The 142,307-nt window shown below is 41.7% G+C and overlaps 6 protein-coding genes across 40 annotated transcripts in view; 3 read left to right on the top strand and 3 right to left on the bottom strand.

The window, feature by feature from the left end:
- CCP110 (centriolar coiled-coil protein 110) overlaps positions 1-3,033 on the bottom strand; it is a 25,573-nt gene extending 22,540 nt beyond the window's left edge. For 6 of the 11 annotated variants that reach the window (XR_004002289.1, XM_030577392.1, XM_030577390.1 and 3 more), the window contains exon 1: positions 2,810-3,033. The gene's annotated coding sequence lies outside the window, so the exon portion shown is untranslated. Of the gene's footprint in view, positions 703-2,670 lie in introns of all 11 variants that reach the window. The other 5 variants (XM_030577391.1, XM_030577396.1, XM_030577393.1 and 2 more) reach the window with 5 other exon arrangements.
- A 2,047-nt stretch (positions 3,034-5,080) lies between these two features.
- On the top strand, positions 5,081-14,124 carry GDE1 (glycerophosphodiester phosphodiesterase 1). Of its 2 annotated transcripts, XM_030576919.1 has the most exons (7): positions 5,363-5,378; positions 8,593-9,105; positions 9,556-9,731; positions 10,561-10,666; positions 11,479-11,571; positions 12,680-12,891; positions 13,561-14,124. In XM_030576919.1, the coding sequence occupies exons 2-7, from the start codon at positions 9,082-9,084 to the stop codon at positions 13,706-13,708; spliced, it is 759 nt and encodes a 252-aa protein (XP_030432779.1). In that variant the 5' UTR covers positions 5,363-5,378; positions 8,593-9,081; the 3' UTR covers positions 13,709-14,124. The 2 variants fall into 2 exon arrangements, with proteins under 2 accessions (XP_030432778.1, XP_030432779.1); XM_030576918.1 differs by lacking the exon at positions 8,593-9,105 and having other exon boundaries at positions 5,081-5,378.
- Positions 14,125-22,921: 8,797 nt separating this feature from the next.
- Positions 22,922-69,626, bottom strand: TMC5 (transmembrane channel like 5). Of its 9 annotated transcripts, none has more exons than XM_030576893.1 (24): positions 69,546-69,626; positions 58,036-58,200; positions 55,361-55,551; positions 54,485-54,592; positions 52,664-52,862; positions 52,163-52,279; positions 50,649-50,748; positions 49,413-49,503; positions 48,800-49,048; positions 47,258-47,409; positions 46,471-46,615; positions 43,536-43,691; positions 42,846-43,009; positions 42,172-42,250; positions 41,496-41,593; positions 41,026-41,121; positions 38,795-38,870; positions 35,157-35,290; positions 33,452-33,625; positions 31,590-31,668; positions 28,755-28,838; positions 25,086-25,187; positions 24,701-24,743; positions 22,922-23,704 (listed from the first exon to the last, which is right to left on the bottom strand). In XM_030576893.1, exons 2-24 carry the CDS (start codon positions 58,091-58,093, stop codon positions 23,589-23,591), a joined length of 2,811 nt encoding a protein of 936 aa, XP_030432753.1. In that variant the 5' UTR covers positions 58,094-58,200; positions 69,546-69,626; the 3' UTR covers positions 22,922-23,588. The 9 variants fall into 9 exon arrangements, with proteins under 9 accessions (XP_030432753.1, XP_030432751.1, XP_030432755.1 ...); XM_030576891.1 differs by lacking the exon at positions 69,546-69,626 and adding an exon at positions 68,724-68,812; XM_030576895.1 differs by lacking the exon at positions 69,546-69,626 and adding an exon at positions 68,724-68,812 and having other exon boundaries at positions 22,922-23,701.
- TMC7 (transmembrane channel like 7) lies at positions 67,546-102,899 on the top strand. Of its 6 annotated transcripts, none has more exons than XM_030576905.1 (17): positions 67,546-68,576; positions 70,005-70,119; positions 82,169-82,424; positions 87,363-87,511; positions 88,909-89,076; positions 89,237-89,322; positions 89,835-89,980; positions 90,879-91,026; positions 92,804-92,977; positions 93,858-94,015; positions 94,926-95,040; positions 95,692-95,789; positions 96,118-96,301; positions 97,219-97,349; positions 98,381-98,536; positions 99,972-100,050; positions 101,485-102,899. In XM_030576905.1, exons 2-17 carry the CDS (start codon positions 70,098-70,100, stop codon positions 101,542-101,544), a joined length of 2,130 nt encoding a protein of 709 aa, XP_030432765.1. In that variant the 5' UTR covers positions 67,546-68,576; positions 70,005-70,097; the 3' UTR covers positions 101,545-102,899. The 6 variants fall into 6 exon arrangements, with proteins under 6 accessions (XP_030432765.1, XP_030432761.1, XP_030432764.1 ...); XM_030576901.1 differs by having other exon boundaries at positions 67,546-68,657; XM_030576904.1 differs by lacking the exon at positions 67,546-68,576 and adding an exon at positions 69,012-69,228.
- A 76-nt stretch (positions 102,900-102,975) lies between these two features.
- On the bottom strand, positions 102,976-128,386 carry LOC115658285. 10 transcript variants are annotated; one of them, XR_004002230.1, is made up of 11 exons: positions 127,318-128,183; positions 126,968-127,058; positions 123,402-123,587; positions 122,980-123,029; positions 121,988-122,105; positions 119,013-119,170; positions 112,259-112,359; positions 109,831-111,221; positions 107,884-108,023; positions 107,025-107,142; positions 102,976-104,077 (listed from the first exon to the last, which is right to left on the bottom strand). XR_004002230.1 is itself a non-coding variant. In XM_030576911.1 (11 exons), exons 4-11 carry the CDS (start codon positions 123,414-123,416, stop codon positions 107,094-107,096), a joined length of 2,022 nt encoding a protein of 673 aa, XP_030432771.1. In that variant the 5' UTR covers positions 123,417-123,587; positions 126,968-127,058; positions 127,318-127,376; positions 128,336-128,353; the 3' UTR covers positions 105,631-107,093. The 10 variants fall into 10 exon arrangements, 9 of the variants coding, with proteins under 9 accessions (XP_030432771.1, XP_030432770.1, XP_030432776.1 ...); XM_030576911.1 differs by lacking the exon at positions 102,976-104,077 and adding an exon at positions 128,336-128,353 and having other exon boundaries at positions 105,631-107,142; positions 127,318-127,376; XM_030576910.1 differs by lacking the exons at positions 102,976-104,077; positions 127,318-128,183 and adding an exon at positions 128,336-128,386 and having other exon boundaries at positions 105,631-107,142.
- A 193-nt stretch (positions 128,387-128,579) lies between these two features.
- On the top strand, positions 128,580-141,047 carry COQ7 (coenzyme Q7, hydroxylase). Of its 2 annotated transcripts, XR_004002365.1 has the most exons (7): positions 128,580-128,686; positions 129,707-129,906; positions 131,239-131,353; positions 131,437-131,576; positions 134,695-134,763; positions 135,694-135,992; positions 136,526-141,047. XR_004002365.1 is itself a non-coding variant. In XM_030578012.1 (6 exons), the coding sequence occupies exons 1-6, from the start codon at positions 128,617-128,619 to the stop codon at positions 135,769-135,771; spliced, it is 672 nt and encodes a 223-aa protein (XP_030433872.1). In that variant the 5' UTR covers positions 128,580-128,616; the 3' UTR covers positions 135,772-141,047. The 2 variants fall into 2 exon arrangements, 1 of the variants encoding a protein (XP_030433872.1); XM_030578012.1 differs by having other exon boundaries at positions 135,694-141,047.
- Positions 141,048-142,307: the final 1,260 nt, after the last annotated feature.

The following is a 142,307-nucleotide window of genomic DNA, read 5'->3' as shown; positions in this document are numbered from 1 at the left end:
GCAGAATTAGAAAATAAATTGTTCTCTAAAATGTGTTATGTTTCTGTCTCTCTCACCAGAAACAAAAAAAACAACAACCCAATACTACTACTACTATTTTAATCTGTGCTACTGTCAACCGCAAATCATCCCTAAGAGACTGCTGTTTCATAAAGGGCTTGATTTTCCTTTAAATCAATGGCAAAACTTCTATTGATTTCAGTGGGAGCAGGACTGGGACCTTAAGTTGCTAAAGAAAGAGGCTTTGAGGTACCAAGTCACTTGTAACCCTTGTCACTCTACAGTTCTCCCTTGACAGAGCCATTCTTTACAACCTCAACAGTGAAACATCAGAAAAACTAGTACTAAAAATATGATGGTGGCAATGCTGTTATTGTTACTTGTGAAGAAAAAAAAGCATGCATTTGATTGAGAGTAAGCTGAGAAAACAAACACTGTAAACATGTTTAGGCTCAAACTAGCTTTGCTATAGGAAGGTAACTAATTTTTTTTTAAACTAATAGTTTAAAAAATAAACAAAACTATATTGTTTGTGCCTTCAATGCATCTAAGATTAATGCAGTTGTATTGTTTTACAAAAAGTTCATCCTCCCTTGAATGCTTTTTTGGGTGAGGAAAGAAATAGGCCACTCAATATAAATGTTCATGATGTAATCACAAGAATAGATGGTTCCCTTCGATTATGATGTACCACTTAGAGATCTGCAATACGGAACGCACTGTTATAAATAAACCACTTAAGTTAACAATAGAAGGCAAACACATATGTCTGCAGGTGCTGTAATTAATCAACACCTGAAACAACCATTTCCAATATAGGTGATTGAGAACCTAGAGGAAAATAATGAATTATATGCCCTGACATGTACATACTGAACCGGTAGAGTTTCCATTGGTGAATCCTGAGGACATCATAAACCCATGAAAATTAGAGCCTGAAGGATTTGTACATCACCTGAATCCCATGACAGGTTTTTGCAAGTTTTAAATCTATGTAACTTATTTAACAAAACACATGGTTAAACAAATAATTCAAAGACATATTGCCCCCATTCTTATCTCTTTACTCTATCTTTTCATCAATGCACAAAATCCTCCTTCCAATCCCCTCCCACTTCCTGATTACATTTGTATGATTTACGTTCTCACAAATATAAAATATGGTTATTTCAAAATCCCCACAGATTACTAGAATCCTAAAATGGAATTATAACCAACAAGTACACGTTACTCCTGTTTCCTAATGGTAATGCTATTAGAATCACTGCTGGAATTACAGCTTTACTACAGAGGGCGGGGTACATATCATAAAGCGTTTTGTTACATCTTCTATACAACAATTTGTGCAATTCTGAGGCTGTGAGGAGGGACGTCTGGAAGCTGTGGGCAAAAGTAGTGCCTCTTATTACTGTGAGTTACTTATGATGCAAACCACCTACAACATATATAAGGGAAAAATACATTCTTGGGTTGATAAGTTATTAACCTGCTCTGCTTGAGTGCATGGGCTCAGAACCGAGGAAGAGAAGAAAATTCTGCTACAACTCCCAAAATTGCTTACACAATATAAATTCACTGTCCTTCTGTGCTAAGTGATTGAAGCACTGCTATCAAAAAACCCAGTCTGAACCCAGTATGTGGGCTTTTCAACTAAAGTCCTCAAATTATTAAGTGTGCAGAGAAGAAATTAAGATTTGAGTCACTGAATCTGTTATGAAGAAAACAAAAGCAACCATTCTACTTGTGCTAAAAACTGCTCAGCCAAGAAAAAGAAAATTCTCAGCTGGTAACTGGTCTTGTGTGTTATTTGTTTTCAGGATTGTTGGGGTCAGGAAGTTATTTGGGGCCAGTTCTCCATCACCTCATCAGGTCTCATTATGGCAGAACCCCAACGACCGATGTTAAATTTCAGGCTCTCTTACAAATTGAATGGAACCTGGAAATTCCCCACAAATTATAAAATTGGTTCCATTCAAAACCAACACCAATGCTTTTATGGTAGCAGGCCCCATCCAGATTAAAAATTCACAGCCAAGTAGAAACTCAAAAGGAGAAGCAGGACTAGCATGCCTTGTGTTTTTCTCCCTCTCGTTCCTGCCTTCTTCCAAGATGCCCCTCCCTTAAGTTTCAAACTGCCTCCTAATTTCCTCGCAGTCCCTATTCCCTCTTCATCCAAACGCCGCCTAAAAGAATTGCTCTTTCTGTGAAGTCCACCAGCACTAACCCACATGAGTCAAATGCCTTCTCCACCCACTCCCAATAGAACAACACTCACCCCCCCCCCAACTAAAACTTTCCCACTGAGCCTTGTCTTAGCTACAGCTGCCTTTTAGAAAGTAAGCTCCGTGGGACTGGGACTCTTCATCTTATACAGCGCCGAGCACATAACCAGCTCTGACACCGAGTCACACACGGGGGCAGCTTTCAGTGGCTGAGGTCTGTGTGTGTGGGGCGGGGAACCGTCAGTTTTCGCCTCTTCCTCGGAGTGCGGAGACAGCAGCGGCCCCACACGCGCCGGTGCGCCAAGCGCAGCCGTCAGGGCAGAGCCTCCGCCCCCACCACATAACGCTAAAGCATTTTAAACCAGGGGTGACGATTCCCCGCGCCAAACCCGCCCCCCTCCTCCCTCGGGCTTCCCCTCCCCGCTCTGGCAGGTGACCCCCCCCTTACGGAGATGGCGGCCCCTCGGGTTCAGGTTGGGGGAGGAAGGCCGGAATCAGTCGCACTCCTCAGCCGCAGGGCCCCGGCACACACCTGGAAAGGTGTCCCCGTCCCCGCGCCAGGGCAAGCTCCGCCCTCAGCCTGGTACCTGCTACGAGGCCCCCAAGGAGCGCGGATACGTTGCTGGCGGGCTCAGCGCGGCCTGGTTCCCTGCACAGAGCGCGCCGCGGCGCTCCCCGCCAGAGAGCAGCGGACTCCTGGCAACCGCAAACCTCACCGCACTCCGCCCCTCTCCCGAGTCTTCCCACCACCCTGCCAGAGCTTCCGGGTGGAGGCGACCAACCGAGCTGCTCAGCTGAGTGACCCGAGATGGATACTACAAATCCCAGCATGCAACACTTCCCTGCACCCACTTCCTTACGTCATTTGTCACACAGAGTTGCGTGCTGGGAATGGTAGTTTTATTGGGCCCTAGGCTGCTTGCCTCAGTATGGAATATTGCATGCAAAGGATCTGTAGTTTGGGGTGGAGGCTGTACTGCGCTTCCTATTTAAATATGAAGGTGACTCCCATTTTATATCAGGTGTAGGAAATCTTGCTTCCCTTGCTGTTATTCCCAGAATCACCCTGATTCATAAGTGCTGGAATTAGGGGTGTGGGGCATGGCATCACACCTGGCTTGAAGTTCCATCATCCATCATCCAAACAGGGTTTGCAGTTTGGGTCAATGGTTCTTAGGACCCCCACTGTACAAATTGTTCCAGCATCCCTGGGCTGATTTTCAGTGGAATCTGTGCACAGGTCCTAATAACACTTTAAGGACCCTGAAACCATCACCATCTTTCACAGCATCACAGTAATGTTCTAGTGGGGTGTCACCACACTGCATTTGAGAAGTGATGATATTTTGATAGATATGGTGATAACATGTCAATTCAGCCTTCAGATAGTGGCATCACTCACACTCCAGCTTTATGCTTTCACACAAGTCATCAAACTCACACAAGTCATCAAACCCACAGACTTTCTCTAAAATGTCATCACTTCTCTCTGTTCTGCAGCCCTTAGTACCACCAGCTACTAAAGTGTTTGGCAAGCAGGCATGAGGTAGGGCAGGTGGGTTTGAAAAAGACACAGCTGCTGCTCTAGCTCAGGCTAAGTCTGTTTAGGTTTGCAGAAACATTTAGTTTCTGGGTGGAAGGTAAGCAGAGAGGCTAACAGTCATCATTAGTAGCAAGATCCTTACATCAATTACCACTTTAAATCCCCTGATGCTGCTTTTTTAAATCTTAAAATAACACAGAACTTATAAAAATATTTTTAAATACTTTTCTGAGCCACTTAATTAATCATTATAAATTATTTCAGTCCTATATGTGTCTGGCTGGTTTTCTCAGGATATAGCCAGCATTATGACCAACGCTAGGCCAATTACGTTGTGGCTTCAGGGAGCCAGGCATTACTTCAGCTAATACTGAACTATTCCCAACATTTGTTGATGCAGGAGAAGATGAAAACTCATGACAAAATCAGTTATAATCCAAGAAAAACTGTACCATTGTCTGCAGCATCACTGCAAAACACTTGCATCACTCTTGTTACCAAATGCAGGATTATTATAGGCACTGGCATTGCCAAAGTTATGAAGTCCAAGTAGTACCAGCTACAATATATTTAACCTAGAATAAACTAAATTGATGGCCAAACCCTGAGAATAACAGCCAGACATGCAAAGCTGGCTAATTAAATGGAATTGTATCATGACTTTCTCCATGCTCTATGGCAACAAAGGGGAGATTTTCAAAGGCACAAATAGGAATTACTCCACCTCTCAAGATTGTTGTTTCTCTTAAAGCTACACCTGTGGGAATCAAATGATTATAGGCTAATCTCAGGTTTTGAGTATAAAAAGTAGGTTTCTAGCCCTCATGATTGCAGAAGAAAGCTTGAATATATGCCCCCCCCCCTTACAGATGTAGGAAACAGACGACAAAAAGAACGCAACGCGCATTTTTTAATCACGATTTTAAGCTGTTGTGGTGTTTTCTTTTTTGATTCTTGACTTATCGTTTATTGAACATTAGGAGTTGGCGGCAAGATTCCGCTTTGCACCTTTGAACATCCCCTTCCAGGCGAGTCTGAGCAGACTCAAGCTCTGCCAGCACCGCTGGGACCACACAAGCCATTCCCAGGCAGTGCCATGCGGCTTCCCCAGATTCTATCAGACTGTCCTTGAGGATTGGCTGACGGATATAGGATGGCGAGCGCTGGATGGTGATTGGCTGGCGATTGCCAGTGGCTGCTGTTGACTGGCTGATGGCAGAGATCCGTTGGAGGTTGATTGGCGGTTGGAAATAGACTGCCGGATGCTGATTGGCTGGTGGGTATCTGTGAGAGTCACTGTGTGATCACGGGGTAAAGGCCCTGGGTCAGCACGGCAGCTGCGGGGGGGGGGGGTCCCCGTTACCTCTCTGGCCGCCATGCTGCTGGGCGCCTTCACGACGCTGCTGGGGGCGCTGCTAGTGCTGAGCCGCAGCCCGATGCTCTCCTGCCTGCTCACGGGCGGCCTCTACCTGGCGCTGCAGCTCTTCAGCCTCGAGCCGGTCCCCCTGCAGCGGGCCCAGCACATTGTGCAGCCCCGCGGCACCGCCGCCCGCATCGCCCACCGCGGCGGCGGGCACGACGCGCCCGAGAACACGCTGGCGGCCATCAGACAGGTCAGCTACCGGGAACCCCCCCTCCCAACTCCCCAGGGACCTCGGGCATGCCTCCCTCGAGTCCCTCCCCCTGCTAGTACACCCCACCTCCTCCTTACGGAGCCTGATGCACCCCACACTCTGGGTGTCCCCAGAGGTATTGCTGGCTTCGTGGGGAGAGCCCACCCTTTCCAGCAGTCACCAGGCACACCCAGCTGACCCCCATGCCTCTGCCTTAATCTCTGGGAGTCTGGGACCCACCAGAGCCCTGTCCACTTGGGTGCTAGGGTTTACAGTTCTTCACCCCCTTTCCTCTATCCTTAGCTTCCCTGCCCCCCTTTCCTCCTAGAGCCGTACTTACCGGCCAGGGCCATGGTTCCCAAATTCTTTACTAAAGCCTCCCACCTTGCGACCCACTCATACATGCACCCTCTACCCTGACACTGCAACCCTAATCCCAGTCTGGTGGGGTGGGGAGGTCCTGGGAGTGGGGAGGTTGGACAGTGAAGTGGGTGGCAGTTCCTGCCTGATGGGGCTGGGCCCTGCTCCCTGGCTTGGCGACCTGGCACATGGGGTCACAGCGCCGTTCAGGAGCAGCAGTGGACTAAATTTGAGTGAGTGGCATTGGGGCCTAGTGCCTCTTGTATTTGGCAGGGCAGTCAGCCAAAAAGGAGCGGCACTGCTACTCCATGTACCAGGTTGCAATGCCCAGAGTGGAGAGCTGGGCCCAGTGTTGCAGGACAGGAGCCCCCATTATGGTGTGAGTGCATAATGGGCTTATTCTCCAATCTCTTTCCTCACCTTCGTACTGGGCTGGGAGAAGGTGTGTTTGCCTAGGTCCCTGTGACCCATCTGGAACTTTACCACAACTCACTGGGTCATGACCCACCCTTTGGGAAACAGGGTTCTAGGGGTCTTGTCAGCTGGAGATGCCTCCCAACTTGAAATTGTCAGTGGTGGGGAGAGACAGAAAATTATGGACAATATCACATTAACAGATGCAGGGCTATCCCAGCTGCTGCCAGGATGATGCCAGGGCTGGCTTTCTGCTGCTCTGCTAGTCCCACCAACTCCAATTTTGGGTCATATTTGGAATAAATAGCTCTACTTCCCTTCTCTGCTTTCAAAGCAGCAGCAAATTAAACTGGACCAAATTCCTGTCAGTTTCACTGCCTCCCTCAGAGGTCTGAATAATAGAAACTGAAAAGTGGTTTGTTTTCACTTTGCAATTCTTTGAGAAAGCTGTGAGCAGCAGAAATAGGAGTGTGGTAAATACTGTGTATTACTCTTTTTGCTTTTAAATCAGTTTGGCATAGTAGTGAATAGAATAACCCAACTTTTATTTTGAATTGGGTATGACAAAACATTCTAACAAAGAGATGCCAACAACTTAAATGATAATTTTATAAAATGTATTAACTTCTTTGGTAAAGAATACCTTCACTTATCAAATTATGAAAGGGAGGAAAGTAGCAGTGGTGGGCACATCTGATGTTCCTATAAAACATGCTTTGGGGTTTCAGCCAGCAACCCCCCAAGGGTTAGGATAGGATTTTTCCCTCCCAGTTTTCTGGCAGATTTATCTCCTCCTCCTGCAGCATCAGGGATGGAAACAGCTGGAGATGGGACACTGGGCAGGATGGGCCAGGGCTCTGACCTGGCACTGAGTATTCTGTCTCTTTCAGGTGTATAGCAGGCTGGTTCTTGCTCAGATGCCCCAGTTCTAACTGATTGGCATATGTGGGATTAGGAAGGAATTTTCCACCAGGTCAAATCTGCAGTGACCTTGAGGTGTTTTTGTTTTCTTCTGCAACATGTGGGTCACTTGCTGAGACTATCTGGGTATACCTCATTTAATAATTCTGTGCCACTGCAGTGGCCACAAGCACTGAGGCACCTCAGTCCCTCCTATCCTCAGCCTGTGGCACAGAATAATTTAATCTCCTGTGGGTCTCATTTACTTGGTCTCATTTCCATTGCTGGATTTTGTGCGCAGGTGCTGTTGGTGGCCTGTAATATACAGGTGGTCAGACTAGATGATCTAGTGGTCCCTTCTGGCCTTACACTATATGACTGACTATATTTTTGTTTTAAAAATGTAATAGCAAAATTTATTTATAGGAATATCTGCAGGGAGTTCACATCGCCAGAAATCAAATCATAGCAGTAAAATTCCACAACAACCAAAATTTCAGCATTTACTGTTATTCATTTTGAAAAACCATAAACAAATTGTTGCCTGGATTCAAGCAAAAAATTGCAGTTAAATGTGTGATAAACAAATAAAAGACTACAAGCTTTACAAATGGGAGTTATTAGTACAAACTAATCAACAAACCATAGGGATTAAGTAGAGCAGCTAAAATGAAACAGAGACAATAGGGGAGTTAATGATTCACGAGTATGTGTATAATAAGTGTAAATATAGTAACCATCTGTTGCCCAAAACAATCTGGAGCAACTTGGTACACGACAATGAATTTGGAAATTACAAGATAGATGCTGTTTACTAGTCTAACATCAGTGTTGTTCAGCTACTCAGGCTACACTTCTGCCCAGGGAGATAGAGGGAAGGAAATTCTGGAAATGTCAGTAGTCAAACTCTCCTTGCTAAATATCTCAAAACATCTCTGTGATTGAGTTACCATGTCTTGTAAATATAAGCCCAGCAACATTTAAGTGTCAAAAACAGGAGATGTGTACAAAAGGCATATCTTTCTGGGAACGGGGAAGAGAAGAGATGAGCAAAAGAAGGGAAGATGGGCTAGTCAAAAGCAAAAACTATGCATGCATTCCACCCTCTGTATTGTAAAATTCAGTCTCAGGATGTCTTGGGCTAGTTGTTCTCTAACTCTTTAAGGGCTGTCCTAAGATTGGGCAAGTACTATAAAACAAAGAGATAAAACAGGATCATTCTAGATCAGGGGTATTCAAACTTTTCATTGTGTGGACCATCTTCCTGCTTAATCATAATCTTGCCTCGTCTCGTTGGTGACTGTTGTATAGAAGTTGTATGTGTACCGTTAACATTAAGATCAAGGTCGCTCTCTGATTTTATGAACTTGCAAGTGTACAATAGAAACTGATCCCACTATCTCCCAGTTTTGTGGAGAAGGGTACAAATTCTGATCACTTACCCACAGGCAGCTAAAACTTGTAATCTAGTAGTCCATCTTGAAAACAGTGTCCTGGTTTTCTAGTTTTGATCTTGTCTCAACTTAAAATTTTTTTGCAGATATGATTATCTGAAGTCTCCATTCCTCCTTCTGTTTTGGACTACTGTGCTAGACTCTCACTTTTATTCTCTTATTTTCATAAAATCAAGTGGGTACCAGAGAATGTTACATTTGTCTTTGTTTTCATGTAAATCAGACTGCCCTTGCCACCACTATCTTGAAACTGAGATTATGTAATTTATTTCAAATTCAAGTAAAAATTACCAGCTGCTATAAAGCTTGTTCACAAAGTTGTTTTTTTTCCCCCGCAAGGAGGGACAATGGGGGTTTCTTCCACTTTAATTTTACAATAGAAATGTCTAAGATCTCAAATACTATGTTGGATGAAGGGATTAATTCAGTCTATATCATCAGAGAAGGAAATATTGTATAAAATCTATATTTAGAACACCTGGTATTTGATGGACTAGGAATTTTTTTTCAGAGGAGGAAAAAAAACACGGTGCAGGATCCTTTTCCTGTGCTGTTAATAACAATTGCCCCATGTGATGCCTGCTATGCATGGTGGAAAAGTAAGCTGCCAACGTCTCTTCTATTACATGTCTTGGTTACTTGGCCCAAGATAACTGGTTTCCATCTTAACTCAGCCAAATTCCCACAAGTCTGGACTGCTTCCCAATTAAGATCCATTACCCTGACTAGTTTATCCTATCTAATTTATTTACTGTGGCTAAGCCATGGGTAACCAGGACATTGCCCACTGGCTGTGAGGTAGAGAGAGGGTTGAGCTCCTTCCCTTCACATGTACTTTTGCTCAGCAATTGACCATTTGGAGTATAGGAAAATCTTCATATTAGATCTATAAATCCAGGACTCATAAGAATTTAGCTAAAGCCCACTGTGTTCTGTGGGCTGACAAATCTTAGAGAATATTAGTAGCCTGGCAACTGTATTAGAATACAAAGAAAGCATTGTAGCACCCATCTTTATATTTAAATAGTTTTTTCTTTTTTGTTTTAAAGGCAGCTGAGAATGGAGCCACAGGCGTGGAGCTGGACCTTGAATTCACTGCAGATGGCATTCCCATTCTAATGCATGATGATACAGTAGAAAGGACAACTGATGGGTCTGGGAGTTTACGTGATTTTACGTTTGAAGAAATTAGGAAGCTTAATCCAGCCGCAAAACATAGACTATGGTAAATGATCAGCAACAGTCTGCTAATACTTCTACTCATTTTTGAAAATTGTTTCTACAGTACCAAAACATCCATCATAAATAAAATTTGATTTTCACTCAGCTGTGACTAAAAACCCCTTAAAACTTTCTGACATGTATGTGGGACCCCTTGTTCTATGTTGGAGGCAGATCAGAATCTGTCTCCTTACCCCTTCTTGGAGTGGACCCATGAAGCAGAACTGAGTGATTTTGATTTCAAGGATGAGATTTTCCAACATGTAATGCATAAGCAGTGTTAACCTCCACTTAATCTTGACCAAACGCTTTAGGACAGGATTTGGTCTGAAAAACACTTCATATGTTAGGACTATTGCTACTTTTCAAAGGTTGCTGGGGTAGCTATTTCTAAATTGAATTTTATTGACACATCTCTTAATTAGATTAGTTTATTTAAATGATCATGTGTATCTTTGTATGAATGGTGGGATGACTCATTTTTTCTAAAACATAAGGGTTATACTGTTGGAAAGGAATTACTTGGAGTTCTTAGAAGGTCTCAGATAAGACCTTTGATCTTGACATCAGGTTTAATTATCTCCATTCTCGCAATATGTAGGCAAAGAAATATATACACTTGCTAGAATATTTACAAGAATAAGTCTCCTAAAAAAATAGATAATTCACAGTAACATTTTAAGAGGGAGCTCCATTAGTTTATGCATTTGTTGTATTTAATATAATAGACTCTACACCTTGGCACAGTTCACGTGGAATCTTTCCTTCCTCTTTGTTCTTGGAGTTCTCCTGGATTGGATGTTTTCCACTGAACTCTTCATACCTTCCTATAGGAGAGATTTCCGGGGTGAAAAAGTACCAACTTTGAAAGAAGCTGTTATGGAATGTATGCGTTATAACCTCATAATCTACTTCGATGTCAAAGGCCATGCAAATCAGGTATTGTTGCTAAGTGCTTCGCTCACCATTTCATTGGATTGCTCCCATTGACGTCTATAGCACTACTTCCTTTAACTTCAGTGAGAGAGGTCTTGGGCCTGTTTTTACAGAAAGTTAAGTTTGGTTTTATAAAACTGAGACAACTTTTTCATGCTTCATTCTTTCCATTCCATTGCACAAGGACGCTGACAACCGTAATTAGAATGTGGCTCACTGACATGTTGGGCTCGGGTAATGTCACAAGCATGCACTGAATCTAAGTGAATGAATAACTGGGTCCTCCCTGCCACCTATTTGTGTGGAAGAAGAGAAATCATGATGGGCTGTCCTGCTTGTCTGTAGTTGTTAGCACCATGACATGGGGTACTTTTGGTAGGTAATGGTTTGCTTGTTCATAAACTGTATAGTTTTTCTGACATGATATATAGAAAAAATGTTTTCTTTCGAAACCGAACCACAGTTAATGCTGCATACACTTTATAGCAATAGACCTCGTCAGGGGTTATATATCTCTTAGCTGTTAGTGCACTTCCTGGCTATTGAAAGCCTTCTGCATGAGGCATGCACAGAATGATAAATACTGTACATCCTTTTATGTTGCAATCTATGAATGTTGCATAACAAACAACATCTACAGCCCTTGAGCTGTAGATAAACTTAAATGCTGCTTTCCTCCTTCCCCTTTCTAATTCCAACCACTCAAGAAAAAAAAAAACGCACTAAAGTGGAGTCTTTCTGTATCCTAATGAACTCTTTTTAAATTTTACCTATGACTACAATGTACATTCTATGTATTTATCTTTCCTTGACAGGCAGTTGATGCCCTAAAACTCCTCTATCTGGAATATCCTCGTTTGTACAACAGTAGCATTGTCTGCTCTTTCATACCAGAGATCGTCTATAAGGTAAAACTTCCTAAAGGCCTATTTCGCTGTTTTAGTTTTATGTACACCATGTCACAATCACTGTAATATGATGAGTATACCCTTGTGGAGAAGCGTAACTCCAAAGTACATGGGGATCATTCTTAAGTAATTGAGAACACACTTAAAAGTAGGTGTTGAAATGAGGGGAGGACTGGGGTATTCGACTCTCAATCCTCATATACCCCCCACTCACCATTGCAACCTTGTCAGACCCTTCCATACTAATTAGATAAATCTTGAATAACGCTCTTCCTCCCCAACCCCAAGAATTACACTGATAAAGGTTCATTAGCTTAAAATTGACACTAAGTGATATTGACGCTGAGGTGCCAAGGTATCTATCAACAGATTACACCTGTGTCAGATTATTACGGAAGTTTAGAATACATTCAAATAAATAGTCTCCTAATTCCCATTATTTGTCAACCCCTTCCTCCATGTGCATGGTTCCCTTGCTCAGCTGTCTATTTCCCTTCCCTTCTCACCTTACAGAATCATAGGCATTCCTGAATTTGTTTCTCTAGTTTTGACCTCCTCCTTTGAGTCCTTTTTGTTGTACTTTTTCCTATTTTCCTTGCTTCTTCTTTTGCTGTCTCCTCCCTCTCTTTACTAACTGGTCTAAAAGAAGTAAACTGTCTAGCCTCCTAAACAGCACGCTAAGCTGTATTTATACAGAGACTGAAGTTGGTTGACTTGCTGATACTGACAAGTGTACAATAACTTCTAGCAAGCCAAAATTTGAGGCTGAGGACCCTACTTTACTTTCCTTGCACACCCATAACTCTCATTGACTTAAATGGGAGTCTTGTGTGCACAAGCAATGCAGGATTCAGTGCAGGATTCACTTATTCAATGAAGAGAGTACCAAGGGAAACAATACAGGCACTTAACAATAAATAGTTTCAAAACCAGGTTAATCATCATCTTGGAGGAAAAAGAACTCCGCTAGAACTGCAAATTCACAGATTAGTGCCTCTCATTCCTTCAGCTTCAAATGTTCCTGTTTGCAAATCCGTCTAATGTAGAGTGTAGCCCTGGAATTTTGGCATCATCTGCTTAGTACAACTTTCTCACCTTGGTCTTCCAGATGCGGCAATCTGATAGGAATGTTGTTACGGCATTAACACACAGGCCCTGGAGCCTTAGTCATTTTGGAGATGGGAAGCCTCGTTTTGATTGCTTTTGGAAGCACTATGGATATATGATGATGGACATCATTCTGGACTGGAGCCTGCACAACTTCTTGTGGTACCTGTGTGGGGTTTCAGCTTTCCTCATGCAGAAAAATTACATTTCACAGTAAGTGGTAAAGCATAAGTTTTCAGGAGGAGCTAATGTAGCCAGAGGTAAAAAATAGGAAGAGGTAAGATGGGACCATGATTTAGAAGAGTATGATGTACACAAACAGCAGAATCTCTGAGTGTACTGTATGCTATTTTAAACAGGTCTCTTATTCAATAATATATGCAATTTATTTTTTCATATTTGTGTCCTCTCCATTCACATTTTTACCCCCAGTGCTACACCTTAAGTTAAAACAAAGGAGGGAAATTTGTTGCTGTTGCCTTGTTTGTTAAGAGCTATTGTAGAAAGATGGAATGCGGAGCTTGGTCCTGCTAGTGAAGGCAGGGGACTGGACTTGATGACCTTTCAAGGTCCCTTCCAGTTCTATGAGATAGGTATATCTCCTTATTAATTAATTAAAAAACAGGCAGACCGTGGGCCAAATGCAGACCTCCAGATGCTTTTGAACAAACACCGGTCTTTTTATTTACTTATCGTTATTTTATTGTTTTCTCTGGAGTCTGGACCTTGGCTATACTTGGACCTAGAAATTTGGACCTTGACAAAAAAAAAAATTGACTACCCCTGCTGTGGAGAATGTATATTGTATAGGAAAGCTCTTTGCTTTAGCCTGTGTTCATGCTAGCCCTTGTCTTTTCCTTACAGTATCTTTGTTCTTTACAGAGAGTATGTGAGGCAGTGGTCTTCACGAGGAGTTCAAGTGGTTGGCTGGACAGTGAACACATTTACAGAAAAAATGTACTATGAGAACGTCCTTGAGACCAGCTATATCACAGACAGCTTGGTGGAGGACTGTGATCCTCACTATTAGACTTACACTATATGGGACTCTTAAATATGCCATCCTGGTTCATGCAGATCTGAGTTCAGCACCAAAGGGTCCAAAGATGCAGAATGAGGCTGCATACATAAGTTGGGTTTTTTTTGCTTGTACTGTACGATTGGATCTTAAATCACAGCAAATCCCTCTGTCACACTACTAGGCCGAGCCACAATCAGCATTAGCGCTGAGGAGAAATGTTGTGTGCCTCTGCTATCAGAGGAAATTGTTGTATGGTCTAAAATGATCAGTTGTGATCATCTGATTTGGTAACTAGTAATACAGACAGGTGGCTTATAAGTCATCTAATCAAACTGTTTCTTTACTTGATTTAACCCTTTTTTAAGTCGTCAGCAGCTTTTGAATGCCTAATTTTAAACTGTACATTAAACAATCTGCTCCTCAAATAATAGTGTAGGGTACCTCTACCTCAATGTTAAAGAGAGGATGGTAGGTGTATTCCCATACCATGACTTTGAATACGATATGGTCAGTTAATATTAGAGAGTGAATATACTTCACTGCTACAGGCTGGAAAGGATGGATATTCTGTACTCTTACAGTATGAAGAGACTACAGCTGTCTCTGGTTTGGGTAAATACTGCACTAAAACCTTGATGGCTGGTGGGTAAACTTGAATATCTCCTTTTACTTCAGTCTTAAACCTGACTTTAAAAAGGGGTGAGGGAGGCTAGAAAGGTTCTTCCTCCTGATGATACTGTAGCTGAATCATTCTTCATAAACACAGGCTGTGGAGCTGCTGTTAGCCAGAGGCTAAGTAGTAGCTGAAATTTTTTTTTTGAGTAGTTGTTGCTGCTAAACTGTTTGCACAGATAAATGGATTGAAGGGCTCTGTGACAGGGTTCTGTCACGACTCTTGGCACCAAGAGGGATAGCTCAGTGGTTTGAGCATTGGCCTGCTAAACCCAGGGATGTGAGCTCAATCCTTGAGGGGGCCATTTGGGGATTGGTCCTGCTTTGAGCAGCAGGTTGGACTAGATGATCTCCTGAGGTCCCTTCCAACCCTAATAATCTGTGATCTCCTGGCCATCCTGGGATTAGCTCTGCCAGGTGCTGCACCCTCCTCCCATTCTCCTTACCCATCTTCTCTGAGCCTGCAGCATCTGTCTCTTGGAGCAGCAGCTTCTGGTTTTAGGCTTGGCCCTCCGGCCAGGTCACTAAGTTCCTCTCTTTCCAGGGAAATCGCAGTCCTTTCAGATCAGCTGTCTGTCTGTCTCTCCAACATCCTGTGTCACTATCTGGTGACTGGTAGGGGAACCCAGGCTCACCCGCTACACTGGGTTCGAGCCCAGGGACCCTATAACATGCAGCCAAGGCCTGTACTGTCCTATCCCTTGCTGCTGTTTCCCTGGGCTTCTTCCTACAACCCTTCTCACAGGAATACTGCAGACTACCTCCCTGCAGCCCCTTCTACTTTCAGCTCCTGGGCTTTATAGGTGCCCCTCCTGTTCCTATACAGCTGGGCCTGGTTTAATCAATACCTGCTCCTTAGCTCCTCCTGCAGGTGTAGCCTGGGGAGTTAATGGGCCTGCCTGGCCCTCTTAACCCCTTCCAATCCTGTGTGGGGTGGACATCTTTTTAGGTACCACCTTCATCCCTACACATAACACTGCTGTGGCTGGCCTCTTGGCCCTGGTACCTCCCTTTCAATCTCAGTCCCTGCAGCCTCTACTAATTTTTTCCCAGAGGAGTTTGAACAAATACAGCTGCTGTTCAGCCAGATGTGTCAGATAGTCTTTCGGGTACCAATGTGCCTCCCACTGTCTCCAGCACTTGCCTCTGCAGGACCTGGATTCATCCCTGCTGTTTGTCAGTCCCCTTCTGCAGGGGTAGTGACTAGAGTCCAGCCTGGGAGGTTACAAGGGCTCTCTGTAAAAAAGGCTTCTGCATACTGAAGCTCCATTGTGTCTGCCTGTTTTTCTGCTATGGCTCTCCACGCCCCCTTGTATGGGGGTGAACACTTTATGCATTCCTTTACAGTCCACTACATTATCTCAGCCTCCGCTTGTATGTGGGTCATTTGTTGCACAGTCTTCGTCACAGGGCCTTGTATCAGGGGTGATCCTTTGCCCAGCCCCTTGTGATGGAGTTCCTTCACCACTCGTGGCCATTCTGGGGATTAGTTCTGTCAGGTGCTGCAACCTCTGTAGCGTTCTTTCTACCCATCTTCTCCAGTCTGTAGCCTCTCTTACACTCAGAGTGGCAGCTTCCAGTTTGTGGCTTGGCCCTGGAGCCAGGTCACTTAAGTTCCTCCCCTTCCATGGAAATCACAGTTCTTCTGGACCAGCTGTCTAGCTGACAGCTCCAATGCCCTGTGGCAGGTAGGTGAACCCAAGCCTGCTCTCTACACTGGGTTCCAGCCTAGGAACCCTAATAACATGCAGTCAAGGCCTGTATCGTCCTAGCCCTTGCTGCTGTTTCCATGGGCTTCTTCCTACTTATCTGGGTTCACACTTTTGTAAAAATCAAAGTGGTTTAGACTTGTAATAAACAAGTCGGATAGTTCAGGACTAGTTTTATAATGTGGCAGGTATGCATCATCTATTATGAGTAGCATCCATACGAGTAGGTTTGATTCTTTTCCTAATGGATCAAGACCTACGTTAATGTTGTTCTTATTATGAATACCACTAAATGATCAAACTGTTGTAGCTGTACCCTGGGTGGGACCTGTTGCTAGAGGAGAGATGTCATGAAGGGCACAGCTCTGCAAGAAAGATGTGTGGGGATAGAACTACTGTAAAATAAGGGTGATCTGATTTAAATTAGTGAGAGCACAGTAAAAATTAACCAAGTGTCAGTTTTATACCTTGCCTCTAGAACAAAATGTCACTTCCATGTCATTTAAAAGTAGAGAGACTTAAAACCAATTGTTTACCTGCTGTTGTTGACCATTGAGGCCTGGTCTACACTACGCGTTTAAACTGAATTTAGCAGCGTTAAACTGATTTAACACTGCACCTGTCCACACAACGAGGCCCTTTATATCGATATAAAGGGCTCTTTAAACCAGTTTCTGTACTCCTCCCCGATGAGAGGAGTAGCGCTGAAATTGGTATTGCCATGTCGGATTAGGGTTAGTGTGGCCGCAAATCGACGGTATTGGCCTCCGGGCGGTATCACACAGTGCTCCACTGTGAACGCTATGGAAAGCAATCTGAACTCGGATGCACTGGCCAGGTAGACAGGAAAAGCCCCGCAAACTTTTGAATTTCATTTCTTGTTTGCCCAGTGTGGAGCTCTGATCAGCATGGGTGGTGATGCAGTCCCAAATCCAAAAAGAGCTCCAGCTCCGTACGGGAGATACTAGATCTGATCGCTGTATGGGGAGACAAATCTGTTCTATCAGAGCTCTGTTACAGAAGACGAAATGCCAAAGCATTTGAAAAAAATCTCCAGACTATGATACAGAGTACACAGCACAGTGCTGTGTGACAAGTGTAACGGAAAGCAAAGAATCAAATGGACGCTCAGGGAGGGAGAGAGGGAGGGAGGGGATACCGAGGACTCCAGCTATCCCGCAGTCTCTGAAAAGCATTTGTATTCTTGGCTGAGCTCCCAGTGCCTGTAGGGTCAAACACATTGTCCAGGGTGGTTCAGGGTATAGCTCGTCAATTTACCCTGCCTCCCCCCTGTGAAAGAAAAGGGAAAAAAATCGTTTCTTGACTTTTTTTCAATGTCACCGTATGTCTGCTGCATGCTGCTAGTAGATGCGGTGCTGCGGCACTGAACAGTAGCATCCTCTCCCCTCCCTTCCCCAGTGGCAGACGGTACAGTGCAGAATGACTGGTAGCCGTCCTTGTCATCATCCTGTGAGTGCTTCTGGCTGGCCTCAGGTGAGGTCAGCTGGCGGCGCCTGGGTAAAAATAGGAATGATCCCGGTTATTCCCGGCAGAAGGTACAGAATGGCTGGTAACCGTCTTCATCATAGCAACTGGGGGCTGAGTTCCATCAGCCTCCCCCTTTCATGTCTAAAGAAAAGATTCTGTACTGCCTGGACTATCATAGCAGTGGGATGCTGGGCTCCTCTCCCCCACACCGTTTAATGTCCTGGACTATCATAGCAGCTGGAGGCTGCCTCCCCCTCATTTTATCTCACTAAAAAATCAGTGTTTGTTATTCCTGCATTCTTTATTACTTCATCACACAAATGAGGGGACACTGCAACAGTAGCCCAGGAGGGTTGGGGGAAGAGGGAAGCAACGGGTGGGGTTGTTGCAGGGGCACCCCCTAGAATGGCATGCAGCTCATCGTTCCTGCAGGATCTGACACAGAGCGGCTGTGCTCCCTAGTACACTAGTTCTCTAGTACACTTGCACCATATTCTAGGTAGAACTGACTCTATTTTTAGATAAAACGTAAAGGAGGGAATGACCCGGGAAGTCATTCCCATTTTTGTCTTTGTGCCCCCGGCCGACCTCAGCGAAGGCCAGCCAGGAGCACCCATAATAGCAGCAGACGGTACAGAACGATCGATAATAGTCTCTGCTACCTTGCAAAGGCAAATGAAAGCTGCTGTGTAGCGCTGCAGTACCACCTCTGTCAGCGGCATCCAGTACACAGACGGTGACAGTGACAAAAGGCAAAACGGGCTCCATGGTTGCGTGGGTAATCCAGGGAAAAAGGGTGTGAAATGATTGTCTGCTGTTGCTTTCACGGAGGAAGGAATGAGTAACATTTACCAAAAATCACCCGTGACATTGTTTTTGCACCATCATGCATTGGGATCTCAACCCAGAATTCCAATGGGCGGGAACTATGGGATAGCTACGGGATAGCTACCCACAGTGCAACGCTCCAGAAATCGATGCTAGCCTCGGTACATGGACGCACACCGCCGAATTATTGTGCTTTGTGTGGCCGCGTGCACTCGACTTTATACAATCTCTTTTACAAAACCGGTTTATGTAAAATCGGAATAATCCTATAGTGTAGATGTACCCCAAGATGTAGCTGAACATGCTTTACCAATAAGTGTGTAATTATGTATTTTCAGATACAAAGGGTAATCGCATGCTTTAGCATGCAGGCTAGCCTCTTGCGTTAGAGCTCCACCTTTCCCTGTCCATGACCCCTGTCAGCCTAGATACAGCACTGCACAAGTGGCACTTTCTTGAGACTCGGGTGGTGGGAATTGAGTAGTGTTGCCAGCACACAGGGTGCCCGAGGACAGCAACAGTGGGGGTGTTCGTCGCCCGGTGTGCTTCACGCCAAAGAACACACCAAGGTGGAGAAGCAGGCTAAGTTTATTTGAGATCTCAAAGCAAACCTGATGCACGGAGACAGGCACGTCTCAGATCATGCACACTGATACAAACAGTTTCTCTCTTCTTATACATGCTTTAGCCAAGCCGTTTCTATTACCCCCCATGCCCCCCTCTCCCCCCCCCGCCTTTTCCTGTGACTGCTACAAAAGCAATTATCCCATGTAGATAAATCACTTCTGGCACCTACTAATCTATCTTCGTTAGTGACTCTTCTCTAAACTACTATCTTATCCTAGTTTGTTATTCTACTCCCCTAGCCAGGTGCCTACAGGCCTCATTAGTGCCTTTTGGTACCGGCACTAGCTGATAGTTAGCCCCCCCTTACATTCCATTCTTTAAGCTAGCTTGTCAGGTCGCTGAGAGTTTAAACATGGAAGAACTTTGGTTCACTGAGGCCTTAACAGGGGGCTTCATTGAGACACAGTGGCTTTCCACCCTCCCGAGTGGGCCAATGACACCAACAGTAGTATTCCCTGTCAAAGCTAGAATAGCAAACTAAGAGGATCAACTGACCAGTTCACTCTCTTTTGTATTTAAATGATGCCTGATACTCATATGCTGTGTCTCTGTTGGGTGAAATCACTTTCTTCATAGGCTATAGCATATCTCATATGATCAATCAGGGATTAAAATCTACCTCAATAAATTAGGTAAAATCAGTGTTTTGTGCTCAATAATTAATTGTGTATACAATTCTATAGCACTTGACTCAAATGAAAGCTGCATGTAATGTAGGAACTAACAAGTTGATTAAAGGAAGGATAGGCTCATATATGGTCATTATAGCAGCAGAAAATAATGACTAATTGTGTACTGTATCTGTGGTGGGGCAGTAGATTTAAAACACAAAAAAGTTCCCTGCTTAGGAACTTCTATGAACTGACCAAGGTTGCTTATTTTCAAGAGTTACTCTTTCTCAGCTTTACTGGCCTGCCTTCAGTCTAGTCCTTGTTCAAGCCAGCCATTGCACAGTGAATCAAAGGCTGAAGTCGTAAGATATCTCCTGGAGAGTAACATGGCTGGTAACAGTATATACATGTATACACTCAATCCACTTTTAATAAAATATTCTCTTCAAGTGACAGTTTGTCCTTTTGTCTTTCATTCAGAGGTCTGTAGAAAACTTAACTAATGTTAAGCAGAAAGCTTCCTTTCCCCTATCCAAGTTACTAACATGTAGATACTTCTACATGGATTCTGCTGTAACACTTGCCTCCTCAAACTACTCCTAGACTGTGACTAAAGAATCTGTACTAATCTGATCATTGTAAGGTGAGTTGATATGAGCTATTTCATCTGGTAGCTGACCTTGCACTACTTTCTAATTAAAAGTCATTGAGCTGAATGGCAGTAAGTGGGAAAAGACTAGTCTTCTTTTCGTCTGCCATTATAAACAATGAATTTCCAAATATAGCTTGCTCCACTGAAGGTTGTCTGATGCTTTCCTCCTGAAGAAGTATTTTGACACGCTGCCTATCTATGCCATTATTGTAGTGGACAAGATCATTCTTACAGAAGCTGTACTTCAGGTAAGAAGTTGATGACAGCAGATAATTTGTATGATGGTCTCTTAACAGAGCAGTACCCTGGCAGAGTGGAGTTGAGCATCTTTTGGTAAATGGACCTGTGCCCATATGCACAAGACGTACAGTGGAATGAAAATAGTTCTTTCCCTTAAAGCTTCTTAAACTTTGATCAAGTAAAGCAGCCATAGGCTTGCTACTGTGAAATTATCTTAAATGGGGCAACCCTACTCAATTTTGTAGTGTTAATGGTGATGAAAAAAGCATCTTTCCTAATGGACATTAAGATCATACACTTGAGTGAAGTTGGCAGTTGTGTCACAAGCTGCTATTTTTGTGTATTTGGTTCCAGAAAGAGACATGTTACTCCTGAGCCAACGTATGCAGCTAGTTCTGAAGTGAGAATTTTTATCTTTCAGTTTTATTTTAATTATAAAAACCAGCTTATTCCATTGTGATGGGGCAGATGTGAGAATTGCAGTTGTCCTAGAAAACTCTTTTCTGGACGGTTGGAAGAGGGCTGAATGTGCTTTGCAGATAAACAGTTATAGTTAGACCACTTGACGTGAGTAGGAGCTGCTGTCCCCTAGACCTGTGACTCTCAACCTTTCCGGACTATTATACACCTTTTCGGAGTCTGTCTTGCATACCCCCAAATTTAACCTCACTTAAAAACTACTTGCTTACAAAATCAGACCTAGAAATACAAGTGTCACCGCACACTATTCCTGACTCTCATTTTAACCATATAATTATAAAATAAAATCAATTGGAATATAAATCTTGTACTTACATTTCAGTATATAGGGCAGTATAAGCAAGTCAGTGTCTGTATGAAATTTAAGTTTGTACTGACTTTGCTAGTGCTTTTTATGTAGCCTGTTCTAAAATCAGGCAAATATATGTACCCCCTGGATGACCTGTGTGTACCCCCAGGAGTATATATACCCCTGGTTGAGCACCACTGCCCTAGACTACATCAAAGTTTCTGCAGCAGTAGTAGTTAACAAGATTTTCCACCATAGTTACAATTTGCTGTTTACCTACCTCGGCAGTTCATTGATGCACACCTAGTACCAGTTTTGCCACTTGAATCTGAGCCCTTGCATTCCATCGGCTGAAAACTTTTTCTTTTGCTTGAACTATGAGCACAGAGTAGGAAGGAAAAAAATATACAGTTGGAATAAAAGTAAAATAAAGCAGTTAGAAAACTAGAGGGCAAAGGTAGGTGTTTAAAATATACAATGCTGGGCCAACTGAACTGAGTTTGCGCCATAGCTTTGGTGATCTCCCACCTGGCCTTTTGCAACTTCTTTCTCTCTGGCTAAGTTCCTCTCTCTTGAACCATATAGCATCAAACCTGCAGCTTTTGCTATCCCATCCTGTAGCACCTGTCCATCTACTCTTTGTACCTTCTGACAAAGCTCTACCCCTACTGTCCATCTTCAGCCATGTCCTATTCTCTATCGTTACCCCTAGGCTTAAGGGTGTATCCTTCCCTAAATACTCCAGCACCCCCTAGACCAACAACAACTTTTGCAATCTCCTGCATGCCATGCAGCCCATACTTTCCCATCCCTCCTCAAAAGCCCCATTCTTTTGAATAGCCTTCAAGTGCCAATTCTACTCCTGAGTTACCTTCCTCCACTGCAAAACAAAGCCTAGACTTAAATATGTATGCATCAGGCCCTGGCACCAGGTGTACACTGTATATTTCAGTCTTCCATTGTGTAAACTCAATCCTCTTCCTACACCTTCAGCTGTTGCGTCTCTCCAGCGCTAGCTTAGATTGTAAGCTCCTTGAGGCAGGTATGTCTTTTTTTTTTTCTGAAGCCTCAAGCAGACTCATGCTATTCTATTAGGTAGGAAACAAATATAAAGAAAAAGTAAAATGTGACCCAGGGAAATGAGTTGAGAAGAGGGGGCTGAGCAGATGTGAAATGACAGTGATGCAAGCAGGAGAAGAAATCAATTCCCAGAGAAACAGTTACAACAGTAACCCCCACTGAAGAGGAATTCTTAAATTAGGAAAGCAGTTGGAAAACTAGAGGACAAAGGTAGACCTTTAAACGTATCTAAGAAATGAGAGCCAGATTGAGATGGACAGCATAGCTATGCTAGGGGTCTGCAGCTGGCAAAGACTGTTGCAACAAAAGAAGCAGTGCAACATGCAGCCCAAAATCACGTTGATAAAACCCCCAACAGATATTTCCAAAGCACACTGGAGTATCTAGGTGCTATTTGACCCTTTGTTTACAATTTGTGCTTGTAGCTTAACATGTAGCAGGTGGCAGCTGGAATTTGTCACAAATATGAAGAAAAAGGATTTCTGTCATAAGCTGATGTAAGTGGTATGAAGTCATAATACAAATAATGCACACACAAAAACACAATTCAGATAACAAGATTAGTTTCATGTTATAGCCATTCCAAAATGACGCTTTAACCTCTGTCAAAAAGAGTGCAAAAGATGTGTAATCCTAATTGTGTAGAGATAGAGGCTGACAGCAGTAGGGTTCACACAAACATTTATATTCACTAATCTGTGTCACAATTTACTTTACAAATCATTTTACATAGGCTAGAATCTTTTTTAATTTATAAATACTTCATTTCTGTTTTTAAAAAATACAGCTAACAGCAGCCAGATCAAAACAAGTCAGATATAAGAATACCATCAAGGCTTCCAGATTTGTAATTTGCATTTGTCATTAGGCACATGTTACATTGAGACAATTAAAAAATTCCACCCTAACCTGATGAATGGTGGTCATTTGTTATATTTCAGCAAGAGATTTCATAGCGGATGAAAGAGAGGTCTGCTATTATCAAGATTTCATTTTTTTAAAACAAAATAGCACAGTGCATTTACTATGAAATTATAAAATTTAAACTGCAATTGATAAAATGCATTTTCTGATGTGTTCTTGCTTTAATTTTTTTCCTTAGCTTATTTGAAAAAGTCAGTCATTTCCAATGGGTTTCCAACCATTAGTGCAAAACAGTGACGTTTACTAGAAGTACTTCTAGTGATTAGTATGCATAATTGCTTCATACAGTTCATGGTCTAAAGTCCTCGTCATCGTTGTCCTCCATTTCCCATTCAGCCTGTTGTCTGGCTCTCAGAGCCAGCGCCAGAGTCTCAGAAATCCCTGGTTGGCATCCTTCTGTATCTGCTTTTAGCAAGGGAAGTAAGATGGACTTTGAGTGCACATATAACAACGTTAGCCCTCCATTTGTAAGAAAGTGCCTATGCTGGTAAATTAAATCATCTCTCAAGTACAAGGAAGATACATGTGTGTGCAAGCCAGATCAAGCTCATGTGTGAGATTCCATGCCTGTCTTGCTTCTGGCTATATGAAAATTCTAGGACACCATACACGCTAAGCCCTGATCTACACTTGGGGAAGGCGGGGGGGGGGGGAATCGATCTAAGTTACACAACTTCAGCTATGTGAATAACATAGCTGAAGTTGATGTACTTAGATTGACTTACTGTGGTGTCTTCACCATGGTGAGTCGACTGCTGCCGCTCCCCCGTTGACTCCATTTGCACTTCTTGGGGCACTGGTGTACAGGAGTCAATGGGAGTGTGCTCAGGGGTCAATTTATTGTGTCTAGACTAGATGCGATAAATCAATCCCCGTTGGATCGATCGCTGCCCACTGACTTGGCGGGTAGTGTAGACATACCCTTAATACAAAGTGAAGAACAACCCTTACTGATACAGTATTCCCTCCAGGCCTACTCCTCTAAGAGGACATGAGGTTTCATTTGTTTCAAGGAATTCACTTTTCAGGTACACATAATTCTGCCACCACGTTTCAAAAGTAGCCATTGATTTTGGATGCCCAGTTTGACACAGCTTGGGCCTGATTTTCAGAGGTGCTAAGCTCACACAGCTCCCATTGACATCAAGTAGAGCTAAGGGTGTACCCTAGCGGAGTCCAAGATGTATAGTCGAGCACTCAAAAACTAAGGCATAAATACCCAATGTCCACTTCTGAAGATGTTGGCTTTAATGGTCTAATCTGATTATTTGTTCCTACCCTTCATCGGAGGAAGACAGAATTCTGTAGTCATTATGGTACTTTGACCTACTGCATTTCAAAATCTTACTGAGCTGAACTTCTGTGAGTTGTTTTCTCTCTGTGTTGAGAGTTATTACTTACCAGGAGGCAGGCTCGTCTTTTCTGGTATCCTAGCAGAGGAGGGCTGAAAACAAAATTCACAGTAAATAAGAATATTTATTTATATGTTTTCCCACCACTATGCCTGTTACCTTACGTTTAAAAGCAAACTTAGATCACTTAAACAAACATATCCTTTGCTTCTGCCAACCTTATGTAGCTTTGTGAAGAACTAGTTGGATTCTGTTCTGAAAGCTTTTCTTGATACATTTTTATATTAAAAATAGTTTTTGAGGTGGGTAGATAACAGTGTCTGCAAACTGCGGGGGTCCTATTATCATCACAACATCCACATGAAAACTACTATTTTCCATACAAGTACCCTGTAGAGTGTAGACTGACCCTTTTCTTGGCTGGCTTATCATACCTCAACATAGAAGTCTCTTCCATTTCTCCCAAATGGCCTTTCTATGGAGGCTGTCATTTGCAGAGCAGCTCGTCTATATGGCTGGTACGAAGATGAACTCCTCTGGAAGACAGCATATCAGATTAGCAACATGTACATACCTACAATTGTAGCTGTTCTGTGGATACTATTCCTCCCACACCCCAAGCAGGTAGCCTATTTCTCAGTGCTCTATTTCCCCCAGCTCCACCTCCAGTGTGTTTTGGCACCTACATTTGCAAGGGGGCTAGCCCAGTCACAGGCAAATGCATATTTTGGAAGCTATTCACATTTTTCTAGGTGTTAGGGAGGGCTGTATGCTCACATCCTCACTCCAGGACTGCTCATGTAGGCAGATACCCTGTCACCAGGCAGTTGTCATTCACTGCAATTGCTCACTTAACCCTGAAGTGCACACATTTCTCTCAAACAGCATTAACTCACAGCCAGTCATCATAAGATTTTAACAGAGTCCCTTGCTAGATTTCTACATGTCCTGGGTTCAGGGTGGCTGGAAATACTAGGAAAACTAGCACCAGAGATGCAATTTTAAAAAAGAAAAGAAACGGAAAAAAAAAGACATCTTCCAAGTCTCCAAAAAGCATTAGGTTCAATTTGACTTTGGTGTGTCATCTACTCTTGTTTTATCCAAAGAGGTTCATCCGACTCCTGAGTTGCCCTACGCATTCCTCTTGGCTGAGAAAGGGTCACGACAGTGTTTTTATGTTATTGCCCTCAGAGCTGATCAATACTAGATGCCTTTAAACACACACACACACACACACACACGATACAGCCAACAAGAGAAAAGTGGCTCTGGGGGAGTAGAAGGGTGGAGTTCCCTGTCTTTAATAATAATAAAGAAAGCACACACAGATCTGTCAGGGACAGGGCTGTCCAGCTCAAGCAGACATACATGTTTTTAGAAGGTCTAAAAAAGAAAATCTCTGCGGATTCAATCCCTGATTAGCCTTAATCTATCCATGAAGATAGGATGCTGAAAGCAGAGGGCAGCCCCAACAAAGAATTCAATCCTGCCCCAAAGAAATCAGTAGAATTTTCACTATTAGATTTTAATAGGAACAAGGAGCACAGTGCACTGGGGAGAGAAAGAAAAATAAACCATCTCCTTATGTGAAGTACTGAGCAAGGCTATTCCTGCCATAACAAGTTAGAGAATCACCCTCAAAACATTTTATAGAGTCATAGAAATTGCAGGGCTGAAAGGGTCCTTGAGAGGTCATCTAATCCAACCCCCTGCGCTAAATCAGGACTAAGTAAATTTAGACCACCCCAACAGGTGTTTTTCTAACCTGCTCTGAAAAATCCTCCAGTGGCAGGGGTTCCACAACCCTTAATACCCTGTTCCAGTATTTAACAATCCTTATAGTTAGACAGTTTTCCCCTATATCTCACCACAATCTCTCTTGGTGCAGATTAAGGTCATTACTTCTTTCCTCCTTCAGTGGACGTGGAGAACACATCGGTCACCATTCTCTTTATAACAGCCCTCAACATATTTGAAGACTTATCGGTCCCCCACACTTGGCTTTCTTTTCTCAGGAATAAACCATACCCCAGTGTTTTTAAACCTTTCCCTGTAGGTCAGGTATTCTAAACCTTTTCTCATGTTTGTTGCTCTCCTATGGGACTCTTTCCAATTTGTCCAACATCTTTCTTAAAGTGTGGTGACAAAAATGAACTCAATACTCAAGCTGAGGCCACACCAGTGCCAAATAGAGCAGATCAATTACCTCTGATGTCTTATATACAAACATTCCTGTTAATATACCCAAGAATATATTAGCCTTTTCTGCAGCTGTATCACCATTGTTGGGTCATATCAATTTGTGATCCACTACAACCCCTCAGGTACTTTTTGAGCAGTTACCGCTTGCCTAACCAATTATTCCCCATTTTGTACTTGGGCAGATTGATTTTTTTTCTTCTCTAGGTGTAATACTTTGCACTTGTCTACACTGAATTTACTCTGTTGACTTCAAACCCATTCTGTAATTATCAAGGTCATTTTTGAACTCTAATCCTGTCCTCCAAAGTGCTTTGAGCTCATTAGCTTAGGGACAGGCATCTCCAGCTGTCTGGGAGACAATGTCAACAGCTGTCTGGGAGACAATGCTTCAGCAGGTTAGTGCCTTTTATTCAAGAATTGGTGCTACAAAGTTTTATTGGGCTCCTGTCTCCATCTCGTGGAGATACTGAGAAATAACAATAGTGCTTTTGGCATGCACTGTACAGAACCCTTTGTCAAACAATCTCAAAGGCAGGTGAATCTCATAACTCTCAATTTTCAGATGAGGAAACTGAGGCACAGATGTCCATTACTTGCCCAAAGCCACCCAGCAAGTCAGGAATAGAATTCAGATCTCAGCTCCCAGTTCCTTGCTCTTACCACTATGCTATGCTCGTGGTCTGTCTCCTGTTTTCTGGATTGGCATCTTTGGCCCTCTAGAGTTACACTGACAATTCATTGGCTACCACAAGAATCTTTTATTGCTTTAGATACAAACAACTAGGTGGAATAGAAGAGCACTGTGCATTGCAGAGGAAAGACACCAGAGCTTGGGCATCCGCACTAGAAGCTGTAGCAAGTAGCCTGCTCTGTCTATACTGCTTGAGAATTTGGCTGCACTGAGCCTCCTGAGATAAAAAGAGTTTATTTTCTTCTGTTGTCTCTTTGGGCTCTTTTTCCTTGGTTTCCTTTGTTGTTATTTTTTTTAAGCTTGCTTCCCTTTCTTTTGGGTGCTTTGTGGGGGGTGATGTAGGAAGAGAGGGGAATCTGTAAAGAAACGCAGAATGGCTGTAACAGAGAAACAAGTGGTCTTAGCATTAAAGAGCTCAGAGAAGAGTTTTGAAGATAGGGGAGAACACAGGATGTGATTAACCAGCACTTGAGACCAGCACAATGGTAGAAGGAAATTAGACAGGGATATTCCTGTCTTATTTCAGAGCTCCACCCATCTATCCCAGCAGGATACTGAGTGGACAATACACAACGAGCAGAACACAGGATAGCACATCAACATCGGAACAAACTCTTCTGGGCTGAATCCGCTCCAGGGACAGACTCTTACCTTGGCCTTGTCTAGGCTAGGAAAAAAAGGTCCTTTTTTCAAGTCAAATTAGCTCAGTTGAGCTCATTTAAAGATTGAAAACCCCACTTCAGACTAACCTTCACCTATTAAATTCAAGCCAAAAGGTATTAAAAACTCTCCATGTTCACGTTGAATGGGGTTTTCTGTGGAGTTATAAGCTCCTGTGACCTAACTCGGTTGGGGGTGAAGGGGAAATCACCTTTTCCCCTAGTCTAGAGGAGGCCTGAGAATGAATGATCCCTTTTGTGACTGTCATGTCTACATTAGGAAGGTTTTCCTTTGGCTTTGTAAACACCAACAAGGAGGTTGTCTTTACTTGAGATTTTGACCTTAGGCTGATCCCCTGGATAAATTACAAGTGCATTAGCATTGTCCAGACTAGCTTTTGCAAAAGGTGTTAACAACTAGAGTGGCTGTACCCCTAAATGGTGATTGATTTATAAAATCAGCAGTTCATAGATAGTGTTCCCTTCTGGCCTTGTGATCATTTATCTAAAGAATGTGAACAACACAGAAACACCCACGCCTTTGAACTGACCTCTTGTTGTTCTTTTGGTGGGTCTAGTTTTGATGTCTGCAGTGCACGTAGTTTATTAAGTAAAAACATTTTATCCTTTCCTTCCTACAATAAAGAAAAAAATGAATGTTATTATCTTGAATGTACATATTATTCCTAATGCAATCGCAGGGCTTGTCTACACAGGGAAATTGAACAGGATAATAATTACAATCAAAGTTGAATAATTGTGGAATAAAATCACATTTATTCCAGAATATCATGTCTACACAAGAGAGTTATAGTGGCACAGCTATAACAGAAATTGACTGGTATATGTATAGCAGAATAATTTCCCAGAGTAGATAAGACCCAAGTTATTCTAACTCCATTAGTCAAAATGTATCTATAGATGGGCTGTGTGACATTGCACTCCATAATGTTTTATGGAAATATACTTATGAGTGTAAATATGATGTAACTGAAATATGCTTCATGCAAAAGGTCTCTTGTAAGGCATCAGAATAAAGGTTATAACCTACTGAATAGTCCTCTTATTTGTAAGCATGTATCATCCTTGTATCTGAAGCTAGGAATATGAAGTATAATTCTGAGGTCATATTGTAATTAGGCAAAGCTGGACCATTAATGGTTGCTTAGAATCTTGATGGCTCCCATTGACTAGGACAATTGGTTGTAAATGGTTTATTTACCAGCAAGTCTTCCTGCATATGTGCCTGCCAGCCCTGGAAGAATGGAGGGGGTCTCACAATGACATGTGACCATGTCACCTGATACTGGAATCTATCTTAAACCTCATACTTTTCCATTTATAACGAGGGGTGGGGACCCAGAGAAACAAAAGATTCACACCTTGTGCTATAGATATAAAGGGGGGTGGGGACCAAACAAAGGGAGCTTCCAGTCATAAGAAAACCCCTAGTTTCCACCTAAGATGTCTGCTGGAATGGACAAGGACATTGCCAGGGGAAAGGATTGGACCCAGAATAGGAAGTAGTCTAGTCGTTGAAAGAAGCTTTTTGGAACACCTCTGAGGGTGAGATATTATCTGGAATCAGTTTCTTAATGTATTAGGCTTAGATTTGCGTGTTTTGTTTTATTTTGCTTGGCAACTTACTTTGTTCTGTCTATTATTACTTGAAACCACTTAAATCCTACTATTTATATTTCATAAAATCACTTTTGTTTATTGATAAACCCAGAGTAAGTGATTAATACCTGTGAATCTCTCTCTATCAGTGTTATAGAGGGCGGGCAATTTATGAGTTTACCCTATATAAGCCTTTTACAGAGTAAAACGAATTTATTTGGGGTTTGGATACCACTGGGAGCTGGGTGTCTGGGTGCTGGAGATGGGTGACCTGCTGAGCAGTTTTTGGTTAAAGTCTGCAGTTTTGAGGGCATGGACCAGACGTGGGCTTGTGTTGCAGCAGGCTAGCATGTCTGGCTCAACAAGACAGGATTCTGGAGTCCCAAGCTGGCAGGGAAAATGGGCTCAGAGGTAATCTCAGCACATAAGGTGACAGTCCCAAGGGGGTCTCTGTGACTGAACTAGTCACAGGCTGTAACCCCAAAGGTTTACTGAGGAGGCAGGGAGAGATGCAGCCTGAAGCACTAGCTTTCCCAAAGCCAGCTGAGAGAATGCAGAAGAGGGAGTGTTATGCATATAGTTACATTTTCAAATCCTGCAGGAATCTGATTAAACAGATTACGTAGCTACCCGGCAGGGGAGGTGGAGGAGGGAGAATAGGGTGAGGAGAGATAAAATCATCTCCAGCTGCAAGCAGACAGACAGGAAGCCTGCAGTACAGCCCCTCTGCAGTCACTACTCTAGCCAACAGGCTGGCTCTTTCTCCCTCCAGCGGGGTTGTCTTGGCCACTAGAACAGATCCAGTGGTGCCCACATGTCAGTACATTCAGAGCCAGCATGGAGCCTACCTCCCTGGCACACGACAATTATTATTCTCGCGCCCAAGGAGCATACACAGGACCTTCGCCAGCTGCTGAATTTCACCCGAGATGACTTCTACACAGACTTTACATGCAGAAAATAGGCCCCACATCCCAGCTTCAGAAAGTGAGTCAGCTCTGGCAGCCCCTGTCCTCTCCCTAGCAAGCCAGCCAGCTCTTCAGATTAACCAAATCCTGCTTAGCCAAAAGTCTCAGGGATGGGGGCGCATGACCCAAAACTTTCACACAACTCAAGGTGCTACTCTAAGTCTGTCTTTATTGTCACAAAAGCCTTTGGGATGATGAACCTCAGACCCCTCCTCTCACATACTAAGCAAAAAGCATAAAAATAATATTTACAAAAGTAAAACTAATTGTACTTTTATTTTCACAAAACTAACTAACTAACTAACTAACTAACTAACTAACTAACTAACTAACTAACTAACTAACTAAAGCAACTGCTCTGTGGTGGTTTTTTTACAACACCTAGGTTTTACTGTCCTCTTAGGCATTAGCATTAATGGGAATGGTGTTTTCACTGAAAAGGCTAAACCCACCAATTCAATTTCTGTCTATTTAGAAACCAAATCTAACAAAGACACACAGTTTGCAGAGCTGGATCAGACTACTACTTCCTGAAAGTACCATATCCTGACACCTAGCCATCTGACACCACACCTCCGTGGAAACAAACCGTTTCCTTGCTTTGCATAACCTTAAAATAAACTGCATACCAGATTGATTAGTCAAGTGTGTTTAGGAGATTAATTTCCTCTTCTTACTTGTACCAAAACAGAAACCTCTCTGTGTGCAAGCATCATATGCAACGGACATGAGGAAACCAGCTAACATGTTTGTTGCCTGTCTTTTTTTAAATAATATAAATCTGAAAAATAAACTTACATTAATAATTTGCTCATGCAGGAGTCTGACCATTATCCTTCGTCCTTCTATTATTTGCCAGTAAAGATATGTGATAATTCTGAAAGGAAAAAAAAGTGCAGCACATGAGTATTTATATTCAAGTGATGCTTCTCTTCTGAATCACTGTCAAACAAGACGACATCTTGTTCACTTTACACAATGATTACTCATAAGTAATATGCAGCATTGTTATAAAAGATATTACCTCACCCACTGTGCCCCAGACAAATACTAAATGGGTCAGAAGTTCTATTGGGAAAGACCCAAAGCTTTATGGGCTCTGACACAAATACAAAGCAGGCAGGCAGGCCAACACCACGAGGTACCTTTTAGTTCTAGCCAGGAATCCATTGTGTTCAACCAACCTTGTACCAGTTGTCGGCACTGTCCCTCCCCTTCCCCTGCCAATTAATGAACCTTAATAACTATCACATAGAGGCAAATCCTGGTTCCACTGGCATCTCTTGAAGTTTTGTTATTCAGTTTTATGGGATCAGGATTCAACGCTTAGAAGGGATTGTGCTTGGACTATGAGACTGGAAGCAATGACTCATCTACTATTCCCAGTTTTCCTGCTGCTTTATGGAGTCTTGGGCAAATCCCATAACTGCTTTGGGAGAGCTTTTCAAAGGCACAAATGGCAATTAGGAGCCAACAGGAATTACGTGCCGAAGCCAGGTCTATACTAGGCCATGTCTACAGTAGGAGTGCTTTGCTGGTATATAGGACTGCTAGTAAGATAGCAAAGGGGTCCTAGTGCCGATGCAGCTATACCAACCTACCAGTGCTTTGTTCTGGTACAGCAGTTAACCAAGCTTTTCAGGTAAAAAGCACAGTGTTGCTGGTATAACTACACCTACAACAGAGGCTTCTTCTGGCACAGGCTTTGCTGGTCACAAATCACACCCCTAACATAGCTAGACCAGCAGAAGTCTGTAGTGTAGATGTAGACCAGGTCACTATAAATATTTGCTGGTGTAGCTACGTTGGTTGGCAGCCTGTGGAGGTGGTGAGATGGGGGGGGGGGGAAATCACACCCCTAACTGACATAGCTCTGCCAGCAAAACCCAGTGAAGATCAGCTTGTATCAGCAAATGAACTCCTTTTGTTAATATAAGCCGCATCTCTGGCATTAAAGGGCTTTGCAGTGTTGGCTAGCCCACAGCTAGAAAAAATGTACTGGTTCCAGCTACCCCAACAAACCCTCCTAGTATACAGACAGTCTATAGCTAATAACTAGTTCCTTGAAATAAAAGAAGCTATGCAAGCAAAAGGACCCCCTTCCCCTACCACCCATAACTGCATCTACACTAGGGTTTTTGCTGGTAGAAAAATGTCACCAAAAATAAAATACCCTCTAATCAACATAAGATTAGAACTGGCAAAAGTTCCTCGTGTAGACCTGGCCTCTCATTTGGGCCTTTGAAAATCTGTCCCCTTTACCTACCGATTTGCTTACCTTTTAAACAGGAAGAACAAACCATCCTATCAGTTGTATCCAAGATGATTTGCTTATTTTGTAAATTGTAAGTGCACTAGTGGGAAGAGGCTTTGTAAATCTGGATACCCAATAAAATGGGTGTTCTTGAAGAACGGTCTCTCATAGGGCTAGCGTGAGGCTGCTTCGTAAAGAGCTCTGAGCACCTCATATAAAAAGGAGCAAATTGTCTTTGCTTCTCTCGATAAATACCACAAATTCTCACTAAATTCCAATATATTTATTGTTTCCACCAATGAAGCTTTAATGTTTCTTTTGCGTTTTCATCACAGAGAATGAACACCTCATGAAGAAGTTTCCCTCACTTTCTCTCCCCCACTCAGTTTCATTTATGGATACTTACAGGACGATGACAGTGAGGATGAAGAAGAAATGCACGCTTCCAATTAAGTTATAATAAATCCACACCACCCATTTTGAACTGGAATAGCTGTCCAATATGTGCATCCATCCAGAAACGGCATCAATTATGGAGGTCAAGCCTTGGAACGGACCACATTGTTTAGAAGGTGTCCGCCTGGAAAAACAAGACAAAGTATATTTTTTAAAAGTGCTAGTTCATTTCCTCTAGGCCTTTGTACCCTCACCCTGGGGTTAGTTACACTCGTTGCCACAGAGTACTAGGTCTTCTTGGGTGACCGTATGCAGTTCAACTCACTGACATGTAACTCCCTGAGCAAATCTTAACTGATAGAGGGCTTGCTCCATGTCTGTGTTTTAAGTTTTTACACTGCTGAGTCCCGTCCAATAGCATCAGCCCAGTTGATTATCTGAGCAGGGACACAAGACCCTCTCACAGTAGATCAGTGGGCAGCACTGCCTTTCAGATGCCAGTCTCTAGCTAGTTATAACAAGTTAATTGCCATAGTAGAGGCTACACTACTTTTATAGATGCATTATGCATGTTTAATAAAAACCACAACACCATCACCTTGTTTTTCCGCTCCATTTTTGTAGAAGAATATTCAGAAAAGATTTTTGGTAAAAACAGGATGTGGCTCAGCCCCTAGCAAAAGCAATAATTTTCAGACTAGAAAAAAAAAGGTCTTAGCATTCATGAGGTAGGTTAATAAAGGTTTCTGTTTGTGATAAGGTGGATGTTTGGTTTGCAGAGGCTGGAATGGAGCCAAGCCATGCAAATCTGAAATGAGTGAAACCTCCCAGTGTTTATGAAGATCTACTAGGAAACATCCCACTTGAACCCTTATTTCTGGTCCTGCCCTTGATCTTAAGTCACTTTTTGGTAGCTAGCAAGTGAGGCTGCTGTACTGGGTGCAAGAGAGAAGAGGAAATGGGTTTGTCACAGAAACTTCTGAGAGAAAGAAAGAGAGGAGGGAGAGCCAAACTGTCACAGCAAATGTTCCATTTAATAAGCAAACCAAACTCAAGCCACCAAACAGAGGTTTGCAACTCATCTGATTTTTCTTATAAGAGTTTTCTGCCTCCACACATCTTGCATAGTTTCTTGGGCTGCCTTTTGTTCCTCCAGGTGGGAGAGCAGAAGTGAATGTAGGGAAAATGGACAAACAGGAATAGCAGCTTCTATCTATCATACCTACATGGCTCCCATTACCATAATATCTGAGCGCCTCACACTATGCTGTGAAGCAGGGAAATTCTACTCTCTCTCATTTTACAGATGAGGGACCTGAGGCAAAGGGACACCATGTGACTTGCCTGAAATCACACAGGAAGTCTGTGGCAGAGGAAAGAAATGAACCTGGGTTACCCATGTCACAGGCCAGTACTAGCTTTCCTCTGCTTCCTTCTCATCCTTCAGATCTTTGGGGGGAGCTGCACGGTCTCAATTCCACTCTCTTTCAATAGTTGAGCACAGCTTTCAAGGGATTAACTTCAAGTCTATGAGTTTGCAATAGTGTTCTTTAGAGTTCTGAACAGTTTATGAGTAACACTCGAAAACTTTCAGTGGAAGACAATGCAGATTTCTCTTTAGTATGTATTAAAATATCTCCACCCTGTTTGGTTTCTGATTAAGGTGTAATTCAGTTTAGAGATAGTGAAGACTGAATGCTGATGCTCTTTCCTACCTCCAGATAATGACCGCCATTACAGACAGGACTCCAGTAAAGGAAGGGAAAAACAGCAGAAAAATGAAGAGTGTCGTCATCTGAGAAGCTCTCCAGACTTTGCGAGGTGGTTGACAATTCCTCATCAAACTGACCTTTAAAAAAAGATGCACACACACCACACAGAGATGGAGTTGTGTTACATGCCATTTAAATAACTGTGTTTCACTCAATCCAATTGAAATCCCTAGCAAATTCATAGGAATAGCATTCATCAACTGTTTCCAAACAGCACTTCCAGCAACAAATATACTACATCACTATAAAGTACAGCCTTTCAAATAGTGAGAGGCAAAACAAGATTCTGTTGGTCAGGATTTTGAAAATCAGACTAGGGGGCATTTCACCTGAACCCCAAAGTTCAAGGGAGTTTTGATCAATGGTACAAATTCTACTTTCAAGACCACAAAACATTTAATATTTGTTGAGTCTGAGAAGAACTCACTAGAAGTCAACTTCTCCTATATGCTATGGCACAGGGCCGTCCTTAGGATTTATGGTGCCCTAGGCGCGATTATTAAACTGGTGCCCCTGTGCCTGTCTTGCTCTTAGCAACATGAACATAAGCTTACAGTATTGGAAAACTTGCCACATGCATGTTACTTTAACTTAATTAAACACACTGTAATGCTGATGGACTAGCACTAAAGAAGTAGAACTATAGAAAAAATTCTGATTTGACAGAATGATGCAAATATATTTTTTTAAATTTGTCAACATTTTATTGAAAATTTATATGAAGAGGTGTTGAAACAAGGATTAGTTTTTAATTAAAAGCAATCTTTCTGGCTTTTTTGGCTGCAAAATCAGTAATAATGTCATTGTATGACAAAGACAAAGTGATGTCTTGTTCGATTGCAAGAACAGCAAGACCAGTCAAGTGTCCCTGACTCATCGTAGAGCGGAGATAGTTTTTAATGAGCTTTAGTTTTGAGAAACTCCGTTCTCCTGATGCTACTGTTACAGGAATTGTCAGTAGAATATGAGTGGCAAGTTAGCTAGTATGAATAAACTGTACATCATCGATTTTGCATGTGGCAACAACTCAATTCTTCGTACAGTTCAAGTCCATTTAAATCAAAATGATCACCATGCTTCAGGAGGCTCTCTAGGTCAGGGGTCCCCAACGTGGTGCCCGCAGGTGCCATGGTGCCCACAGGGGCCTCTCAGTGCACCCGCGTACTGGCTGGAGGATGAGCATCTGCTGAAATGTCGCCGAAATTTGGCAGTATTTTGGCGCCGACGCCTCTGGATGACACTGCTTGCCACTGAATTTCGGCAGCATTTCGGTGGATGCTCGTCCGCCACCACGGTCCTTCGTCTGGCACCTGCCAGATGAAAAAGGTTGGGGACCACTGCTCTAGGTTCTTGCACTTTGTCATTAGTTGCTCCTGTTTTCCTATTTCGTTGAAGTTAGTCCCTCTTAGCCCGTTGCCAGCTGAGTGAATGGAACCCCAGGCCGACAGTGAGTTGAGTGGCTCAGCCGGGGTCTCAGCCGCTGGCCTGCTCAGCCCTCTGCCAGCCTGGGGTTCCTTGGGGGTCTCCAGGCCAGCAGCGGGTGCTGAGTGGGGCTGGCAGCTGGGACCCCAAGTGGCAATGGGGCAGCAGCCGGAACTCCAGAACAGCGGTGGGCTGAGTCGCTCAGCCCACCACTGCGTGTCATCAAAAATCAGCTCGCATGCCACCTTTGGCACATGTGTTGTAGGTTGCCGACCCCTGCTTTATACATTAGTAAGGAGATGAGCATATTACAGTTGTTGGAGGGCTCTATTTAGCAGTAACAGGGCTATAGGAAAGTCAGTCAACATTTTTTGTTTCTCTGACGAAAACTGGCCCACTCCCTTCCCCATACCAAACTTGTCACAAATAATTGTCAACTTAATTTTCTGTTTTTGGCTAAGATACTGATTTTTAAAAAAAAATATATTGAAATTGAATTCAGGATTGTTAGCAAGCATTTTTGGCAAACAAATTTGCTCAATGACAATCAAAATGGCAACACAGTACTGCTTTCATGCTTGGCTGACCCCCCGCCCCCCGCCTGCTGGTTCAACAGGTGCAGTAGAAGAAGAGATTGGTGGAAAACTGCAGGACCCCAAAATCCACCTCTTGCGGTGCAGAGTGGCAACAGCAGCAGCAAACCCTCAGGTCTGATCACACGCCAATGGGCACCACCGCCAGCCCAACAGACCATGGTGAAGTTAGCACAGCATCTGATCTCAGGGACGGGCCACCCATGGAGCCACAGCAGCTCATCCTGCCCTGTGCATCTCTCCCCGGATGAGATGGATCACTGCCAGTCCGGGGGAGAGATGCGCTCCCCAGCTAGAGTGACCAGATCCAGATGTCCTGATTTTTATAGGGCCAGTCCCGATATTTGGAGCTTTGTCTTATATAGGCACCAATTACCCCCACTTAGGGTGACCAGACAGCAAGTGTGAAAAATCAGGATGGGAGGTGGGGGGCAATAGGAGCCTATATAAGAAAAAGACCTCAAAATTGGGGCTGTCCCTATAAAAGTGGGACATCTGCTCACCCTGCTCCAACCCCCGTCCTGATTTTTCGCACATGCTATCTGGCTATCCCCAGCCCAGCCCTGTGTGACCATTCCAATCCTGGCTGCCTGCGAGGAAGTGAGTTACTTTCACTGTCATTCCTCAGCAGGTAGGCAGCCAGCCTCACCTCCCCTGCAGCACCTCACCCAACACAGCCCTGACAGCCCTCACACCGGGGGAAAGAGTCACACTCACAGGTGAGTTCCTTCCCCCACCCTTTCCCAGAGACCCCAGCAGCCAATCCCCTCCCCCAGACTGTGCTTCATTCGGCTCTCTCTAGGACCCAGCAGCCCTGCTCTTACATTCTCCACTGCTTCCTATCTGTCCGGGCTCCCAGCAGAGTGGTGCCCCCAGACCTAGGTGCCCAGCAGAGTGGTGCCCTAGGCAGCTGCCTGTTCTGCCTATGGCTAAGGACAGCCCTGCTATGGCAGTAGACTCAGGCCTGGTCTATACTTACAATTTAGATTAATTTAGCTACATTGCTCACCCGAGCACCATAGTTAAGCTAACCTCGCCCACTGGTATAGATGTGGATAGGTCAATGGAACAGTTCTTCCATTGATCTCGCTACTACTGCTTGGGGAGGTGGATTACCTACAAATCAACAGAAAAACCTCTTTTGTCAATATAGGATACATTACAGCATCACAGCTGCAGCAGTAGTACTCATAGTGTAGACACAGTCTAAGTGTTCAATTATTGAAAATAGTACAGTCATGCATACAACAATGGGGGGACTTCTGGTTTTGGCTGGTGTGTGTTGTGTCACACCCACCCACTCATGCTTTCATTTCACTACTTCATTCTCTGCATCTGACAAATTTTGCCTTTAACCTCTCTTTTTTCCCCCAGAAGAACTTTTTCTGTAGAGGCAGAAGATAGATATAGTATCATTCAAGGCTCCTGACAGTAATGTTCCATGTTTCAGGAAGCTGAAGCTTCTACCTTGCTCCTGAAAACTCAGGTAAGAATGTGCTCTTGCTGAGATGTTGGACAAGTTAGGGTTCACAGTTCTTGAAGAAGAGAAAATATAAAGCTCCTTACCTTTTTTACATAAAATATTATAAAAAATGATATAATCTGCATGGCTGGCATTAAAGGTGCGAAGAAGATGCCAATCCTACATGAAAAAAAAATGTAGGGGAGAAAGAGTCTAAAAACGTATGAAAACTCAGTCTTTGGTTTTTACTGCATGGTATGAAAATAGTATATATCAGACTATATTTGGATAAAGTTATTATAATATTAATATTGTTAAATGTAACAATAAGTAAAACTTGTTATAGGTAAATTAACCTTTTAAAAATTATACTTAAAAATAAAGCAAAATATTTGCAATATTCTTTTAGAATCTGGAAAACAATTTCCTTCCTTATTCTGTCGCTCATCAGACAGACTCCTTCCCAACTTGTTGCTAACACCATTTGATATTAGAAAAGCTTTGATACTGATGCTACTTCAGTAAGGAAGTAAGACATAATATCAAAGAACCAGGATGCTCCTTCCTACAACCTCCTTCCACCCCCAATTTTTCAGTTGTGGCCAGAAAGAAGACTACTTTGTGTAGGTCCTGCATAAAATCAGTGTTATTAGTTTTTCTTCAATTCTGCAGCAGTGGCGCTGGAACATTCTAGTAGGGGGGTGCTGAAAGCCAGCCCCCTTCCCTCTTCTTCCTCCCCCTGCTGAGGCTGGGAGCAGGCTGTGTCTCCGGGAGGGGGCGGCCCAGACAGGAGTAAGGGAGCTGAGGCCAGAGCTAGGGGCAGGTGTGGGGCCAGGAATGGAGCCCTGGGCAGGGGCCAGCAGCCAGGACCCCACCTGTGGGGCCAAGACAGAGCCCCAGCTGTGGGGACAGGTGTGGAGCCCCTGGAGTGGAGCCCTAGGAGCGGGGGACCAGGTGCAGGGCCCTTTGCATGGGACCAGTGTCCAGGGAGCAGGCCCCAGAAGCAGAGCCCTGGGCTTGGGGCCGGGAGTGAGGCGGGCCCCAAGAGCGAAGGCCTGGGAGCAGGGGATGGGGCAGGGCATGGGAACCCACCGGCTGGGCCAGCAGTTGCAGAGTAGGGCCAGTGGCCAGGGCCCCAGGAGCAGAGTGGGTGCGGGGCCAGGCGTGCTGGGGAGTGGGGCCAGCAGCCAGGACCCGAGCCCCAGGTGAGATGAGGGGTTGGGGAGTGGAGTGCAGGTAGAGGGCCGGGCTGGGTCATAGACACAGGAAGCACCCCCAGGTTTTTGCTCAGAGTCAGCGGCTGGGGAGTGGGGCGCAGTGCCAGCAGCTCTGCATAAAACCTTGGGGTGCTGCAGCAACCCCCACACCCTATTTCCCATTCCCATGTTCTGCAGAGTGGGGAATGACAAAAAACAGGGGATGGGTGTGTCTTTAAGTTACAATTTTTACAAAAAGGTAGATTAAAATGTCTTTCTATCATGGCTTTTATACCATTCTTACCATTGTGGTAGTCAAGCACTTGTAAATGTGGTCACAGTTCAGGGCAAATGCATCTGTATTCCCTCTCCGTGGTTCACCGCCCTGGGCTCTCAGCTCCCAGCTGTTGCCTCTCTTGGGCAGAGACCCACATCTCTCTCCCTCCTGACTGGCATTTATTCAGACTGCATGGTCCTTTGCCTACACTGTATTATTCCTTGCAGGCCAGACTCCTAAACAGGCCTCAGTGTGTGCTTTGCTTTCTTGCTGAACGCTATGACCAGTGTATTGTCAGCAATTACAGGTTACCACACAGCTCTTTATAAGCAAAAAACATGCTTAAGGTGAAAGCATTTCAGAGAAAACATATTAAAAACAATAAAGGAGTCTACACACATGCCAATAAGCTTTACGCTCTGCCCTCTCCAGAGAGAGATCATCCCCAACTCCAACAATGGCTCTGGTAAAAGTCAGTCCTTCAAACCCCACAAAGGCTTTTCCTGTGATTACAAGTTCCTAGCGGCCTTAGTTCAGAACTAGCTGAGCCAAGAATAGGTCAGTCCTTCCTTTATACAGCTTGGGCCTTTGATCATGACATTCTGGGAAGAGTAATCAGGACAGGGCATAGCTTCAAAAGACTAGGTTACATACAATCCCAGCCCACAATAATAGATCAATCATTCATTTAATACAATGAACCCTAAGCTACTTAAACTTAATTCAATGAGGTCTCCCTGGGCAATTTCCTGCCATATCCTTATCTGTCGCAAACGTCATCATCAGGCTGTTTTTCATAGTGGCTCTGTAGGAATAAATACTAATATCTTACAGCAGATATGAATGAAAATTCATCACTTACCAGGCCAAAGTCTGTGTGTAGATCAAGTCTAAAACATTTCGTGCAATATCAAATTCTGGCACTCCAAGTTTTTTGCAACATTTAGTTCCAATGATTCTGAAAATGACACAAAATCATTAACTATAGAACTGCAACAATCTTTAAAGGAAACTCCTTCATATAAGTAACAATGACTAACTATATATGGATCTATATTAATGGTGTATTATGAAAAAAAGTGTGCATCGTTTTTCAGTTAGGCAGCAAATGTAAGAATAAGCACATATCTGTGTTTGGCAAAATACTGATGTTCATGAATATGCTGCATGGATGACAGAAGCCAAAGAACTTATTCATTTGAGCCAAGAGGATGAAGCAACTAAAATTTAAATGTAAAAATACTTCTCTGTCGGATAATGGGTACAAACTGAGCATTAATTTAAAATGTTGCTATCATATCAATAAGAATGTAATCTAGAAATCGCACTCACCTTCGTACAAATTCTCCAAAGAAAGAAGCAAGCAAGCAAAATATGAAGTCAATCACAATGAGACGATAGATATCTTGGCCAACTAGGCTTTCCCAGCACTTTTAAGAGAGAAAAATAGAGGGTGTATGTAATTCAAATCTCTCTGTCTAGTGTATGAACTTCTGAACCTTGATCCAAAGCTCATTGAAAGAGAAACGGAACAATTTCAGAAGGCTCTGACTCAGACCCCTGTTCACTCTAGTTTCCCTCCCCCTCAGACAGCCTCCCAAAACAACTCCAGTGAGGATATAGCTCAAAAATGTGCTCAGATCCAGTACAATGGAATTCATCATTGTCTCTGTCTATACAGTGAGCTGTAGCTAGTTCTGACCTAAGCTGGATGAATAATGTCATACTATGACTTTTTTCTCCATAACAATTGTTTCTACAAAGATTCCTGGATCCAACTGAAAAATGTCAAGGCCACAATTCCTTCCCTCTCTTAAGAGGCCACGTATAGCCCTCTGCACTGGGGCAAATTTCATCCCAACAGTCTGTCACCTTTCACACACCTTATCCTCCAATGATCACATATTTCTTGATGTTTAGACAAAATAATATGAAAGTGGTTTAAGGCTAATTCCTGACCATGTGTTTTATGGCAAAGATTTGTACACATGAGTGAGCAGAACTTTACCTCTTTCTCTGATGTAGCCACGTCGTTAAGCCAGTAGTAGCAGAGGATTCCAATTATTGCTATTTTCAGAAAAACGTTTCTACAAAGAAGAAGTAACTGTATTAATTCCTGTTAAACAAACATGGAGGAATGTGACATCCGTTGCACATCACTCCTTTCTAATGCATTCGATTCTGTGAAACACGTTGCAAGTGAGATGGGTGACATTCCATGTGGGAGAAAGGCAGCGGTATTTGCACACTGTCCTACACTAGGGATGTCAGCTTTAAAGCATAGTGCAGCTCCACTTGGCCAGCTTTAGAAGACACTCTCGATGGAACAGGGATGATGGTACTTTGTATTGCTGTAACCAACCCTCCCTCCATTTTCCATCTTTCCCGCACTGGGGTCTGCACCACAGGCTGAGCAAAGCCCAGTGTATCAGGATATGCCTGAAAGAGAGGGCAACAATACACTTGCCTCCACTGAGGCTGTGGCACTGTAGTGAGCTCCAAGTACATAACAGGCAGCATTCGAGGTGGAGTCACGAGTCCTTTGAATGGAGTGACTGCCCTGATGCATAGCAGGCTGCTGCTTTCAGTACTCTTTCCTCATGGGCCTTACCGTCGACAGAAACAGTGCGGCCAACTTCAGGCAGCTCGTGCAGCTAACTAGAAGAGGATGGCACTGCATACCTGATAACAGTGGCGTAGAGCTGATGTCTGGGATACTGGAATTTCTCTATGAGTCCAAACAAGGCAAAGCAGAAGGGGATGAGGAGGTTGAGGAGAGACACAACAATGGGCAGCACTAGTGTGGCAGCCTCGTTTTCCAGCTCACTTTTGTTACCTTCCAGGAGCTTAAAGGGAAAGAAAAATAAAGTGTACGAGAGTCTCCCCTCAGAACTGTCTTTGTGGAACAGACTGTACACTGCGCTGCCTGCATTCTCTTGGAGAGTCATGGCTCTGCATTGAACCTATGCCGTCACACTTTCATATGCCCCGTCCTGCTAGGAGGGAGCTCTGCACCCATACAGGCAAGGCGATGGCACTCGCAGATCTGAGTGCAGTCCTGGGGCTTTAGAGTGCATCAGAGATAGGTAAGGAGATACATTTTCTGTCTTTTCATTGTTTGTCTTTGTAGTACCTAGCAGAATAAAGCTACTGGAATCCAAACTAAGCAATTCTTCCTGCTGCCTTCTAGGCCTTGATTATTTAAACTAGTATTAAGTTATGGAGGGTTATATGAGCCTATTGGCAGAAGCAACACCTATGCTGCCTTATTGTCTTTCCTAACCATGAACAGCCATTAGCGCTCAAGAGTACAGCATATCAGTGTTGAAGCCTGTGTTTCCAGGGCAGCAGTTTACCAAACTTGGTCCTTACCTGTAGGTTATTTCTTGAGAAGAAGTAAACACCAGCACAACAAGCAGCTGCTATTCCCAAGGAAGCCATCCAAACCAACAGATGAACAGCAATACGAGCAATTCTCTGCTTTGGAGAAAGGTTCAGTACTTCGAGGGTCACTTCAGACAGGGATTCCTGCAATCAAACACTTGCTAATTAGGCATAGGACTTAGTCAATAAGAACAACAATAATATCTAGCTCTTACCTAGTGCTATTGAGCAATAGATCTCAAAGAGATTTACAAAGGCTGTTAAGTATCAGAGGGGTAGCCGTGTTAGTCTGGATCTGTAAAAGCAGCAAAGAATCCTGTGGCACCTTATAGACTAACAGATGTTTTGGAGCATGAGCTTTCGTGGGTGAATACATCTGAAGAAGTGGATTCTTTGCTGCTTTTACAAAGGCTGTTGGTATCATTACCCACATTTTACAGATGGGTAAACTGAGGCATAGAGAGGGGCAGTGACTTGTCCAACGTCTCCGACAGACTAGTGGCCAGGCCAGGAATAGAACCCAGGAGTGACACATGGCCAGAAAGGGTTTAGCAGCTCGCAGGCTAATTGATGCAGATTCAACCTTTAGAGACATGTTAGAAAAGTATGTAAACAGTAATTAGGGCCACTCCATGTTAGATAGGCTAGAACTTTAAAATGCAAACTTGTATTGTTACTAATATTAATTGTATGCATTTACTTATATCTTGTTAGAAGCCATGTAAACAGACAGTTCTGTCTATTACTCTAGCTATTGATTCAGAGATCAAAAAGGAATATTAACATTTAGATAAATCTTGGGTGAAATAATGTCATTGTCTATATGTCTCTTTAAAGTTTGTGATAAACTGCTGAATGGATAAATTACTTTATGTTAATCCATGTAGTTAATTACCCATGATGTTTGGAAAGCAGGTGATTATACCAAAAGCCTATTGTTCACCCAGGACTGTATGGCCAAAAGGCTGCTAGACAGGGGCGACTCCAGGCCCCAGCACGCCAAGCGCGTGCTTGAGGCGACAAGCCGCGGGGGGCGCTCTGCCAGTGCTGTGAGGGTGGCAGGCAGGCTGCCCTCGGCGGCTTGCCTGCGGAGGGTCTGCTGGTCCTGCGGCTTCAGAGGACCTCCTGTAGGTGCCTGTGGGAGGTCCTTCAAAGCCGCGGGACCAGTGGACCCTCCGCAGGCAAACTGCTGGGGGCAGCCTGCCTGCCGTGCTTGGGGTGGCAAAATCCTTAGGGCCACCCCTGCTGCTAGAAAACTGTATAAAAGACTCTTGGGACCTGATCCTTTCATTTCACATCTGCTTGATGCTTTATGCAGGGGAAGTTTAAGTCATAAAACTGAGCTCTCCAGTCCCACCTGGATCACCTGGAATATGAATATTGGACTATAACCTGTGAACTAAGTCTGAAAGAACTCTTTGCAACTACAAAGGTCACCATTTCTGTTATAAAACTGAACTTAGAATTGTACTCATGTCTATATGCATACTGATCTTTTAACCAATATTCTCTCTTTTTTCCTTTTTTTAATCAATTTCAGTTTAGTTAATAAGCACTGGCTGTCAGCGTGTATTTGGGTAAAATCTGAAATCTTCATTAACTTTGGAGGTAATGTGTCAAATCCTTTAGGATAGGTAGAACTTTCTTATATGATGAATAAGATTTTCAGTAATCTTCATCATATCTGATCTGGGTGTCTGAGTGGAAGCCCAAGGCTGGGTTGTTATAAGGAAATTCTGCAACCAGTGAGGTATTGTGGAAGCTGTTTTATGTTGGCTTGGTAAATCTAAGCATTGGGATATCCACTGGCTTTGGGGATTGTCTGCCACATTCTTTGCAGTTTGCCCTAATTCAGTAACATCAGGGTGGCCTCCTAGTACTTCAGTCACACCGGGTCTCCTAAATCCCAGGCCAGTGCTCTTTCCACACCTGTCTTAAGTGACTACTCAAGGAACAGAACACAAGTAATCTCTTAGGGCTTGTTTCCACTATGGGAAGATCGATGCTGCTGCAATGGATACAGCAGGGATCGATTTAGTGGGTAGAGTGAAGACCAGCTAGAACGATAGCAGAGCGCTCTCCGGTGGACCCCGGTACCCCATCTCTCTGAGAAGAGAAAGGGAATTCAACCGGAGAGCGTCTCCCATCGATGCAGCGCAGTGAAGACACTGGGGTAAGTCGATCTAAGCCACGTCGAATCCAGCTACATTATTCACATAGCTGGAGTAGTGTAACTTAGGTCGACTTACCCCGGTAGTGAACACAAGCCCTCAGCGCAGGCAGCACAATTGTACTCACTATGTTTGGGGTAGTCTCTTGTAGAAGTTTCATCACACTTCATAGTTAGGGCTACAACTCCCAACGGTGCCTTTCTACCTAAGTGATCCAATACCAAGAGAACCAAACCCACAATGATAAAAAAGGCCAAAAATAAAGAAAAAACATGAGCTGGGGCAAGGCACCGTTCATTCATGTGCACAGCCATATAGGATATGCCACAATGAGCGACAGAAGCATGTTATATGGAAACAATCTCAGTTAAATCAGCAGTATGCTAGATAATGCCAGGCAAAGAGCAGTGTGTTCTCCCCACCTTCGAGCTAAAGGCCACCGTTTGGCTGCAGGGCTGGAAAAAAAAATAGAGCTGGGCAAATATCCATGCCAGAGTTGTAGAGATTCAATTGCCAGGACAAAAAAGAAGTAGCTAGAAAAAGAATTCCTTTAGAAATATGTTGCTAAGCCAATGACAGGTAAGTAAATGGCTCATAACAGAAAACCTTCACATAGCCAACTGGTGGGGCAGGAAGAAGTGGGATCCCTGAAGTATCCGATAGCACTTTCTTGAGCAAGTCATACATTCAAACCGAGAGTTCGATCTGCTCACATGGGGAGAGGATTTCTTTCCGACCCATTAATTCTGTACCTTTATTTGCGTACTGAGATTGCTTTGCTTCAGTTTCACAGCTTTCTCATTGGTTATATTGAAGTCCCAGATGCAGAGAAGCTTGGCAGCACTTCCAGAGTAGGTCTGAGGATTGATGAAGTTCTTACGGAAGGACTTTGCCATGCTGCAGTAGAAGTTACATGCAGGAGATCAGTATTAGGGAAATGCAGGGAGTCTTTGAAAGGAAAGACCCAAGCAGGGTAGGGGAACAGAAATCAGTCTTGCAAACTACAGAAATCCACCTTCCTTGATTTGTGAATGTAGAGTTCAGTTACAGTCACTCTCCTTTCCCTTTATGGTCAGGTCTCCTTACATACCCTGCTACTTCCTGCATTCTTTCCCCCTATTCCATGTCAGCAATGGCTGCGTCTGAAGGGCCATTTCAATGCAGCAAATCACTTGTGGAAGTTATGGACAGCAGCATTCATAACAGGGGATTACACTCAGCTGACTAAGCCAGAATTCTTCTGGGCGCCACTGGTAGTTCTGCAGTGATTCTGCACCCGGTCTGGTGGGTCTGGCAGCACTTTGGACACTGCATAGCCCTAAACTGGGGAAATTTGATGCCAGTGTCTTTAATTGCACCAGATTCTATTACTACTAGCAGGAACTAGAAACAGGAATTTGTCAACAGCAGCATGTCCAAATTAGTGTCCAAGGATATTATTACTGCTGCTAGTAGACTCTCTTAAAATGTGAATAGCATTTTTGTCTTCATACAAATATATCCATTTTAAAGTGAAGGAGGAATATATAGTTATTGTACCTGTACACCAAGCTAAAGAAGCAGATGATGAAATAAATCCCAATAGTGAAAATATAGGCCAGCTGCATGTCATAGGAAGAATTGTTCTCAGTTTTTGTGATTGTAGAGTTGGTGTAAAAACCGTAGTAGAGCACTGTTTTTTTAAAATAACCCTAAAATGATATGGAAATTGGGTTAGCACTCAAAAGACATGCTGTTGATTGAATAAAGTGGAGTACTTAAGGGTCTGATCCTGCAAAACTTGATTGACAGGAATAGACCCATTCACCCCAATGAGAGCGCTCTTGCTAGTAAGGTTTTTGCAGGATTAGGCCCTCCTTTCCCCCCCAACTACTAATCACAATTTTACAGGTGCCAAGTGCTTGTTGGGGCCAGTGAAGCACCCCTCCTTTTCCTAGAAATCAATGTGAGGAGCTGCAGGCACTCAACACCTTGAAGGAGCAGACCTTAGTTAGAATGATTGCAACTGGCATTAGATCAAAGGTTATTTGGCCACCTTTCCGAGGAAGCACTCTGTAAATACTTTAATCTCTTATTGCTATACTTTTACTTTGCATCCAGAAACTTAGGAGCACAACAGTTTTACAACTGAAGACTGAGAACTGTTAAACTGAAATGCACAAATGTGACATTGCAAGAGAATTCCAGCAGGAATGTTCATATTTACCCTTCTTCAAAAAACAACATGGCATCCTCACATTGAGAAGGTCTTAGCTACCAGTCTGGGTTATTATTTCACTAGATTAGACCCCCCCCACCCCATAGGTGTACAGTGGAAATAGTGCAACTTTCTTGTAAAGGTCAGGTGTGGAAAAAACTAACCTCCCCAAAAATGGAACAGCTCCTCCTCTCTGACCAAAGAAACAAACCAAACAGTAGCTTAGAGTCAGTAAAATTAGCACAGTATGGGATACTGGGATGTTTTCCTTTAGGTTTTTCTTCCCTCAAAAAATATTTTGGTATTTAGGCCCTGATGGTGTAGAGATCTCAGCACAGATTTAAAGGTCCATTAGAGTAATGCCCTGCTGACTTCAACACATCTTTACGCAAAGATTTGCCCAGATCCTTGCAAAAATCAAGAATTCAGTGCTTATGAAATGTGCCAGGTTCACACTGAACTCCTGAACTGAAATCCTTAACATATCTGCAGAGGAGGAAAGGCATGGGAAGAGTCACTGCTGATAGTGTCTTAGGACAATACAGAAGGGGTTAAAGGATAATGCAGTCTTCATGCCTATTCAATCGCTCACTGAGAGGCTGTCAAAAAGGCACCAAACAGTTTTTGAATAGGACACAAATGCTCTAGGAATTAGAGTGAGATCAATTAATATAATATAGGCTACTGGGCAGCTTATGGAACTATAAGCCAAATTAAAATTTCTATAGTGACCAGAAGAAAATAAGAGCACTATTAAAACCTTCACTACTCCACCCAGCTGTTACTAGAAAATACTTGTGGCTGTATTTTTTTACATTAGGATTATTTTATAAAATGTATCTCTTGTATACAGTATTAGTTTGGGCCCTCCTCTATATACTTACAGCCCCGGTGAGAAGCTCCAGACCGTTGAACGAAAGGTTATTTGGTCCTGATGCTATAAGCTGTGGGATTGTTATGAAGCTGAAGTTTACAAGGAATGAGAAGATGTTGAAAGTCAGTAACCACTTCAGAAAAACAAAATAGGAAAGAACACTGGTTCCAAACTTGCCACCGATGACTTTCAGAGTCTTCTGCCATAGTTGCAATAAGTGCAAATATTCTGACATGCCATTTTTAAATCGCTGATAGGACTAATATTAGAAGGAGATAGAAATATGATCAACAGGCAATTTGATACTGCACGTGTTACATAGTATTCAAATTAAAGTCACACAAGACAATCCCACATTTCTCATATTTGCATTTTTAAATTAGGAACATTTTCCCTCCTTCACTTTCTTCTCATTTGTAGGATACCTTTCCTTGCCTTGAGCTCTTAAATGCTACCACAATTCAACTTAATAAATAAATAAAATAAAAATGTACTGGTTCTTTGGCCTATTGGCAAGTAAAGGTAACACAAGGGAATATGCTATGCAATTCTGAAGTTAGCAATGGGATCTTAGTTTAAAAGAATTTAACCCAACTTGTGTGAACAAGGCAGGTTACACTTACCAAGGCTGTTTTGTACAGACACTGTGTACAACAGTTAATCTGAGTACTGGAGCTCACAGATTTTTTGGTTTTCTCCATGAGAACTTTATTCCTGTGGAACAGCATGGAAGAGGGTGATTAAAACAATGAAAAACTTCTCATTTAACATACCACATTGTGTTTAACAGGCTCCTGCAAACATAAATGTTATGCACATGCTCAGGAGCACAGCTGGGCAGGATATGGCCAGCGTATACTTTTGAGAGTGTGAACATTTTTATCATCTGAAATCTGGATAAGAGGTCAACATCACAAAAAAATTAGCTAGCTGAAAAAGCCGCCACCACCCCCCCCAAAATAATAAACAAATAATTTTCAGTTTGGGTCAATCGAAACATTTTATTTCAATTTCAAGATTTTTAAAAACGATGCTTTCAGTCTAATTAGTTTCACATTTCAAAACAGAAAGTTGTTTCAAACCAGAGCAAAATATCAGAATTTTTCACTAAAATGGTCAGAAAAAAATCATTTTGACATTTAAAAAAAACGTTTAAAAAAAATTTCAGGTTGGAAAATTCATCTAGAAATCAACCTGGTTTTGAAAAAACGGTTTTAGTTTTGACAAAGCAGCATTTTTCAGAAAAAAAAAAGATAATAAAAAAATTCCCAGCCAGCTCTACTCAGTAGCAGCCAAAAAGTTACTAAAATGTGGACTTTAGGGAGAGCACCTTGCTGTTTGTCTTTCTGTTAACTGGCAATCTGCCTCAGGACAGACAAGTCTGGTGCCAATCTAGCCTCCTTGCATCCAACACCTGCTTATTGTTGGTGATGGGCTTTGGATATCCTCTACAATGGCTCTGATAGTGATAAATCAGCCATTACTTTCAACCTCTTTTGCTTGGCCTTTTCTCCACTCTTATTGCTGAAAACTCTTTTGAAACTCTTAAACATCACAATCCACATTTCATATGACATTTCTTATATAAACAGAACAGGATATTGCTATCAACGAGAGGAAACGTTGCTCCCATCCAACAAAAATGCACATCCTGCCATCTTTACTGAATGCTGATTTGCCTTGCAAGATGCTACTTTAAAACAGGTTATTAATACAAGTTATTTTCCAGTTGTTTTGTTCCATAATTGACCGAGAATCTAGTGAGGAAATATGCAGACACCTGCATTTGTTAAGTAGATGCCAGAAACAGTATGTGTGTTCACATTAGCACCAAGCTGTAAGAAGCATTCTGCTTTTACCTGATGTCTCTCTTTTCTTTCATGGTCTTTGGTGTCTTCTGGATTGCTTTCACTCTCTCTTTGCTGGATATGCTTGCAAGATTTTTGATCAACTTCTCTTCTATAGGTGGGATGTACAAAAAAAAAATTATATACATCCAGAACTTTGTATAACATCTTAACTTTCATACAAAGAATGAGAGGAGGAAGACTGGAAATAAGACATCCAATATGCTACCAAGACTCAGCTAAACTATGGGAAATTGAAAGCTAGTGATAGCTAGCAGTAGTATTGCACTAAATAGTCAGTTTTCTGGAATGAATGTTTCTGTAATACAGATACATTGGGATAATACGGTTTTTAATGCTTTCAAAAATCATTCATACCCAGTGATGGTTTACTGTTAGTACAATGGGCTGTAATACAAAATAAGCAAAAACATTGACTCAAGCTTTCCAAAAAGGTTCTTACTCTCTGTTTTTTCTAGTGGGGTTTTGGTTTCTATATTTTCATAAAAAACAGACATAGTGAACTGAAAATTAATTCTGTTTAAAAAAGATTTTTAGTTAGTAGTAGTGTGTAAATTTAGTGCTAATGGAAACAAATTGTACTTTTGCTGAAAAGCTTTTTTAGCTATGGTGCTCTGATCTGTTATTTTGAGGTTTATTATGCGTTTTAATAATTGTCAGTTTGAGAGAGTCACTTGAATGTGAATCTAAAAATGTAAAATAGCATCAGCTAGGGGCACGGGCGGCTCTAGATATTTTGCCGCCTCGAGCACGACAGGCAGGCTGTCTTTGGCAGCTTGCCTGCAGGAGGTCCCTGGTCCCGCAGACTCGGTGGCACACCTGTGGGAGATCCGCCAAAGCCGCGGGACCAGCGGACCCTCCGCAGGCATGCCGCCGAAGGCAACCTGCTTGCCGGCCTTGCGGCAACCGGCACAGTGCCCCCGTGGCTTGCCGCCCCAGGCATGTGCTTGGCATGCTGGTGCCTGGAGCCACCCCTGGCTAGAGGCATAAAAGCCATGTCTACACTAGGAAAAATGGTGTAGTTTAAAAACATGTCAGGTAGCATGTTAATTAACCCATTCAAATTCTAGTGTAGATTAAACAGTTATTTTAACCCATGTTAGCCAGGCACAATAAAGCCTTGTGGGGAGCTTAAGGTTTACAGCAACCAGTTAACATGTGTTAGAACTACAAATTGCCTTATCTAGATAGGATTTTAGCACAATTAATGAACATGTTAGTTAACATGTCAAATATACATCTTATTTCCTAGTGAAGACAAGGCCAAATATTGCAAAACATAACCATGTCAGGCTTTTACACCCAACTCTTGCTAATGTATTTAGCAAGCCCAATCCTCAACACTCCAACTGTTTCACAGCTGAGTTTCTCTAGTGTAGAGAATGTCTTTTGTAGCAAGTTGTTTCAAGTTCTTTTGTGGTTCTATATTGGCTATCAAGGCCTTCCACATTTTTCTGAGATAAGATATATATGTAAATCCCCTACCATTTCTCTAAGTACCTTACCGTGTTTATATTTGTCTTTGTCATATGTTTCTGCATTTGAGTCTAGTCTGAGAAGGCTGGAAGGCATCCTGTAGACCAGGTCAGCTTGTCTTCTGTTGTAGCTCTGACTGAAGCTACCTGAACAAGACACATTTTTTAGTGAACTAAGAAATGTAATGCCAATTTGCTTAGCCAGTCCTGTTCGTTACTCATTCACTTTCCATGTGGTCCAGCTAAGTAAAGAATGCCCATCCTCCCACATCTGATGTGTAATTTTTCAGACTTGAAAACTGAACTTTAAGGGCCAGACTGGGATACATGCAGGGTAAACCCTACTACACAAGTATTCACACTGACTTCAGTGAGATTATTGCTGGAATAACGTACTATTCAGCATAAGAAAGAGTATGTGAATCTGGCCCAAAGAGATAGTCTCCCATTTTCTTATCAGAGTTCAACACATCTTACCCCATCCCTATATTCAAAAACACTGACATTTCTTCATTCACTGGATGCTTATACCTTCCTCTATTGAAGCTGAAGAGTGAGAAAAGTTTACAAACACCATTTTCTGGTCACTCGCAGCCACTTGGGAAGAAGATTCAGGCAGCTCAGAGCTGCGTTCCCCTTCTGCATTGAGGCTTTCTGGGGTTAGAAGTCCAGGAAAGTCTAAAGTGTCTGCTAACAAATGCTCACTGTGTGGGTCTTCAGCAATTTCTCCCTTCAGATTTGAATAAACAATGGAGATAGTAGCATTTGTACTCAGAGCCAGTTTTCTTTGTATCCATTTAAAAGGATGAGAGAAAGGAAAATGTGTTTGTCTTTTTTCTGAGGTAGACCCCAGACTCTCAATGTCTGGATGTTTCTCCTTCAGTTGATTGCTCTGGGTATCCATTTCCCAAGCATAAAAAGTCTTAAGGAGAAATTTATTAAATTTCTCTCCATCTCTCTATGTTCTATCATGTGGAATTTTGAAACAGGTCATTTCCATGAAGCAATATAATTGTTACTTTCCAGTAAGACTCCAATTTCCCCCCAAAATCAGATGTTAACCAGATCCATTTACATGTTCCTAAAAGGTTAAAGTTGCTTAAGGATAGCTAAGAGAGGTGTTTTTCCAGTGTATCTAGGCAACAACTCTAGAAGAGAATTCGTCATTATAGGAATTCTAGAAGCAGCAAACAGTTACCAAATATGTCACAGTGCAAAGGATTACAGGATGCTGAAACCTGATGGATCTACAATATAGTCTGTTATGCAGGGCACAGACAATAAATTGTCACTAATACCATCATTTTAAGACCTCTGTGTTCCAGTATCTACTCAAAGATTCAACCTTAAACCACACTATTCCAGTCCCAAAGGACATATCGGTTGATTGCATGAGTGGTGGGTGGACGCATCCATTGGGGAGGTTTGCCCCTCGCCCCTCCCCCTTTGCCCAAGGCCTCACCCCTTTAGGTATGACTAAGCACTATACTTCACACACGATGGGCCAAATTCTATGCTGGTGTAAGTCTACTGACATCAGTGGAAGCACTGTAGCAAAGAATTTGGCCCCACAACCCCCTGAATAACTTCACAAGTAATTTACAAGGGTACAGCTGCTTATAGGGAATTCATGTTCAAATAGGTGACTGTTTCATACCATACTCTTCATTTACAGCTTGGGGAGTGAGGGGAGGGAACAGTTTGCTTATCCCACACATACATTTTTGAGAGTTCAAAATTTCTTCTCAGTCAATATCTCAAAAATATTCACAAACCAAAAAAAAAAAAAATCAAAACTTTTTGTTTAAATTTCAGCCCTTCCCCATCCCATCTGAAATTTCACTTTTAAAATCTTTTAGTTTAAAGTCACTGAATTGGAAAGTCTGATATTTTTGTTTATAAAATGTCAAGATGTTTTGACATTTTCCCCCCTAAAACTTTTTTTTCAAGTTGGGAGATTCCTCAAATCAAAACCTCTTTCATGAGCAGTCTCAGTTTAGATAAACTGGCATTTTCTGATAAAGAAACAATTCATCAAAAAATTCCCAACCACCTCTACTTTCATTGCAATGAGATGGTAGTCCAATCAGGAGGTTCCGGGAAGCTCTGGTACAATGAAGTAGTGTTGTCAAGAAATATTTTGATATTTAATGGTGACTAGGATTCAGTGAGGACTCCTGGACAATCAGCCAGCTGAACTAAATAAAGAACCTTCCACATTCATTAGTATGAAATATCTTGTCAAGGGATAAAGTCTGGTTAGTTTAGGCTTAAGAAAGCTGTCAACCTCCTTTGGAGATTAAAATTTCAACGTTCTGATTGGCCATTCCATCTTTGCACCTTAAGCCTTACCTCCATCAGACATATCAGAAGCTCTGCGTACGTAAGGACCATCCCCGGCATGAAAGGTAGAGGGAGATGTGTATGCGAATTCTGGCTCATACTCAAATGAAGGATTAGCTGTTAGAGGGAAAAACAGAAGCATTAAGCCACAAAGAAATGTTTAAAACTGTTCACAGAAGATTGGGTTTGTTGAGAAAGTAATAAACTCAGTGCTACTATGCATAGCATGATAGATCCTAGAATTATTCTCGTCCCTCGTTCTAATACCGTACACCCATTTAAAATCAATTATTATATTGTATAGGATAGTTACACCATGCCGTAGACTACTGAAAGGCAAACTTAATGATGCTAGCTGCCTACATTTTCAAGAGTGGCTAGTGAATGTGGGTGTCTCAATTTTTGGAGGCTCAACATAAGACATCATAAAGGTACCTGATTTTCAGAAAGTGCTCCGAAAAAACAAAAACAAAAAATGTGTCTCATTAAGGCATCTCAAGTTGGGCACCCAGAAAAGAAAGCACCCAAAACCAACTAATCACTTTCAAAAATGTAGGTAACTAATGTTAACATTCTGATTTTCCCTCTCCTAAGCACAGCATAAGAGAAAATAAAACTCTGGAATGACAAGATGGAAATAATCCTTGCTAAAATGTTCTTTTTTAAAAAAACTAAGGGTTTTCCTCCCTCTCATTTTGCCCACAAAGATGTTACATTTTAGTTTCTATGAGGGACACTTCTATAAAACACGCTCTGGCCTGATCCTGCCTTGACTGTAGAGCTCCTTTAGAAATCAAGCTGAGCAGGTATTTGAATCAACCTCAGGAACGGACCCCCAAAATACTGTCTATTATACATAGGATTTTGGTATGTGGAATTACATACTATGTGGATTTCCATATGGATTTGTGTTGGGCCTCGATGCGCTGTGACTGTATCTGAAGCCAGGCTGCATTGAGGCCATGGGATAATCCTGGTTTCTTTGTCCTCTTCCACCTTCATAGGAATCGTACAAGGAGTCATCATCCAGGGAGGAATCATGATGGTTTTGGAGAAAGGATGAATTCCTTTCTCTGCTGTGTGAGCAAACAAACAAAAAGGAGGGACTACTAGTGACCGAAAAGGTAAGATATATCTATTTACCTTTGTTTCTAGATGTGCAATATTCCAACAATTTTTTGACATAAATAAGTTATGTATCATCTTACTTTACCACATTTTAAAACATTTTCATAATATACAGTCTTTAGAATCAAAGCTCTGATGTAATTGCCAATCATGAACTGAATTAAAAGAGACTAAAACTTCAGTCCCAGTGAAATCAGTGGGAGGACCACTCAAAGTAAGTATATGCATAAGCATTTGTAAAATAGGGCTCCAAGCGTGCAGCAAACTTTTTGGCTGCACATTTGCTGAAAAATTGATGAAACCAACGAATCCCTGGTACCTTCAACTATAAATTCTGGGACGTATTAATTTAAAGTGTAAATGTTTGTTTCGGCTTCACTGAGAAGTCTGAAGGACTGTCTAACATAGTGAATGCTTATGGGAAGGGGTAGGTTTAGAAGATAAAATAAAAAAAGAGCAATTTAAAAATCACTTAGGAAAGTTAGATGCCTGCAAGTCACCAGGGCCTGATGAAATGCATCCTAGAATACTCAAGGAGTTAATAGAGGAGGTATCTGAGCCTCTAGCTATTATCTTTGGAAAGTCATTGGAGACGGGAGAGATTCCAGAAGACTGGAAAAGGGCAAATATAGTGCCTATCTATAAAAAGGGAAATAAAAACAACCCAGGAAACTACAGACCAGTTAGTTTAACTTCTGTGCCAGGGAAGATAATGGAGCAAGTAATTAAATAAATCATCTGCAAACACTTGGAAGGTGGTAAGGTGATAGGGAATAGCCAGCATGGATTTGTAAAGAACAAATCGTGTTAAACCAATCTGATAGCTTTCTTTGATAGGATAACGAGCCTTGTGGATAAGGGAGAAGTGGTGGATGTGGTATACCTAGACTTTAGTAAGGCATTTGATATGGTCTCGCATGATATCCTTATCGATAAACTAGGCAAATACAATTTAGATGGGGCTACTATAAGGTGGGTGCATAACTGGCTGGATAACCGTACTCAGAGAGTAGTTATTAATGGCTCCCAGTCCTGCTGGAAAGGTATAACAAGTGGGGTTCCGCAGGGGTCTGTTTTGGGACCGGCTCTGTTCAATATCTTCATCAACGACTTAGATGTTGGCATAGAAAGTACGCTTAAGTTTGCAGATGATACCAAACTGGGAGGGATTGCAACTGCTTTGGAGGACAGGGTCAAAATTCAAAATGATCTGGACAAATTGGAGAAATGGTCTGAAGTAAACCGGATGAAGTACAATAAAGACAAATGCAAAGTGCTCCACTTACGAAGGAACAATCAGTTTCACACATACAGAATGGGAAGAGACTGTCTAGGAAGGAGTATGGCAGAAAGAGATCTAGGGGTCATAGTGGACCACAAGCTAAATATGAGTCAACAGTGTGATACTGTTGCAAAAAAAGCAAACGTGATTCTGGGATGCATTAACAGGTGTGTTGTAAACAAGACATGAGAAGTCATTCTTCCGCTCTACTCTGCGCTGGTTAGGCCTCAACTGGAGTATTGTGTCTATGTTCTAGGCACCGCATTTCAAGAAAGATGTGGAGAAATTGGAGAGGGTCCAGAGAAGAGCAACAAGAATGATTAAAGGTCTTGAGAACATGACCTATGAAGGAAGGCTGAAAGAATTGGGTTTATTTAGTTTGGAAAAGAGAAGAGGGGACATGATAGCAGTTTTCAGGTATCTAGGTGGAGGTCATCAGGTGGAGGGAGAAAACTTGTTCACCTTAGCCTCTAATGATAGAACAAGAAGTAATGGGCTTAAACTGCAGCAAGGGGGATTTAAGTTGGACATTAGGAAAAAGTTTCTAACTGTCAGGGTAGTTAAACGCTGGAAAAAATTGCCTCGGGAGGTTGTGGAATCTCCATCTCTGGAGATATTTAAGAGTAGGTTAGATAAATGTCTATCAGGGATGGTCTAGACAGTATTTAGTCCTGCCATGAGGGCAGGGGACTGGACTCGATGACCTCTCAAGGTCCCTTCCAGTCCTAGAGTCTATGAGTCTATAATAACAGAGCCACTATGACAAATGTAGAAATGTAAAAATACAGACAGAGTAGTTGAGGTATGATTGAACCAACTATTGCTGGTGCAAGATACAAGTTTTGAGTGACACAGGGCTCTTCTTCAGATCTGTACCTTCCACCAACAGAAGTTGGTCCAGTAAAAGATATTACCTCACCTAACTTGTCTCTCTCATATCCTGGAACCTACATGGCTAAAACAACACTGCAAAAGACAGACTCCACAAACATTCTCAGACAAGAACTAAGGAGTGATTAAAATGAATGGCAAAAATAGAACTGGTAACAAGTTCCATCCCCATCACTCCCATGAGTTCTAAATATTCAATTTCATTTATTACCAACAGTACTATAGTTCAGAACTTTTATAAATTATCACTCAAACTTACCTTCTGTCAATCTCCAATGTCTCTGAATAGCGATAGTCTGGGTTTTCAAAGGCTTCATTATAGTGATAAGTCATGATGAATCTGATTCCTTGATTGTGGGGGAGAAATCTTTACCTGAAGCCTTTATTGCTTCAGTATTATATTAGTGGGTGATTCACTTTGAATCTAATAAAAGACAAAAATTAGACCCAATAGATTTTCTGCCTAGTAGCAAGGAACAAAAAGAATAGATGTCAGCATCTGAACAAGACAAAAAATGGCTTTATTCTTCCTGGAGTAATAATGAATAAAGCAATAAGAATAAGATCTGTATAAATGGAGAACAGTCTCAAGTGAGTATAGCATAATCCGGGTCCTATTTACCCTCTGGACAACATGTATTTACTGGTAGTTCCAAAGATAGCCAATCCCACTATGTAGAAATACAAGCCCTTATCTAAAATTAAAGCACTAGACTTGAGCATGAAGATTTTGTATAAAAAGATTTTCCCAACATTTTGTAAACACAGAAACCATTTTTTAAAAAGATATATAACAAACCAGTGATCCCTGATCTACAGACTGATCCTGTTTCTCTTTAGATACCTTTCACTGATTTCAAACCGGAGCCCAACTCCTGAAATTGGCACAGCTATAGAGATTTTCATCTGGAGATCTGAAGAGTCTTGTAGAGAGGTGGTTAAGTATAGCTGGTTATGTTTTCACTGCTTTAAAAAAGGTAGGTTTTTACATCGAGATAGCTACCTCACTGTACAATCCTAATGAGACAAGACACTAGTTTTTGTTTGTAGCTAGTCGAGGTCAACCCTGAGGGGAGGGAGTATACTCATTGAATAATAGAAACATAGGGTAAAGGCCCAGCACCCCACAAAAATATCCATGTTTATGTGAAAATAAATGAGTACAAAAAAGACAACAGTAGTATAATATATTATATCATGTTTTAGTATTGTGTATTATATCATGATCAAATCACACCGCTATATCCAGATGAATGCCTTCAAGTACCTGGCAATAAAAACTATATTATGCAATTTAAAAATATTCTGAAGTTGCCCATCCCACTTTGCAAACAATTGCTGACTGGAATCTGATATTTGCCCACAAAAGACTATAAACATAAGCACTTAATGCTAAACTTTTCATGTTGTTCCGGTAACAATCCCACACATACCAAGATAGACCAAAGATTGCAAGAGCCTTAAAGTAACATATTAAGCCGGTAATCAGCCGACCAAATTAATCAGTTATGCAAGTGTACATATTTATATATGTCAAATCCAGAACAGAATCTTTCCTCTTGGCAGCAGACAAAATGGGGGTTTTGCTTGAGGAAAGATTGAATCCCAGTTATTAATATAATAGTGAGAATTTTTCTTTGACAACACTTGATAATAAGTTTTTTTAAGAACTGGTGTGTGCTAGATTAAAAAAATAGTCTATCAGTTTTTTAGTAATTAGCAAATTCACCCCACACCCAACTTAAAAGCATAGGGTTTAAAAGAATTGCCAGGTTTACAGTATAGTCACAGCCTTCTGAGCAGAGCTGGCTGGAAAACAGAATTTCCTTCGCATAAAAAACTTAAAAGGGTTTTTTTGGGGGCAGAGGGGAACACCTTTGTTTTCATTCAGGACAAAAAGTCAAAAATTAGTAATTTTTCACAGGAAGAATAATGTTTTTTTAGAATTTGATTTGGGAGAACCAAATCAGCATTTTCCAACAAAAGACTGTTCTGTTGGAAAAATTTTGACCAACTCTACTTCAGAGACATACAGTGCTCTTGGAAAGGCAACAAAAGATTCCTTCACAGCAAGCCTACCTCCCCATGGGAAAAGGTCAGCCAGACACAAAAACCCACATACCACCTCTTCTTCTTGCTCCCCCTAAAAAATAAAACTCAGCCATGAGGACTTGCAGAGCAACCCTGAGAGACAAACTCATAAAAGGTAGGTCCCATGCCCCACAGCTCTCCATTCCATTCTCTTTAGCTTCTGCTAATGTAACCAATACCAAGATCTCTCCATGAATTTCCAGGAGGAGCTGGTGTGGAATGGGGCCCAGGCTATTGCCTTTTCACCAAGGTTCATTAGAGAGGAAGTGTGGGGTCATTGTCAGGTCATGTGACACCTTCCTACTCTTTGACCTCTGACGTGATCCTCTCTGTCAGCAGGAGCTAAATATTTTTACACTAGTCTAACTTCGAAAATTCTTCTCTGATTGAATGAATGTTCACAGGAGAACAACTACTGTTTGGGAGAGGCGAGGGGAGGGAAAGGAAGGAGAAGGCAGTGGCGGGAGAGATTAAGGGGCATTACTGAGTCACTCAGGAAGTCTCAGCTTTACAGAGAGGAAGGCTGGTCCAGTGGTTAGGGCCCTAGCCTAGAACTCAAGAAACCTGAGTTCAAGTCCTTTCTTCACCAGCCTCCCTATTTAATGGTCAGAAAGTCACTTGTGTTTCATTAGTAAAATGGGGATAACAGCAATTTGTTACCTCATAGACCTGTTGCAAGGCTAAATACATTAAAGGCTGGGTGATGCTCACATACTATGGTAATGGGGGCCATATAAGATGGATAGACAGCCATTAGGGAGTGGGCACTTTCCTTTCGATCAGTAAATAGCCTCTGGGATTACAAAGTTCAGGAACTTCAGAGCCTTTTGTAGGCGACAGGCTCATTTTTTCTGGGTCAAGATACAAAAGAATAGACATATTTTCCTCCCTCTCTCTAAAATGCATATAGTAAGGCAGCTCCAGGACCTAGTTCTGCAGATATGGGGATTTCGTTCTGTAGACACTAATCATCAGGTAGAATGTTAATTACACAGGAAGGTGTTAGTAAACATGCACATCCAGTCTTATCAAGTTTTAAACAAATTAGTTAAGACGTGACCAAGTGCTGCCATTATACTCCTAGCAATGTCAGGTTGTAGTTATACAAATCCTGAAGTTAAAAAAAGAAGCCAATCTAGAAGCTAACTTGAAGATCTTATTTTTTTTTTAAAGTCAACAAGAGTAGTTTGAGCTATAAGGAAGTACCACAGTATATTTTACTTAATAACCAAGCACAAAAGCAATGTCAGTCATCCAAGAACCACCAATATTTGATATAGCAGATTAAACTACACCCTTTCCTACAAGTAGCCTTTAGTTTATATAAGGCCCGGCTCTTTCCTTCCTCATTGTCACCCTCTGAGTTTTTATATTATGCATTACTTTCCTGTTTAGTATACTCTGCCCAGTTCCATATAGAAAGATCTCTCATGACTAGCACATTTTAATTAGTTTGTCAGTCTGAAATTGATATTAAAAGAGATTAATATTGTGACAGGGTATCAGGTTCTAGGATTCTACACTGCTCTTCTGCTGACTCACCAGATCAGGCAAGTCCTATTTGATCCAACACAGTGGTATCTAATGGAGTGTCTCTCTCTGAAGCAAAATAACTAGGGACAAAACCAGTCAGACCCTGTGAGATAAAACTCTAAGAGGAAGCCAGGCTCTGGTAAGCACTTGAGCTGAAGTTTATGCAAGATAACCATGAAAAAAGGCTGATTCATGGACCACAGATGTCTGTGGGAACTTTATCAATTACGCAAGTGGGTGGAAGACTAGGTCCATGGCAACAAATGCTGTGACTTGACTTTCCTTCAGGATCTGGTTTTATTTACGCTGTCAGGTGTATCTGAGACCTTGATGTTATTTTCACTATTACACTGGACCTTTGTTTCAAGATAGATAAAGACTGAATTGTTTATGTTATGAAAGATCCAGTGACTTCACAACGAAGGACAGCTAGTTTTAGTGGCAATCAATTTGATTGTGATAAGTGAGAGATAAGTGTCATGAGAGGGAAAGTGAGTCCGGATTTCAGCACAGTTCAGCAGCCAAGCCTTATTCAGAAAAGCATGTAAATGTGGTTAACCTTAAGCATATGATTAAGACCTATTGACTTTTATGGGACTAAAACAGGGTATTTAGAATTATTTGTTGAACGGGGTGCATATAAGCAACATACACAAATAATTTACTAAATTTCATGAAGATCACAATATTCTTCCCCTATTCCGCCCCCACACATGTAGACTCCCCATCCCAAAAAGTGAAGCCTCTATAATAATTCTTAGGGCTAAACTTACATTTCAAAGTCATTTTCAGTTGTCTAGAAACTAGAGATTCTTCTAGAAATATATTTCTCTTTTTTAATCTGTTTCTTGCTTCCTTGATGCTTTAATTTTTGACTTAACAAGTTTCCAAACTGGCAGGAGCAAGTCTGTGCAGCCAGCTGACTGATTTTAAATGGCCACGTTTTTCTCTCCCACCCTGCCAGTCTTCATAAATCAAGCACAGTGCAAATGGCTAGGTTTTCATAAGAACAGTAAGCAAGATTCAGACACTGTACCACTACTTCCATTTCTTGCCATGTCTACCCAGACTTCACCTACCACACACACAGTCTGAGAAGATAATCCTGGAGTGATGCAGCATAGAGTATAGAACATGAGTTATATCTCATGCGCTAATGTTGTTTCCCTCATTGTTTTGGGACTGTTGAGTTAACCATCATTGTAATACAGAATTTGAAACTGTAAAGTAGCAATAGTACAGATGGTCCTTTCCTTGCCATTCCACAAGGATGTGTGCACATATGCACACATGCGTGTTTTTAAGGCACTGTCGTAACTCATACTTCAGCCACTCCAGATAAGTGGACCCAAATTTGATTCAAATGGGGTTTGCAGAGTGGGGTGCTCTCTGGAAAGGACCCAATAGCCCAAGGGTGCTGCACCTTGCATCATCAGGCCTGAACTGGGCAATTACAGAAGGCCACTGGATCACAGCTCAACCACAACACAACCTCTCTGACCAATCAGCTAGCAAGGGCTCCTACTGAGATGGCCTGATTCCTTGGTCACATGACATGAGACAGGCCCAGCTAATCAAATATATACCATATGATCTATTCCAACTCACCAGACTAGAACCCAGTGCAGCATGAGAGTAGCATGACACTACCTAATTTTGAGGTTCTTGCAGTAATTCTTGAAGATATTGCAAAGCCCTGGAATGCATGTGCTTTTTCCTCTTCATGTCCAGAGCTAAGGTCTATTCCATACTCCATTACCGACTGAGGATTGACAGTAAAATGGTTAACCGCCCCTATACTGTGGACTGTTTATCCCCTTCTTCCATTTTGAACTCTGGCTAGCTGCCACCCTATGCCATTCTTACTTTGCCCTGCATTGCGTAGTAATATCCCCAGTATCAATATAACAGAATGGCATTGAAAAGTAACTTCTCTGTATGCAAATATGAAATTTTTGGTATACTTTGATCAAGAGCAGAGTCCATGCAACCCATTATTTTTTGCTTTTATTAAACATAAATATACAGTAGTAATATTTACTGATTTGACGGGAACAGAATGATTTTTCAGGGGATGCCTAGGACCTTCAGCATCAAGACACAGGCCGGTGTGACTTAAGCCAAAGGAATAACTCCACTAAACCAGTTCTGACTATTATCCTCTGTGGACTTATCCTCTGTGGACCCCAGCATGTGACACCTGCTATTTTTCTTCCCTAACATCTTTAAAAGAAACTCCAGTAGAACCTCAGAATTATGAACACCAGAGTATGACCTGACCAGTCAACCACACACCTCATTTGGAACTGGAAGTAGGCAATGAAGCAGCAGCAGAGACCAAACAAAAAAGCAAATACAGCACAGTACTGTGTTAAATGTAAACTACTGAAAAAATAATTTAAACATTTTTTTTGACAAGGTAAGCAAACTGTTTCTGTGCTTGTTTCATTTAAATTAAGAAGGTTAAAAGCACCATTTTTCTTTTCTTTTGCATACTAAAATTTCAAAGCTGTATTAAGCCAATGTGCAGTTGTAAACTTTTGAAAGAACAACCATAATGTTTTGTTCAGAGTTGCAAACATTTCAGAGTTATGAACAACCTCCATTTCTGAGGTGTTCGTAACTCTCAGATTCTATTGTATAAGGCATCTACAAAAACTCAACCCATTGAAGCCAATTATTGTAGTTTATTATCCATTTATTGTGTGATGTTATCATATATATTCATTGTATGTTAAGTAGAATGAATTTGTAGGATTATAAAAGATAAGATTGATCAGCATTGAGTGGAACCAAGTATTAGACATAAGTAAGACAAGCTGAAATACAAGAACCTGTAGGTTGATGCCTGCAAGACTTTAGCTTAGCTATGTCAGGCTTTGGAAACAAGAAATGATGACATAAGCGACCAGAAAATAACCCGATACTTTAAGATTATGGGAAAAGAGGTTCCAAGTGGTAATATTGCGCAAAATTACCCAGAAGATTAATATTAGATCATAAAAATAGTTTAAAGGCGCATCTGTCTTAGATGTGTCTTAACCACAGGATTTAGGTTCTGTGTCAGTGCTAATGAAAACAAAGGGAACTTACACAGCCTATAGAAAATTGGGGTCTCTTAAGTTTCTAGGGGACACAAACCGATAAGAAAAAAAAGGGCTGACACTTTTATGGACATGCGCAGAATGTAGGTATAGACAGAATCATATTGTAAAAAGGGGATGCCCAGAACAGGAAAATTGAGCTCCCTATGGGAGACTCCAGCAGGAACCCTCCCTCTACTGATGATCAAGCCATGGGAGACCCATCAGACCCTAACACTATTGTTAAGGATGTGAGTATAACTATATTTGCAACTTGTGCATAGGTCTATATAGAATTTCTATGCGCTTGGGTAGTCATAATTTTCATTGTAACTTTAATAAAACTTGTAAAATAGACTAGACTTTGTACTGGTGAATGTATGTGCGGTCACTACCCTTGGTCTTTGTGTGCTCCTAGAGACTCACTCTAAAGAAAGTAGCAGAGGTGACTTTCACTCTGTTAAGCTTGAAACTGTAGCCGCCAGAGCCAAACTCACAGTGCTGTAACACCACATTACAGAATTCACTTTAAATAAAATAAAAGGCTACATCATTCTGTGCAAACTTCCTCTGACTGGGAAAAAGAGGTCTTAAAATGTTATAACTATTAACATTAGAAATAACCAGACTGAAAGGTAGGGCGATGCATCAGACAGAAAAAGAAAGATTTGTATGAGTAAGAAATTGTGAATCCTGCGAGGAGAGAGATTTCTGCTAAAGAATCAGAAGGAAGATCAGTTGAATCTTGTTCTGTGCCCCTACACAGAACTCCGAAGACTTTATCCAGCCCATAATTAGATCAAACCAGTTATGATTATTTCCAAGGCACCCATCACGGTTATATATAGGATCACATGTAAGTATGAGTCCGTTCCAAACTACGCACTGATGCATTCTATGAAACAGAACAGAACTGAGTCTGCATTTAAAAATAAATAGTAATCTTGCAACTCCTACTTTCCACTAGCCAGCACTGACAGCTGCAGTCAACAGAATACTGTTGTTAGAAAAAACTGTGTTTGGACAAAAGAAAATGAAAGTTTGGAATGATAACTATACATGGAAAGATACATCATAGTACAACAATATGGTAAAAAGTCTTAACTATTGTATGTTTAATTTTAATAGAATGGTTCCTTTTGTTTTGCATCAACTTCTTTATTCTGCACTGGTAAGGTAAACCTAACCAATTTTGTTGCCAGTTTCAGATTATAATTTAATGAGATGTATCAGTTTCAAGAGACTCATCAACTAGTCCAATTGAAAAGACCAATGTAAATTAAAGAAGTTATAGTTTTATAAGAATGGTAAAGACATTTACTGTCTTCAAGCTTCAAAAGATACCTTTCCCAACTTCCTTTTTAGAATTATGTAACCTCACTACTGTGTGGCTACCTCTGGGAGTTCATTTATTTTCAAAATTAAAACATCAGACTCCAGTGGGGAAACACACACACACACACACACACACACACACACAGAGTTGTAATGAATGAGTTCAGAAGTGATTTCAGTACATAGAAAACTATGTTTTGTAACAGAAAAACTATCCACTTGTCATAGCTATTTCTGTCCACTTCCTTGTATCCAGTTCTCAGACAACAAAATGTAATTGCTTTTTAAAAGGAGACATGAGTACTGAAAATACAGTGTAACACATTGGTGAGTGCATTACCCATTCCCCTCGGTACTCAGTCCACAGAAGATACAAATCTGATACAGCCCCAGCTAGAAAGACTTAGCTACATAGCTCAAGGTGGAACTGCTTGTGCTTTTAGCTCTGTAGGTCCAGTACAGTAACTGTAATATCATACTACCAGAGGTAATTTGATTAACAATCCCTTTCTGGGCAAAGGACAAGTTTCTGTACAAATTAAGTCAGATTGCACTGTATAGGATGTTCACATTGCAGTAACAAATATGTCATTGTCAAACTACAGGGCTGTAGTGGCTAACCAACTTTAGCAAATGAACAGGTGCTATTCCAGTGAATCAAGGTCTCTCAGACTAAAGCAGCCAAAGCGTTTGCATCAAAGTCTGAGTGTTTTGATTTGATCCTCTACTTACGTGTTTCTCAGCCTTCTCTGGTTGGTGACCTCTTATTCAAAGTCAACAAATTGCACACTCCCCTTATATTTATAGCAAAAGTAAAACATTTTTTTTAAAAAAGGTATCACTGATAATCAGAAGCCTACCTAATTTTTGTACGTGTGCAAGGCTGATAGAGAGCACCTGACCTTGAAGGGTAAAGAGTGTGTAAGAGCAAGATATTCTTTGCTATCTACTGTAATAAAACCTGTAACTAGGGGCTAGCTTTCTGTACCCATTGAATGGTACCTCACTCTACAAGTAGTCCCACAGAAGTCAGGGGAACTAACTGAAGTCAGCTGCTACTATACTGCAGTAAGGGTATCAGACTCTGTCCCTTAAAAACATAAGAACATACTGGGTCAGACCAAAGGTCTATCTAGCCCAGTATCCTATCTTCCAACAGTGGCCAAAAGCAGGTGCCCCAGAGGGAATGAACAGAACAAATAATCATCAAGTGATCCAGCCCCTGTCGCCCATTCCCAGCTTCTGGCAAACAGAGGCCAGGGATACCATCCCTGCCCATCCTGGCTAATAGCCATTGATGGATCTACCCTTCATGAATGTATTGAGTTCTTTTTTAAAACCTGTTACAGTCTTGTCGTTTACAACATCCTCTGGCAAGAAGCGACTATTTTAAAATGAATGAACAGGAGTTAACATCTAGAGTGGGGAGGAAAATTGCTGCAGCTTATTCAGCAAGGACCCAGTCCTGCTCCAACTGAAGTCTTGCTACTGACTCCAATACAAGCAGGATCAAACCTCAGTGGAGTCATTGCCCTGGAGACCTTCATGTCGTTAACAGAATCATAGAGTTTAAGGCCAGAAGGGATCACCAGATGATCATCTAGTCCAATAGTTCTTAAACTGTGAGTCAGGACCCCAAAGTGGGCCATGACCCCATTTTAATAGGATCGCCGGGGCTGGTGTTAGACTTGCTGGAGCCTGGGGCTGAAACCGAAGCTGCCCAGGGCTTCAGTCCTGGGTGGCAGGGCTCAGGCTTTGGCTTTTGCCCCCCCAGGGCTGAAGCCCTCAAGCTCTGGCTTTGGATCCCTCCAGGCTTTGCCCTCCGCCCTGGGGGCTTCAGCTTTCGCCCTCCCGCTCATGGCAGTGGGGATCAGGCTTCAGTCCCCCTTCCCGGAGTCATGTAGTAATTTTTATTGTCAGAAGGGGGTTGCAGTGGAATGAAATTTGAGAACCCCTGATCTAGTCTGACCTCCTGTATAGTAGGCTACCAACAGCACACAGCACCTGCACCGATCTACATTTCCATGTTAGCCCCTAGTCTAAAAGAGGCAGAACATTTCACTGAGTGTATAGGATACAGAGGTTTTTTGGTCCATCTAAGTTAATATCAAGGTTTAGAAGCCAGTGTTAGCTTTTTAAATTTAACATTCAGATAATCTGTCCTACCTGTTTCATGGAGGTCTTAATCCAATTTTTTAATAATTATATTTTGCATGTGTTTACATCTTGCTGTGAGCTAGAGAATGAACTTTATAGCACTTACATACATTTTCATATGAAGCTCAGTACTATTCCATATTATTAGACTTATAAAATATCCTGGTGTACATTGACCTCTAACTTTCTGCTCTCCCTCCCTCTCTAGACATATAGAGAGGGAGAGAGAGTGTAAAATATAATGAACTTCTAAAACACTGAAAATAGCAACAGAAATCACCTATCCACAACAACCATAGCCCTCAGATCCCTACATGGTCTTGAGAGCTTGGTAAACTTTACTGATTGTTGTTGGCAACAACTATAAACCTGCTCTTCTTCAATAACATTTCTTTATCACTGATGGTCAGAACTTTCCCCATCAATCAAATTTATTCCTTTCACTTCCTCATGGGTCAACAGGTCCAAAGATCAGCAAAGCAGCGTTTAGATGGTTGCCTTGGTGTGGCATGAACTGGAATGACAGAGTCTAAAGTTAACAGCTTGGACCGAGCTTTCACCCAAGAGTTCGAGAGCGGGTCTCCTTCCCCGAGACAGTGAGGTCAGAGCCAAACTCTGCTGCCGCCACCTATCCCCAGAGGGGATGCACCTGCGGTACAGTAATACAGGATGCCCCGCCGGAGTAAGCTGAGGGGCGTTGGGGGAAGAGCGCAGAGAAGGGAGGCGGAGAGAAGCTTCTGTAACTTACCCAGGAGGTGGGCTGGGACCCGCTCTCCGGGCTGCAGCCCTGCACTGCGCAGAGGGCGGGATGGAACCGCCGCCGGCCCAGTCACAGCGGGGATCCGAGCCCCCCGGCTGGCCGGGCAGAGCAGAGCAGAGCGCAGCGCGCTTCTCCCGCACCTGCAGAGCCGCTACTCCCGGAAATCCAGCGGGACTCGCTGGCCGCTCGCACCTCCCGGGGGCGGGGAGGCGGGTGAATCGCTCCGCTGGCTGCCGGGCGGCGTTCAAAGCAGGCGGGCGCTTTGCTCGGGACACCCGAAGCTGCCCTCGGGTGGGTGGGTGCGCCCTGGCCCTTGCCGCGGGGACTTGTGCTTCTCGCTCAGGGAGGGGCGCTCAGCCCTTCCTGCGGAGCCGCCTGGCCCAGGTTAGGGCGCGATCAGTAACCCCCTCAAAAGCGAGTTTAGCGGGGGGAAGAGGGAATTCTAACACGGGCTGGAACTCTAGTGTGGACGGGGCTGTTGCTGTTTTAACATGTAGGTGTTGGGCGGGTACCTTGCAGGGGGGGCGGCCGGGTCTGTACTCTGGGGCTAGACCGGGGTGGACAAACTTTTTGGCCCGAGGGCCCACATCTGGATGTGAAAATTGTATGGCAGGCCATGCATGCTCACAGAATTGGGGGCTGGGCTCCGGCTGGGGGAGTGGACTCTAGGGTGGGGCTGAAGATAAGGGGTTGGGGGTGCAGAAAGGTACTTTGGACTGGGACCAAGGGGTTCAGAGGGTGGGAAGGGGATCACGGCTAGGGCTGGTGTGGAGAAGGGGGTCAGGGGTGCAGACTCTAGGCAGCACTTACCTCATACAGCTCCCAGAAACAGCTGCATGTCCCCACTCCAACTCCTACATGGAGCCATGGCTAGGCAGCTCTGCATGCTGCCCTGTCTGCAGGCACTCCCCCTGCAACTCCCATTGGCTGCAGTTCCTGGCCAATGGGAGCTGCAGGGCTGGCACTTGGGGCAGGGGCAGCATGCGGAGCCCCTTGGCTGCTCCTATGCATAGGAGCCAGAGGAGGGACATGCCACTGTTTCTGGGAGCCACGCAGAGTGGGGCAAGCCCCTGACCCCACTCCCTGGCTGGAGTGGCAGGGTGAGGCAAGCCCCTGACCCAGGGCCAGTGTAGCCACTAGGCAAACTAGGTGTCTGCCTAGGGCACCAAGATTTGGGGGCACCAAAAAGCAGTGTCCAGCATCACGGGAGTCAGCTGAGTGGGGCAGGGAGGGGAGTGAGGCCTCCAAAACAAACCTGGCGCTGCACAGGACAGTCAGTGGGAGCCTACGGCGGAGCAAGGAGGAGACAGCCGTCCGGGTGCAGTGACCAGCACAGCCGAGGGACGGAGCCATTGGGGGAGGATGGACATGGTCCTGAGCTCAGGTGAGCTTCGCCCTCCAATGCGCCACACCTGGGGCCGGGCGCAGCTGCCTCCTGGGGCCAGGGAAAGTGAAACTAAACCCTGTAGTGTGACGGAGGGGAAAAGGCTGGTGCAGGTGCCACTTCCAAACACTGACACCCTCCCGGTGGCACTGTGCCAATGCAGGAAGCCAGCCCTGAACCCCAGGGAGATCTTCACCTGCTCCCTGGGAGAGCCTGGCTCTGCCCTCCTTGCTCCTGGGTCCCCCCAGAGGGCAGAGTACTCAGAGCCTGAGAATGGTTAGAGACCCTGTGCATTGTCAGCCTCCTCCTTGCTCATTGGTTTCCCTGGGCCAGAAGGGATTGTTGTGATCATCTCCTCTGACCCCCTTGTATTAATTCTAATGAATAATACCACATATGCAGTATTCATTTCTTAAAGTTTATAATAGCGATGCTCCGGAAGGGGGGGGGTGCAAGGTGGAAGTTTCACCTAGGACCCAAAATATCCTTGCACCCGGCCTGCCCTGACCCCATTCCCCGGCGGAGGCTCAAGGGCTGGATTAAAATGTCTGGAGGGCCAGATGCAGCCCCTGGGCCATAGTTTGCCACCTCTCGGCTAGACATAACCACTGCCAATGTGGCCATGGCCACGCACAGCTGCTATGGAGCCAGGGCCTGTCTATCTAGGTGCTGGGAAGCATCTCCAAGCCACTATACAGACAGGGTATTAATTAGTTAACACATGTTCAAACATATCCTTTGTCCTGAAGACCAGACCTCTGAGTCTTAGTGCTGGACCCACTTTGTAATGCTTGGCACTGGGGTTTATCTTGGCTGTAATTTGTTTTCTGCAGTGGTGGGGTTCTCTTTTCTTGCCTTCTGAAGGTGCGCTGGCTGATTCTGCAGCTGAAGGGCCAATGCTCAATGCCAAGTATGTTCTGTATTTCATGGAGACTTCTGAAACATTCATATAGTTTGATGTATAACATTATACAAAAAAGTGCTTCTGTTAGGTGCCTGTTCCCAGGGTGCTTTCCATAGTATTCGATTAAAAAACTGATCAGGTTTAGCTAAACAGAGGTCCCGTGCTGCAGGGATATAGCTGTGCCTGAAAGAAGCTCACTGCAGGTTGGGGATAATAGTACAATTCTCCCTCTGCTATGACTTATTTTCTCTCTTCCTTTGAAATATCTCTTAAGAATGCCATTAACTCATTACTTAACTGCAAAGATTTCCACACTTGCATAACTTTACTGAACATTGTATGCCCAAAGATCCTACAGTGAGTCTGGATCAGAATTAAGAAAAGAACTCTGGAAGTTCTGAAACACATTTCTGTACGCATGGCAAAAAGCATGACAGGCACAAAAATAGGTCATTCAAGTCCTACGGACTTTACAAAAAAGTGCAGAATTAGTTATTGCCTTGAAAAAATTATAATCCAAACAGATTGAATTGTCTCTTCATTCAAGTTCTGTCTGCTCATGAATGTGTTCTAGCCACCATTCCTCACCCACTAACATCAACAGGAGCATTGCCGCTGACTTAAATGGGAGTGAATCTTAGGGTTGCCAGGTGTCCAGTTTTTGACCAGAACGGCAGGTTGGAAAGGAACCTTGGAGGCTCCAGTAAGCACTGCTGACCAGGCCATTAAAAATCCAGTTGGCATGGGGCTGGCAGGCTCTCTACCTGGCTTTGCATGGCTCCCTGGAAGCAGCAATATGTCCCTGCTGCTCCTAGAAGAAGTTAACTGCAGGGGAGCTCCATGCACTGCCTCTGCCCTGACTCAAGTTCTGGCTCCGTGCAATGAGCCACCCGAGGCGAGTGTCACCCAGATCTGGCACCCCAAAACCCCTACTGCACCACAACCTGCAACCCTGAGCCCACTCCTGCACCTCAAATCCCTCATCCCTGGCCCATGCTGAAGCCCTCACCCACTTTTGCATCCCAACCCCTGCCCAGCCTGTGAAAATAAGCAAACAACAGAGGGACGGGGGATGGAGTGAGCAGGGGGCAGGACCTCAGTGAACGGGTGGGGCCTCAGGGCAGGGGTGCAATTAGAAAGTTGGTAACCTTAGAGTAAGATCAGGACCCAGAAGAGTCAGTTTAATAAATTCTGCCATATACAAGTGCATTATAACAGTGTAGTCATTTGAATGGCTGAGCTAAATAAGACAATGAGGGCAAATTTTCCTCTTTCTTCCTTTAAAACTCAAATTCACAAATGTAAACTCTGAGAAGTGGGGCAAAGTAGGTTGAGAGGTGTCTTCATTAGCTGTTTTCTTTTTAATATTATTAACATGAAAAACTTTTCATCTAAGATGCCAAGGATTAGAAAATGTTATGTTTCTAAACAGATTAAAATTACAGGTCAGTTTATTTAATACACCTTTTATGATGCATCAGCTACTTGTATTTGATTCAATTCTGTTTGTTAATATAAATAAATTTGAACATTAATGAGTCTGAAAGCATTCAATAAAGAATTAGAATAAAACACATATTTTACTTGAAATGAATGATTCAATAACATTTGACTGCAAGACTCTAGCTTACTCAGATACAGACAGCAAAGTTACTTTGGAATAATGGCTCCTACCTGTAGAATTTAGTGCTGGTTCTGTTCTTCATATTATTTGTGTAATGGCTGTGCTAGAGGCTCAGCTGAGATCAGGGCTGTAGTGAGCTAGGTCTGTACACACACATCGTGAAACAGACCCTTCCCCCAAAGAGCTTACAGTCAAAATAGATGCAAAAGGTAGAGAAAGTGGAAACAACTTGTCCAAAGTCAGAAACAGAGCCAGGAATAGAATCCAGGTTCCCTGAACCATGTTCAGTGTCCTATCCACTAGACAATACCATCTCTGTTCTTAAACATTCTATTATTAAGTATGTATATTATCCTAGCCATTAGATCTTTTTGTTAGCATGGCATGAGATACCCTTTTAACAAGAGGACAGGGAGAATTTTTACAAGGACCTTTTTAAGGTCTAAGGAAGAGGTAAGCTCTTTGCTCAACTGGAAAACTGTGACTTCTATAAATATTTGGATGAAAGAATAACTAGCAACCTTGAATAGTCAGTACAGGGTTGCCCGACATACATGATAAATTCTGTGACATGCAGTTCTAAAGGGTTACTGAAGCTTTGTTCTGATGGCAGAGGTTTATTTTGGCTGGTTACCAACCTGTTGGTGCTTTTACAAGCTTCTGAGATGGCTAAGGTGTGTTTATGTTGCATTAGATGCCCTTATTAAATATACTGTTTTTAAATGAAATTTTAGAGTTATGCCATAAAAATACACCTTTCTTAAGGTCACATTCTTAGCATGATTGTAAAGCACTAGCCTGAAGCTATGTTTTACCACCAAATTAGGAACTGCTCTCATACTGACCAAACTACACGCTAAAGCAAGGGAGTAGTGGGACTGAATGAAAAAAGGGTGAAGGACTGACCTATATTGAGAAGTTCACTGGAAAGAATTTGATTTTTTTTCCATGTTGTATTGTGAAAGAACCACTAGAGAAAATGTCCCCTGCAATCTGGTGGCTGCTGCTGGATGGAGGTTCAGCCCTGTGATGACAAAGCACACTGCAACAGGAGAGTCTATGGTCAGCAGTCATTCAAACTCCTCTTTACTTGAGCCGTTGGAGAAAAGTGTGTTGTACCAATAATGTGGAAAAAGTGAGATCACCTGTGCTTTTGGAGCCTATGAATCCATGGAGTATCATTTAAAGTGATTTCAGATGCATGGCTTTTCTCCTATAGCCCCACTTGACAGAATCCTGTCTGGGGGATTGGTCCTGCTCTGAGCAGGGGGTTGGACCAGATGACCTCCTGAGGTCCCTTCCAAACCTGATATTCTATGATTCTAAGGCTGCTGTGATAATTGTATAGAGCTGGACAAAACATTTAAAAATTCTATGTTTTCCAGTAAAAAGGGACAATTTTCCACTAAAATGTGTTCCTTTTCAACCAATTCTGTAATTTAAAGAATGATTTTAAAGGGGCATTAACCTGATAATTTTGTGTCACATGGAAAGCTATGCTTTTCTGGTAAGTTCAGAAGGATGGTGTTTTTAAGTAGCAGTTGCACTGTTTCTTCCATTCAGGAAATTGTTCTTAATGCTAAGAAAAGTAACATGTATAGAAAGAAATTCTTTATGATAAAGATGTAATTAGAAGTATCATTATTTAGACTGTAGGCTCTTCAGGGCGGGTACCATCTCTTATTCCATGTTTGCTCAATGCGTAGCACAATGGGCATTCATTCTTGGTTGGTTCCTAGCCACTACCACAGTAAAAATGAATTATTAGGTAACTGTGGCACAAGTAGCCTCTAGTGTACATACTATGGAGTTAGGACAAGAGCTGGGCAATAGCAGTGAAACCATTTTTCAACAATACCAATAAGAAGCTTCATTCTATGTGATTTCAAACTTCCTGAAATGGATTGGAGATTATCCACAGTTCAACATCTGAAAGGTGATGTGCTGTCAACAGCAGAAATCAAATCCAGGATCTCAAGATCTCAATGCAGGAACCTCACTTAAGCCACAATGCAGCTTTGTTAGCTCAGAGCCACTAGGCAGATTCTCAGAAGTTTACTGCCCTACCACAAGAGGGGGCCAAAGAGCTACGCTGTTGTAATTACACACACAAAGAGTTGTTTCCATGCAGAAGTTTCCATCTGTGAAAACACATAAGTGTGTAATGCACTTTAAAAAGCTCCAAGAGGAGGAAGAACACTGCCCTTTGTGAAATCTAGTCAGAAGCTCAGCTCTGACAGTCATTTTGAGGTCTTGGGCCACTTAAAATACACTCTTTTTCCTAGGGCAGAGTCATTAACATGTTTCTCTCAACCAGGTACCGTGTTAAAATACACTCTTTTTCCTAGGGCAGAGGCATTAACATGTTTCTCTCAACCAGGTACCGTGTTAAAGCTACAACTTGCTTTGACTACATTAGGATGTCCACATACTTTTTCACCTAGCCGAGTCAACATCTCTATCTGTTATCCACATTTTAGACATGGGGAAGACTGATTGCCTTATCTACTTCATAGAGTAGCTTGAAGATTAGTTAGTGTTCATAAAGCAATTTGAAAACATGTATTTGGTACTGCTGAGGTAACCAATCACAAGTGGAAGATCTATGAAGTTTCTCTTTCCATCTGTGATTCATTACCACCTCATCATCCTGAAAGCCTATAGCATTACCCAGTGGTGACTCACACATGTCTGCTACAGAGAATCAATCAGAAAGGTGTGTTTAGCTATTAGAATGCAGTCAGTACAATTAGAAAATCTCTGACTAGAATCTCTTTCACAAATGATATGGCAGGATTAGCACAAGTTTCATTTCACTTTAAATTAATATACAGTATTTTTCTTTTCCTCTTCCAGGTAACTTTCATAAATCTAATTATGAAGTATTCCAGAAAATAAATCCTCTGTGCAAAGCTGAGCACAGGATTAAAGGAAACTTTCAGGTCAAACATAATATAAACATTTCCTTACCTCTGCTACCAACTCTAGTTTATATTAAAGCTAAAAGATCAAATATTATTTTCAAGGTTTGTTTCCTTGTACCTTTCCATCAACTGAGACAGAAAAACTGTCTCACTTCTGTTTTATAAAGTTTTTACTACAGTTTCACAGACAGATACTTTTATTTAAACCCAATGCTGCACTGCTTCCATTGTAACTCTTCAGGAGAATAATTTAAAGGGTCCACCTTATCAGAGTAAATAGCAGAAATAAGGACTCATTGTTTGATAAAATTTGACCTAGAATTTGGGGTTTGCAAGAATAAGTTTTACAAAACCTAAGATCAATACACTGAAAACATTAAAAATCTATTTGGCCTATTCTTAGTTTCATGTTTATTCTATCTGCTTCTTTGCAGTCATGAAAGCTGTCATAACTATAAAGGGAAGGGTAACAACTCTCCTGTATACAATACTATAAAATCCCTCCTGGCCGGAGGCACCAAAATGCTTTTTTCTGTAAAGGGTTAAGAAGCTCAGGTAATCTGGATGACACCTGACCCAAAGGACTAATAAGGAGACAAGATACTTTCAAATCTTGGGGAGGGGGGGGAAGGCTTTTGTTTGTGCTCTTTTTTTTTTGGTGGTGTTCGCTCTTGGGACTAAGAGGGACCGGACATCAATCCATGTTCTCCATATCTTTCTGAACAAGTCTCTCATATTTCAAACTTGTAAGTAACAGCCAGGCAAGTTACAACAAAACAGGGATAAACCTCCCTCTAGCAACTTGTGAATCTTACCTGTGCTTATCCCTGTTTTGTTGTAACTTTGAAACTAAGGCTAGAGGGGGTTCGTTCCTCTGGGCTCTTTGAATCTGATTACCCTGTAAAGTTATTTTCCATCCTGATTTTACAGAGATGATTTTACATTTTCTTTTTAATAAAATCCTTCTTTTAAGAACCGAACTGAGTTTTCCACTGTCCAAAGACCCAGGGAGGCTTGGGGCAGGGGCTGGGATATTTTGGGGGAAGAGGAACTCCAAGTGGTCCTGTCTCTGTTTCTTGTTAAATCATTTGGTGGTGGCAGCATACCAGTTTTAACCTAAGCTGGTAGAAATAAGCTTAGGGTGCTTTCAGGCGGGTCCCCACATCTGTACCCTAGAGTTCAGAGTGGGGAGGGAACCCTGATAAAAGCATAAATAGATCAGGTATAGCACATCCTTACTGAGACAGTGATCACAAGCATTTGCTAGGGCCTATAAAATACTAGACATTCTTTATAATTGCACAGCTGAACAAGAAGGAAGCTGTTACATCAGATTAATATTTTAAAATACAGTCTGTGGGGTTGTTGCTGCTATACAAAAAGGTTTCAAAGACAAATTTTGCAGCTATCCCTGAATACTTTTCAGTATCCAGGTTAATTTAGAACAATTCAGGAGTCAAGATAATTCACTAGAGTTTAGTCATTTTTTCTTTCCTTATACTGTTAAAAGTCAGTGCACTGGTACTGTTTATACATGTCCAGGTGTCCTTCACTATTAGGAGCAATCTTCTTAAAACAAGCTATTTTGTCCAGTATAATAAATTAAATGAGCAGTAACAAAATAATCTATTCCTTGCAGTGCTTAAGATTCTCTACTCAGGTTTACCTACTCCTTGAGTCAGCTGGGTCAAGCCCCTTCCAGAGGCTTTTTGGGCCCTCCTCACAAATGTGTTCTCTGGATGATGTAATCTCATTGGTCATTACTGGGGATTTTAATACCTTAGTTAGATCCCAGAAACCACCTTTTTAAAGGTACACTGTCCTTATTTCCCTATAAAACAAAAATCATTAATAAAAAAAAATCATCAGAGAAAAGCTACTCATGTTCCAAAGCTTGAGTCAGTGAGTTTATTCCAGCCGTGTCCAGCTGGCAGCCCTAGTGAGCTAGCTACCTGGGGCCAACTATCACTTTGTTCTTCCCTGGATTTCTGGCAGGTCATTCCACTCTGCTGACTTCTAACTCCTTGCTCTGATGGGTTTTAGGGTCTGAAGGCCCACTATCCATCCTAACTGTCCTTTATGTGAGCTGGCTTTCACTTTGGAGGAGAATATACCCAGCAGAGAGACCCAAATTCTCAGAAGGAAAGAGAAAAAATAGAGCTGGAGATGAAATGCTGGAAGCTGAGTATCTCATGACACAGGCAAGATTCCTCCAAAAGATTCCTCCACTAGCACTGGACAGTGCTACCCTGACTATTTAGGCATTACTGACCTCTGGGACAAGGGAAATAAGGGCCAAGATCTAATCCCTCTCCCTTCCTTCAAAAGCCTCCACTCTGAGCTCCCTTAAGAGTCTCAAAGGTCCACATTAGAGCCTCAGTTTTGACCTATATAACTTTGTTTTCCCACCCATCCCCACTTCCAGCTGAACTCCTAACAAAACTCTTAGATCCCAAGATAAAGAAGGGTACCAGATCCTAGTCTGTTAAATGGGAAGGTTATGTTGGGTACAATGAATAGGAGTTTGCTGGGAAAGGTACAGTTTGCTGCTCCAGTGACTATGGGATTTCCTTGTGACCTCTTCCAAGTAGGCAAGGCACTGGAGGAGAGAGGGAACTTTCTCTTTGTCTGAAGTAATTCAGTCCAGCCTGATTTTTCACATGGTTTTGAATTTCATAATTGGGCAGGGCGCCTCTCAGTCTGTACAGACAGACAGACACTGTATGGGCAGGACACCTCTCAGGCTGTACAGACAGCACTTACTGGGCAGCACTGGCACCCCCCTCGGTCTGTACAGACAAACACACACTGTATGGGAAGGATGCTCCCTCAGGCTGTACAGACAGACACACGCTGTGCGGGCAGGATCCCCTCGGGCTGTGCAGACAGACACGTTACGCGGGCAGCCCGCCCCTCCGGCTGTGCAAACAGACAGACACGCTGTGCGGGCAGGATCCCCTCGGCCTGTGCAGACCCAGAAAAGAGAGACCCAGCGCACGGGGTGGCGGAAACGCAAGCCTAGGACTAGCTTTATTTCCTCTTCCTGCCGAGGGGCCCCTAGGCTGCACAGGTACCTATTTCCAGCCTGGCCTGTGGAGGGGGGCCCTGCTGCGGGCCCTGGCCGCCCGCGCAGCCTACACCAGACAAGTGCCGGGCTGAGGGGTGCGGGGGTGTGCGGGACGGGGCCCTCCCTCCGCACTGACCGCACAATCCACTCGGCTGCGCGCGTCTCATTGGCTCTGTGACGCCCGGAAATTGGAACCCCCGCCCGGGCCGCGGCTCCTGCTTCTCCGGCGGCGGCGGCGGGGCTAAGGCGGGCAGCATGAGCGAGCCCCTGGGGCCGGGGACCCGGCAGCCGCCTGGCGGCAGCGATGATGACGGTGAGCGGGTTGGCGGGAGCCAGGCCGAGCGGAAGGGGCCTTCAGCCAGGTGGGCAGGTGCCCGGCTGCGGCGCTGGGAGGGGAGGACACCGGAGCCCGGGCGCGCCAGGCTGGCTGCGGAGCAGCTTGCGAGACCCGCGCCGCGGGGGCCCGGCGGGGCTGGGGCTGGGACTGGGGCGGGCGGCGCCGCAGGGCCCGGGGTTGTGCTTGGCCGTGGGAACAGCTCGGGCCGCGCGCTCGCTGGTGGACGCTCAGCCTGACGGGCTGGGCTGAGAGCCGGGCTGGGACACGCGTGGGCCGGTTAACGCTGGCTCCGGGCGGCCTCTCGGCTCCGGCCTCTCACGCTTCGCGTTCTTCATTTACGCAGCTTGAAAACAGGGAGACTCCGAGCCAGTCAGGCGGGAGGTGAAGCGTTATTCTGGGCAACACTGTGGGGCTGGGGCTCCTGCCGCCAGTACCCCAGTGGGAAGTGGGTGTCAAGTGCAGCAGAGGGTGCGTTTGTGCAGCGCCTAGCACCGCGGGGCCCTGGGCCAGGACTCGGGCTCCTAGGTTCTGCGGTGCTGCTCTACAAGCATGGGAGTGTTTTACACCCAGGGGTGTTGCACTGCTGTGAAGGACTGCAGGAGGCAAGGAAGAGCCAGGTCCTTTGTTTCTTTCACTAGGACTGTGCAGGTGCCTCTTCGCCATGGAGAATATTTATGGAAACTCTGAGTAAAAGGGAGTGTTCAAGAAGCTGTGATTGTCTGTTGTTTGCTGTGAAAGTTGCACATGTAAATCTGAGAGCAGAATTTAACCTCAAGAAAGAGTGGACAGTCCCGGATGTCACAGTTCAGGGCAATTGCACCTATATTCCCTCTCTGGTCTACCAATGGCACCTACTTAAATGTTTCTGGCTCTCAGCTGTCACCTCTCTGGGGCAGAGACCTGCATCTCTCCTCCTCTTGCCAGGGTTATTTCCAGATTGCATGGTCCCTTGCCCTACAGAGTCATATCCCAAGGAAGCCAGAGTGCCAAAGCAAGCCAGTATCTGCACTCTTCTTCCTCCCCAGTGATTATGAACATATTAATAGCTAACGGTTGAAAGTTACCACACAGCTCATTCTAAGCAAGCACCATTATTCTTAAGGTGAAAACAGTACAGAGAAAACATAATACAACAATAAATGCATGCAAAAAAGCTTACCTGAGATCACCCTTTTCCCCTCCCCCAGATGTCAGTCCTTCAAAACTCACAAATGGCTTTTCTCCAGACTTACAAATTCATAGCTGTCTCAATCAGAATCCAGACTGGGCAGATCAGCCTGTTTCTGTATTCAGCTCAGGATAGTGATCTCCAGCTTCCAAGAGCAGGTAATCAGCAGACAGCCACCCTCTCCTTAGGGCATAGCTTTAGAGGGCTGGGTTTTTGCATTACCAGAGGTGGGGACTTTGCATTAACTTCTCCCTTGATATGCCCAAGAAATCCACTTCACATTTATTGTCTCAAAAGCCCACTCTTGTCTAGTACCATTTTAAGATAGTCCTTTGAATTTCCAGGCTTTGCATCTCATCTCCCCGCTAGAGATGTTGCATATAATCCAGCCCATGATACATAAACTTTCCAATAGATACACTAGGGTTTTTAAGGATATTGCAGGAAATTGCCATATCTGGCACACCATCTACTTTATGGAAAGCTACCATGTTGCAGTCAAGTACAATACTGTTGCCTGGTCTGTTGACTGATTGATTAGAATCCCTAATTTAACATTTGGTGGTTTGGCAAGTACCGTCTCAAGATCAGAACCAGAGTTATTAGTTGAGAAGCCTTTTGTGCATGGAAGAGACACTCACACTTGCCTTTTTAATGTGCAATAGTTTTATTAGCATAATTAACAAAATCACAAACACTCCAACCCAGTAAAGTAGATAGAAATAATACAAAATGATCCAGATGTTAGGGATCTAGTTCATTTGTATATGCAGACCATCCCTCATGTAAAAACCCAAAGTACTAGTCATCATTCATATCCTCCTCATCACCACCACCACCAGTGGTCATCACCCTGGCATCTGCCCCAGCATGCAGGTTAGGATACATCTTTTATATGTTGTTATGCTGACTCCCACTATGCCTAATGCATACCCATTAGGGCTTTCAGCCTCTTTTCCTCATCTGTTTCCTCACCCTGGGGAGCCCTTCTCCCATAGGTTACTAGGCCTTTTACCTCAAGCTTATCAGAGTATACGTCAGTTAGTTACCATGTGGTCAGACATCTGCTGATGTTCCTAATTTAAAATATCTACAGCTGATATCAGCTGGCATCCTGTGGTCCTGTCAGCAATTTAATCATATTTGTTTATGGCAGTATTCTAGCTTGTGGTATCTTATGGTCTAGGGAGACTCCTGGTTAGCTGCTTATGCTACGGCTTTTTGGGCCTTATGCCTCAATTAGTTTTGCTAAGCTATTGTCTTACAGGCGATGAAGTTTGTAGGCTCATTGTGTTACTTCATTAACTTACACTTATGCCTTACCTAGCAGATGCCTATATCTATAGGCTATAGACCAGTAGGTCCTGATGTGGCTAAAATACAGTTTGGTCTTGAAGTGTAGATTGGACCAAATTATGCTGCTGAATCTTGCTGTGGAATTGGACTTTGCAGGGTTGTAGCATGATTTGTAGCATACTTGCTCTTTTCAAACTCCTTGTGCCAGCTGTACTTTCACTGCCTAGAGCAGGAGTAGGCAACCTATGGCATGCGTGCCAAAGGCGGCATGTGAGCTGATTTTCAGTGTCACTCTCACTGCCCAGGTCCTGGCCACCAGTCTGGGGGCTCTGCATTTTAATTTAATTTTAAATGAAGCTTCTTAAACATTTTAAAAACCTTTTTTACTTTACATACAACAATAGTTTAGTTAGATGTTATAGACTTATAGAAAGAGACTTTCTAAAAACATTAAAATGAATTACTGGCACACAAAACCTTAAATTAGAGTGAATAAATGAAGACTTAGCACAGCACTTCTGAAAGGTTGCCGACCCCTGGCCTAGAGCATCCATTGAACACCTTTCCACCCTCATGATGCTGAGAGGATTTTTGCAATTCGCAGCAGCGCTTTCTCCCTATGGTTATTGTACATTCCCTACCCCTAGTGGTATCAGTTGTATTTTGACTATATTTTACACTTAAGTTAATTTGCTTCCTCTTTTTTTTTTGTTTTTTGTTTTTTGGCAGAAGTCTTCCTTCCTGATGCAGATAATACATCACCATCTGTTACCTTTCTGCAAGAATTGCCTAGTTATCAGTCCATTTTAAGGCGGAGAACTTCTGCTGGAGGAACACAAGATAGACGGCAAAACAATCATGGCTTTGCGAGACCCCCTGCTGCAGCGAAAAGAAATTTTGTAGAAAGAGCAGGAGTGAAAAGTGAGGCTGTGGTTCGATCAATAAGAGAATATGCATTAAATATTCCGGAGAAGAGAAAACTAAGGTTGGATCAGTAGACCGTTGTGGGTTTTTGTTTTTTTTAATGTTACCTTTTTCTAAATCTGTGCAGTGTACATACCAGGGAGAGCTGAAATGGTATAAGATGCAAGTCCACTTCCTAGATTCTTGCACCATACCAAATATTGCATCAAAAAGGAGCTGTCCAGCCTTTAAAAAAATTTTTTTTGCCAAAATGTAGTATATTAAAATCCATTCTATCAAATAGAAATTGTCAAAGATCACTATGGGTCTAATTGTGAACTCCTGGCTTACACTGGTGAGCAGTTATTCACAAGAAAAGTCCCAATGACTTCATTCTGGCCTGAGGTGAGGAATAATTGCAGGGAATTAAAGAAGGGGGTGGGTGAATCAAAGAGCAGGTGAACTGTCATGACTGCTAAATCTGGCTCCCCCTGCTCTATCTCATAAAACACAAATACTGTTCTACATTCTTAAGGCCCTTCATGGCTTATCTCCATTCTGCCTATCATCTCTTATGCATAGTTGGGAAGAGGGATAGCTCAGTGATTTGAGCATTGACCTGCTAAACCTAAGGTTGTGAGCTCAATCCTTGAGGGGGCCACTTAGGGATCTGGGGCCAAATCAGTACTTGGTCCCACTAGTGAAGGCAGGGGGCTGGATACAATGACCTTTCAGGTCCCTTCCAGTTCTATGAGATAGGTATATCTCCATATATTATTGTTGAAATGTTGACTCCACTCTGCTCTGCCAACAGTGTCAGTCTTAATTGCCACTTTATCACAATGTCTAATAAGCCCCTTTGTGCTTTCTCACATGCTGCTCCCTGTGCTTATGGATAGAGCTCTCCATAAACATCTGCAAAGCCACCTCACTGTCTTCCTTCAAACCCTTCCTCAAACTCTGCTCTGTGATGAAGCCTACAAAAAGCTTGGCAGCTGGTGGGCAGTGACACTGCTTATCGTGCTGTTTGTAACCATTTCTTGTTTTCTTGTGTGTCCCCTCACTTCCACCATCTCTTGTCTTTCTATGCAGTTTGTAAACTCTTTAGGTCAAGGACCACTTTTTTGTCATGTGCTTGTAAAGCACTGTCACCAGATGGCTGGCCATTAAGGGGAGTTGTGCGCTCATCCAATCTGTGACTAATAAGCTGCTTCCCAGCTGAGGCTGGGAGACCAGGGATCAGTTGATAGATCCCTGATCCGCACAAAGACCAGCGAGAGCAGGAAGGTTCCTGCAGGAGTCCCTAGACAGGACCTTGTTTAGATATGACTCTCTCAGGTGGTTCGCCTGCAGAGTGTAATCCTGTGGGGAGCAGCCCAGGAAGTAGAAGGGAGCAGAGAGATCCACCTTGACTCCCAGGTACATGACTTGTGGAGTGTAATTCTATAGGGAGTAGGTAGGCCTCTGCAGGAGAGCCTGGGTGAAGGAGAAAAAGGCATGTGTGACGCTCTCCTCAAGGCTCTTAGAACCATAAGCCACAGTGTTACACCTCTGCCTTAGCAAGAGTGAGCTTTGCTGGAGCTTAGACTGTGTGTCCGCTGCCAGCCACATCAATCTGTTCACTTCACCAGCAAACTCCTCAAGACTGCTAGTCTTAACCTTGCCTCGCAGGTAACAATCAGTGCATCCCAGCTCCTGAGTTACCCAGAGTGGTCAGTCCCTCTCACTGGACACACACAGAATTAAATGCGCTGTCTCCAAGGAGACAATGTATATGCTGGCCTGTTACATTCACCAAAAACTCACGCTATGCATCAACGTAACAGCACTGAGATAATTTATACTAAAACTAAGAATAAGATCTCACAAAACTAAGTGATTGGGCAACAAAATGGCAAATGAAATTTAATGTGGATAAATGTAAAGTAATGCACACTGGAAAGAATAACCCCAACTATACATACAATATGATGGGGGCTAATTTAGCTACAATGAGTCAGGAAAAAGATCTTGGCGTCATCGTGGATAGTTCTCTGAAGATGTCCACACAGTGCGCAGAGGCGGTCAAAAAAGCAAACAGGATGTTAGGAATCATTAAAAAGGGGATAGAGAATAAGACTGAGAATATATTATTGCCCTTATATAAATCCATGGTACGCCCACATCTCGAATACTGTGTGGTCTCCTCACCTCAAAAAGGATATTCTAGCACTAGAAAAGGTTCAGAAAAGGGCAACTAAAACGATTAGGGGTTTGGAGAGGGTCCCATATGAGGAAAGATTAAAGAGGCTAGGCCTCTTCAGCTTGGAAAAGAGGAGACTAAGGGGGGGATATGATAGAGGTATATAAAATCATGAGTGATGTGGAGAAAGTGGATAAGGAAAAATTATTTACTTATTCCCATAATACAAGAACTAGGGGTCACCAAATGAAATTAATAGGTAGCAGGTTTAAAACAAATAAAAGGAAGTTCTTCTTCACACAGCGCACAGTCAACTTGTGGAACTCCTTACCTGAGGAGGTTGTGAAGGCTCGGAATATAACAATGTTTAAAAGGGAACTGGATAAATTCATGGTGGCTAAGTTCATAAATCGTTATTAGCCAGGAAGGGTAAAGAATGATGTCCCTAGCCTCTGTTCATCAGAGGATGGAGATGGATGGCAGGAGAGAGATCACTTGATCATTACCTGTTCGGTTCACTCCCTCTGGGGCACCTGGCATTGGCCACTGTCGGTAGACAGATACTGGGCTAGATGGACCTTTGGTTTGACCCGGTACGGCCGTTCTTATGTTCTTAACAGTTTTCTGTTGGAAAATGCTGATTTGACAACTTCAAAATGTTGGGTGGAAATAAACCTTGTTCACATTTTTGTGGGAAATTACTGAAGTATTTCATTTTGACTATTATCATTTATGATAAAGTGAAAATATTTTGATCTCATTGAAAGTAAATATTTTTGAAATATTTCATTTTGCAGAAATTATCAGATTTTGACTTTTCTTTCTGATTTGGGATGAAACCAAATTTCAAAATCTCTGAATTTCCTATGAGGTGGAAATTCTGAATTTCAACCAGCTCTCCTTATAACATTAAAATAGACAAAAAGCTAAATATTTTATAAATCTGAGAACATATTAAAATTTCTAAAGAACCTTGGTATTCACAACCGTCTTTTATATCAATCAGTTGCATTAAAGTTGCTGTTTCTTAGCCTTTTGGCTGATATTAAGTAGAATAGCAGTTTAATATTTGACATATCTGTTAGGGATTGTAGCTCATGCTTTCAGGGGGATGGATTTGTATTTTCATGAGTCTTTTCTCTCTCTAATTTCTATAACCCTCATGATAATTTTTCCATTGGGCTGAAATAAACAAACCTGTCTACTAACAGAAATACAGTAAGCTTTCCCTGCATCCCTCCAATGTTCCCCTATGGACCTGCTTTGGCAGCACTGATGAATAGTCCCAAAGTAAATGCGATTGATTGGCGCAGAGCTTTTTGTTATCAAATATAACCAGTTAAAGGGAGTGTTCCTTTTATGCTAATGTAAATGGCAGTTACATGTGGCTGTGTGTTGTGGAATTAACGGATCCCTATATTTTTGCCCCCTCCTTTTTTTTTAAAGGGGGTTTTAATGTCCAACCAACTACATTCTTGGCAGAGCTGGATTTGAGAGGTTTTAAAAAACACAACTGGTCTTATACGTTCTTAGATTTTACCAAGGGAAGCTATCCTCCTTTGGTAAGCATTTTTTGAAAAGCTCCTTTATTTTTGTGCATTTTTAATAAATTTACTTCCACCCCCCACCCCCAATCTGGCAAAAATAGCTTTGGGGAGGAGAGAATGTTATCTTTTACTGACAGTAAGAAAGAAATCACTTGATTCTCTGAATTATTAACCCCCTGTACCAGCTCACTTGGTCACTAAATCAGGCATAACTGAAAATTTAAAAATATTGGTACCAGAAGAGAGCTGCTGTCTTCAAATGGCAGCCCTGGGAAATGATTCCTCCTTCATGGCTCTTTCATTTCACTGTTCATTTAAAATTGTTTTGAGAAGAATGCAATCCTAAAAGATGAATTACGAATATGCAGTCTTTTCTACAGATGGCAGCCCTGATACTGTCTGCGTTAGGAAAACTGTTTCAGCTAAACTGCTTTTAAGACTGGTTAGAGACACAGTGTATACCAATTATTAAACAATATAAAGTGGCCTGACCCATTTTTACTGACTCCGATTTAAGATAGGTCAGGTCATATAAATAGTATGTAGCCATGGCAGTGGGAGGGACTAGCTGTCCTGAGTATGAGCCTGTCCAAGACTCTAGGCATGTACTCAGGACAGTTAGCCCCTCATGCTGCCATGGCTTCACTCCGTTTTTAGCACCCTAGTCAATCAGAGCTAGCATGGATATGTCTCACTGAGCTGAAATTTAGACCTCAGGCTTGAAGTGTAGATGTACCCCAGGTGTTCTAACCTGGTTTTGCAGAACCATTTTGAAACCAGTTTAGTAAAAACAGGATAGGCTGTCTTAAATTGTTTAATAATGGGTCTGTACTGTAGCTCTAACCAGTTTTAAAAGTGGTTAAAATACCCCCAATGTAGACAGGCCCCAAGTGGTATTAATGATGAGAAAGATTAAGAAGTGAGGTTGCTGAACCGTTGGAATGTTCCTACTCCAGTTACTTGTCTTGTCTCACAAGGTGGCACTAGTTGTTATTGGATTGTCCCATTTTTAGTTTACAGTAAGGGAGACAAATTATTCTGAAGCTGAACAGGAGAGATTTATTAGCCATTTTTGTTTTATATTTTAAATGAGGGGTACAGTACCGGAGCCATTGGTTGAAACCTGACTTGTTCCCATATAGCTTAAGTGGGCCAACCTGTGTACATTACTATTCTTTATTTGTATTGTGGTGCCAGGCCGTGTGTGTGTGTGTGTGTGTACACACTCTATCCACCACCCAAAAAACTGTCCCTATGACTGGGAGTTCATTTTAATTTATATTTTTACTAGGGACATCCAGGAGGCTAATGTAAAATATTTATCTGGATGGGATCAGTTGAAGCAGACCAGGAATAAATCATGGAAAAAATTCCTAGATGAAACCAAGGAGCTGTCGTCTTACTTGGAACTTTGGAGAAATGACATTCATAGCATTGAGGGTATTACCCCTTTTATACTTCCATTTTCTGTTTTATCTTGCTATTAAGTGTGCAGTATTGTTAGTATGTAGATCAGTGTATGTGTGCGTTTTGCTCAGAAAATGTTTGCATGTCCCAGAGACTGAATTCTACAGAATAGGTACACCATGGCACAGTCGACATCAGTGCAAATGTCTATACACTGCCCTGATAAGGTTTCTTAGTCTTAACTCCATGCCCATTCAAACATTTGCACTTTACAGGAGTCTAAGCTGGTGCAACTTTCACCTTCTACTGGCCCCGCTGGGTATAAGTTATCCTGCCTCAGTCTTGCAACCCCTTACTGTCATTTATTGTGTACCTTTCCTTCACACATTACCTTTAAATTTGGCACATTGAGTTTGAGGGAGTAAATTACATGCTAAGAGACTGGAAGAGAGAGGTGTTAGGGTTGTACTAGGAAAAGCAAGTAATTGGGATAAGTTAAAGTTCCCCCTAACCTATTTGCACCTCCAGATAGCTCCCTGGAACTAAATTAGGCTAAATTAGATTTCCACATGCTCACTCAGACTCAAGAGCATGTTCACAAGTGATATGTAAGGGAATGTAAATGGCACCTCAGTAAGTGGGTGTGGGTCTGAATGGGAGAGAGTCTAAATTAACGACAGGTTTCAGAGTAGCAGCCTGTTAGTCTGTATCCGCAAAAAGAACAGGAGTACTTGTGACATCTTAGAGACTAACAAATTTATTTCAGCATAAGCTTTCGTGGGCTACAGCTCACTTCTTCGTATGCATAGAATGGAACACACAGACAGGAGATATGTATACATGCAGAGAACATGAAAAGGTGGAAGTACAGATACCAACTGGAAGAGGCCAATCCATTGAGATGAGCTATCATCAGCAGGAGGAAAAAAAAAACCTGTGCCACAAGCACTCCTGTTGTTTTTTCTAAATTAATGTAATTTTATGTTGACTGACCCAGAAGAATGTGTAAATGACACCAGTTTAGATTCCCTTAAACGTACTTAGATTTGAGATCAAATTCAAAGGGGAATCTGTGTTTGTCCCTGTTTTTTGCAGGTTGCTGTGTTGTGTGGACACAGTTAATAGTTAAAGGTATAGAGTAACATCTCTAGTCAGCCTTTTAAATATATATACTAATATTTATAAATTTCCTGACAGATCAATAGAAATGTGTCAGATGAAAACTAATTGAAAAGAGACACTGAATCAGATTCTCATTTAATTTACATCATTGTAAATCTAGAGTAACAATACTAGCTTCAGTGGCATGCCTCCAGATTTCCCCATATGTAACTGAAATCAGATTCAGGACTCTTTTGCCTTTAATGTTGTTTTATATTCACAGTGATTTTTTTCATTCTGATTGGTGACATTTTCTTTTCTGTTCCCAGGGAAGTTTGGCACTGGTATCAAGTCCTATTTCTCCTTCCTGCGTTTCCTGGTCCTGTTAAATTTTATTATCTTTGTTCTGATGTTCAGTTTTATAACACTTCCAAGCACCATTTCTCAATATGGAGTTCTCAACAGTAGCTATGTTAAAGTTCCTCCAAAAGACATAGGTAAACATCCTTACAATAGTCCACTATTGTTTATGTCAAGCATTTTAAAGGGGAGATAAGTGTTTTGACTGTAGAAGTTATGTTTGAACTACCATGGTCTCATGGTAAAGTGGAAAATTACTACTTTCCCAGTGACTTTTATTCTGTCTTCCTTTTGCAGAGCCACAATGCACAGTTTATACAATTAGTGGTACTAAAGGACTCGTTTACTTCTATACTTACATAATAGATCTGCTCTCTGGCACTGTGAGTAATTAGATTGTATTGTTTTACTTTTCTAAATCCAAAGTTAACACATGTAAAATACAAAGGGGTTTTGCTAGGAGAATAATTTTTCACATCAGTTTTTAAAATGATGCTGCATACACATCAGTGGAGATAAAGTTGTAATCTTTGTATGCAACAAGCAGCTGCTTGCTGGTGGGTCAGGAGACCTGGCTGGTCACATGCTGCAGTCACTCATCCTCATTGCCAGCTGCTATTTTGCACTGAAAGAAGCTTTAAAAATATTACTTCTGCGCAGTGACTTACATGAAGCTGCCAGTGGGCTGTGTTGTGAGTGGAAGGGGAAGTGGGTCCATAAGGTAGGTAATCTCTCTAACAAAACATGGTTCACACTGTGCAAAAACTTGGGAACTACAAACTTGTTGCAGCTTGTTTGGGGCCCTATATAGAAATCTTTGTTTCATTGATGTTTGCAAAACCATGTTTACTATCTGAGTGATTAATATTGTTATGTGCATTTCATCCTGTCACAGGGTTTCCTTGAAATGACGAGTCTGTTTTATGGATATTACAGAATAGATATGGTACATTTCAGTGCCATTAAATACAATCTACCACTTGCATACTTGCTGACTACACTTGTGTATCTCTCATTAAGTCTTATCTGGATAGTGAAAAGGTAAAGACAACTTTTGGTATCTTCTATTTACGGCTTGATATTGTACAGTTCACTTTCTATCCCAGTATATAGGAAAAACAGTGAATTATTCTTGGACTTCCATTGATATGGAAATGGTGTAGCGTCAGCTAAATTTCTTCTGAGTACTCATGGTGTTTTCTTCTTCCAAAAATGTATTGATACAGAGCAAGTGAAATAAAAAAATCATTCTATTGGCTGCTTTCCAGGGGATCATTCAGCCTTTGATGTGGGCTCAAACAAAAACTTTAGGTCTGTGATGCAGACCCCAGTGAACGAATAAAGCTGAATATTGACTAGGCTGAATAAATCTAGCTTCTGGATTTATGATCTTACAAGCCCTGGTATGGGGGTCATGATAATGATGTCTTAAGTCCTTATCTGTGTAGTCTTGAGCTGTTAGTATTTTTTTTTAATATGATGCACTGGGAGCTAAGAATTTTTAATATTTTTAATAAAGTTGAAATACGTTTTTGTGCAGAGGTAGTGTGATTTGGAGAGGGAAGAAAACTGGCAAAACAGAAGGCCGCATGGACACTATGTAACCAGAGTCTGTGTATTTCTGGAAGTATATGTGGTTGCTAAGAGTTGAGGGGACTCTGAAATCCATTTGTGAACTACACAAAACCTTGGTTTTCATGGGTTACAGTGACTTCAAGCTGATTTTTTTTTTTTCTTATCTTAGGCCTTACTGAGAGAGCTTGGATGAAACAATTGGTAACGGATGCTTGTGTTGATTAATGTGTGTCAACTAGTAGAGATTATGCTTTCTGCTATATAGATTTTGAAAGGGCAGAAAGAAAAAATGTAGAAATCATGGTTGCTCAAGTTTTTGGTAAGACTTAATGAATTAACAAGGGTCTACAATATGTTTTATTAGGTCCGTGGAAGGATTTAAACAAAGCTTTGTACGGGAGGAAGATCCATTTCAGAGCTACTGCAACAAAATCTTTGCAGGCTGGGACTTCTGCATTACAGACCCGAATGCTTCACGGCTAAAACATAGTAGTTTAAAATATGAACTAAAAGTAAGTAAGTGTTTTTGTTTTTTCCTTTGTATACTATTTTGCCTTGCTGCACTTCAGAGTGGCTAATAAGACATGTGCATAGCTTTGCAGATAATTGGGAGAGGGCTAGGAAGATTAAAGAAGCATGCACACATTGAGAGAGAGAGAGAGAGTGTGAGTGAGTGTGATCCCACATCCTATTGCATGCTCTTCCGGACTACACAGGGGTCTGTTGCAATGCTGGCAAGATCAGTACTGAGGTTCAGGGCCTTCCCCCATCCAGCCCATGCTTCTCTTGTCCTCTTCTTGCTCACATTCCAGTCATTCTTCCTGTGCTAGTCTCTACTTATCCCAACAAGAAAGCTATTGATTGTGGTGTTGAAAGGTTGCAACATTGTAGGAAGCTGCTTGGTCAGAATAAAGAGCAGCAGCAGTTCACCTTACAGTTTATTTGCCAACCGTGACACTGCTGCTTTAAAAAAATACAACAAACCGCTGTTTTCAATCAGGTGTTTCAGTGACACATGCACATGTGCAGAAAATAGGATTCAAACCTCCAAATAGGTTCGCAACAGTAGAAGAGGTTTTCTACAGACAGCTGGGAGGCTATAAGGCATTTCTGATTAAAATCAGTATTATCCTGCCTTTTCCCCACACACATTTGTTGCTATTTGTGTGGTAAAATGACCTTTGGAGAGAAATCTACCACTTATTGCCTTACTCCTCCTCTTTCTTATTCCTTCATCCTAGTGGTGATGTCATTTGCAATGAAAGTCTTGATTCTAGTCACAAATACATGGGGTGCAACGTAACATGTCCGTGCATGTTACCATTATTCCGTCAGTCAAGCAGAGCACACAGTGTGAACAGAACCAGCCCCTCCCTTGCTTCCCATGTCCTGGGTCTCATGCTGAATGAGCCTGGAGGCTGGATTAACATCTCCGTTAGAGGTGGCCCTTTCAGATCATCCTTGATGTGCAATAATGGGATGATGTGTGAATGCCGTACTTGTTCTGGGGATGGAAAGTGAACTTCACTAAGGTTATCTGCCTTAAATTCCCTTTGATTTTTAATATATTACATCAAGTATAAATGAAAATGCCCTTGTTAGGGTGAGTTATCTTTTATAGTCAGTACATGAGACTAACTCCCATTGATATTAACGTTGTTAAGATTATTACTCTGTTTTTGCAATGCCCAAAAGTTTGCCAGGGGTTTTCATAGAACAAATTAAAAACTCAGCTCCTTGCCCCAAAGAGCTTACTATTTAATTATCTGATGAGATGGTGTAGATGAGTGTTTTACATCCAGTGGGTTCTGACCCCCATGTGGGGTCACAAGGCATTGAAAATGTCATTGCAATCTAAAGCAAAGAATTTCATTCCCCCACTGTCCTCACAGCCTGACGTTTAAAAGTCAAGTATTCTTGTCAATCTCTTGAAACCCACACAGAAATAGACTATAAAGGCTTATCCTTGTTATCATTGGTACATATTTTACTCCTATAGTGAATGTAAAATGGTCGCAGAGATTTTTTACTTTGAAGAAGGGGTTGCCAACCTGAAAAGGATGAAAAACACGGGGTTAGGGGATTTACATTGGGATATAGACCCGTTCAGAACCCATTGAAGTCAATGGAAAAACTTCTTTAATAAGTTTTGGATCAGGCTGCAAATGTGTGCACCTCAAGAACAAGATATATCTCTTTGTCTTAATCAGATGTTCCAGGTGCTGATGACACATTTCTCTCTGCATCAGAGGACTGTACATTTCAATATGAATTTTCTTTGATTTATAGACAGACTTGGAGGAAGAAAGACTAAGGCAAAAAAAAGCTCGCAGGACAACAGAAGAAAAGCTGCGCATCTACTGTCTAAGAATATTTTTAAATATCTTTGTTCTTGCACTTTTGTCAGGATGCTTTTACTCTATCTATAGAGCAACCATCTACTCACAAGAAAATATTTCCAATGTAAGTCTTAGACAGGACATGAGAATAAATCCTGGCAGTGTGCTGATGATCAAAGTATGCTTGGCAAATAAGGTGAAGAATTGTAAAGGAATGGAGTGGTTTGGTCTGATGAAACATTCTCTTGCATAGCATTTTCCATACAAAATGCGGAGTGGAATCAAGAGGTATATGCAAGAGAGAAAAGCAACATCTTCAAATGAGACAGTTACTAATGTGGGGAGACACAGGAGAGTTGTTCCAGGGGTAGGCACTCCCCGGAGAAGAAAAAGGTTCTTGCACGAACAGTGGCCAGATTTTCTTTTGCCACGACAGAGAGAAGGCCAGTGCTTGACAAACAGGAAGAGGAGGAAAAGAGGGACCCTACAGACAAAAAGCCATGAAAGGTTTTAAATACAAAGGGTGAAATCCTGGCAGGAGTTTTGCCTTTGTCTTCATTAGGGCCAAGATTTCACCCAAGGAGTTCAGGATCCTAAAATGATTGGGAAGCCAGGGGAGTCATGTGAGGCAGGGGAAGGGAAAGAGCTGAGACACAGCTGTGCTTTTTATGCATCAGTATAAAAGCTGGCGGTGGCATTCTGCATGTACTTGGACTTAGGGAGGCCTCGGGGGAGCAGTCATAGTGTTCCAAGTATGCAGGGATGACGGCTTGGATGCACATTTGGGAAGGGATGGGGACAAGGCAATGCTGTGTATTGACAGCGGTGCAGAGGTGCCAGTAGGCAAATTTGTAGTCCCTGGAAATGTGGGTGGAGAAAGAGAGATCAGAGTGAAAGATGATGCCAGAGTTCTGGGCGGCTGAGGCCAATGGGAAGCCTGAGCAGAGAACAGGAACAGAGAAGTTTTTGTGTGTGTTACACTTCTCACCTCTCATCGCATGTAGGTCAGCAGCAAGATGACGTTTGAGGGCAATCTCTTCGTGCAATACTTGCCTTCTATAGTGATCACCCTGGCCAACTTTATTGCGCCTCTGTTTTTTTCATATATCATCAAATTTGAAGAGTATTCACCAGCCTTTGAGATCAGGTTAACACTTATGCGGTAAGTGTGTTTATTATTATCGTCACAAGCTTTTCTAAGGCGCTGATCGTGGTGGCACATGGGTGCTCTTTTCATAGGTTAAAATGGTCCCAAGCAGCAACATCCCAAATCAGGGAGCAGCTATATTGTTGCTCCCCACAGTAGCCAACCTGGCTTCCTTGGGAAGGCCCAGGATAGCAGAGATAGCAGGACTTCTGTGACTGCATTTTTTTGTTTCTGGAAACAATCCACGACTGTGTCTGTGGATGTAAGGACAATGTCATCATTTCCTCATCTTCACTCCCCCAGCTGGGTGGTCTGTGGCGGGGTTGGTTCTGGGGCTCACTCTGATATAAATGGGTGGTAGGACAGAGATACAGTCTTGGCACAGTTCTTAGTAATGCAGGAGAAATGTTCACACTGTCCCTCTATACAGCAGCTGTTCCACAGGACAGCAACAGAGGGTGCAGTCATCAGCCTCACTTATGTTACAGTCTTGCATTAGTAGAGCTAGAGCAGCACAAGGCCCAGCACAAAGTGGAAGTTAAGTACTTTATGCCAAAAGATACTGCAGGATAAGCGTGCAAAGAGCTGGGAGTTGGTGACCTGAAGCAGTTAGAGAGTGGCAGCCCTAGGACGGTGGCTGTCCCAAAGCCTACATTTGAAATGACTGTGCTCTAGGACATAACATAAGCCTACTGTGATCTAAAGTGGGGAAGAGTCAAAGAAGCTTAATGTTATTGAAACTGAAATAAAACCTATGTTAACTCATTGGCTTATTCTTCAGTTAAAGCTTTGTGAAATGCCTTTGTATTAAGGGCCTGATCCAACACCCTGTTACACTTAATATACCCCCATTGCCAGTTGGATCAGGCTCTACACTTGTGAGTTGTCTGAGGGGTTAGAGTGTGGGGTTTTGTCATTTCTCCAGGTGTGTCTTTGTGCGGCTGGCCAACATTGGTGTTCTCTTGTTTTCACTGGGGAATCGAATTGTATGTGCTAATGAAAAATGTAAGGCCTGTGGATACAATTACGAACTCTACCCAGTAAGCAGATTTTGTGTTTAATCAATCAGAACGACCAAATAAAGATACCTTTGTACACACTTTGCTTGCGTGTCAGGGACTCAGAATTGATGTTCGCTTTGAGACATGCTTATCTTTAATGTCTTCCAAGAGAGGCATTAGTTTTCCTTGCTATATATCTCTTGCATCTACTGGGAGCTGACAGTCCTCTGCCCCCTCTTTAGTTGTGGGCTGTGAATCAGGACTTGGGTTGCTGTGCAGGGTTGTGGGGAAGAGAGAGTTAGCACTACATATTATTGCTCAGTGTAAATCAATGAAGTTCTTAAATCTGAGTATGGTTTGTTTTCCTTTTAGGGCAACATTGCGATTCCACTGGAGCCAGTGGGACAGATCCTCAGCTGGTGTAGATCTCTCTCATTGGAGCTATGAACATTAACACCAGCTAAGGCTCAGACCCAACAGCATTATTGCATTTGATACCAATGGGACCAAGGTTTGGTCCTTTAAAATGTTTGAGTTATAGGGCAATAATAATTAATAAAAAAAACATTGGGAACATGGCTAGGAGTTCACTATTATGGCAGTGATTTTGAAGTTAGTTGTGTTTTCTGACAGATTTCTGTAGATGCTGTTTGTTCTTCTAATCCTGTTTTCCCTCTTTATTTTTTTCAGTGCTGGGAATCTCGAGTTGGGCAGGAGATGTATAAGCTGATGATTTTTGATTTCATAATAATTTTTGCAGTGGCAGTGTTTGTTGATTTTCCTAGAAAGTGAGTACTCGCTCCCATTGAACATGCTTTTTGCTGAACATGCTAAGATGTCCCCTTTTACCATTACCCGTTTCTCTACTTTTCTCACCAGCTCTTCCATTTTAAAATAAGACCAATTATAAAATTACCAGATTGCTAAATAAAATACCTGCTCAGTTGCACACTTGCCTGCCAATGGAATTCGGTTTCTTCAGATGTCATTGTGTTACAAGTTTTGTCTACTGCTTTTAATGTTACTTTTCTCATTACTCTGACTATATATTTAAAAGGTTGTGAAGTTCAGTTCAGTCTCACTGCTTGAGACCTAGTGTTTTGTTTTGTTTTTTAGGTTGTTAGTTACCTATTGCTCTTGTAAACCGATTCAGTGGTGTGGGCTGCAGAAATTTCAAATTCCTGAAAATGTACTGGAAATAGTTTACGGGCAGACAATCTGCTGGATTGGAACCTTTTATTCACCACTTCTTCCTGCTATAGCAACTATAAAATATTTTATCGTCTTTTACATTAAAAAGGTAATGAAGGTTTGTGGTAAGTGGAAGTAAATTGTTTACTTCTCTGTGACTTTTGTACTTTCAGAAGATAGAAATAGTATTGATTTAAAAAAAATACTAAGGGTGCAGCGTACTGGAAATGAAATAACATGGTGTCCTCTTTGGGGTGGTTTTATGGTGATTTTTTTGTTTAAAAATAAAAGTAGATATTTAACTTTGACATGATCTAGCAAATGACTGTTTAATGTCATGCTCATCAGTTAATTTGTCCATTTTATAAGAAACTGTTGCTTCGTGATGCAGTTAATTTACACCTTCTTGTCGGTGGTTTATTTACCAAAATGAGACTTCAGAGCAAGGAAAGGATTTTGCCAAGATGGCATATATTCAGTTCAATCAACACAATGGAAATCCGAGACTTTGTTTAAGAAGTGTCAGTTCTATGGGCCTTTTGTCTCCAGAAGTTGTGAAATCTGACCAGACCAGCTTAGATTCGTTCCTTTTCAGCAGCAAATCCCTGCTGGCATTTTAATATTTTGCAGAGACTTATGTGACTTGTTGGGATTTTTGGATTTAAAACCTAAGGCCCCGATCCTGCAATATACTCCACACAGGCAGGACTCCATTGCAGTCAGTGGGCCTGTACGCAGTCATAGGGATCTGTGGCTGGATCGGGGCCAAGGCTCTAAAAGCAACTATAGGTGATTCCTCTTGAGAAGATGCAAACCCAAGATGGTGGCTGATATTTGGCTTCTTCTGAAATATAAAACATTCTGACCTCAGCTTCAGGGAGCCCACTGATGTCAAAGGGAGCAGGACTGAGCCCTTAATATTTGGGGCCAGAGGAGGGGGATGGGCTAGGCTAGGGTAGACATCGACCTACTGGAAAAATAAATGGTTGAGATCTGTTTCTCCCCCCCGCCTCCCTTCTTCTCCAGATAAGTTTGATGCATACATGTAGACCTTCAAAGAAGTCTGTCAGAGCATCAAGCTCTAATTTCTTCTTCCTGGCGGTGCTGTTGATTGGGCTTATATTGGCTTTTATTCCTTTGGGACTCAGCATGACACGGTAAGTAATGGTTTAATATTTATAAAGTTTATTATTTTGCTTTAATGTAAAGGGATTTTTTTAAACTCGAGTAGGGATGCCTCAAGTGGTGGGTCTGGCTTTTATAAAACAAGTCACGGTTGGCTCGCGTGCTCTCTCTCTCTCCCCCGCCCCCTCCGTCCCTTGAGGGGAGAGGGAGTGAGAAGGAGAGGAGTAAAAGTTTAATTTGTCCTCCCCTGTGCTGGGAAAGGACATGCACCCAAATGTTCCAAACACAAATACCCCAAAGTCAAAATTCAGGTTCTCCAGCCTGGCCTTCAGTCCTCTAAGGTTTAGCTTCAACTCAGGAAAATTAACTGTGCCAGAACTTGGGTTCAGGAGGCTGGTAGCTTATAGTGTTTGAATTACACCCCTTTCTCCCAAACCTCATGAGAACTTTTTAAAAAAAGTTTTGGCTCTTGTCTGGTTCTGACTGGCTGCAGACGCTGCTTTCCTCAAGAAGCTTTACTGGCCTTTCAGAATTAAACCAGGACAATTATCCCTGGCTTTTTTGAGTTCTTATTGAGACAATCCAACCGGTGTCAGCACTCTTTAATGCTCATTTGATCATGAAAAGGAAGTGAGAAAGGAACTTGACAGAAAAATGCTGCTGCATAGAAATAAATAAAGCTGAGGGAAGAAAGATGTGTAAGGGGGAAGACAAGATGATCTTTCATACTGCATTTGTAGTACATTCACTCACTTAATCGTACCACATGCAACATAATGAGTTTTCTAGACCACGGAAACTTCTCTGAACATATGCACCCCACAAAGCACCAGACCATCCTGTCACCAACCATTTTGGAAATAAAAGTTAGAAGAAAATGTACCTGCGTAGAATTAAAAAGTAATTAATTACTTGTGCACTAGTAACTTTTTTGTTTTAAAATAACTAATTTTAATATAAACAAGGGCACTTGGACTTATGGAAACAAATAAGAATGGAATCCCCTGTTGCCTTGTTATATCTTTCTATATGACATCTCTTTTTTATGTTGCTTTTTCAATAGCATCCGCTCCTCTAAAGCATGTGGGCCATTCGTTAATTTTAACAGTTCGTGGGATGTTGTTCCACGTACAATACGAGGGTTTCCGACAGCTCTGCAGAAGGTCCTTAATGGTATCGCTTCAGAAGCGTTTGCAGTGCCTTTCTTTATGGTTATCTGGTGAGTGTTGCTGAGTTTGGTGGTGCCCTTTAAGTTTTGTTGTCGTCCATGTAGTTGTATGATTTAGTTCTCTGTTAATTAAACGGATGTGAAACATTTTTTATACCCAATTTTCTTTGCCCAGGGAGATGGAAGGCTTCAGATTTTGTATTAAAACCTTCAGCTTTTGTCTCTTTTCATTAACTGCATTCTTTTCTCGTCTCCTAGTTGTCCAGATAACCAACATTGCAGCTTCCTATCTCTTCCCAAAACATTAGCTGCTAGCCATTCTGCAAACTGGCATGTTGTAAGCAGAAGGCAGTTTTCCCCCCCAGAATTGCACCTATGTAATGCATCTGGCCTTCCAGTTTAGGAAACCGAAGTCCCAAGGTTGCTACTTGGTCTCCAGATAGGCCAATCCATAGGGTAGACTTTAATTTTATGTCACTGTTTCATTGATCTTGAGAGGCTTGTGCACTGGGGTTCTGTATAACTTGTGCACTTGTTAAAACCACCAAGTACATTTGAATGTTCACCCCAGGCCATGATTCTTGAAGGTTTAATTTTAAGCACATGCTTAAGTGCTTTCCTGAATTGGGTCTGCAGTTTTGTACCCCCAAGACTTCAAGTCTTATTTTTTATTTCCTTAATACTCACAGAATGTTTTTAATACATGGGTCACTAACTCCCTATGACATGTTTGCTAGTAGGTGGTTACCATAAATTTTAATTATTTGGAAGAAAAACCATTTCAGTTCTCAGACAGGCAAGCAGTTTCAGCATCCAGTTTCCTGCTACCTCTTTTGTTCCTTTCATGGAGTGAATCTCATTCTGAGTTGTTTACAAGGGCAGTATCCTATAGTAAACCCACAGGAATTAATATACAATTGATGTGACTACAGATCAAGGGCTAAAAACTGGAGAAGAGGGAAATTAGAGAACTACTTATTTAAACTCAGCTTCTCAGGGAGCAGCCCCTCAGGGCACGGAAGGTGCTGATAGTCCACGGAGGGGACAGAGGCCCTCTAACCACACAGAAGTGTAGAGACTGGAGGGAAGCACTACAGACCTCAGAACAGCTTCAAGAGGCCCCACCTTCCGTGCACCCCGAGTGCCTCTTCCTGCTGACAGGAGAAATCCCTCAACAGCTCTCTTGCCACAGGCTGCTTCAGTCATGGCTGTCCCCTACCCATCACAGCTGTATGTTGAGTCTTCAGTAGTTTGGGTTTTCCATCACAATGCTTAGTTCATAGGCGCTGGAATGAGGGGTGCTGCTGACTGAAGTGGTTTCCATTCTATCCAGGGTTTACAGTTTGGTTTACTAGCTCTCAGCACCCCCACTGTACACATTGTTCCAGCACCCCCGGCTTAGTTTGGTGTACACTGTAACTCTCTGTTTTTCTGAATAGTTCTCTATGTATGATGGTAACATATTATACAAATTTCCTGTTTGCAGCCTCATTATGTTCTATTTCATTGCCTTGGCTGGAGCATATAAACGGGTCGTTGATCAGCTCAGGGAACAATTGGTTATGGTAAGATCTCATACAATGTCTTAATTTCTACACACACCCCCCCCCAAGTTTTTCAGTTGTTGCACTAGAAATCAAGCATGCAAAGAAACCAGCTGTTTTCTTGCTCCCTTTTATTTCTCTTTTATATAGCCAGGTATAATGAGAACAAGAGTGTATAAATACCTTCACAGGGAGAAAATACAGGGTACTAAAGGGCTCTTTAATCTTGCAAGAGTTTAAAGGAATAAGAAGAACCAATTGCTAGAATCTGAAGCTAGACAGATTCTATTAGAGATAAGGCAATTCTGCGCCCTAAGTTTAACATCTCTTTATGTCTTCAAATCAAGCGTGAATGCCTTTCTGGAAGAGATGCTTTACTCAGACACAGGGTGTTGTGTGCAATACGGGGGTTACTGGGTGAAATTCTGTGGCCCATGTGATACAGTATATCAGACTAGATGATCTAATGATCCTTTCTGATCTTTAATTATTTAATCTCTAAAAACTGTAATTAAGACAGAAAAATAGGAGGTGTCAAGTGACTGACCCCATCTTAGGCAGACTATTTCCTTTGGGGATTTTATTAATGTTCTTGCTAAGAATGTTTCTTAGCCACAAGCAAAGAATAAATCTGATTGCCATATATACATATTCCATTCTATTTTATATCACTGCTCTTTGCAAGTACTATGTATGCAAAACAATACTGTGATATCTGACTCTGAGCAGAGTTTCCAAATCTGTGTTTACTAATACAGCTCCACATGCCTATCTATTATTAGTTGTTATTATGTGTCTGTATTACAATAGCATGAAATTGGGCCCTGTTCTTCTACTAGGAATAGTTTTAAAATAACTAACTTGAGAAACTACTGATGAGTATGGCTCAGACGTTCCACATAGAATCAAACCATTCCCAGAGCTTTGGGGATTTGCAAGTGTGAACTTAGCATCCACACATACCTGTAGTAACGCACTCTTTGGAGATTTGCATTATCCTGACTGGAGCAAGGTTTTCTCTTGAAGAGTGCAAGCAGAGCTTCAGTCAATGACTATTACACTTTTGTAGTGCATGCCCCTGCGTGTGTATCTAAGGATGGACTCCACCTTTTGGTATTTAAACTTTGATTGTGTCTGAGAAGGGCATATGTGTTAATGTATATTGGGGGTGGAATTTTCAAAAGCCCCCGAGTGACTGAGGAGCACACGTGTCATTGAAAGTCAATAGGATTTTTGCTCCTAAGTCACATATGTGCTTTTGAAAAGGAAACAGTGCTAACTCATGTTAAAATTACAATTGCCTTGTCTTTACTAGGGTTATACCATGTGGTAACAACCCACCTTTTTTCCTAGTGAAGAAGTGGTGAATGTGACTTATAGGTATAGATAGATTGGAGAAACAGAATGTCATTTTCAAATATATTTATTGTGTTTTTATTTTAACTGTCTTTTTAGGAGAGTCGTGACAAACAGTTCCTAATCAGAAAGCTAACAGAAGCTCAGAAGCGTAGTTGAAAAACCTCCAAAAGGAAATTATGTGTGAGATGGGTTTTGACTTTTTGAGACTTTACAGAACCACTGGATACAGCAGGAACAAACATAACAATCTGTAGGACCTTGTAAACTGAATCACTAACTAGGATCCTGATCTTTCAAACAATTTTGTGCACACTTTAAGAACACAAGTAATCCTACAGCTTCAATGGGACTACTTGTGCTTAAAGTTAAGAATGTGCACAAATGTTTTCAGGATTGTGGCCTTAACCTGTTTGTACCATATTAACTCTGCACAGAAACTCTCTGGTAGGACTATTTATGCTGCTAGGGTTTAAGATTGTCAGTGTTTACATTAAACACCTATTTTCAGGGGCTTTTAGATTGCTCTAAAAATGTGCTCTGAGCCGAAACTTTGCCCGTGAAGTGTCTTTGCCCAGAAACCATTTGAAATATCAGTTTATCAGTTTATAAATTATGCTGTGGGAGTAGAGGGGGTCGGGGGAGAATAGAAATTGCTAGTTTTACACTTTTCCAACTAACTTCTCTTTTAAAACTGAAGTGTTGGAGGCATCTAGGTTGCTATGCTGAATTAGCACATTGGGAAGGAACAAATAAAATCTGTATTCATTTAAGTAGATTTACTCAATATTTTTAATATGTAGACTTAGAGCTTTTGTCTGAAACAGGTATTATGGTCCGTCTTGTCTATGATACACTGGAAATTTGGCCGTAAGAGTTTCAGAAGCAAAATAGAAAGAAAGGAATTTTGAACAAACACTGGGGAATAACCCACTGGGGACAGATCCTCAGTTGGTGTAAATCAGTGCAGTGAAACTGAAGTAAATGGAGCTAAGCCAGTTTACACCAGCTGGGGATTTGGCCCTGATTTTATGCCTTCAATGTACTGTTACTCAAATTTTGTTCTGAACAAGTTTTGAATGTTCTAGTGCCTTTCTGGCTTAACTCTCAGGTGTACATATTTTAAAGCAAATAAGTAGCAACTTTGCAATACAACATTTGGAAATATTTATACTCTTATATGCCAGTATGTCTTAAATGCACTACTTTTTTTTTAAACAAGAACTATATTTTTATGAAAGAGTAATTTCCAAATACTCTACCAGATTTCATTATTTGAAGAATGTGCTTCCATTGCTTAGAGTTTTCTATAGTGTATTGTATGTATGTATGCGTATGTTACTTGAACTCTGTAGAGGATAATTTGGAACATATTACACAATAGCAATAAGTATTTATGCAAGCCTCTGATGTACTGTTAATCTTTAATATGAGAGATCCTGTATCTTTGACTGTATATCTTGGAATATTTCATTTTTTAAAAACTAACATGCATTAAACAACTCTGAATCTTATCTAGTGTATGAACATTTTTAAAAAAGTTAATTTTATTGAACATTTCAAGGCCAATTTACAGCAGCTGAGATCCTGTTCCTTTATTATTTCTTAAGCTGTTAAAATATACTTTCCTTTAAAGAAAATGAATACGCTATGTATTTTGTGAAGAAGTTAAAAAAAAAAAATGCCCTAATAGCTGGCTCTGCAAACTCAACACAGGATCTGAGGGTATGTCAGCACTGGAATTAGAAATTGTAAATTTCACCTCGAGGAGACCTATCCAAGATAGTTCTGATCAAACTAGCATGCTAAAAATAGCAATGTAGCCAGACTGTGGAGGGGCTAAGGCACCTGAGTATGATCCCATCTGAGACCATCAGTCTTAGTTATGAAATCCCCCCAAAATTCATGTAACAGTAGGTTTTGTCCTGATGCAAAGTAAATTATTAGTTATTTTTATAATCAACAGTGCCATAGTATTTAAAGTTATTTTTTAAAAGATTTAATTACTAAAACTTTTTAAAAACTTGTTTAAAATGCTGTTTTTCTATGATAAAGTAACAGTGAAAATAAGTTGGGTTCACAAAACGCTTCTTTAAACTGCTTAGGCTTATATTAAATACTACCTCTTCTTGTCATAAGGAATTGCTCTTTTTCACCATTTCAGAATTATACTAATAAGGCTGCAAAACTTAAGCACAGAGCTTACTTGCCAAATTTGCTTTAAATCTAAAGCTAAAAACAAAAATTTTACCACATTTAAATGTTTGTGCACTTTAGGGGGAAAAGAATCACATGAGTCAAACCATGTTAAAATGTTATGAGAATTGAATATCATCATTTCCAAGTCAGTTTCAGCTCTGAAGAAACTAACAGAAGGATTGATCCTGTACAAATAAAGGCAATGTGAGTTTTACCACAGACTTCAGGGCCAAGGCCTAATTGGATCTGGATTACTCTTGTGTTCAGTGAATCTCACTTAGGATACACACTTTTACTAAATGGTTGGCTTTTAGTGCTAACAAGTTTAAAAATCTGGGTCACACTTAAGGCAACATGATGTTATTGTGTCACTTCCATTGGGCTGGCTTCCACAGGCATCAGTAGCATCTACAGGGAAGTCCATCTGCACTGCTGAAGCCTTGTTGTCTAGAGCTAACTGTATTGACAACGAGCAACAGCTTTGACATCTGTTCTAAAAATTTAAAAAAAAATGCATCATCTTTATACTCAGTTGAGAACGAAGTAACTGTCTTGGAAGGGAATTAAGAGCATTTGTGTCTTTCTATTTTATCTCCACTTCATGTGGTTCTAGGAAATATCCTATCTGACTCCTGGACCTCTTTCCCACAGTGGTTTAAAAATAAGTCTTTCCTTGGAGTAATTTTATCACTTTAAAAAATCCAATTGACTGGTAGGAAATATTTTTATTATAAATTACAAATATATTGGGTTTTTTAATATACTGATTATCGGAGAGACAGTTAATTTACAGGCCAGCACAATACTTACTAGTAAAATAATTGACAGTAATTTTCTTTCAAAACAGGAAATTCCATTGAAAGAATGTGTATTTCACAAAAGGTAAAAATGAATAATTGTGACCACAGTCCTGCAAAGACATGCTTAGCTTTCCCAGTGTGAGCTGTCCCGCTAAAGGCAGGGGCCAATTCAATGCACAAAGTTAAGTATGTTAGTACGCGTAGTCATGGTAGTAAAGTTAAGCACATATATAAGTCTTTGCAAGCTCAGGCTCTGTGGGCCTAATCGTGCAAGCTCTCTGAATGTAGAACTTTCAGTGAAATCAATGGGAGTTCTGTGCATGAAAGACTCACAGGGGCAGACCCAATCATGGTGCCACTTTGATTTTTTTTTTATACACTTTTACTCCTGGGGGAATTCTGCGCAGGCACAGAATTCAGGTCCCTCTGCAGATTCTTTGCTTCCCCACCATTTTCCGCTGAGAAGCAAAAGAGAATCTGCATGAATAGTCATGTGCCTGCGTGGTTTCTGGCAGGCGTAGTTTGGGGAGGCATTGCTTCCCCAAACAGAGATGAGATGGGAGTAGCACGGGGGGTGAGATGCCACTGCCACCGCTCATTCCTGTGAGCACAGAGCTGCCTGACTGAAGGAGGGTTCAGCTCTGGCTTCTGACTCCAGCTGGATGCCGCCTCCTGGATCCTTGTGCTGGTTGTGCTCCTCTTGTGTGTGTTGGGAGCCTTCCTGTTTTGTGTACAAGGGTGAGTGCCTGAGGTGGAGCATGGCAGAGGTGGGAGGAAGAGGCAATGGAGGAGAAAGATGTGGTACTGAGGGGAGAGAGGCAGGGGACAGGGGGAGAGGAAGGGGGAGAGGATGAGGCGGGGACAATGGAGAGGGAGAAGGGAGGGGAGAGGGAGAGAAGGAGAATGGAGCCTGGCATGTGGTGTTCCCTTGGTGGTGGTGGTGGCGGCGGCAGCAGCTGGGGCTCTCTTGTTTAAGCAGGCCCATCGAATGCCCCATCCTTCCTGCACCTGGACCATCCTGACAAGCAGGACTTTGGAGCTGTGCTCTGGCTCCACTCTGGCTCCAGGCAAAAACCTGCAGCTCCACTGCTCTGGAGCTGCTCTGCACTCCAGGTCTGGGTTCTGCTCCAAAGCCCTGCTGAAAAGCCTCTGCAACCAGCTGCACCTGGATCCCCACGCCACCAAGCCCCACTCCCCCAGCACCCAGACCCCCCCATCAAGCGCCAACCACCTTCACCTAGATGCCCTTGCAGAATCCCATTGCCCCTGCACCCAGAAACACCCCCCATGAGCCTTTGTGCATCCAGATCCTCCAATGAGCTGCCTGCACCCAGGCTACCCCACACACAATCCTCTGACCCCGTTCCTGGATCTCCCCACACTAAGCCCCTCCACACTTGGCTTCTGCCAGGCTGAGCCTGCCTGGTGCAGAGGGGCAGGGCCTGGCCTTTGCTAGGGTGGGTGCAGCCCCACCGTCGAGTCTGTGGCGTGGGGGGTCTGCAAAGTGATCTCCCACCTCGATGCAGGCAGTGCCCTGTGGTCCCTGCTCTCATGCTTGAGCCTCCACATTTATTTGTTGACAAAATGCGCAGAATTTTTAGTTTTTTGGTGCAAAATTCCCTCAGGTGTAACACTTTGTGCAGGTGTGTGTGTCACAAATATTACACTTTTAAAGTAAATACTATTTAGACCCCCAGTCCTGTAAGCTAAGCTGAGCTAAGCATGCAGACCCTTAAACCTGCACAAAGCCCTAGTGCAGTCAGTGAAGCTCTGCATGGGTGCAGAGGTTTCCTCACATGTCTCATCTTGCATGACTGGGTCTTCAGTTGCACGTCATCACAATAGCTTTCAAAAGGAGTTGGCATGACATGCAGTTGTCCTAATTTAGCTGGCAATATGTAACTTAATTCAGTAGAAATCAGCATAGCTGTATGTGGTGCACTTTATCTAATTTTAAAAGCATAAGCAATTATTCATTACAGCTTAAATTAATGTAGGGCTTGATTCTGGTCACAACAGGCACATGGGTGCTCTGTCAAAATCCCTTGATGAAGTTTTGCAACAAAACAAGAGTCATTAAACATAATTGAGGTGGGTTGTGTGTGACGGCAAAAAGTGAGAAGAATCATAGGTAGTTTACAAAAGGAAATGTCATGACATGTAGGGAGAAATGCTGGTCCCGTTGAAATCAAAGGCAAAACTTCACTGACCTGAATGAGACCAGTATATTACCCACTGTGATAATTAAGAAGTTATAGGAAGTTGAGAGGCCAAATATCCTTTATTTTTCAATAATTGTTTTTTAATGTAGTAATATTTAATGGTTTAAAGACATTTAAAAATCCCATAATCCACTACACTAGCCATTAAATGTATGGAGGCTTGTTTAGTAGCAGCTGACTGGGTAGATCAAGAACATGATTTTTTTGTGAGAACTCAAAGTCATGTTTTTTGTCACCAAAGTGAAAAATATTATGCCTTAACTTGTGCAATATGTGATGCTTTAAAGCAACAGATACCATTACACACCTACTAACTCAGAGAAGGAAACACCATAATATTTGTATATGGTATCTGTTCTGGCTCTGGCATCTTAAGTTTGATTTTAAGCATTTTTTATTCTAACAGTTTACTACTGACCTGATAAGTTATGTACTAACGTAACGTGGAAAATGACAAAAATACAGTACTTGACTGGTACTGACACTGTTATGTGCACGATCGATCCATATTTACTCTCCCTTCTTCATCTGTAGAACTGTATGAAAATCAGTGACATAGATTTAATACATCATAGCACTGCCTGACAGAGACTGATGCATCGATATGAGCTGAGCAGACTTAAGACTTGTCTACATTACCCGCTGGATCGACGGGTAGTGATCGATACAACAGGGGTGGATCTATTGTGTCTAGCCTAGACACGATAAATCGACTGCCAAGCGCTCTCCTGTCGACTTGCTGCAGTGAAGACACTGCAGTAAGTAGATCTAAATACATCTAAATACATCTAATTCACATAGCTAAAGTTGCGTAACTTAGATTGAATTCCCCACCCCCTAGTGTACACCGGGCCTGAGACTCAGCCCAGACAAGACCAAGATAATGCCTATACGGAGGATGAAGCAAATGGAGGAAATGGCAGAAATTATATCAGTATCTCTGATTAATGGCATGTCTTGGTTTGGTTGGGGAATTTGTTGGATCCTGAGGGGTTTCTGGATGTCCAGACAGCAATTTAGATTGTAAGTGCCTTGGGGCGGAATAAGTAATACTCATTCTTATCTTGCACTTGAGAGGGGTCTTACATTTTCTCTTGTGAATTTGAACTATCCCATTGTTATCCATAATTTTACCATCAGGTGAGACTACTACAATGCTATAAAAAGGAAGGCATGATCAGGTCCCCAATATTTAATATCAACTCAAAGATGTGGGTCCCTGAAATGGAAACTAAAGGCTTATTCTGGTTCTTTTCAGGAAGAATAAATATTAATACCTGAAATGGATGGAGTCTGTCTGAGAGAGCCTCTCAGAGGTGCTAATCTTCTGCATTTCCTCTAGAACTCTTTGATCAAGATGGCCTGTGCTGGAGTCTGAGTTTTCCTCCTCTTTTAGGTCAACACAATTGTTTTTTTCCTAGGATGACAAAAATGGAATTATACCTGTTAAAGATTTTCCTCCTTGAAATGTTTGTTTTAAATTAGACTTGATGGGTTGTCATTGCAATTGTTATAATTTCACATTGTCATCATTTGGGTTCTGTTGTAATAACTGGGCCTAACATTTTATTCTACCTGTGAGCTCAACTGTAAAAACTATGTGAAAGTTCATAAGATGTCACAATAACCTACAATAAATGTTGATGGGAAAAGGTACAACAAGGAGACAGAAAAACTAAATTAGCCTGAACAAAAGGGCCTATTGATATGGTTCAAGGACTGTTAAAATCAAGCTTGTTAAAAACTGAAGATGTGAAACTGGAAATCAATTAACTGGTGTGGGAGATATTAGGCCTAAATTAAGGTCCCTAAAGATACTTTAACATAACATGAAAGAACAGACAGAGGCTACTGGAGTGAACTTTACCATATGGCAGCCACCCTCACCATCTCCTGGGATCCCAAACCTTCTTTGTCCTAATCCTGAGAGATGGCCTGACCAGACTGGGCCAAAGAGTGAGACTCAGACACCTTCGCTACCTCTGCTGGCTCCAGCTAAATCCCAAACACCATGTGGGATGAAATGGGATCAGATTTTGACAAAAGCAGCTTCAGCTCATCACCACTAAAAACTTCTTTTATGCAAAAGGACAGTTTTTACCATCTGTAATACCATCTAAGAGACTGTGAAAAAGGGGGGGGGGGCCTTCAAAACCGTTCTCCAACTAAAGTGAAAGGGAACAAGAAATGTTGTTAACATGAAAGCCTTATTTAATATTTTACATCTCAAATGCTTTAACTGCTTTTCTTCCTTTGCTATATCTTTAATAAAAGGTTGAAAGGATTTTTAATGGTGTATATGTCATGGTACAAAGCAGGCTAAGGTCTCTGTATACCAAACCCTGAACCCATTTAATGTTGAACAGTGACTAAGTTATTTTAACACCTTTTAGCTCATATATTTCCTCTACTTTAATATATCAGTTCATAAGTCTTCTAGATGCACTATGGTGCCAATGCAATATTATTTCACTGAACTATGTCAACAGAAGTGCATGGGACCACATAAAGTTACTGGTTTCTTTGGATAGGAGATACAGTTAGCTGAAATTGTATCTGCCATTCAGAGTAAGAGTGAGGTCTAAAAAGCTGCTCTGTGTGAGCACTTCCTCCAATTTTTCTGGGTGGATTTTATGCTAAGAGCACTAATTAGGGCAGGTGCTGGTCAATCTTTGACACATATGATTTGCCAATTAAGCTCTTGTCCTGAATGGTGACACCTCTATTATGCTAATCCTAAACCCTTGGAGCAGACTGCCACTCAGGCTGAATTATGTTGCTATTTGAGATTTTCCCCGTCTCCATGATGGTGTGTATATAGTAGGAAACCTTGTAGCCAGAATTCACTACAAGTGGCAGCAACAGTGCAAGCTGTTATGCGGCCGGGACTCAGGGGTTTTTACTACTGTGTCATCTGACCCTCGGCTGTATTGGTGGTGAATTAAGGCTACAGAGTTTGCAAGTGTAGACAGGCTGTAGAAACTAATGTGAGAAACTCTTTTTCTGAATCCCTCACTAATTTAAGTATTTCCAAAGATGTTTAAAGGCTATTTTTACATCCAGGCTGTTAATTTTACATGTCATGTTTGGTCTAATATGATATAAGCAGACAATTTACAACTTTTTCTTTAAAGGGGGTTTCAAATGGAAACAGAAACTGTTGCCTACTTAAAAAAGCACTTGAGTTTTGTTACATTAATAACATAATTTCACCAAGCTCTTACCATCTGTTCATGTACGTCGTATAATGATCCAAGACTCAGGCTATCAGATACAGATGATACAGTGAACTCCTCTTCTGACTGTTGGTTTTCTAATGCACCTAAAAAACTTGTTACTGTCACAGGTGAATCTGAGAAACTGTCTTGTTCTTCATCAGATGTTTCAGATATAAAGTTAGGTGGTTCTTCTGCACAGGTGCAACAACACCGAACCTTCTGTGGGATGTGTGCCATTTGCCAATCACATGGGTCTGTTAAAATACTGTCACTTGTATGTACATTACTGATAGTATCCTGAACCTTCTTGTCTCCTGTGGATTCATTAAGGATGAAAAGCTGGTTAGATAATTGTTGTATACTTTTATTTTCTAAACTGCTGTCCAGATCTTTAGGCTCAGATGCAGTTGAAGTAGGTGATGCATCTTGCTCCATTTCCAGGAAAACTTGATGTAAAAAGGAAGGTGCTCCAAGTGTGACCCTAGAAAGGTGTTCTTCATTTTCATTCTCTGGAAGATGTGTCACAGTCCCTAAAGATTTACTTTCTGAAGCAATGGTTTGAATTCCATAGTCGCTTGTTATGTTACAACTATTCAAGTTTACACAGCTACATTTCTGTTCAGTATTTCTGGAAAACTGCAATGGACCTTGGAAATGGACCTTATGGGATTCGGTATTTTTTCCTGTAGCTAATTCACACAAATCTTTCTTCTTTTTTTCGTGCTGGTTACTTTGAGGTCTCTGATGAAGGCTGTTACTTGTGTTATTTTGGCTGTGGTGAATGCCACATTTAAGAGCCACAACAGAAGCTGTTTGTTCTCCCGTGTTTTCATTTATGATTACGGTCTGTGCATTTGTGGAAACATTTAATTCCCTGTTTCCTTCACTATTTTTTCTTTCTTTTTGATGTAGTGGCATATTCCGGGAGTTCTCCATTGGCCTTCCCTGTGAAAGCTTGCTAGACTTACTACCTCTGATGCCTGAATGCTTTCTACTAGGCACCTGGGCTGACTTTTGCCTTTTGAATTCAGATGACTTACAGAGCCACCTAGAGATGCTTTTAGTTTTCTGAGAGTGAGCAAAGCTTGTCATGCCTGATATACGGCCAGTTCTTGGCTCTGTATCTTGGCATTCAGACATCACTGAAGAGCTGCACAAGGCAGAGGACGCTCCTTCATTAAGCACATTTTTTTTAGAAGCTTTACTTCTGTCAGTTCGTTGTGCATAAGGAGATATGTTACTTAAGTACAATGAATTTAAATCACTTGCTCTTGTAGAAGTTTTAGAAAGTACACTCTTATGTTTAGATTTGTTACTGGAAATATTAGATGATCTCTCAACTCTGACCAGTCCATTTACATTTCTACTGTTTTCTTCTTTCTTGTCTTTGTTCACATCTAAAGTAGACACCATATTTTTAATGACTAATTTTAATATTTATTTAACAAAAAAATCCCTCATCCCCTGGCACTTTACTATTATTTTAAAACAACAATAAAATAGATCAAACAAATATAGCCTACTAAAAATGAATGGAAAAGTCAAGAGGGAAAAGGACAAGTTGCGAAGTAGATAATTAGAAGTCATGAGAAGAAAGGACAAAGTGTTTGTCAGAGAGAAATCAAGACGAGAATGAACTTTCAGAAGAGATTTGAAGAAAATATGATGTAAAAGAACGAATCAGAAAAGGGAGCAGTACAAAGGAGCAGAGCACATATTAGGAAGTAACAGAACAGGAAAAGAATCTCCTGCAATATGTACTTCGGATAATATGATGTTAGACCAAGGTGTGTGTGAGTCTGTTAGAAGTTTGGCAACAAAGGTTATATCTACACAGCAGCTGGGATGGCACTTCCCAGTGTGGGTAATCAGACGCACACTGGCTCTGTTTGAGCTAAAACCCTAAAAATAGCAGTGTGGCCACAGCGGCAAAGGCTGGGGCTAGCTAACTGAATACATACCCAGGGGTTGCACAGGATTGTACTCCAGTAACTAACCCGAGTTGCTGCCCATGCCACCATGGCCACATTGCTGTTTTGTTGCACACTAACTCAAGCAGAGCTAGCTTGTTTACCTGCATTGGGAAGCACACTCCCAGCTGCTGTGCAGATACACTCCAAAATAAAAAATAAGTTAATTTCCTCTCCTGCTTATCTGAGATGGATTCTGCACCTCCAATGTTATTGTTTTAACAGTAAAGGTGTCAAAAGAATACCTGGAAAATGTAACTTAATCATTTTCAAACTTGCAATCGTGTTTAGAAATAATATCAGTACCTTCTAAGACCAACTGCTACAATAATTTAGCCTGCTAACAATCCAGGAATCAGCCGTGTTTACTTGGTTATTCTTTAAGAGATTTTTCATTGCAGGCAACAGCTGTTTTCTAAGACACGATGAAAAGGATCGAAAAGTATATTGAGAATGTAACTTACTTTTCCCATAATCATTCCTTGAATTTTCTTGGATAAAGTCAGCATTTGATTCTTCTAATTTGTTCGTTTCCCGTGTACTTTTAAAATAGAATACATCAATGCTGTGAGAAGTATAAAATAACTGTTTCAAAACAAAATCAAGATGACTTGTCATACTTAATGAGATTTATAGTCTTGTTCATTATTTTTTCTGTCTCTTCTAATGTACTTATTCTCTGCATCAGATTGTCTCTCCTCATACAGTACTGTACACTGACTCTCAATCAATGACTTATAGAAAAGTCTTTATATCTTTGCATGATAGCTATAATACACAGCCTAACAAAAATAAGCAATTTGGCATGTTAATTATTTATCAATCTCTGGAAAGGAACAATAACTCCCTTAATTCGGAAGGGCAAGCTTAGAAACTTGTTTTCCTAAAATCAAAAGCTCATTTATTTGTAAGGATTTCGTTTTTAGGCAATCAGACTAGACTGACTTTGGTTTCTAAATATAACTAGGAATCACAATAGAATGTTCTCCAGGAGTTCTCCAGGTGAAGGAGGAGCACATACAGCATCTGTGGGGTAAGTAAGTGACTGACTGTCTGCAGTGTGTGTGTTTGTGTTTGGGGGTTACTTGCTGTGTGCTGAGCTTGTGTTTGTCAGTCTGTTTGAAGGACCGTGTGCTGTAGCTGGCAGTTGGAGGCGGAGCTACCAAGGAAGGTTTGAAAGCTAGAAGCCTCTGGTAATTGGCTGAGCCTTAACCAGTGGGCAGGGCATTCACTCAGGCCAGGGCTTCATAAAGCTGTGCACAAGCGACCAGGGAGCTTAGTGAACAGGAGCTGCTAACAGGGAGTTTCGCAGGGGAGTTTGGAAGGGGAGTAGGAAGGGAGTGGGGGTCCCTTGTCGGTCTCATCTGTGACCCATTGGTCCCCTGAACCTATAAACCAAGCCACATCCAAAACCTTTCTGTTTAAAGCAGAGCAGAGCGGACAGGGAGCTGCAGACAGGAATTTTAGAGAGTTTGACAGAGGGAGGCTTAAGATGGTGAGGAGTACCCGCAACACCTGTGACAGCACTGCTTCTGTCTCCTCCACCTGCGCCTGTAGCCAGACAGAGCACCAAAGCATGGATGCTTTTACCCAGATTTTGGTGTGGGCTTGCAAAGACTGTAACTTGCAATTTCCACTTACTGATATCCAGGCTGGGGATGGCATCCAATGTGAAAGGTGCCTGCTGGTGGAATCTCTCAGGCAGCAGGTAGGAGAGCTACAGGATGAGGTGACTAGGCTGAGGAACATCCGTATCCATGAGCAATTCCTGGACAGTATCCAGGTGGAGACAGCTTACGTAGCTGTCCCAGTTCACGGGACTACTGACACACCAGTGGAGAAGGAGATGGCTCAGGGTGTATCTGACACACCAGTGGAGGAGGAGATGGCTCAGGGTGGACACTGGCAGCTGGTTACTTCTGGCAGCAGGCAGTGCTCCACCCGTGCTGCAAACCCTCCTGCTGTGGTAATAGATAACCGTTATGCTCTTCTTGATACAGGAGAGAAGGAATCACCCCCAACAGTTAAGGAGGGGAAGCCTCGTACCCCTAAGGCTGGGAGGTCTGCTGCCACCACTGATAATAAGAAAGGTAGGGTAGTGGTGGTTGGAGACTCTCTGCTGAGGGGGACGGAGACACCCATCTGTCGCCCTGACCGTTCATCCCGGGAGGTATGCTGCCTGCCAGGGGCCCGTATCCAAAATGTTACAGAGGCATTGTCGAGGATTATCCGGCCTTCTGACTACTAATCCATGCTACTCATCCATGTGGGCACAAATGATACTGTGAGGTGTGACACTGAGCAGATCAAGAGTGACTACAGGGCTCTGGGAGTACGGGTTAAGGAGTCTGGAGCGCAGGTGGTATTCTCTTCGATTCTTCCTGTTGAAGGTAGGGGTCTGGGCAGAGACAGATGCATCGTGGAGGTGAATGCCTGGCTGCGAAGATGGTGTCACCAGGAGGGCTTTGGCTTCCTCGACCACGGGATGCTATTCGAGGAAGGACTGCTAGGCACAGATGGCATTCACCTTTCGAGAAGGGGAATTTGCGCACAGACTGGCTAACCTAGTAAGGAGGGCTTTAAACTAGGTTCGCTTGGAACAGGTGAGCAAAGCCCACAGGTAAGTGGGGAACAAGACCTGGGAGATGGGTTGGAAACAGGAGGGAGCACGGGCTATAATGGCAGAGAGAAAGGAGGGTCAGGGCAAAGCTGGGAGGCAAGATCAAACCAGTATCTTAGATGCCTATATACAAATGCAAGAAGTATGGGTAATAAGCAGGAAGAACTGGAAGTGCTAATAAATAAATACAACTATGACATTGTTGGAATTACTGAAACTTGCTGGGATAATACACACGACTGGAATGTTGGTGTGGATGGGTATAGTTTGCTCAGGAAGGATAGACAGGGGAAAAAGGGAGGAGGTGTTGCCTTATATATTAAAAATGTACACACTTGGACTGAGGTGGAGATGGACATAGGAGACGGAAGTGTTGAGAGTCTCTGGGTTAGGCTAAAACGGGTAAAAAACACGGGTGATGTCATGCTGGGAGTCTACTACAGGCCACCTAATCAGGTGGAAGAGGTGGATGAGGTTTTTTTCAAACAACTAACAAAATCATCCAAAGCCCAAGATTTGGTGGTGATGGGGGACTTCAACTATCCAGATATATGTTGGGAAAATAACACCGCGGGGCACAGACTATCCAATAAGTTCCTGGACTGCATTGCAGACAACTTTTTATTTCAGAAAGTTGAAAAAGATACTGGGGGGAAGCTCTTCTAGACTTGATTTTAACAAATAGGGAGGAACTTGTTGAGAATTTGAAAGTAGAAGGAAGCTTGGGTGACAGTGATCATGAAATCATAGAGTTTGCAATTCTAAGGAAGGGTAGAAGGGAGTACAGCAAAATGGAGACAATGGATTTCAGGAAGGCGGATTTTGGTAAGCTCAGAGAGCTGATAGGTAAGGTCCCATGGGAATCAAGACTGAGAGGAAAAACAACTGAGGAGAGTTGGCAGTTTTTCAAAGGGACGCTATTAAGGGCCCAAAAGCAAGCTATTCCAATGGTTAGGAAAGATAGAAAATGTGGCAAAAGACCACCTTGGCTTAACCACGAGATCTTGCGTGACCTACAAAATAAAAAGACCACCTTGGCTTAACCACGAGATCTTGCATGACCTACAAAATAAAAAGGCGTCATATAAAAAATGGAAACTAGGCCAGATCACAAAGGACGAATATAGGCAAATAACACAGGAATGCAGAGGCAAGATTAGAAAGGCAAAGGCACAAAATGAGCTCAAACTAGCTATGGGAATAAAGGGAAACAAGAAGACTTTTTATCAATACATTAGAAGCAAGAGGAAGACCAAGGACAGGGTAGGCCCACTGCTCAGTGAGGAGGGGGAAACAGTAATAGGAGACTTGGAAATGGCAGAGATGCTTAATGACTTCTTTGTTTCGGTCTTCACTGAGAAGTCTGAAGGAATGTCTAGTATAGTGAATGCTTACGGGAAGAGGGTAGGATTAGAAGATAAAATAAAAAAAGAGCAAGTAAAAAATCACTTAGAAAAGTTAGATGCCTGCAAGTCACCAGGGCCTGATGAAATGCATCCTAGAATACTCAAGGAGTTAATAGAGGAGGTATCTGAGCCTCTAGCTATTATCTTTGGGAAATCATGGGAGACGGGGAAGATTCCAGAAGACTGGAAGGGGGCAAATATAGTGCCCATCTATAAAAAGGGAAATAAAAACAACCCAGGAAACTACAGACCAGTTAGTTTAACTTCTGTGCCAGGGAAGATAATGGAGCAGGTAATTAAAGAAATTATCTGCAAACACTTGGAAGGTGGTAAGGTGATAGGGAATAGCCAGCATGGATTTGTAAAGAACAAATCGTGTCAAACTAATCTGATAACATTCCTTGATAGGATAACGAGCCTTGTGGATAAGGGAGAAGCGGTGGATGTGATATACTTAGACTTTAGTAAGGCATTTGATACGGTCTCGCATGATATTCTTATAGATAAACTAGGAAAGTACAATTTAGATGGGGCTACTATAAGGTGGGTGCATAACTGGCTGGATAACCGTACTCAGAGAGTAGTTATTAATGGCTCCCAATCCTGCTGGAAAGGTATAACAAGTGGGGTTCCGCAGGGGTCTGTTTTGGGACTGGCTCTGTTCAATATCTTCATCAACGATTTAGATGTTGGCATAGAAAATACGCTTATTAAGTTTGCGGACCATACCAAACTGGGAGGGATTGCAACTGCTTTGGAGGACAGGGTCAAAATTCAAAATGATCTGGACAAATTGGAGAAATGGTCTGAGGTAAACAGGATGAAGTTCAATAAAGATAAATGCAAAGTGCTCCACCTAGGAAGGAACAATCAGTTTCACACATACAGAATGGGAAGAGACTGTCTAGGAAGGAGTATGGCAGAAAGAGATCTAGGGGTCATAGTAGACCACAAGCTTAATATGAGTCAACAGTGTGATACTGTTGCAAAAAAAGCAAACGTGATTCTGGCATGCATTAACAGGTGTGTTGTAAATAAGACACGAGAAGTCATTCTTCCGCTTTACTCTGCGCTGGTTAGGCCTCAACTGGAATATTGTGTCCAGTTCTGGGCACCGCATTTCAAGAAAGATGTGGAGAAATTGGAGAGGTTCCAGAGAAGAGCAACAAGAATGATTAAAGGTCTTGAGAACATGACCTATGAAGGAAGGCTGAAGGAATTGGGTTTGTTTAGTTTGGAAAAGAGAAGACTGAGAGGGGACATGATAGCAGTTTTCAGGTATCTAAAAGGGTGTCATCAGGAAGAGGGAGAAAACTTGTTCACCTTAGCCTCCAGTGATAGAACAAGAAGCAATGGACTTAAACTGCAGCAAGGGAGATTCAGTTTGGACATGAGGAAAAAGTTCCTAACTGTCAGGGTAGTTAAACACTGGAATAGATTGCCTAGGGAAGTTGTGAAATCTCCATCTCCGGAGATATTTAAGAGTAGGTTAAATAAATATCTATTAGGAATGGTCTAGACAGTATTTGGTCCTGCCATGAGGGCAGGGGACTGGACTCGATGACTCTCGAGGTCCCTTCCAGTCCTAGAGTCTATGAGTCTATGAAAAGCAGTGATTGCTGAATTGATCAGGCCCGATCGAGCATCTCTCTGCCACTGCCAAAGAGAAAAGTGTGAATTCTAATATAGGACTTGGGTTAGACGGCACACACCACAAGTTGCATACAAATACGATTTAGCCAAATTATTTGGGGACCTGAGAGTATTTCAGTAAATGGGCATTTGGACGGTGAGAGACTCTTTACATCATATGAAAGGTCCTTTTTAATTTTTCCCCAGATAATCAGGGTTTTGATAAACTAGGTTTGACTGTACTATGGTAGTAAATGTCCTTCTGATTCACTGAATATAATTTAATAATCCCAGTGATCTCTGTACATCCCAACTACTGTATAAACATATCCACTCATACAGCATATGAGATCACAGCAGGGATGCACAGCTTTATCCCATGTATGGATAGGACCTATATTAAGTATAACTTGTTTAATATGAATTATTTAATGTTACACATCCTGATTCTTCTATCTTTATCCCAGTGTAAAACAGGCCTAGTTTCAAGGAAATCCATGGATTTACATTAGTTCACAATCGGTCAAAATGAAAGGAAAATCAAACCAATAATGACCATTTTTAAAAGAAATGGAAATAGGTGGACAATTACTACGAAAATACCAAGGTATGCAAAATATAAGGCCTAAAAAACTTGAGCAAGCTCTTTTAAAACACTTATTGGTGTCTAATCCCATGCTGAACTTTTTTAGTTGACGTGCCCCAGCACAATAAAACCTAAAATCTTTTAATGCAAAAGTCAAAGCCACAATTGCATCCACAGCAAACAGTTTATCAAAACCCTGTTATTGGTGCCTAGGTTCCTCCGTTTTGTCTGCAGGATTAGCTGTAAATTACAGTGTACCACTGTGCTATGTGCAACCACAAGGATTTGATCAACATGTGGTCACTGCCTCAGGGCATGATTTATTATTTTGGTATTTGTGACCTGAAGTTAAAATGTCAGACAGTCTTTTAGAAAGAGGAAAGATCTGTTTTGCTTTTGCCTAGGGTCAGACACTGAGCGTTTGAAACTTCTATTAATAAAAGCTTCTCTGAAACATGAGATGTACTAATGTAGAAGTTACCTAGTTTCAAATGGGAGATGGTGGGTACTATATAAAGATTCTCTCTTACATACATTTCATATAAAAAATTTGGGCCTCTAAAACTTTCAACGAGACCAGTCTTCCACATTACATTTGACATGATCTACCATGCTTGGAAAGACTTATGATTGTGAGAAGTCTCTCTCTCAGTAATGCTGCCTTTCTACAGCTGGCCTGTTTATAATTTATAGGCTATCTTGTGGATTAAATACTCCAAACATATTTCCTCTTATTGTTTTGATAAAGTTTGGGTGGGACAAATGTCAATAAGTCTGATAACACAAATAGGGTAATTTAACAGAAAAGGTTCAGCTAACTCTAAAAATCAGAAAGCTATAAAGACATTTTAGAGGATCAGACTGGAAATTTGTAAGTGCGTAAAACAGCGTAAAAAAGGTACAGAGTATAAAATTACAGGCTATCATAATTTCACTCAGATGTGCTGCTGAAAATCTCTCAATTTTTTTCACACCTCTTAGCTTCATATTCATGGGGATCTGGAGAGATCACAGGATGAGGTGCACACTGCTTGTAGTAATGGTCCAATCTCTGAATATTTTTAGCTTCTTTCCTCTTTTGGGGTGAGGCACAGTCTGGCTTCTTTATTTCCTCCGAAGAGATTTCACAAGTCTGAGAAGAAGATGTGTAATTATATTAACAGAAATCTTTACAAATTGAGTTTGCTACAGGTAAGCTATTAGTTCATAAACATTTCTCCATTAATTTTGTAGTCAGCATGAGCAATAATAGTTTTAACCACTTTTCCTCTTCCAAGGCTTGGATGTTATCTATTTAATCCTCACAGTATTCTTGTGAGATAGGGCAGCGTTATTTTCACTTTCACAAGGGGGAACTTGTAGAAGCAGAGAGAGAGTACATCTTGCTTACTGTCTTAGCAGGAATCTGTGTCACAGCCAGGATTAGAACTGAGGAAACCCTGGTTCCTAGGCATGTGCTCAGGTCCATACACTAACATTCCAAGCTTGATTCTCCTTTGAAGTGGGTGCAGATAATTTACACTCATTTACATTTTAAGGCCACTTTACACTGTCACAGTACTGCAAAGTGTCATAGAGACAGAGCTTAAGGCCAGAAGGAACCACCATATCATCTAGTATGATTGCCTGTATATCACAGGCCACCACCACCCATCCGCGCACTAAACCCAACAACTGAAATTAGACCAGTGTAATACAGCCCACAGGAGACTAGACTATTAGGAGAATAAGGACAACCCAGGGAATTAATAGAGCAAATAATCAAACAGTCAATTTGCAAACAACTAGAAGATAATAAAGGTGATAAATAACAGTCAACATGGATTTGTCAAGAACAAATCATGTCAAACAAACCTAATACCCTTTTTTATCAGGGTAACAAGCCTTATAGATAGGGGGAAAGTGGTTGGTGTTGTATATCTTGACTTTAGTAAGGCTTTTGATACTGTCTCACATTACCTTCTTGTAAACAAATTAGGGAAACATAGCTTAGAAGGAGCTACTATAAGGTGGGTTCATAACTGGTTGGAAAACAGTTCCCAGAGAGTAGTTGTCAGTGGTTCACAGTGAAGCTGGAAGGGCATATCACATGGGGTCCTGTAGGGATCAGTTCTAGAGCTGATTCTGTTCAATATTTTCATCAATGATTTAGATAATGGCATAGAGAGTACACTTATAAAGTCTGTGGATGATACCAAGCTGGGAGGGGTTGCAAGTGCTTTGGAGGGTAGTATTAAAATTAAAAATGATCTGGAAAAACTGGAGAAATAGTCTGCAGTAAACAGGATGAAATTCAATAAGGACAAATACAAAGTACTCCACTTAGGAAGGAACAATCAATTGCACACGTACAAAATAGAAATGAGTGCCTAGGAAGGAGTAGTGTGGAAAGGAATCTGGGGGCTGTAGTGGATCACCAACTAAATGTGAATCAACAGTATAACACTGTTGCAAAAAAAGTGAACATCATTCTAGGATGTATCAGCAGGAGTGTTGTAAACAAGACACAAGAAGTAATTCTTCCGCTCTACTCCACGCTGATAAGGCTTCAACTGGGGTATTGTGTCCAGTTCTGGGAGCCACTTTTCAGGAAAGATGTGGACAAATTGGAGAAAGTCCAGAGGAGAGCAACAAAAATGATGGAAAGGTCTAGAAAATGTGACCTATGAAGGACGACTGAAAAAAATTGTTTTTTTTCAGTCTGCAGAAGAGAAGACTGAGGGGGAACATGATAATAGTTTTCAAGTACATAAAAGGCTGTTACAAGGAGGAGGGAGAAAAATTGTTCTCCTTAAACTCTGAGGATAGGACAAGAAGCAATGGGCTTAGATTGTAGCAAGAAAGGTTTAGGTTGGACATTAGGAAAAATTTCCTAAATGTCAAGGTAGTTAAGCACTGGAACAAACTACCTAGGGAGGCTGTGGAATCTCCGTCACTGGAGGTTTTTAAGAGCAGCTTAGACAAACTCCTGTTATTACTTAGTCCTGCCTGGAGTGCAGGGGACTGGACTAGATGACCTATTGATCATCCTTCCAGTCCTATAATTCTATGTGTCACAGGCAGAAAATAGGAGGGACCATGGTGCACCAGTGCCTGAGGCCCCCGCAGTGGCTGGGAAATGATTAAGTGAGATAAACTAATCCTAGCAAGTGACCTGCTACATATATACAAAATATTCTATATTGGTCAGTCTGTTTGATGTGTTATGGTCAAAAGTTTCATGCAGGGATGAAATTAATGAATTTATTGATGAGGTGCTGGCTTCAAATGTCAGCACCTCTGAAAATCAGATTACTTATTTCGATACTTAAATTCATACTTATTGGCCTGATCCAGAATCCGTTAAGTCAACTGAAAAACTCAGATTCGTTTAAACAGGCTTTTATCAAATCTTATGTTTGCTTTTGTTGTAGTATAAATGTAGAACCCAGTATGTCGTCCTTGACTTTATTTGAAATAAAGACTGTACAGAGACAAAAGAATTGATATAATCATATAGTGTTTTTTAAATAAGCTGAAGGTCAGGGAAGATGAGGTTTATTTACTATAAAAGAGTCTCTCCCTGGGCAGCTGTGTATATTAAAGTTTTGGGGGGATTTCTTCATTCTGATGCAAGCTGACCATGCCTTTTTCCCCTTGACAGGATGGCCCCTGTCCAATTAGTCTGTTTCACTGTAGAGAGCGGAAGGTCATGGGTATTTTCAACTGGAGGTGGTCTGATATGATTTTATGAAGCAGCAAAAGCCTTTGGCTAAATTCTGCTCTCAGTAACATGGTTGTATATCCACAATAACTATTAAAATCAAAGCAATTACTGTGGATTTACAGTCAGTGCAAAATTTGATCCTTTATCATTGCAATTTATGGGGAACTTGTTGTTAAAGTGCAACAGTCGAAAATGTTCTGTTACCTCCTTAATGATCAAAGTAGCATGACCTGCATTACTTACCGCCGCAACAATTAGCTTTGAAGCTGATGAAATGAGCCTCATGACTTCTTCTTGTGATGTGTATGGGGAAGGAGGAAATTGAGATAATCTGGAAGGGAAGCTGTGCAACTTCTTTGTTCTAGTTAAACATGAAGAATATATTTTAATCCATGTTGAAAGAAAATTCTATATATATCAATAGCATATAATATACCACGTGTTTGGGAATGTCAGGATTGTAAATAAATTGCCATGATTTCAAAACAGGCAGACTGCTGTGAATATGGTGAAATGTATTACATTATTCTATGAGCTGTTATGCAAAGGTTTGTATGTGGACATTTTGAAGCTGTGGTATAAAATAAACTAGCTTCTCAATAGTTTCTGTTTTATTAACTAAATTGCAGTCATGGACACGATTATTTTACCTGAAGTTATAAACTGGATTTCTGTGCTGTGGTTTCAGAGATTATTTTTACATTTATGTTTCTGTTGGGAAAATAGGGAGAGTTCAGCACTTGATTTGATCTTTATGGAGAGAGGTCTGTTTTGTATTTCTATACATGATGATCGATGTCTCCTCTTCCTGTCCTTTTACACAGAGATTGCCAGCACCCTTCCTGCTTGCGGCTGTTTATCGGGATTTAGGTTCACGAGCGAATTATGCTCCATAGAGCAATGCCAATCTAAAGGCTCTTCCATGCAATTTTCAGATTTTCTCCCACCCAGTTATTCTATGCTCACCATTTCCTTCATACATACACTTCTCAAACCTCCCCACAGCCACCACTACAAATATTCCTCTTCCAGCAAAGATAAGTCAGTGGCACTTCTACTCCATCTGGAAACTCATCAATCTGACTTCCTTAAACTACAGTTACTCCCATAACTCAAGCTTCAGTGGCTTATGAGTCATACCTGGGTCTGCAGTGTAGCAGTATATTGCACTGCTGATGTATGTGGGCTGGCCCAAGACAAATGCTTAGTAGAATTTACTGTGATTTATACATTACCTTTTTGTACTCCTTACTAAGACCGGGAAAGGTCTGTCAGTTACAACATCCTTCAAAAACAAAAACAAACATACATATTATCGCATTTATTTAATGCAACTCTGACTGTAATTGTTATCTTCTTCAGAGAGACTTTAGTAAAGCAGCAAAATAGCTCATGTCTCTCCTAATTATTTTCAGGTTTTTTTCTAAAATATTAAAACGGGAACTTTCTTTATCAAATTGCTTTTCTGCTTGTTCATAACATTACTTTTTATTGTAATGATTTTAGCAGGCCTATCTTCATAGCAGTTAGATGCAACCTTAAAGTACTTTAATGACATACAAGTCTGATAGAAGGGGAAAATTAAAAGCAAAAATTAAACTTCTACATTTGTATTTGAACAGGAAAATCCTTTATATGTATAAAGAAGAACATTAACTGTTACTTGTGCCATTTTCTTTTTGATTATCTTAATTTCCTGTTGTCTTTCTGGGCTGCTCTATAATTTTCTTTCACATTCTTCAGAATTTCCTGTATACATTCGAAGAGATGCTTCGAATTTACAATCTGTAAAATTATGCTTGAGACACTGATCAGATTTTTGTTCAGCAAAGCTTCCAGGATGCTGTAATAAATAAAAATGGTAGAAAATTATGGGTAAAATATGGATATTTACAGAAGGAAAGTCAATCTTAATCCATGTAGATAATTACTTATTTAAGAAAGACATTCATTTTACATGGTACAGTAATACACAAAAATGCATACCTTAGTCACCAAACTCCTGATTCAGGAAATTACTTAATAACATGCTTAACACTGTGTATATGCTTGAGTCCTACATACCTCAGTCCCTTATATTTACACAAATATGCTTGTTATTTTCTGAACATAGATGCTCCCCTGAACCGTCACGCAAACTGTACACTTGTGTTTGCAGGACAGGTAAACCAAAAAATTAGTACTAAAACTACTCACTAAGGATTGCTCTATTTAAAAAAAAAATCAGCAGTACAATAAAGGCTCTTGTTAAACCTGGTATAGAAAGCATGTTGATGATATGATGCATAAAATATTAGATAGATTCTACTTAGCAGCTTTTCATCTAAGAATTAAAAAATATTATACAAGCATTCATTCATTGACTTCCCCAAGGGCAAAACACTAAGTCAATGGCAGAACTGGCAATAGAATTCCAAAGTCCTATTTTCACTCATGCTTGAGTCATCATATCACTGTCCTCTGGCATTACCTAGGGTCCAGTCCTACAAACAAACACTTTCACATGTCAGTAACTTTATATCGGCAAGTCATTCTGTTGCACTCAGGGGACGTAATTGTGCACGTATTCATGCCCATGAATGTAAGAGTTTGCAAGATCTGTGCCTGCCTTTGTGTTACTGCATAGCAGATGGGAGATTAATACAGGTAATTCACATTAACATAGAATGTGCATGTAAATTTCTATGCAGCAGTGGGAAAATAAATGTCACTCTACAAAAGAATTTCTATACATTTTCACAGGAAAAGTTATACATTTTTCCTCTGGCTTGTTAGAGATTTCCTCATTGTGCAGCAGAGAGGGTGTGACAAACTAACAAGTAATTCAGTGTGCAAAGTACACTTCCTAATTAAAATAAATTACAGTGAAAAACCTGTTCTTCCAACTTACCAGGTCTCTAAGTAGCATCAATTTACAAACTGGCAAACTATGATGATTAGCTGTTCTATTTGTTTAAGGACTCTCAGAAAAGTTTTATATAACCTAGCAAACCTGCAACATAAAATGTAACCCAAGGGAAAAAAACTTTCTCAATAAGGAATGCAGTTTCCAAAGTGAATCTGCAATTGTGGATTCCTTAAAATTTCCAACCGTTCCACTGGCAGTGCAGCTTTATCAGAGATAGTAATGGAGATGTGGAGGGGGGCTGGCTACTGGTGTTTTAACTGGCTACTGTGTTGTCTTACTCAGCTCAGGAGAGGTCTCTCAGACATGGTGGTTCAAATGCCAGTAGCAACCTTTACCCTGTCTATTCTAATCACTGCTGCTACCACCCAGTGGTATTTCTAGTAACAGAAAATATTAAGAAAAATGTTAGTGTGGACAAGACCTGGGATTTCTGAATTTTATATTGTTGAACAGCAAATACCATGCCTTCCATTTGGTCTTGGTTTTATTTTGGTCTTAACTTTTATTAACAAAAGTTATTTACTTTGTGTTCGTTTCTTTGTTTTTGAAAAGGCAAATATGTTATGTGGTGTCCAACTTGGGCAGAGAGATGGGGTCAGAGTTACTGATACTAAGGACAGCTAGAAATTTTCTGATACAAATGTTCTTTTTGTGCTGGTGGAAATAAAACATGATAAATATTGTGATGATCTGAGTGGTGAGTTAAAGAAGGCATGCACCACTTCTGGTAGGGAGCAGTACTTGGGCCTGATTAAGGAAAGCTATTAAGTACATGTTTAAGTTCCAGTGATGCCAATGGGACTTAAACACAAGCTTAAAGTCAAGCATATGCTCGGGGTGCTTTCCTGAATCGGAACCTTGGTTAGCCCCAGATTTCATATAGGATCCCTTGATAGCTGAAATATCAGGTATACATACAGCTTTGAAGAGGTACTACATTACCTGAAGATAATTTACGACCCTGGAAATTTAGTCTGTCCAAATCTCTGATATCTTCTACAAGGTACAGCCAAAAGCAGCATATGCTTGCTCCTCAGAATACAATACATACATACTACAGCTCAAATTCTGCTTAGATTTAGATTCCTTGCAACTTCACTGAAGTCATTAAGATGCATGTAACCCAATCTTTAGTATTAAAAGGACTTCAAAACATGACTCTCTGGACCAGGTAAGAATAGGCAATTGGTGCATAAGAAGGTTCCATTTTTTATGCTCAATTTAATTTTACATGGAATTAAATATTTATATGGATTTGTTTTTATAAGAACATAAGAATGGCTATACTGGTCAGACCAATGGTCCATCTAACCCAGTATCCAGTCATCCAATGCTTCAGGGGGAATGAACAGAACAGGGCAATTATTGAGTAACCTATCCCCTATCATACAGTCCCAGCTTCTGGCAGTCAGAGGTTTAAGGACACCCAGAGCATAAGGTTGCATTCCTGGCCATCTTGGCTAATAGCTACTGATGGACCTATCCTCCATGAACGTATCTATTCTTTTATGAAACCAGTTATACTTTTGGCCTTCACAGCATTCCCTGGTAACAAATTTAATAGGTGGACTGTGCATTGGGTGATAAAGTACTTCTTTTATGTTTCATTTAACCCTGCTGCCTGTTAAATTTCATTAGGTGACTCCTGGTTTGTGTGTTATGTGGATGGATAATTAACACTTCCCTGTTCACTTTCTTCACACCATTCATGATTTTATAGACCACTATATCATATCCCCCCTTAATCATCTCTTTTCTAAGAATAATAGTCTAAGCTTATACAGTAATATTGTGAATATTTCTAAGGCTAAATAAAATATTCAGTACCCTCACAGGTGTACGAGTTAAATAATCAGTCACCAATTGCAGTATCTAGTATATCCTCTAGCAAGGGACTATATTCTGGTCTTGCAGGGAGAAGGATTTGATGATGAAGTAGATTTTTTTTTTCATCATAAACTACCACAACCCAAAAGAGAAAAGAAAAGCATACATCTTCTAGTAACCTTAACGGTCCTCAATTTCAGTTGCTTTCAATAAGATTTTAAAGGAAGAAACATAGCAACAGTAACTAGGTCAGACTTATTTTTTCAGCATTTCTTGGGCTTCAATAGTTCATGCAGATCCTGATCCTGCACTGACATTCACTCAGGCAGACCCCTGTGTCTGCACAGAGCCCCACTGATATTATGTTCCATCTTATGCTGACTTCAGTGGGAGTCTGCATAGACTTAGGGATCCACCAAGGCACAGTGTGGTGCAGGATTGGAGCCTCTAGCCCTTCAAAAACAATATGCATTTCAGAAAATACTTACTATATAGAAACTGGAACTTTCAGCCTCATTCCTGCTAGTTCCTGATAAATCAAAACTATCTTCTTTTCTTTGAACGTCAATGTAATATTTTCTACACAAAACATATTTTCCAGTTTCAGTAAAAGAAAAATAGAAAGTGGGATGGGCAAACTTTTTCGAGTTTGGGATCTTGTAATCTCTTGCCTATTTCTTAGAGTTGTTAATCTAGTTCATGTTATTTGATTATTTCAACTCTAATTTAAGTTCATCTTTCCACCCCTATCCCGAAGAGTTATACCATTTAAAAACAAAAATCTAGTATTCTAGCAAAAAAGAAGCCTGTGCTATTTATTGGAGACAGAAGCACTCACTTCCTTAAGGTGTTCCTCAGCACCCGACAAAAAAGTTAGGCTTGCACGAACAGGAGCCTCTGTATATAGTATATACAGAGCGGCTGTGTTACTAGTAGTATTGGATTCTTATACTCTGTTCCCCTTTTCAAATTGCTCCCTAAGCAAAATGTTAACCCATTTTACTTTGAGCTGAAGTATTGAACAATAGGAGAGATAATGTGACCTATTTCTAATACTAATCCATAGCCATTTACTCCTCTCATCTCTGTTCACCCCTCTCCTAGTCACCACACACTGTTTGTCTTCTACCAGGCACTAACCACACATTCCCACTCATTTGTCCCCCTTATACTCATGCACAACACCTGCGTGCACTTCCCTTACATATACATCCCCCATGTACTCCATGTTCATGCACAAACCCCATACCTACACACTGTTCATCCAAATACACACCCTCCGATACCTCATATCCATATACCACCCATGCACCAACTGTAACCAGGCAGCCTCACATTCCTGAGTAACCACATGGTCCTGATGCCTATAATGCAACCATCATACTCATATGCTTGAAATCCCATCCTCATCTATCCCTGGGCAACCCCATATCCACTCATTGCACCACCTATTCTGATGCACTCACCATACACCCCTAAGCTCATGCTCCCTCCATGTGTCCCCCGTACTCATGCAATATCCATGCGCAACCCACACACCTTCTGGCAGTGGTGTTCTGTCCTATCTAGTGGTGCCACAACCACTTACAGAAAGAGATTAATGAGTTTGCTCTACAGCCTTAGTTAACAAGCAGTTGGCTTTCAGCTCACGATGACCAGGGTCTGTCGATGTTACACATGCACGTTGTAACCCGCAATGCTCTATTCCCAGTCCCACCCTATATACACGTCCCCACCCCACCCATATCCAGGCGCTCTCCTGCACCCCTATCATCCCCCTGGAGCCCCACTCACTAACGCACCCGCCACCCTGCTCCCCATATGCACGCGTTCCTTTCTCCCTCCCCGCCCCTTACAGTCTATGAGCCACGGAGCGGGTGAGGCCCCTGGGGGAGACCTGCCCCGCCATATCCCCGCAGAAGGCAGCACAGTCCCGCATTCTGGTTGCCATGGCAGCCAGAGGGACTCTCGCCTGTGATTGACAGTACTTCTTTCCAATGGGAAGGAGACCGTAGGGGTCGAGAAGCCAATCGGAGCGGCACAGGGGCGGGAAGATTATACGTCAATTTGAGCGAGCCTTCTGAATACGTCATCACTCCGCGCCGAGGTGAGGCGGTTCCAGGCTCGGGTCAGGGCCATGGAGGCAGTCGTGATTCCGGCCGTGAGGGGGCTGCGCGCGGGTTGCCAGTGTCTCCGCTACGGGGCAGGTATGGGGGGGGAGGGCTTCGCGCAGCGATCACCCCCTCACTTGGGGTCACAACTTTTCCCTTTCATGGCAAAAGTGTTGTGCCCTCTTCCCGTGTCACGTTCCGGGTCATTCCATCTCTGCCGCTTTCTGGGGTTACGCCCCCCATGTCCCCTCCCGTCCCTGGGGTCACCCCTTCCTCCAATATGTTATTGCCTTCTGGGGTCACTCCTCCATCCTCTTCTTGGGGTCACTGAATGAAATTAATAGGCAGCAGGTTTAAAACAAACAAAAGGAAGTATTTCTTCACACAAGGCATGGTCAACCTGTGGAACTCTTTGCCAGAGGATGTTGTGAAGGCCAAGACTATAACAGGGTTGAAAAAAGAACTAGATAAATTCATGGAGCATAGGTCCATCAATTGCTATTAGCCAGGATGGGCAGGGATGATGTCCCTAGCCTCTGTTTGCCAGAAGCTGGGAATGTGTGACAGGGAATGGATCACTTGATGATTACCTGTTCTGTTCATTCCCTCTGGGGCACCTGGCATTGGTCGCTGTCAGAAGACAGGATACTGGGCTAGCTGGACCTTTGGTCTGACCCAGTATGGCCATTGTTATGGGGTCACCCCTTCCTGTCATATTCTGTCCCCTTGCAGTTTTACAGTTATCTCCACCCTCTCTTATCCCCACCCTGTGATCACTTCCTACCAGCCCATCTCTTTCCAGTATCATCCATCAACCCTTGCTTCATCCCCACTCCTGGGGTCATCAGAGCCCATTTCACGCTAATCTCTCATATCCCACTTTCACCCTAAAGTCACCTGTCATTTGTTCCTCTTTTCCATTCCTAATCAGAATCCCTTCCCCCGCATCACACTGGAGTCGTGTATCACAAAGGGGTAAGTAAGTAGGTACAACATTGAGTAAATGGTGTGTGCACTCAATGTTAAGTGTTTGTATGGATATTTTATTAAGACTGACTTCACTTTCAGTAGTGGTAGAGAATTATAGCTCACATAAGTTGTATCTCTGTTTGACAGGTTCTGAAAGAAAATGGAGTTTGCAGTCAAAACAGACTTCTTTCAGATTTTGTAGTACTGGAATGACCTTGGACAACATCAACAAGCCAGCCATAGATCGCATAATCAGGGTGGATCATGCAGGGGAGTATGGAGCAAATCGTATTTATGCTGGGCAAATGGCTGTGCTAGGTAGAACTACAGTAGGGCCAGTCATTCAGGTTAGTATGTGTGGTCTAACTTCATCTTATCTTTATGCGTCTTATATACTCAAAGACATATTCTTTATCTGAAGTACAGTAAAATAAATTACAAGGCTATAATTTAAGGTTTGCAATATTTACTTTAAAACAGCTGGTCTTACAAAAGCTGGTCTTCCTATGGTAAAGTGTAAGCATGACACATAACATAGTGATTGGATTGGCTGATGAGTTGGGCCATACCAAATTCATGGTCCATTTTGGTCAATTTCACAGTCATAGGATTTTTAAAATCATAAATTTCATGATTTCATCTATTTAAATCTGAAATTTCATGGTGTTGTAATTGTAGTTGTAAATGATCCAAAAAGGAATTGTGGGAGGGGTTACAAACTTATTGTATGGGCAGGTTGTGGTACTGCTATCCTTACTTCTGCACTGCTGCTGGTAGGGCCCTGCCTTCAGAGCTGGGCACCCAGGCAACAGCCGCTGCTCTCCAGCTGCGCTGCTCTCCAGCTGCGCAGCTCTGAAGGCAGCGCAGAAATAAGGGTGACGATACCACAATTCCCCTAAAATAAACTTGCAGCCCCTCTTCAACTCCCTTTTGGGTCAGGACTCCCAGTTTGAGAAGCGCTGGTCTCCCCTGTGAAAACCCTGTAATATAGGGTAAAAGCACACAAAAGACCAGATTTCATGGGAGGAGACCAGATTTCATAGTCCATGACATGTTTTTCATGGTGATTAATTTGGTAGGGCCCAACTGCTGAGTGAATCATAGACATGCAGTTGTTGCAATGGTGTGACAAAGGCTTCTTCGTTATGTTATAGGTGCCAAGATTTTTGTAAAATAAAACTCATTTTGTATGAAAAAAAGGAATGGGGGAAAGCTGTGAAATAACTGGTTCATATTCCCTTTTCCCAAAATGTTAACTAATTAGTGACTATAAACAGGTTTTAACAAAACCTAATAGTAAAGTTTTAACAAATCTGACCAATGCTCTTCCTCTTAATTCATCAACTTTCATTCTTTCTTCTTCTGTTGTCATCCTTTCCTAATTTTTCAGTCGTCAGAGTTTTCTATGTTAGACAGGACCTGAATTTCTAATGTAAAAGCAAGCAGGAGAGGGGAAAAGACACACAACCCATCCCTACCTGCGCACCTTTCAGGCGCTGTTTACGTATCCCAGAGAAAAACCAGTCACAAGCCAATTTAATTTATTTCATAGATCACCTTTAAAAATCAAATTAAAATTAGCATGAGTGAAGTTAACATCCATTGAATTTTTTCTCTACATTTATAGTTAATGCCTTATTTTCTATTATGTTTTTTCTTTAATTTTATTTCTGTTGCAGCAAATGTGGGATCAAGAAAAGGACCATCTGAAAAAGTTTAATGAGTTAATGGTCGCATTTAGAGTTCGACCTACTGTTTTATTGCCTTTTTGGAATGTTGCAGGGTTTGCTTTAGGTGAGTGCATGGTCTTATTGATGATGTTATTAATACTGTAGGTTGGAATGTTTTGTTTGAATTAATTTGTTTGATAATTACAGGTGCTGGAACTGCTTTACTTGGAAAAGAAGGTGCAATGGCTTGCACTGTGGCAGTGGAAGAGAGCATATCAGAGCATTATAACAACCAGATCAGAACACTAATGGAGGAGGATCCAGAAAAATACAAAGAATTATTGCAGGTATGTGAATGTGGTTTAAAGGTATTTCACATATTCTCTGGAGAGTATATTGAGACAGTGTTTTTCAAATGACATAAATATGGCATTTGGATTTGCAGCAGATTATTTTCTCACTGCTAGTTCAGAACACTAAAGGCAGTGAAACACTCAAAATGAAAATGTTATGTTTCAGTTAGCTGTTGGATTAAATGTAAATATCTGAGACCACAGCTACAGAGCCCATTTCTAGTAGTTACAATCTGTTTTTTTGATGGGGACAGAAGAGGCAGCCTATGGTGCCCAAACATTTTAATTTAATGGGAGGAACTAGAGAAAAAGAAAATGAACAAATTGTTATAATGTGCCATGTGGCATGTTTTGGTTATACTGGGTATGACAATATCATTGCAACTCCACATACCTTGCAGACTTTGGGAGCAGCTGATCTCTCACCTTCATTAGACTAGGAAAGTGGTTCCTAATCCTTTAGAATTTAACACTTTTGGGCCACAATCCTGAATTGAGCTTCTAATGGGCAGACAACTGTGCATGTGCATAGCCCTGTTGATTTCAATAGGAGGTCTACCCGTGAGGAGCTTGTTATAAGGTCAGGGCCTAAGAACTCAGTTGTAACAACTCATTGACCACTACTGCCTAGTCAGTTATACATGGGCTGACCTGTGGTTGAGGTTGGGCTGCTCCAGCTCCCAGTCTCATAGTCCCAAGACTGGGATTTGAATTAGCCCAAACTCTGTTGTTGTTTAGCATCTGCAAGACTAGGTGAGAGATGAGCTGTGAGCACAAAGGTACTATATTTTTAAAAAGCTGGTTTGTGCACCAGTAAAAATACAAGACAAAACAACGACACTGAATGCAAGAGCAGGATAGAGGGAGTATCAAGAACTCAAATTGTCCAGCAGAGTAAAATGTTCTAACTTTGATGTCTGGAAACCCTGAGCATGTCTTTGGCAAAAGTGTATTTTATTTGTCGATTTGTTTTATACAAATATAAAAAGAGGAGCCTACACAGAGCCCTATATGAGGAAAACTGTCATGTATGATAGAAAAATCTCACACCATTAGTTCACATGTTTTGCTTGAAGGTATTTGGTTTAATAATTTCTGCAATCTGTACTTCACAAAGGAGAAAAATTTGCATTTTATACTCAGCTCATATCTTGAGTCCTAGTTCTTTCTCTTCTAGGCCCTGATCCTGAAAGTTGTTCCATATGGGGGAAACTTGAATCCACTGGAGCCTCATGGACTTGCCCGATTAAAAAAGAGAATATAATTTATTTAAATATTTTTGGATGTTTTCTACGTTTTCAAATATTTTTATTTCAATTGCAACACAATACAAAGTGTACAGTGCTCACTTTATATTTATTTTTTATTACGAGTATTTGCACTGTAAAAAAATAGTATTTTTCAATTCACCTAATACAAGTACTGTAGTACAATCTCTGTTTATCATGCAAGTTGAACTTACAAATGTAGAATTATGTACAAAAAATAACTGCATTCAAAAATAAAAATGTCAAACTTTAGACTAGAGCCTGTAAGTCCACTCAGTCCTACTTCTTATTCAGCCAATTGCATAGACAAAGAAATTTGTTTACATTTGCAGGTGATAATGCTGCCTGCTTCTTGTTCACAATGTCACCTGAAAATGAAAACAGGCATTTCCATGGCACTGTTGTAGCCAGCGTTGTAAGATATTTGCGTGCCAGATGCGCTGAAGATTCATATGTCCCCTCATGCTCCAACCACCATTCCAGGGGACATTCGTCCATATCAATGGCAGGTTCTGCTCGATAACAATCCAAAGGAGTGTGGACTGACGCATGTTCATTTTCATCATCTGAGTCAGATGCAACCAGCAGAAGGTTGATTTTCTTTTTTGGTGTTTTGGGTTCTGTAGTTTCTGCATCTTGAGTGTTGCTCTTTTAAGACTTCTGAAAGCATGCTCCATACCTTGTCCCTCTCAGATTTTGAAAGTCGCTTCAGCTTCTTAAACCGTAGGTCAAGTGCTGTAGCTATCTTTAGAAATCTCACATTGATACCTTCTTTGCCTTTTGTCAAATCTGCAGTGAAAGTGTTCTTAAAATGAACAACATGTGCTGGGTCATCATCTGAGACTTCTATAACATGAAATATATGTCAGAATACAGGTAAAATAAGAGCAGGGGACATAGAATTCTCCCCCAAGGAATTCAGTCACAAATTTTATTAATGCATTATTTTTTTAACAAGCATAGTCAACATGGAAGCATGTCTTCCGGAATGGTGGCTGAAGCATGAACGGGCATATGTATGTTTAGCATATATGTCTCGTAAATGCTTTGTAATGCCAACTACAAAAGTGCCATGCAAATGCCTGTTCTCACTTTCTGGTGACATGGTAAATAAGAAGAGGGCAGCATTAACTCCTGCAAATGTAAACAAACTTATTTGTCTTAGCAATTGGCTGAACAAGAAGTAGGACTGAGTGGACTTATAGGCTCTGAAGTTTTACATTTTTTTTTTCTGAGTGCAATTATGTAACAAAAATCTACATTTGGAAGTTGCACTTTCATGACAGAGATTGCACAACAGTACTTGTATGAGGTGAACTGAAAAATATTTCTTTTCTTTATCATTTTTATAGTGCAAATATTTATAATAAAAATAATATACACTTTGATTTCAATTATAACACACAATACAATATATATATGAAAATGTAGAAAAACATGAACAATATTTAATTTCAATTGGTATTCTATTGTTTACAGTGAGATTAAAACGGCTTTTAATAGCGATTAATTTTTTTAATCGTGATAAAATTTTGAGTTAATCGTATGAGTTAACTGCGATTAATTGACAGCCCTATTTTCTGTATAGTTCCAAAAACATAGCATGAGCTTCTTTATTTCGGAAGTTGTTTCCTCATACACCATAGCTATAGGTTCTTCTAACTAGAAATTGTGGAGAAGGGATTTTTCAAAAGCATTCAGTTTCCTGCAGGTCTTGACCTCGGATATTAGCCCTCAAGTGATGATGTGGCCAGAAGTATGTGGTTTATGTACAGTTTTGTCATCTTGATGATTGATGTGTAGCTGAAAACTGTTACTAATCTGCTACCGTTTCTTTTAAAAAGATAATAAAGAAGTTCCGAGATGAGGAGCTGGAGCACCATGATGTAGGGCTTGACCACAATGCAGAATTGGTAGGCATAGAGCATTTATTCATCGCTGTTGATCATTGCTATGCATCTGGTTGTGATAGTCTCTTCTCTTTGTGCAATTGAAAGTGTAGCGCATGCGTGGGAAAATAACAGTGCAATAATTCTTTATTCTTTCTCGGGAGGCAGGTATAAGATAACACTGAAGGCGCCTTCACCAGAATCTGAAATGATGCTGAATTTTTTTCCAGCAACTGAGTAGCATCCCATTATAGAATCATAGATTATTAGGGTTGGTAGGGACCTCAGGAGATCATCTAGTCCAACCCCTACTCATAGCAGGACCAATCCCCAAATGGCCCCCTCAAGGATTGAACTCTCAACCCTGGGTTTAGCAGGCCAATGCTCAAACCACATTACGCAGCTGTTAAAACTAGTTCTTTGTTCCTAACTAACTAGTTCAACTCTGTTTTTGTTTTTTCAAATCGTAGCTTAATTTGATTTTTCTTAAAAGATCAGATTAATAAGTGAGCCTTTTGTCAGAGTAATCTATCCCTTTCAGTCTTGGGAATCCAGATATCACCCTGATATACCAAACACAGTTTACCATATTGATTTAGGATGAAACTCTGGACCAAATTCTTCTTTCTTGTAATGCCTCATCAGCTCTGTGTAGTCCCTTTACTGTTTTCCCACCTCTGTGGGGAACCTGAAAGAGTTCTGTTATGTGGAGGGAAGGGGCATATTTTTCTCACATACAATATATTTAAGTGCAAGGTAAGGCTTTTTAATTAAAAGAAAAGAGGCTATTTTTCCTTCTGAGAAAGCAATATTGTTTCTCTAATGTAGATGAAAACAAATCTTTATATATTTAATATTTTAAAAAAAAAATTAAATGCATACCTTGTTACCACAAATCTTTTTTTTTAATTCAGACTTCATCCAATGACTAATTATCATCTTTCTCTCTCATAGGCACCAGCTTATTCACTTTTGAAGACTGCTATACAAATTGGATGTAAAGCTGCAATATTTTTATCAGAGCGAATTTAGCACTCTATTTTTCAGTAATATAAAAGATTATGGTATTAAATTAAGATTTAACCAGTACACTTGTGAAATTATGTGAAACTAATAGATATATTTTACAGTAACTGACTTTTTTTTTCTTCTTTTTATATTCTGTCAGTCTTACTTATGCTAAGTAATATCTTGCTCAACAGGTATTTTCATTGAAATTAGTGGGGCTGCATGTGGAGTAATATACTTACAATGTGAGTATGGATGGTAGAATTGGGTTCTTACTGACTAAATCTAAAATGAAATTAAAAGGCTGTTTTTTAACCAAAAAAAATCTGTTGGTTTTGCAAGTATTCACAAGGTGGCAGCAAAGCGTGTGTTTATGCAATAGTATATACATTTAGTATTAGTCTTCTGTACTTCTACAGACTTTTAAAAATTAGCTAAACCTTCAATTTAATTTAAAACAATACATTTAGCACGGATTATTTTCTGAGTTTTATTTTCAGGGAAAGTAAATCAAGTTCTGGTAAGAATATTTCCCTCATATGTCTCAGATAAAGGCCTGTTATATCAATGAAATAGAGCCCTGTAATGACTTTCAACTTTGTATTCTTCTTGGGCCTAATTCTGAAGTTTGGTCAAAAATTCCCTTTGTTCTGAATGTGTACCGAAAAAGTCGGCCTTATATACTTGATTTAAAGCAGAAGACGACAGATACTAGCTGCAATTAGCAACAGTGTTTCTTTTCATGAGTTTTAGCTCATCCTATCCTATCTCTTCCTAGGTCTTCTATGGCATTGATTGGATAGAGACATGCCAGCTTTCACAGTGCAGGGGAAGAGGGTTCCCCAGACCTCTTAAAAGCACCCTAGCATGAGAGCAATTGAAATAAACCAGATGAAATTCTGACTGCATCTTTCACAAGAAGTGCATACTGTCAATGCCTGGTGATGACAGAGAAATACAGACCACACCGTGCAATAATGCAGTTGGTATATCTTAAACTGGAGTGATCCCTCCAGTTTGTACAGCAGAAGTACAGATTTTACAAAACTCCTTTCTAGAGCCCTGGGATGGAGACAGTTAATGGCCTCAAGTGGCCAAACAGTAGAATTGGGATGTGAATTTCCTCATGCCTCACTTCCAGATGAGACTGGTACAGCTTGTTTAGTAGGGGACTACTCACACAATAAAGGAGATGGACAGGATCTTGGGCCAGGTAGTGTCCAATGTTCCTTCTGCCTAAAGCACCTCCTGCCCATTCTTCCATTGTCACTGCCTCCTAGAGAAGGTGTGATCAAAAAGAAAACTTTAAAGGGAATTTGGCATAGTTTTTTCTCACACACACAGTCCTTTTTAACATTTTATAGTTTAATAACGAGTCAGGCCAATTTAATGCTACTTATGGCAGAGACTGAAACGCTTGCATTATTTTCACAGTGACCTCTGCAGTGTTTAAGCAAAATCAATTCCGGAATGTATGACAGTTAGATGTGCTGACCTATTGCTATAAAATCATTTGAGGTCACTATTAAATTTGTGTTAAAATGCAAGTTTGAAGCTGGGATACGTATTGATTTTGGTTGTCTGTTGGAGATAGGCTTTCACTTCTATCAACAGTGTTGTATGAAGATGGAAAGGAATGTAAAAGTCTTTCCTCTTAAATCATGGAAACAAAAAATTAGGGTTTTGGGTGGAGGGAGTGTGTCCTATTCCAACCTTACCTGCCACTAAACATAGTTCTCGTTCACTAATCTAGTTTTCATCCTTTCCGTTGAATGGAGAGCATTTAGCTTGTTTGGCAGATTAGAAATAGAATCCTTTTGTTGTTCAGGATTAAAAGTTGTAGCATATCAAGCATTGTTGCTTACAGACGAAGCGAACAGTGATGGAGAAGTGATTGAAAAGCTGGCTCACAAGTGTTGGGAAGGTAGCATTTTTTCATGACTTCTTTGCAAAGGCGGGAATCGCAAGGTGAGAGACAGAGTATCTCGGAGGTACTGCTCATGCCACTGTTGTTGAAGTGGTGTTAGCATTACCAACGTAAAACCTCTTTTACAGGGGGCTTGTAACGCATCTGTAAAAATTCATTCCTAGCTAAAACTTAGCATTTAAGGTTTTTGCAAGAGGATGATTTCCCTACCACCTCTCCCCCACCCCCTTTAAATTTGGTCAAAAAAAGTATATCTTCAAATAGAAACTTTTTGTATGCTCCCTATCACTGGTCACAATGGCTCTTTATATAAACAGCAACAACAAAATCATCTAATTGGACAGGCAGTGAGATAAATTCTATTCTCAGCTAACCAGTGTAGAACTCCATTGACTTCTAATGAGTTGAAGCGGACATCACTGAAGTCATTTACATTGTTTAAACGAAGTATAATTTGGTCACAGTCCTTAGTCTCTTCACTCACCCACTGGACCCACTTGACACATTGGCTTTGACTCATCTAAATCACTGAGTTGATGGGGAGTGGGAGTACAAGAAAGTAAACTTTTCCAAGGGACTTCTTGGCTGAACCCCAGGAAGCTGTGACTAGCACAGATGTGACTTATATTAGTATTGAGGTAATGGTGTTCTCTGCCCTGGTTAATGCATTGATTTGATGTAAATGTTTGCCTACAATGGAATCTAGATCTGGTTCTATTCTCTATCCACCGGCTCATTCTGCCTCCCTTTTACTTCCTGTGCTCATCTGCTCAGTAGGGCGAGGATTTTTTTTGAACACTTGCTCATTGGCAGACCTGTTAGATCGGTGTTCTTGACATGTTCCATATTGTACCCTGTACGTGACATGCACTTTCTGCAGGAATATTGCACACACCATCAAGTTGTTTTTCTTAAGATTCTTAGCTCAGGCTTACCTATAGTTGGAAATTTACTGAAATAGGTATTGTGGAATCATTATTTTGGTGTAAGGCCCTGGAATAAGAGTGCTTTTTTCTGTTTTAGCTTAATCCACTATAATCCTTTTCCCTTTCCAGCCTGATTAGTTCAAAACCTGTTAGTATTTAAGATGTCTGTGAAGTCACAAAGCAGAACACTTACATGTGGATTTTAGGACACGTGAAATGAATAGGCATCAGTCATCATAAAAACATCAACCCTGTAGGCTAATAGTCTAATTTTGGATAGCCTGCAAGACCAGGCTTCCCAGCAGTTTGTGGACATTTTTGATTTAGCAGAAAGTGACTTTTCCATTGGAAAAGCATTCTAATAGAAGAGTCCCAACCAGTGGTAGAAATTGCCTTTTTGGCTGTTAGATGATCATTATAAGCAAGTCCATAAAACAGTGATATTTCTCAATCTGGTATAGGTAGTGGTTAAATCTGCCTTTTGTCGTCATAGATAGTACTAATAGGTGTTTTGCTGCTAGGGAGTTAAATTATTATTGGCTTGTTAGTACTCCAGCAAGCTGTATCGTTCTTTACTTCTAGGCATGTCACTTTTATAGGTGCAGAGTTCTTTGTTGCTTGTCAAAACTTCAAAGATCATTGCAAGAGTAACCTCCAATTTGATCCTCACAGCTGAAAGCTCCACTGTTCATTGTGAGGGATGGATAATCACATCAGTCAATCGGAACTGGCTGCTGGGATTGCTGCATTTTTCATGGCTGCCGTGTGGTAGTTGGCTCTACTCAGAGGCAGGCGGGCATACATTGGGTCTGGTGTTTAGCTGGTAACTAGAGATTATAATTGTAGCTTGGAATGTTGATTTTAGATGGAAGTGTTTAGGAGATTTTAATTATTAAAAAAAACAACCCTCTGTTTTTTAAGATGTAAGATTGTTCTGTAAAGTGTTCTTTGCAGTGATTCACCATACGCCACAACTTGGATAATTTTTACACAGAAGCAGGATTACAGCCACCCAGCTGTTTTATTGGGGCAAGAATCCCATTTTGATGGTTTACTCTATAAGGATTGATGGAATAAAATGAGCTGCCAGGCTGTTTTATTGGGGCAAGAATCCCATTTTGATGGTTTACTCTATAAGGATTGATGGAATAAAATGAGGGAGAACGTTGGTCAACTGACTGATCACTATTGCCAGCTTGGGAGGATTTCATAATGGTCTTTTGCTCTCAGCTACTGGTAATGGCATTACAACACTCTCCTTCTGGCTTCATCCTCATGGGTCACTTTAGTTTACTAATGACATGTGAGAGGTGAAGCGGGAGGGGAAGTGGCTAGAGCACAAGTGACAGGAATCTTGGTCTGAGCCTCAGCAATTGTGTCATAAATGTTTGAAGTCTCATGTTGTGGCTGTGCTTAATGCAAACGTAGTGGTTTTTATCCCCTATCTGCTCTTGATGAGATGAGTGTGACCTTCTTTATCTGGTCTGACCTTGCTGGGCTTATCCACAAATTTATCACCTCAAGATTAGACTATTGTAAGGTGCTGTACCTGGGGCTACATGATGAAACTATCCTAGTTACTGAAGTTAATGCAGAATGTGGCCATTCACCTACTAGATGTGTTAGCAGCGAACACATCACCAGGACACTGTACTTATGTTGACTGTCAGTAAGCTTCCAGGTGGAGTTAGAGGCATTGGCTTTAACCTGTGAAGGTTTACATGGTTTGCAATGTGATTACCCTAAGGGACGGCCTGCCTCCCTAAGTGAAACTGCTGCAGGCACAATCAGTGAAGATCCTTGAATTGGAGCCCTCTTGTCTTGAAAGAGAGGAGGCGGCTGGCAGGGCATTTGTTGCGAAATGTCCTCACCTTCGGAATTCACGGCCTCCTGGTTGATAGAACCCAGACATTTTAATCATTTGGACGTGTTGCAAGACCCATCTTTTCTCTTGGCCATTTGGGAAAGAGGCAAGTTAATGTGATGGATATGGGTGGGACTTGTCAATAAGCTTCTAATAGACTTGTAAAAGGTTGTATTAAATATTATTTTAAAATTGTGATGTACCTAGAGTTTGGGTTAGGAACTGACTAAAATAAAATGTTGGAAAGTGAGATTTGATCCATGTGACTAAATGGTTGCTAATGTTGTCAGTGAGAGAAGTAAATTTCTACTGTACTATAATACGCCCTGTCAGTTATTACTTTGATCAAAATGTCCTTGCTTTTAAAGATTATTTGTTCAAAATAAGATATTTTAAGCATGACTTCATCACTCTTGTCATAGATCATTCACTATAAAATAAGATTACAAAGTACATTTGCTAAAATGTAAAACCAAAAACGTACCTGTAAATATCTCAAGAATTCCAGAACAAGAGACTTGTAGTACACAACATATGCATTTACTTATCAATGTAAGAAACAAATACAACTTTTTAAAAATGATCACGACGTTGAATGCGCTATTCTAAAAGCCTACAAATTGCTGCAGGAAAACAATGGCAAATATACAATCAAAGTTAGGAATTTACAAAGAAGTTTTATTATTATTTTATTATTATTTATTAATAATATAAAAGTGATAACTCCCCCAAGTCAGACAATCTCCTGGTCCCCCAGCCATTATTTCAGGACTTAAAGCTAGACAAGGCCTGGTGTAGTGCTTTCATGGGTATTATTCTTTTCTAAGACCAATATTCTCAAAGAAACAGGTTTGTACAGAGATTCTCTGAACCTGTTTGTGTTATTAAGCAGTCATGGAATTTGCTTCTAAATTTTACAGACAGCCTGGTGTTCTGGTCGCGCTTGAGATGTGGGTGGCCTCTGAGGACAGAGGACATTGCACACTGCACTCTTACAGCAAAAACATGTCAGAGACAAAACACTTCTTTTTTTTTTAAACACATTTGGGTTGACTGAGGGATGGAAACATCAAAGGACAGGAAACCTCAGCGTAAAGCCAATCTCTTTGCCCATGTCTGTACTAACAGTGGAAGAATTCACACCAAATACACTGTCATGAATGGCTGAAAACAATATACTACATTCAGTTTAATACAGTGCATTAAAGTACATCCCTGTCTAGGTTGTCAGACAGTAAAATCTTTTCTCTAGCAGTGAGTTTGAATCGTAAACATAACTCAGAGTGTATGTAATGTGTTAGGTGAATAACTGCTGCTTTATGTACCATAACAGGATTTCTTATTTGCATGTATTTAGAGTGGAGTATTTGCACCAGTATATTTAAGATTATGGGCCTGATTCTGCTCTCTCTCACACTGATTTTCACACCTTGTGCATTGCCATTTATTTCAGTAGAATGACTTCTGATTCTCACTAGTGTAAATGAGAGAAGAACCATACCCTATTTTTAGACTTTTATTATTAAAAACCTATGTGGGGGATTGTAACATGGCTGTACAAGAGGTTAGGGATCGTGCAAAGGGAAACACTGTAGAGGGGTACTCAGATACATTTAATTTGATCCGTGCCTCAGCTTGGATTTTGTGGTAATTATACAAATGCCATGAGGCTGTGGCGTTTTCTTCTTCTTTATGCTTTTCAGCTATTAGCATTAGTCAATTTCTGATAGCTGCTCAGCCTTCAGCAGCAGGCAGAGGGCAAATAGATTTCTAAGCCCTCATTGTGTGTTGTGTAGTCCTGTTACACCATTTATGCCCAAATGGACTCTGTGATCAGGCTCAT

This window comes from Gopherus evgoodei, chromosome 10 (assembly GCF_007399415.2).
Source record: "Gopherus evgoodei ecotype Sinaloan lineage chromosome 10, rGopEvg1_v1.p, whole genome shotgun sequence".
NCBI classification, from domain to species: domain Eukaryota; kingdom Metazoa; phylum Chordata; order Testudines; family Testudinidae; genus Gopherus; species Gopherus evgoodei.
Note: the sequence above shows the minus strand (reverse complement) of the source record. Positions and strands in the feature narration are given on the sequence as shown.

Excerpts from the sequence above, each read along its gene's own strand:
- COQ7 (XM_030578012.1), top strand. The coding sequence starts at position 128,617 with ATGGAGGCAGTCGTGATTCCGGCCGTGAGGGGGCTGCGCGCGGGTTGC. Across the intron at positions 129,907-131,238 it reads CAGTAGGGCCAGTCATTCAG|CAAATGTGGGATCAAGAAAA; the intron begins GTTAGTATGTGT and ends TTTCTGTTGCAG. Across the intron at positions 131,354-131,436 it reads TGTTGCAGGGTTTGCTTTAG|GTGCTGGAACTGCTTTACTT; the intron begins GTGAGTGCATGG and ends TGATAATTACAG.
- TMC5 (XM_030576893.1), bottom strand. The coding sequence starts at position 58,093 with ATGAAGCCTTTGAAAACCCAGACTATCGCTATTCAGAGACATTGGAGA. Across the intron at positions 31,669-33,451 it reads ATCCTCACTGTCATCGTCCT|AATTATCACATATCTTTACT; the intron begins GTAAGTATCCAT and ends TTTTCCTTTCAG. Across the intron at positions 24,744-25,085 it reads GAAGAGACTTCTATGTTGAG|CCCTCCTCTGCTAGGATACC; the intron begins GTATGATAAGCC and ends TTTTGTTTTCAG.
- GDE1 (XM_030576918.1), top strand. The coding sequence starts at position 5,142 with ATGCTGCTGGGCGCCTTCACGACGCTGCTGGGGGCGCTGCTAGTGCTG. Across the intron at positions 9,732-10,560 it reads GCCGCAAAACATAGACTATG|GAGAGATTTCCGGGGTGAAA; the intron begins GTAAATGATCAG and ends ACCTTCCTATAG. Across the intron at positions 11,572-12,679 it reads TACCAGAGATCGTCTATAAG|ATGCGGCAATCTGATAGGAA; the intron begins GTAAAACTTCCT and ends TTGGTCTTCCAG.
- LOC115658285 (XM_030576910.1), bottom strand. Across the intron at positions 111,222-112,258 it reads AAGGAATGATTATGGGAAAA|ATGTGAACAAAGACAAGAAA; the intron begins GTAAGTTACATT and ends TGTCTACTTTAG. Across the intron at positions 107,143-107,883 it reads ACAGACTCCATCCATTTCAG|TTCTACAGATGAAGAAGGGA; the intron begins GTATTAATATTT and ends ATTTTCATACAG.
- TMC7 (XM_030576901.1), top strand. The coding sequence starts at position 68,619 with ATGCACCTGCGGTACAGTAATACAGGATGCCCCGCCGGA. Across the intron at positions 68,658-70,004 it reads ATACAGGATGCCCCGCCGGA|GACAGTCAGTGGGAGCCTAC; the intron begins GTAAGCTGAGGG and ends GGCGCTGCACAG. Across the intron at positions 70,120-82,168 it reads GGACATGGTCCTGAGCTCAG|AAGTCTTCCTTCCTGATGCA; the intron begins GTGAGCTTCGCC and ends GTTTTTTGGCAG.